The sequence below is a fragment of the Capra hircus genome, chromosome 15 (assembly GCF_001704415.2).
Source record: "Capra hircus breed San Clemente chromosome 15, ASM170441v1, whole genome shotgun sequence".
In the NCBI taxonomy this organism is placed as follows: Eukaryota; Metazoa; Chordata; class Mammalia; order Artiodactyla; family Bovidae; genus Capra; species Capra hircus.
This window is the reverse complement of record NC_030822.1, coordinates 76138667-76282845: the sequence shown is the minus strand read 5'-3', so window position 1 is coordinate 76282845 and position 144179 is coordinate 76138667. Positions and strand designations below refer to the sequence as shown.

Genomic DNA, 144179 nt, shown 5'->3' with positions numbered 1-144179 from the left:
CTCCTGTTCCTTTACCTGCTGAGTATTCCTCTGTCTCTTCATCTTGGTTATATTGCTGCATTTGGGGTGGCCTTTTTATATTCTGGTAATTTGTGGAGTTCTCTTTATTATGGAGCTTCCTCACTGTGGGTGGGGTTGTATCAGTGGCTTGTCAAGGTTTCCTGGTTAGGGAGGCTTGTGTTGGAGTTCTGGTGGGTGGAGCTGGGTTTCTTCTCTCTGGGGTGCAGTGGAGTGACCAGTAATGGGTTATGAGACGTCAAAGATTTTGGAGTGACTTTGAGCTGCCTGTATATTGAAGCTCAGGGGTGTGTTCCTGTGTTGCTGGAGAATTTGCGTGGTATGTCTTGCTCTGGAACTTGTTGGCCCTTGGGTGGAGCTTGGTTTCAGTGTAGGTATGGAGGCATTTAATGAGCTCCTATTGCTTAATGTTCCTTGAATTCAGGAGTTTTCTGATGTTTTCAGGCTTTGGACTTAAGCCTCCTGCTTCTGGTTTTCACTTTTATTTTTGCAGTAGCCTCTAGACTTCTCCATCTATACAGCACTGATGATAAAACATCTAGGGTAAAGATGAAAAGTTTCTCCACATTGAGGGACACCCAGAGAGGTTCACTGTTTTTGAAGACAATGGTCTGCTTTTCTGGTTGCCTGAGGTCCTCTGCCAGCCTTCAGAAGTTGTTTTGTGGAGTTTGCTCAGCGTTGAAATGTTCTTTTGAGGAATTTGTGAGGGAGAAAGTGGTCTTCCCATCCTATTCCTCCGCCATCTTAGGACCGCCTCTCTTCATAATTTTTTCATGTTAAGTTTCAAGCCAGTTTTTTCACTTTCTTCTTTCACCCTCATCAAGAAGCTCTTCAGTTCCTCTTCGCTTTCTGCCATTTAAGTGGTATCATCTGCATATCTGAGGTTGTTGATATTTCTCCCAGCAATCTTGATTTTACCTTGGGATTCATCCAGCCTGGCATCGCACATGATGTACTCTGCATGTAAGTTAAATCAGCAGAGTGACCATATACAGCCTTGATGTACTCCTTTCCCAGCTTTAACCAGTCCATTGTTCCATGTCCAGTTCTAACTGTTGCTTCCTGACCTGCATACAGCTTTCTCAGGAGACAGGTAAGGTGGTCTGGTATTTCCATCTCTTTAAGCATTTTCCACAGTTTGTTGTGATCCACACAGTCAAAGGCTTTAGTGTAGTCAATGAAACAGAAGTAAATGTTTTTCTGGAAATCCCTTGCTTTCTCTATAATCCAATGAATGTTGGCAATTTGATCTCTCGTTCCTCTGCCTTTTCTAAATCCAGCTTGAACATCTGAAAATTCTTGGTTCGTGTACTGCTGAAGTCCTGATTTAAAGGATTTTGAGCATAAACTTGCTAGCATGTGAAATAAGCACAACTGAACATTCTTTGGCATTGCCTTTCTTTGGGATTGGAATGAAAACTGACCTTTTCCAGTCCTGTGGCCACTGCTGAGTTTTCCAAATTTGCAGGTATATTGAGTGCAACACTTTCACAGCATCATCTTTTAGGATCTGAAATAGCTAAGCTGGAATTCGATCACCTCCACTAGCTTTGTTATTAGTAATGCTTCCTAAGGCCCACTTGACATCACACTTCAGATCTTCACCTGTAGGTATGTGACCACATCATTATGGTTATCCAAGTCATTAAGATCTTTTTTGTACAGTTCTGTGTATTCTTGCCACCTCTTCTTAATCTCTTCTGTTTCTGTTAGGTCCTTACTGTTTCTGTCCTTTATCATGCCTATTCTTGCATGGAATGGGTTCCCTTGATGTCTCCAGTTTTCTTGAAGAGATCACTGGTCTTTCTCATTCTGTTGTTTTCTTCTATTTCTTTGCATTGTTCGTTTAAGAAGGCCTTCTTTATTACAATAGATTTGCTGTTCTCTGGAACTCTGCATTCAGATGGATATATCTTTCCTTCTCTCCCTTGCCTTTCGCTTCTCTTCCTCAGCTATTTGTAAAGCCTCCTCAGACAATGACTTTGCCTTCTTTCACTTTTTTGTCGGGGTGGAGGTGGCTTTGGCCACTGCCTCCTATACAATGTTAGGAACCTCTGTCCATAGTTCTTCAGGCACTCTGTCTACCAGATCTAATGCCTTGAATCTATTCATCACCCCCACTGTATGAGGGATTTTGATTTAGGTCATAACCTGAATGGCCTTATCATTTTTCCTTCTTTCTTCAATTTAAGGCTGAATTTTGCAATACGGAGCTCATGCTCTGAGCCACAGTCAGCTCCAGGTCTTGCTTTTGCTGACTGTATAGAGCTTCTCCACTTGGAGCTGCAAAGAACATAATCAATCTGATTTCAGTACTGACCATCTGGTGATGTCCCTGTCTGACACACAGTAGGTGTTTAATAAATATTTAGTAATGTTTGAATGAATAGTTGAAAAGTTTTTTCTGACACTGAACCAAAATTTGTCTCCTTGTAATTTCCACCCTTTAAACCTGGAATATATGTTTTCCTTCTTCACATGACAAGTTCCAAATATTTTTCAGGGAGATCGCGTGTCTCCCCCATTATGTTCCTCTTCTTTTCCAAGCTCAACAACCTCAGTTTCTTCCTAACCTATTCTGAGACCCTTTGCCAACTCCATGCCTTTATCATTAACATCCTTCTGATTCTAAAACAATAATAATAATAATTAAGAGGAGCTGTGAGACAGTATAATTAAAACTCACAGCCCTAGTCCTAGTATAACAGCTTAGACATTAAAGAGTTCAGAGAATCCCTCTGGTTAACTAGTTTAAGCTTCTAATTTTGCAAATGAAACTGAAGTTACAATGAGTTATTCATCAGAGGAAGACCTGCTCCTGGCCCAGTAGCTAATCACATGTAGACCCACCTCATCCCCAAGATTAATCATCTTACTCTATTTGAATTCTTATTCAAATGCTAACCTGAAAAAACTTATTAGATTTGCCGAATCTATCTCCTGCCAAAAACGGTTCTCTTTACAGATATGATGAAATAGGAAATTTGGCCTTCTGTTTTTTAAATTATAGTTTTATTCATTTATTTATTTTTGGTTGTAGGGGCCTTTGCAAGGGTCACTGCCTAGTTATGGTCCACAGGCTTCTCACTGAAGTGCTCTCTTGCTGCAGGCCCTGGGGCGCTCTGGCTTCAGGAGCTGCAACGCACAGGCTCCAGAGCAAGGCCTCAAGAGGGGCGCACAGGGGCCCAGCCGCTCTGTGACCTGTGGGATCTTCCCAGGTCAGAGAATGAACCCGAGTCTCCTGAATGGGCAGGCGAATTCCTCACCAGTGAGCCGCATGGGGTGCCCTGGCCTTCTTTTTATAGGAATTTCATCACATCTGTAAAGAGAACAGTCTTTGTCAGGGAGCAAGGTTTTGAAAATCTAAGTTTTTTTCAGTTAAAAGAGAAGGCCACGTTTCCTGGTTCTATAGCAATAATTTATACTTGTTTGAGCTGTTTTTCACAAATTACCAGATTCTTGGTAGTCTTTCTTTTTTTTGGCGGGGGGTGGGGGCTTCTTTTTTTTTTAATTTATTTATTTTAATTGGAGGCTAATTACTTTACAATATTGTAGTGGTTTTTGCCATACACTGACATGAATCAGCCATGGGTGTACCTGTCTCCCCTATCCTGAACCCCTCTCCCACCTCCCTTCCCATCCCATCCCTCTGGGTCATCCCAGTGCACCAGCCCTGAGTGCCCTGTCTCATGCATCAAACCTGGACTGGTAATCTGTTTTCTTGGTAGGCTTTCAAGAGAGAGTTATTAAAACGGTTTATAACTTGTTAGAAATGCGATAGAGGTTCGCTGACAGTCCAGCAGTTAAGAATCTGCCTTGCAATGCAAGGAACACTGGTTTGATCCCTGGAAGAGGAAGATCCCACATGCCTTGAGCAGCTAAGCCTGGGAAGCCCAAGTGTCCCCAAGTGCGTGCTCCACAATGAGAAACACGACTCCGCTGAGAAGCCTGTGCACTGTAAGGAAGAGCAGACCCCGTCACGGAGGGCCAAAAGCCAGAGGAAGCCTGTGTGCGGCCACGAAGACGCAATACCACCAAAAAATAACAAAAAATACATATATTTTTGAAAAAGAGCTATAAAAATCATTTTAATAAGTTCATATATAGACTTTTTTATGATACTTAAATTCTCTTAGGCCAAGCACTGAATCTCAGTGTACAATATAAGGTAGAGGCAACCCAGCTAAACCACAAGAAGTCTGTGCCACATTCCTTTTCTTTTACCTCATATTAGGATCAGATGGTGAAGAATCTGCTTGCAGTGCAGGAGACCCAGGTTCGATCCCTGGGTTGGGAAGATCCCCTGGAGAAAGGAAAGGCAACCCAGTCCAGTATTCTTACCTGGAGAATCCCATGGACAAAGGTGCCTGGCGGGCTATAGTCCACGGGGTCACAAAGAGTTAGACACGACTGCCCAACTAACACACACACACAGGAAATTAAATTAAAACCAACTCTTCAGTACAAGAAAGGATCATCCATTCCCACCTCTGTTTAGCACTTTCTTTTTTCAATTTACCATTTTCTCTTATCTCAGAGAAGAATGAACAAAAGTAAGTAAAAAATGTTAAATTTTTAGTAAAGACATTGAAATATTTCAAAGGCATGGGCCGTTACATACATTTTAGGAAACTCTGTCTTAATATTGATGAAGTAGAATAAGTAGAAGAGGGATTGTAAGGTTTACTTTGCATTTAGTAAGCACAAAGTCTATTTGCAGCTAAGCCAATTTGCAGATAATCCAGTTGAAGAGCGGGTTTACTAACCCATTTTCCTAAAGTGGATCTACCTGTTTTTAATTGGGAACTTCCTGGAAAATGGATAATGAACACACAAGTTGTACTTTCATGTCAAGTACAAACTTTAGTAGTCAACAATTTGTGCAATTTTGAAAAGTTCCCATGTGAACTTCCCCATCAAAGACTTGTAATTTAACAGGAAAATGCACAGTGTAGTTCAGTATCAGAATTGCATCAGTATTACCAGGAGAAAGCTGTAGATTTTTATCTTGGAAATTGCAGCTACCTATAATAGGTGTTCTTTCTTTCCCTGTAATAATCCTCACCTTTGATAGCTCCGTCTGCCTCAGTGGTTTGCAAACTATGGCGTCTGGCTGCATCGGCAACACCTGGGAACTGGTTAGAAATGCAAATTCTCAAGTCCACCCCAGAACTACTGAATCAGAAACCGGAGGGTGGGGCCCAACCGTCGGTGTCTTTACTCGGTGGCCAGGTGATTCTGATGCACGTTAAAGTCTGAGGATTGACGTGTGTTATGATAGCAGCTCACCACATCCTGTTCTTTTACCTTTTACATGAAATGTTCTTCCCCTCAGACAAGCCCTTGTTACCTTACAGACAAGAGAAAGAGAAAAGCAGTCCCTGACATCTGGAGCTACTCTGGCACCCACAGCTTAGGCCCTGGTGTACAACGTACACAGATTCACAGAACATCATCAGAGCAGGCCACTCTGCGATCAGGACAAAATCAAGCCCACTCCACAGTCACATCTAAATACAGACAAAAACAGGAACACGTCCAAACCACAAAGATAACCAAAATATTTTCCATCCTAGCTAAAATAAGCGGCCCTTGCCTCTCTGCCAATTAAAACTTTATATTCATTTTATTCTTGCCTCTTTCCAACAAACTTTATTAAGATACCCAAGCATAGAATAGTCCCCACTTCCTGAGAGCATCCAACCCCAGACAAAGCCCCATCTCTCAGCATTACCTACGCAAGTCCAAATCATAACCTGACACAAATCATTACCTAACATAAGTCCAAATCACAGATCTTCCTAATCACACAAGCCCCTGTTTCTCTGAAGTTTCACTTTAGTTACCTGTGGTCAACCTCAGTCTAAAAACATTAAATGAAAAATGTCTAGAAATAATTCATAAGTTTTAAATTGTGTGTGGGTCTGAGAAGCATGATGAAATCTCTCACTGTCTGCTCCATCCACCCGCAATGCCAATCCTCCCTTTGTCTAGATATTGTGGCCCTTAACCACTCAGTACCCAACTTGGTTATCAGGTCCACTGGTCCTGGTATCACAGTGCTTGTATTCAAGTCACCTTTATTTAACAAGGGCCCCCATTGTAGTGAACGGTGATGCTGGCAATTCAGATCTGCCCAAGAGCAGCCACAGGCAAGGTGCTTCCTTTAAGTGAAAAGATGAAAGTTTTCAACTTGATAATGAGCAGAAAAAAATGGTTTGCTGAGGTTGCTAAGATCTATAGGAAGAACAATTCTTCTATCCATGAAATTGTGAAAAAGGAGAAGAAATTCATGCCAGTTTTACTGTTATGCCTCAAACTGCAGAAATTATAACCACAGTGCATAAGTGCGTAGTTAAAATGGAAAAGGCATTAAATTTGTACAGTATTTTCAGAGAGACCACATTCACATAACTTTTATTACAATATATTGTTTTAATTATTCTATTTTATTATTAGTTACTGTTGTTAATCTCTTACGGGGCCTAATTTAAAAATTAAACTTTATCATAAATAGGCATGTATTTTTTAAAAGAAGCACAGTATTAGCTACAGTTTCAGTATTATCCACATTTCAGTATAGAGTTCAGTATTATCCACAGTTCAGTGGGAGTTGGAACGGTATTCCCTGAGGATCAGGGCAGAGGACTATTCTTTCTAAGATGTTGCAGGTTGTAACTCATTTTGCTACAACAAGTAATAACCAACTTTCTCAGGAACAGATGTGTTCCTGTGGTCTTTGAATGGACAGCATTGATACAAGAATTATTGCACAACCTCCTAGTCAGTGGGAACCAGTGCCCTCCTGTGAACAATTTGTTCCCAGTCCAACACAAAGTAAATACAGAAATTAGGATTTGTTATTTAGAAACACCGACAACCATTTGAGATAGTAATTTTATGTCTGTTGAATCTAAACGTAGAACATCAGGCTGGTATTTTGCATACCAGTTGTTTAAATTTTATTTTTCTATTAATTCATAATTACATCTTACAAATGATCTGCAATAGATGTTTTAAAAAGAAAAACTGGTACTCCATCACAAATTGGTTGAGAGGCATTGTCCTACAGGGCTTCTCTAATACCTTTCAATATTGCTATCACATTAATCTTCTGAAAACTCTGCTTTCAATATTTTGTGCCCTTTCTCAAGCATCTTAAACATTACCATCTCCTCTGTTTTCCAGATGAGGAGAGAGGAATCTAATATACTTTGAGTTTCTACTGTATGCTGTTAACTGTCAACATTTAAATATACCCAATTCCAAGGAAGGAATTCTAAATAGATATTAACATCCTGTTTCAAAACCTATTGGACAAAAAATACAAGGACCCAATGTGTTTTGGGGTGAACTTTTAAAAAATCTTTAAGGAACATTATATTGAATGTTATTTAGACAATAAAACAGGACAGGGGCTTCCCTGATAGCTCAGTTGGTAAAGAATCCGCCTTCAGTGGTGGAGACCCTGGTTTGATTCCTGCATCAGGAAGATGCCCTGGAGAAGGGATAGGCTACCCACTCCATTATTCTTGGGCTTTCCTTGTGGCTCAGCTGGTAAAGAATCCGCCTGCAATGTGGGAGACCTGGGTTCAATCCCTGGGTTGGAAAGATCCCCTGGAGAAAGGAAAGGCTACCCACTCCAGTATTGTAGCCTGGAGAATTCCATGGACTATATAATCCATGGGGTCACAAAGAGTCAGACACAACTGAGTGACTTTCATTTTCACTTTTCAAAACAGGACAGGCTTCCTAATTAATTTTTTAGCAGCCAGCATAGTAGGTCTGAAAAATGTCAGTTTCCATTCCAAACCCAAAGAAGGGCAATTCCAAAGAATGTTTAAATTACCAAACAGTTGCACTCATTTCACATGCTAGCAAAGTGATGCTCCAAATCCTTCAAGCCAGACTTCAGCAGAATGGGAACTGGAGAACTTCTAGATGTACAAGCTGGGTTTAGAAAAGGCCAAGGAACCAGAGATCAAATTGCCAACATTCGTTAGATCATAGAGAAAGTCAGAGAATTCCAGAAAAAGTTCTACTTAATTGACTATGCTAAAGCCTTTGACTGTTTGAATCACAACAAACTATGGAAAATTCTTAGAGTTGGGAATATCAGATCACCTTACCTGCCTCCTGAGAAACCTGTATGTGGATCAAGAAGCAACAGTTAGACTCAGACATGGAAAAATGGACTGGTTCTAAATTGGTAAAGGAATATAACAAGGCTATATACTGTCACCCTGCTTATTTAACTTGTATGCAGAGTATATCATGTGAAATGCCAGGCTGGATGGAAACCCAAGCTGAAATCAAGATTGTCAGGAGAAATATCAACAACCTCATATATGCCGATGATAGCACTCTAAGGCAGAAAGCAAAGAACTATAAAAGAATCTCTTGATGAAAGTGAAAGAGGAGAGTGAAAAAGCTGGCTTGAAACTCAGCATGAAAAAAAACTAAGATTATGGCATCCAGTTCCTTCACATCATAGCAAATAGAAGGTGGAAGGGTGGAAGCAGTGACAGATTTTACTTCCTTGGGCTCCAAAATCATTGCAGACAGTGACCACAGCTATGAAATTAAAAGACACTTGCTCCTTGGGAGGAAAGCTGTGACAAACCTAGACAGTGTATTAAAAAGCAAAAGCATCATCTTGCTGACAAAGGTCCATCTAGTCAAAGCTATGGTTTTTCCAGCAGTCTTGTATGGATGTGAGAGTTGGAACATAAAGAAAGCTGAGTGATGAAAAAGTGGAGCTTTCAAACTGTGGTGTTGAAGAAGACTCTTGAGAGTCCCTTGGACTGCAAGGAGAGCAAACCATTCAATCCTAAAGGAGATCAGTCTTGAACATTCATTGGGGGGACTGATGCTGAAGCTGAAGCTTCAATATTTTGACCACCTGATGCGAAGAGCTGACTCATTGGAAAAGACCCTCATGCTGGGAAAGATTGAAGGCAGAAAGAGAAGGGGATGACAGAGGATGAGATGGTTGAATGGCATCACCGACTCAATGGACAAGAATTTGAGCAAACTCAGGGAGATAGAGGAGGATAGGTGTGCTGCAGTCCATGAAGTTGCAAAAAGTCACACTTGAATTAGCAATTGAAGGACAACAGCAACAAATAGTAAAAGAAACTTGATCAATAGAGCATTTGAAATTTCTAGTGCAATATTGTTAGTAAATACTGATGCAAAGGTGCTATACTAGACAGTTGTTAAAGTTTGTTCCTGACTTAACATTGACCAGGAGCTTACTAAAAGCTGGCACCATTCACGGTCCCTTTGGCAGCCACATTTATGCCACCTCCCCATCTTCTGTCATTCTTGGCTTTAGAAGTAGGGAAGAGACATAAGAAGAGCCAATCAAAATACCTCACTCTTCTGGCCTCAGTGATGGAACCAGTGGTGTGTTCATTTCCCATGAAGAATAAACCAGTTTTCCCCAGAATTGTGCTAAATATAGGTAGCAGGGAAGCTGCCATTTATCCTTTGTTGCAAGTCATTAGGACATGGTGCATATTGCCAGTAGCATACTCCCTAGAACATGAGAAAGATCTATCCAATATGGGGACAAAACAAATCGAAACTGCAGAAAGACACAGAGACAGAGCAAGAATGAGAGCAAGAGTGCAAGCGAGGAACTCTCAACACCAGAATTCCCTGGACCAAGTCAACCCAACACCTTCTCTTCCCTTTCTCAGGCTTGGTTTCATAAATCAACAGAATTCCTTTTCCGGTTAAGGTAGTTTTGAAGCAGGAGACAGACAGACTCTGGTATAAACAGAGTTCATGCCCTGTGGACAGATACTCAAAGAGGAGCAGAGAGAGATGAGCTGACTCCTGCCCAGGTGAAAACCACAGATTCCTCATTTTCAAAGTCAAGGAGACCTTCCCAATCACACATGTGCAGAAAGGCTCCATAGAGGTCAAAAGAGAGGGAGTATCACCTCATAGTAACTGATGTCAACCTAGCCACATGTCTCTTCCCTAGATTCCATCTTGGCTAAGAAATGCACATATGGGAGGACCCTGAGATATACCAGATCCGAAATCAGAACCAGCAAAGCAAGATGATTGGCCCCAGGAAACTTGGAAAAAATGCCCCATAACTGTGATTCAAAATATCACAAGGGCATGGCTCTCTCTTGAGCCCGCCTGCATGTCCATCTACACGTAGATTTCTTTTCCTCCTAATAAGCACTATATTGTTTCACTACTTTCTGTTTCTGGGTAGAAATTCATTTCTACAGGCCAGGGTCTTGTCACTGGTCACTGGTCCCTGGTGGTCTTCTGGCTAGGATTCACAACTTTCATTGCTGTGGCCTAACTTCAATCTCTTGCTAGGATCCAAAACCCTGATTCAAGCCACTGCAGGCTGAAGCCACCCTGAATCAGTTTGAGGTCCTTTTTTGTCATTTGCAACCCAAAAGCCTTCACTAACACAAATCTTCAATAAGTAGCTCATGTGGTAGAAAGAGCAAGGGCTAAAGACTGAGACAAATACAGTTTTTTCCAATTAATAATTACATGACAATTAGCCTTTCTGAACATCATTTGCCTTGTTTGCATCTGGGAATAAATAGAGCCCACTCCTAGAGTTGGACTGTACGTTTTGGAAGGACAGGAAACATGTCTACCTTTCTTCTTATGTCCTTCTCTAGTGACCTGCTAAATGGGGGGAGGGCCCCAGGAAGGTCAGAGAAATATGGTCATTTTCTCAGAATCCTTCAGCTTAAAATATTCAGTATACTAAGATGTCATATTTTAGATAGCATGTCCTAAACCCCGTCACTTGAAAACCAGAGTTTGATTTGGCAAATGTCCCCACAATTAAACCCAACTCGCTGACCTTTTTGTGTTTCCGCTTTCACCTACTTTTTTAGCCTCTAAATTTGCTAATTTCCTCATCCATGTTTCTAAATGTCCTTTTGTTACAAGGGAGAACAAAATATGACATGTTGGATCTGTTTCTTTTACTTTAACCTTTGCTTCCTGTTGCCTTTGGATACTGTCTATACATAATTAAAAGATGCTTTCTCCTTGGAAGAAAACCTATAACAAACCTAGACACCTATTACAATGCAGAGAAATCACTTTGCCAACAAATGTCCATATCGTCAAAGCTATAGTTTCTCCAGTAGTCATGTACGGATATGATTGTTGGGCCATAAAAAGGCTGAATGCCAAACAATTGATGCTTTCAAACTGTGGTGCTGAAGAAGACTCTTTTGAGAGTTCCTTGGACAGGAAGGAGATCAAACCAGTCCATCCTAAAGGAAATCAATTCTGAATATTCATTGGAAGGACTGATGCTAAAGCCGAAGCTCCAATACTTTGGCCACCTCATGCGAAGAACTGACTCCTTGGAAAAGACCCTGGTGCTGAGAAAGATTGAAGGTGGGAGGAGAAGGGGACGACAGAGAATAAGATGGTTGGATAGCATCACTGACTCGATGGACATGAGTTTGAGCAAACTCTGGGAGATAGGAAGGACAGGGACGCCTGGTGTGCTGCAGTTCATGGGACTGCAAAGAGTTGGACACCACTAAGTGAGTAAGGGAAGGAACAACAACAATACACGATGGGCTTCCTCAGGGAACCCTGCACTTCTGCCTGAATGTTAAACCAAAGTGCTTTGTTCATAGCCTGACCCTGTACACCTGTGAATGGCTGCAACTAAGCAGAAATTAACATATCCCCTCCCTGAGGCTGGCCATTCTAGGAGATATTTGTAAGATTAATGGCCTTTTTACTTCACTTCCTCACCCTCACCCACTCTGTGTTCTATAAAAGAAACTATCATCCAGACCCAGATAAGATGGTTAGTTTGAGACACCGGAGAAGGCAATGGCACCCCACTCCAGTACTCTGGCGTGGCAAGTCCCATGGATGGAGGAGCCTGGTGGGCTGCAGTCCATGGGGTCGCTAAGAGTCGGACACGACTGAGCAACTTCACTTTCACTTTTCAGTTTCCTGCATTGGAGAAGGAAATGGCAACCCACTCCAGTGTTCTTGCCTGGAGAATCCCAGGGACAGGGGAGCCTGGTGGGCTGCCGTCTATGGGGTCGCACAGAGTCGGATACAACTGAAGTGACTTAGCAGCAGTCTCAAAGAAGATTTAAGTTCTCTGCCATCTTCTTGGTCTGACAGTTTTCAAATAAAATCGTTATTCCTTGCCTCAAGCCCCATCTCCTGAATTATTGGCCTGTCATGCGGTGAGAAAAGTGAGCTTGGACTTGCTAACAATTTTATCCTTTATCCAGCATTTTTATTGTCAGCATCAACCGAGATATCTACACTGCCATTTTGCCAGAAACAGAAGTCTCTGACTGGTAGTTCTATTTGCTATTCTTATGGAGTTTCACTGTTTTCATTTCAAAAATGTTCCCTGTATTTAGTATTATTGTAGAATATTTTAACATTTTGTGCATGCATGCTAAGTCACTTCAGTCATGTCCGACTCTTTGTGACCCTGTGGACTATAGCCCACAGATTCCTCTGTCCATGGGATTCACTAGGCAAGAATATTGGAGTAGGTTACCATTTCCTCCTCCAGGGGATCTTTCAGACCCAGGGATCAAATCCGGATCTCCTGCGTCTCCTGCATTGGTAGGTGGGTTCTTAACCACTAGTGCCCCCTGATAAGCCATTTTAATCTTTTAGTCCATATGATTTTCTTCCTCATAATTAATTTGTTCATAATTAATTTGTCTAAATTTTCCCAGATGTCTGAAAGTTTTCTAACCTTCGATCAAACAATTCTCATAAAATAACCAGTAAAGTAGAGTGGTTAAGAGCATGAATTCTGCACCAAACTTCTGTGCTCAAATTCTCATTGCCACTTAGCTGTGGACCCTGTACCTTGAACTCCTTATGTGTAAAATGCAGGTGATAATAATAGTACCCTCCTGTTAGTATTGAAAAGAAAAACCACAGTCCCCAAATGGCATCACTTCTGCTAAAGACCATGATGCCAAACCTAGATTTAATACCTAACCCAACTATAGTTTCAAACTTCCCCTGAAATCTAATCTTAGTCACCCATCTGGGAACTTTCTGGTCAGTATTAAGGAGATAATCTGTCCTAGTGGGTCCTCTCGATCCTCTCCCCACCCCCTAAAAGAATCCTTTCTTTTCTTTTGCTAACAGCTTCCTCACTCCACACTTCCTTCCATTTAGCACAACCTCTCAAAGTGCCTTTCTGTTTTCTAGACGGGATGCTGCTCCCTGATCAGGACAGGCTGTCTTTGAGACTGGGATACTTGTTCTAGCTAGCTATGTGTCTAAAGGCTTCACTGACCCCAGGAATCACATGCTCATCTTCACCTCCACAGCACCGTGCGTGGACCTAATGCATAGTGGGTAGGCCATAGCTATCTTCAGAATGTTGTAAAGGTTAGACAAATGAACGTGTCAGTGAGTTAATGGATATGACTATGAAGATCAGGACAGAAATTTTTGACTGTGGCATCTTGTTTATGTGGTTACAGACAAGGTCTATGTGAGAACACCAGAAGATTTAAGTTCTTCTCAAACTCAATATAAAACAGTAGCAAGATATGGCTGATAAATAATTATGATATAAGCTTCAGTTCAGTTCATTCACTCAGTCATGTCCGACTCTTTGCAACCCCATGAACCGAAGCACGCCAGGCTTCCCTGTCCATCACCAACTCCCAGAGTTTACTCAAACCCATGTCCATCCAGTTGGTGATGCCATCCAACCATCTCATCCTCTGCCATCCCCTTCTCCTCCTGCCTTCAATCTTTCCCAGCATTAGGGTCTTTTCCAATGAGTCAGTTCTTCACATCAGGTGGCCTTGCTATTAAGTTAAAAAGAGCATGGTACTCAGAAGAAAAAAAGTTAGTAGGGGATTCTTCACTCCTATGGTCAGTTTCCCAAGCATTCCAAATGCCATTCTCCATGCAAAGGAAACGGATCTTCCTTTCCAAGACAGACTCACGTCCATTTGTCCTGTTTCCTCATGTGGTTTTCTCACACCCATAAAAAATGCTTTCCTTCTTATCCTTCATTTCTCTATTGTCTTCCTTGGAATTTTCTGCTGTTCTACAATCCCAGGCCCCATGCTCCCACCTTTTCTCTACATCCCTCAAACCTCTGGAACAATGTTATGGTGTTCATCTTTTTTAATTTGACATTTCCACTATTGTTGTCCTTGACTTCTTTATCAAAAAAGTATCAGCTGTAATGCACTGATCAAAGGCAAGCAAGTATCATTATCTTCGTTGTACTTGCTTCCATGTACATTTCACAGCTATTAGATCATGATCTTCTAAAGATCAGTAAGAGACTCTTGCATCTACATTATTTTATTTCTCTTTAACTTACACAATGTGCCTAGTTAGTTGTCCTGGTCAAGGAACAAATGTTGCTTGTCTGAGGGCTGACTCATGTATATCTACAAGCCACAACAAGAGGATGTTAACACACTAGCAAGGAACAAGGCTACATACATACTCCAAGCCAGGAGCCGGGTTTTTGAGACATCTCTTAATACATAGACATACAGATATATTTTCTGATTACATATTCTCATGTACATAAATTGAAAGAGTTAACCAACTAAGAATGTGAAGAGATAACTTCCAGAAAGGGAAATACAAATGGCTAATGAAATATACAATGGTATGTCATCTTAGTTAATAAAGAAGGAAATGCAAATGGAACAAAATGAGACACCATGATTTGCCTACTACATTGGCAAAAGTCAAAGACATAGATAATAATCAGTGTCAGCTACAGTGGGAATGTAAATTTTAAAGAGCACTTTACAATACTGATAAAAAATTTTTAAACACAGATTACTTACTAAATAAGCCCACTTCTAAGAGCCTAGTCTTCAGAATAACTTTTTCCATATTGCCAGGATGTTGGCTGAAGAACGTCCTCTGTGTCATCAAATTTATATTAGTAGAAATCAGAGAAAATCTAAATATGTCAAAACTGAGATGTTCAAATAAACTGTATTCATACTTCATACTCTGATGCTTCATAGCCATCACAAAAAATGAAGCATATCTATGCGTGTAGATATGGGGAAATGATCTCAATATACTGTCAAATTAAAAAAGCAAATTGCAAAGCGATAAACGTAGTATAATCTCTTTTTTTGTGGGGGAGAAAAAACATACGTTCTATGTTTCTATGTTCATATAAATACACAAGTTTCTACATAACTATGTGCAAAACCAGAAGTAAAAACAAACCTACAAACAAAAACAAAGGTCTGAAATCTGGAAAGGAAAACACCCAGCTGCTAACCGTGGTTACCCCTGGGGAGGAAAAACAGGAAAGGCTTTTATGTATTTCTGCGTATTGTTGAAATTTTCTTTCAACATTCACTTCGACTTTTTTGAAATAAAATAATAAACTCAATTAAAGTAGTTATAAAATGTTTGAAGATTTGAGAAAGTGTTACCGAGTCCAAGCTCCCTCTGCTTGCTGCACGATAGGCCAATGAATCCGAGAGAGAGGTGTTGAGGTAAGACAGAGACTAATCACGGAGCCAACAGACTGAGAAGACGGCAGGCTAGTGCCTCAAAATAACCGTCTTATTGGGGTCTGGATGCCAGGTTCTTTTACAGATCAGAGAGAAAGAAGCAATGAGGAACTAAAGACAAAAGGCAGAATAGAGAGGGAGAGGCAGCGGGGAAGTAAGGTGAAAGCGTCTTCAGTCTTACAAAATATCTCCGAGGGAATGTCCAGCCTTTGGAAGAGGTGTGTTAATCTCTTTTATTCACAAGTGGGCAGGGACAAACCGTCTCTCCAGGAGCTGAACAAAGGCACCTTAGCTTACAGTCAAGCAGAGGCGCGGGGTCCTCCTGGCAAGCCACTGAGTATGATTATAATAATAAAAACAAGTCAAAGAAACAGTCTCCAACATGGAGTCAGAATTGCCTTCCTCCCTGCAACGGACTATGCTAAAGTCTTTGACTGTGTGGATCACAACAAACTGTGGAAAATTCTTAGAGAGATGGGAGTACTAGACCAGCTTGCCTGCTTCCTGAGAGACCTGTATGCAGGTCAGGAAGCAACAGTTAGAACTGGACATGGAACAACAGACTGGTTCCAAATTGGGAAAGGAGTCGGTCAAGCCTGCTTTTGTGACGCTGCTTATTTAACTTCTATGCTGAGTACATCATGCCAAACGCTGGGCTGGAGGAAGCACAAGCTGGAATCAAGATTGCTGGAGAAATATCAATAACCTCAGATATGCAGATGACACCACCCTTATGGCAGAAAGTGAAGAAAACTAAAGAGCCTCTTGATGAAAGAGGAGAGTGAAAAACTCAACATGGAAAAAACTAAGATTATGGCATCTGGTCCCATCAATTCATAGCAAATAGATGGGGAAACAATGGAAACAGTGACAGATTTTATTTTCTTGGGCTCCAAAGTCACTGCAGACAGTGACTGAAACCACTAAATTAAAAAACGGTTGCTCCTTGGAAGAAAAGCTATGACAAACCTAGACAGCACATTCAAAAGCAGAGACATTACTTTGCCAACAAAGGCCCATATCGTCAAAGCTATGGCTTTTCCAGTAGTCATGTATGGATGTGAGAGCTGGACTATAAAGAAAGCTGAGCGCTGAAGAATTGATGCTTTTGAACTGTGGTGTTGGAGAAGACTCTTGAGAGTCCCTTGGACTACAAGGAGATCAAAGCAGTCAATCCGAAAGGAAATCAGTCCTGAATATTCATTGGAAGGACTGATGCTGAAGCTGAAGCTCCAATATTTTGGCCACCTGATGCAAAGAACTGACTCCTCGGAAAAGACCCTGATGCTGGGAAAGACTGAAGGCAGGAGGAGAAGGGGATGACAGAGGATGAGATGGTTGGATGGCATCACTGACTTGATGGACATGAGTTTGAGCAGGCTCTGGGAGTTCGTGATGGACAGGGAAGCCTGGTGTGCTGCAGTCCATGGGGTCACAAAGAGTTGGAGACGCTGAGCAACTGAACTGAACTTGATGACTGCAACAGAAGCAGTGATCAAATCTGTAAGAACTGCATGCATGAATTATCTCTTTAGGTATTGTTTAGAACTCTATGTTCAAAAAATTATTCACACATATTCATGTCAGTTACTGAGACCTTAAGTGGTAGCATAAAAAGTCATTTCCATGTTGTAGAAGAGGTAAGAAAGGAACAGAAAGAATTAAATTTCTTTCAACACTGTGGAAGAAGAATGTCTCTTGTAATATCAGTAAACAAAAAATGCTGCAGTCACCAAGCCATCAGCAACTGCAGACACTCCCAAGTGTGCACTCTGAGGGAACTCAAGATGGGAAAGAACGGAGTACTGGCCCCAGACAGTTAAGATGCATATCAAAGGAATGATTTCAATGAGCCCAAACTCTTGCTTCTTCCCCTATGCACATAAATGTGTGCTCAGTTGCTCAGTGTGTCTGACTCTTTGCAGTCCCATGGATGCCTGCCAGGCTCCTCTGTCCCTAGAAAAGTCCTATATTCATCAACTTGAGATGTCCGGTTTTATTTTAATTAATAGTAATCTTCTGATGTTTGAACTACCTGGTTTTTGCAAAACCTCACATATCCTGGCTACTCCCTTACCTCTTTGGAACAATTCCTCAGAGCTATCTGAGAGTCTGTCTCTCAGGTTTAAGTCCTCAGTAAGTACACCAAATAAAACATAATTTTCAACTTTTAGATTGTGCCTTTTTTCCCTCAGTTGACAATACTTTTCTTTAAAGAAATTGACAAACCAAACACAGGGCTCTCAGAAAAATTCACCTGATCATTGATTTGTGCTAGAGGCCACAAGTTCAGATTTCACAGGAGACAGGCAAGTAGCAGAGATCAGTGAGGCCAGCTGGGAATACGATACTAAAGGCCAGAGGGGCTGTTTGGAGAGGGTGTACTGCTTAAAGGTCATAGCAATTTCAAAACTCCAGCTAGTTGAGAGTTTGTATCTGGTATTACCAGATCTTTTAATATTTCAAAGAAAATCAGAAATCAGAATTTTTCATAGCAATGTTTCAGGAACAGAGGCCCCTTCCAGGGCCCAAGAGTGGGCTCTTGTCTAATACTTGGAAATGAATGGTCTGAATTCGTGCTTACAAAGAAAGAGATTTTATTGGAAAGAAACTCCCAGGTGCACAGAGCAATAGGAGAAGGGAACACAGGAGAACTGCTCGGCCACCTGGCTCACAGTCACAGGTTTTGTGGTAGTAGGCTTCGTTTCTAGGTCATCTCTTAGGGTTCTTCCTGGTTGCTTGCACATCACTCAGCCAAGACGGATTTCAGCGAGAAGGATTCTGGGAGGTTGGTAGGAAATATAGACTGGTGTCTCCTCTCTACATTTGACCTTTCCCCATTTTCTTCTGGTTGGTGGTAGATGGTTAATTTCAAGTTCCTTACCCAGACCTCCTGTTGTAAGACAACTCCTGTAGGTGATTAGATAACTATTGTGCCTGGCCAGGGCAGACAGTTTTAGTCAGTGGTTCTCCTAACAGTAATAAACTCAGGTTGAACATTTTAACAACCAATTCCTTTAAAACCTTAAATGCTATGTCGGTAGGCATTGCACAAACAAAACACACCTCCTAGCTGGATTTGGCCGACAGCCTCTCATCTGCCATTTTTGGGTTTTACTGTCTTCACAGAGTTCTAACACGTCCTTCACCACCCACATCAGTCCCCTCTTCTCCCACTAGCACTTTGGCCATCATATTATAGAAAATTAGAGTTCAAAGATTTAAAAAAAAAATCTTATTGAAATCTCTCAATTTCTTATGGTAGCAAAATATATGTAACATAAAATTTGCCACTTTAACCATTTTGTGTGTACAATTTAGTGTCATTAATTGCATTCAGAAGGTTGTGCAACCATCACCACTAGCTCTTTCCAAAGTTTTTTCATCACCCTAAAGAGAAACTCTGTACCCATTAAACAATTGACTCCCTGCTTCTTCCTCCCCCAGTCCCTGATAAATTCTAATCCATTCTCTGTCGCTATGAATTTTCCTATTCTAGGTACCTCACAGAAATGGAGTCATACAATATTTTTCCTTTTGTGTCTGTCTTATTTCACTTAGCATAATGTTTTCAAGGTTCATCCACATCACTGCATGTATCAGAACTTCAACTGAGCAATATTCCATTGTATGTTGTGATATTGTGGTTTATATCAGGAAATAGGCATTGGGTTGGCCAAAAAGTTTATTGGAATTTTTCCATAAGATGTCACAGAAAAACCCCAACAAACTTTTTGGCCAACATGACATTTGATCTTTGTTCCCATTTCTAGCACAGGGGTTTTAGAAATACTTGGCATCATCTAAGTGGTGAGAGAAATAGATGTTTCATTTGTCATGTTAATGAGGTGATTTTTGGAATGCAGGTTAACCAAAACCGGGTGCTGGTTGCCATGGCAACCAACCTTGTGATTGGAGGGTTGGCACTTTCAGCCCCTTAGCCTGACCTTCAGGTAGGGGAGAGGGGCTAGATGTTGAATCATCACCACTGTCTATTGATTTAATCGATCATGACTATTTAATGAGGCCTCCATAAAAATTCAAAAGGAGAGTTGGGAGAGCTTTCAGCTTCGTGACTCTGCTGGAGATTGGTGCATCTGGAGAGGGCATGAAAGCTCAGTGCCCTTTCCCATCCCTTGCCCTTGCACCCCTTCTGTCTGGTTGTCCCTGGGTTATCCTTTGATAACAAAACCATAATCTGGCACATAAAAGGGTTTCCTGAGTCCTGTGAACCACTCAGGCAAATTAACCAAATCCAAAGAGGGGATCATGGGGAACCTCTGATTTATAGTCGGTTGGTCACAAGCACAGGTAACAACCTGGACTTCTGATTGGCATCTGAAGCCCAGGGCAGTCTTGCATGACTAAATCCCTGACCTGTGGAATCTGATTCTACCTTCCGGCAGAAAGTATCAAAACTGAGTTAAAATGTAAGACACCTAACTGGTATCAAAGCATTGTTTGTTGGGAAACTCTGTCTTGTCACCATGGAACCATTTTCAGAACCATTTGTATGTATATAGCGCATTTTGTTTACCCATTTCTCTTTGAATGGACACTTGGGTTGTTTCTACCATTTGAATATTGTGAAAAATGTTGCTTTGAACATTGATTTTAAAATATCTGGGTCCACTTCTTATTCTTTTGGGTGTATACCTAGGAGTAGAATTGCTGGGTAATATGAAATTCTGTATTTGACTTTTTGAGGACCTGATAATCTGTTTTCTACACCAGTCACATCATTTTACATTCATACCAACAATGCATGTAAGTTCCTCATTTTTAAGATTTAGAAATCAAGGGCAAAACTGGTTAGATAGCTTGACCATAGATACAGAAAGTCAACTACAGATCTTGTAGTAGCATGTGGCCATAGGCAGCCCTTAGCACACTGCGTTTGCTGTGTACAGTTAGCTCACTCCCTGTTACCAGGCAACAATTACCATGAGACCATCAGTGGGCCCAATCAGCCAGCGTGAGTGGGGGCCATCAAGCGGAGAGTGAGGTTAAGAGGCAGATTCGGGCCTTCTCCCCAGGGTCATCCTGCTGGTGAGCTGGGGGCCCAGGGATAGGCTAGGGGCTGTGTTCTTCACATTTCCAGAGCCCTCGCCTAGGTCACCCCCTGGCCAGCCCAGGCCTTGAGCGGGTGGTGAGCTTCTTCAGCAGCAGCAGGGTGCAAAGGATGTAGGCTGTAGGACCTGGCCTGGGCAGGTTGAGAAGCCTGAGTGCCAGCTGAGTTGGGTGATTGACTCCCTGAACAATGACAGCTGGGCAAGGTCTGGGGGCCTGGCCCTGAGGGAGCTGCCAACTGAGCTCTGCCTCTTCAGGCAGGGCTCACCCCTTAGAAGGGGAAAGGTATGCCTTGGGACCTTGCCCTTTCTCATCAGAATAGAGAGTAACGTTTATTTGGTGGAGATGAATAGAAACATTCTTAATATTTATTTGGTGGAGATGAATAGAAACATTCTTACCTGACCATGATCTGACCTCAATAAAAAAGGAACTGACACTGAGAACTTTGTTGGCAACAACTACGTGCCCCTCCCTCACCTTTTCTGTAAAAGGGCTTTGCTGAGAGCTTTCAGGGAGCTTGAGGCTTTTAAGGCATGAGCCACCCATCTCCTTACAGGGTCCTCAATAAACCTTTCTCTGTTCCAAACTCCTATGTTTTGGTACTATTTGGCCTCACTCTGCTCAGGCACACAGGCTTGTGCTTTGCTAACAAGCTGACAAGAGAAAGCAAGTATCTTGACTCCTAGTACAATTCTCTTTTAAAGGTTAACTCCACTAGGATTTAAGTCAGATATTCAGGCTAATGACAGCACTATCTATACAAAGAGTGGGCCACTGGAAACAGATCAGTAGATATATTGGAGGAAACAACAACAACATTGGAGGAAAGAATTTGAATTACGTTCTGGATTTTCCTCTCCATATGGAGAGAATGTTTTTTTGTTCTTCTTTAGGTCTAAGCTCTGAGAGAAGATAAAGTCATACTTGTCTTTAGCCTGATACCTAATTATAGAATAATCATACAAATATGTTTGTATCATTATTAGTCTTACCATTCTAAACTAAGGGCTTTAAAAAAAGTTGCTTGAAATGCAATAAATATCTGTTTTAGAGGAGTTGGAAAATTCAAAAGGTAGAAAGGAAAAGAAAAGGGCGCCTGTTGTTGTTCAGTTACTAAGACATGTCTGACTCTTTGCAACTCCATAGACTGTAGCACACCAGGCTTCCCTGTCCTTCACTATCTCCCTGAGTTTGCTCAAACTCATGCCCATTGAGTCAGTAATGCCAACTAACCATCTCATCCTCTGTTGCCTTCCTCTTTTTTCCCTTCAATCTTTCCAAGCATCAGGGTCTTTTCCAGTGAGTTGGCTCTTTGCATCAGGTGCCCATAGTACTGAATCTTCAGCTTCAGCATCAGTCCTTCCAGTGAAAATTCTGGGTTGATTTCCTTTAGAATTGACTGATTTAATCTTCTTGCAGTTTAAGGGACTCTCAAGAATCTTCTCTAGTACCACAACTCAAAAGCATCAATTCTTTAGTGTTCAGCCTTCTTTATGGTAAAACATGTACAGGTATCTGTACAATCTGTACATGACTACTGGAAAAACCATGGCTTTGACTATACAGATCTTTGTTGGCAAAGTGATGTCTCTGCTTTTTAATATGCTGTTTAGATTTTCCATAGCTTTTCTTCCAAGGAGCAAGTGTCTTTTCATTTCATGGCTGCAGTCTCCATCTGCAGTGATTTTGGAGGAGAAGAAAGTAAAATCTGTTACTGCTTCTACTTTTTCCCCTTCTATTTGCCATGAATTGATGGTACCAGATGCCATAATCTTAGTTTTTTCATGTTGACTTTCAAGCCAGCTTTTTCACTCTCCTCTTTCACCCTCATCAAGAAGTTCTTTACTTCCTCTTCACTTTCTGCCTTTAGAGTGGTACTATCATCTTCATATCTGAGGTTCTTGATATTTCTCCCAGCAATCTTGATTCCAGCTTGCGCTTCCTCCAGCCCAGCATTTCTCATGATGTACTCTGCATGTAACTCAAATAAGCAGGGTGGCAATATACAGCCTTGTCCTACTCCTTTCTCAATTTTGAACCAGTCAGTTGTTTCATTTCTGGTTGTAACTGTTACTTCTTGACCTGAATATAGCTTTCTCAAGAGACAGGTAAGGTGGTATTCCCATCTCTTTAAGAATTTTCCACAGTTTGTTGTGATCCACACAGTCAATGAAGCAGAAGTATGTATATATAGATATAGATATAGATACATAGATAGATATTTTTGGAATTCCCTTGCTTTCTTCATGATCCAACAAATGTTGGCAATTTGATCTCTAATTTCTCTGCCTTTTGTAAACCCAGCTTATACACCTGGAATTTCTTGATTCATGTACTCCTGAAGCCTAGCTTGAAGGATTTTGAGTATAACCTTGCTAGCATGTGAAATGAGCACAACTGTATGGTAGTTTGAACATACTTTGGGATTGGAATGAAAACTGACCTTTTCCAGCCCTGTGATCCTTGCTGAGTTACCTGCTGCTGCTGCTGCTGCTGCTAAGTCACTTCAGTCGTATCCGACTCTGTGCGACCCCCATAGACGGCAGCCCACCAGGCTCCCCCGTCCCTGGGATTCTCCAGGCAAGAACACTGGAGTGGGTTGCCACTTCAAAAAAAATGACTATTAACTTTTTAGTACTTTTCTTCCAGGCCTTTCCCCCCTAAATATGGTGTTTTTGTTTGGTATATATGGTTGAAATCATAGAACCTTAAAGCTTAAGAAAATTATTACAATTTGGGAAGCAAGCTTAAAAACAGAATAAGAATAAGTGAAGATTTCAAGGTTTAGAAAAGCACCCAGTATAGAGTTAGGACTCCTTCCTAGCAAGCCACGGCCCTCACTGTCTTATGACACTCCTTTTGGTGGCGTGTTCTTACTTATCTGTCCACATGGAAATGTGCCATTTATCTAAATGCATAAGCTCCAAGGACATGGCCACACATTTTACTATTTTGTTTCTTCCTCCATGCCGTGTAGAGTGCTACAAACACAGTAGGTCCTCAGTAAAGAATTTCTGAATGCTTATTACTGATTTCAGATCATCTTCAAAGTTAACACTCCTCAGAATCTCCATTAAGGGTAATCTAACCCAGGACCTGCAGGACCCAGTCTTGTCAGGGCTTCACATTCTATGACCTTTGGTTCAGCAATCAAAGATAATTTAAAGTCATCTGGGAGGCTTCCCTGGTGGCTCAGTGGTGAAGAAACTGCCTGCCAATGCAGGAGACACGGGTTCGATCCCTGGGATGGAAAATCCCACATGCCTCAGAGCAACTAAGCCCGTGCGCCACATCTAGTGAGCCCGTATTCTGGAGCCCAGCAACTGCAACTACTGAGCACTCACACCAGGACTCCTGCAGCCCACATGCCCTAGAACTCATTCTCCAGCAACAAAAGAAGCCACCACAATGAGAATGTACTGGAACTAGAGAGTAGCCCCCACTCATAGCAACTAGAGAAAAGCCTATGTATCAGTGAAAACCCAGCACAGCCCATAAATAAAAAAATAATTAACTGATTTAAAATGAAAGTCATCTGAATCTTTACTTCCATTACTTGAATGCTATAGGAAATTCAACTTTTAACCCATAACAACACTTCTTAAAACCTCCTTTGCCCCATTCTCTTCACTTCAGTACATCTCAAGTCCATGGCTGATTTAAAGCCCCCGTCTCAAAATCTTCACCAAAAATTCTCTCTCAACCTCATCCCCTGTGGTTCTTGGTTTCACGTTTCTTCCTCTTTAACTTCAATTTCTTCTTTCTTTCAGCCAAAAATTACAGCCATTTATATCATTTTGGTATTCTCTTATTTCTTTTTCCTACTCTCATTTCTTCAGCTCAGCCCCTCTCTCCTCAGGCTCTGATTTTGAATCAGGAAAGCTCAGGAATGGAGCTGTACACTCAGCCCCTCTCTCAGAAGGAGACCCAGAAGTTAGGACTGGGGGGCAAGGAGGCAGAGAAGGTGGGAGAAGCCATAAGTGTTTATAATGTACTGTCTTTTCTGTTATTCTCATCACATGATGAAATTCTCACATATTATTTACTTGGGGTGGACTACACGAAAGTTCTTTGGGAAAATATGTAGCATGTTGTAAAGGGAAAATGATGAAATTTTCTTTGATAAAGGAGGTCACTACCAACTCACCCTCTCCTCTTTAGGATGTCACCTTGAAAGTATATGATAGGCCTGAAAAGTAGGGTCTGATCTTTTGGTCTTAAAAAACAGTCACAGGATCTGATCCTTGAAACTGCAAACATTCCTCTGGGATTAGCTCAGAGGTCTCTCATGGGTATAATAGGATAATTACAAGTTATATCATCTTGTCTCTCAGAGATAAGTTTTCATTTTTCTCTTTTCTACTTTCTGCATATAGCTGTGTGAAAATCTCTCCAAACTTGGTATTCACTGTTGTGATATCTGATATGCATATTGTCACTGATAATGCTTACTCAACAGTAAAATTACATTCTCTCTTCTTTACTGGCATAGAGCATGGGTTCCCAACCAGTGCCAGTCCCTGGCCTCTTAGGAACTAGGTCACACAGAAAGAAGCGAGCTGCAGACGACTGAGGGAAGCTTCATCCGTGTTTACAGCCACTCCCCACAGCTCCTTACTCACATTACTGCCTGAGTCCTGCCTCTCATAAGATCAGCATCAGATTCTCAGAGGAGCGAACCCTACTGCACTTGAATCATCCCCAAACCAACACTCACTTCCCCACCTTTCATGGAAAAACTGTCTTTCACAAAACTGGTGCTTGATGCCAAAAAGATTGGGGATTGCTGGTATGAAGAGGTCTTTTGTTGGAGTCTTTGCTACCTTTCCCCAGCACTATGATATAGCCCTCCAAACAACCATGTTATCTATTTAACTATAATTCTTATTTGATCTCTTCCTCGAGTTCAGTTAATACCCAAAGTGCACTCTTGCCGAGTGAGAGCAAACTTGAGGTAATAGCCAACACTATTTGACATGAGTCAACAGGTACCAATAGATAATCACCAAAACTTTTTGTTCTCCCCAGCTATCTCTGTGTGCATTCTTGACAGAGTTTGCTATAAGACTCCAAAGGACAGGAGGACAGTAGCACCGAGTTCAGAAAGTGTGACTGAATATTCCAGGATAAGGGATATGGAGCTACCACTCATTTAGTTCTGAAGCCATAAAACTAGGATTCTGCCTTAGTTCTCTTTCCCTCAAATAAAACATCTGATCGACTCCACACTCAACCCACATGCCCAATGCATTCAGTTCTTCCATTTTCACTACTTCTACCCTCGTTCAAGGCACTATGCACCAGCCTCCTAACTGAACTTCCTATTTCTACTCTTGCTTGTCTCTATAGCAGCTGGTGTAACCATTTATAAAAATATAAGCTATAACATGCTATTGCTAACTTTTTAATGGTTTTTCATATTTAAATTAACCCCCAACTCCTCACCTGAAAAGCCCCAAGCCTCATCTTACATATTTTTGCTTCAGCCACACTTGCTTGCTTTCTGTTCCCCCAACGCACCAAGCTTGTCTAAAATGTACTTCCCCCTGGTTTTCACATGGTTCTTTTAAAGGACTCAGTTCAGTTCAGTTCAGTCACTCAGTCGTGTCCAACTCTTTGCGACCCCATGGACTGCAACATGCAGGCCTCCCTGTTTATCACCAACTCCAGAGTTCACTCTAAGTCATGTCCATCGAGTCGGTCATGCCACCCAACCATCTCATTGAAGGACTCAGTTGAACTTTTACCTACTTAGAGAGGACTTACCTATTTAATTGAAAGCAAATGCCCAGTTGTTCTCCATCACAATGTTGTGTTTTGTCAGCATGACACTTTTCTAGTTGTTTCTTGAATATATGTGTGTGTTTTCAATTGCTCAAACTTTTGTTGAATGAATGAATGGTGAGCCTTACTCTTCTGTTTCCTAGATGGGAGAGGAAACACTGAGCAAGAATTAAGAGTCTAAGAATTTTATATCAGATTTTCCTTTAACTTCCTCACAACAGCTATTTTATCTACTTCAAATTCTCCATCATTATTAACCCTTACTATAGAATGGCCTGGGGATTTAGGCAACTAACTCCATATGAAGGTTTGAAGAAATAAAAACACCAAAGAATGGATACATGGCAGTGACTTTAAACAGGAAAGGAAAGTCTGCCAATTCCTATAGCTTCCTATAAAGAAGAAGCAGTCAAAGTAGGAGCTGATAAACAACCCGGGACTAACATTGGAAACTCCCATGGAACTCTCCGGTGCCCACCACCTGAAGTCTCTGAACTCAGACCTCACCTTCCTACTGCCTCACACAACATAATCCTGCTCACATCCACGCTGAACAGTCTCCATCACCACCACTCTCTGAACCAAATCCTTCAGATTCAGACACATCTCTCCAATTCCTTTTCTTTTCTTTTTCTTTTTCCCCCTTTGGTGGGAGGCAGTGGGGCATTGTGTCTTAGTTACTGTCTATGGGATCTAGTTCAGATTGAACCCAGGCCCCTTGCATTAGGAACTCAGAGTCTTGCCCACTGGACCACCAGGGAAGTCCCTCCAATTCCTTTTTGAGAAGTCAGTCCTTAAAACATTTAATCCACTAAGAACTTCCTTCTCTGACTTCCTTGTTTCAAAAGGAAAATCCAGTAGGAGTTCATTGGTCTTTCTTTGTTTTTCTTTACCATTACTTGTACATTTGGGTTTTGCTTTCTTTTGCTTTATTTTTACTTTTAAATATTCGTTGGAAGAATGGACGTTGAAGCTGAAGCTCCAATATTTTGGCCACCTGATGCGAAGAGCCAATTCACTGGAAAAACCCTGATGCCAGGAAAGATTGCGGGCAGGAGGAGAAGGGGATGACAGAAGATGAGATGATCAGATAGCATCATTGACTCAATGGACATGGGTTTGAGCAAACGCCAGAAGATGGTGAAGGACAGGGAAGCCTGGCGCACTGCAGTCCATGGGGTGCAAAGAGTGAGACACAATTGATGAACTGAACAGCAACAATTTTTACTTTTAGTCTTGTCTTAATCTTAGAACCCTATATAGCATCAAACACAAGATATCAGTAAGAGTTTTTGTTTTGGTTTGTTTGGATTAATTGAACAGATTCACATTCTGGCTGCAATTTGTACTCCGAAGGGAAAAAACATGAAGATAAAACTAAAAGGAGAGGGAAGAAGGAAGTGTGACAAGAAGAGGGGCTCGAATATATAAGGAAAGGAAGCAGGGGTAAAAAAGAGGAAAGAGACCCCCAAAATCAGCTTTCATTGTGAAGACGTGATCACAGTTTCTAACACATCGTCAGTCTGCTAAAATGGAAGTTGACAGGAAATAGGCATCATCAGGGAAAGGGCCACAGACCAACTGACACTCTTGCGTTAAATCTTTCCACTGCTTTGCCTTATTTGCAGTTACCTCTCAGTCTTAAAGTCAAGCAGATTCTGATTTGTTCCTCATGCAAGTATGGCTTTCTCAACAGATTGATAGTAATAATCATCTGTGGACATCTAACCAGATGAGCCTTCCTCTCTCACCTCTTTCTTTTTACAAATAAAAATTTAGTGTGGGATGTACATAAGTTTCAGAGAAGGCAATGGCACCCCACTCCAGTACTCTTGCCTGGAAAATCCCATGGGCGGAGGAGCCTGGTAGGCTGCAGTCCATGGGGTCATGAAGAGCTGGACACGACTGAGTGACTTCACCTTCACTTTTCACTTTCATGCATTGGAGAAGGAAATGGCAACCCACTCCAATGTTCTTGCCTGGAGAATCCCAGGGATGGGGGAGCCTGGTAGGCTGCCATCTGTGGGGTCGCACAGAGCCGGACATGACTGGAGCGACTTAGCTGCAGCAGCAGCATACATAAGTTTCGGTGGGAAAATATGAACTCTCAGTAACTTTCATATAGTCATAATAAAAGCAGTTTCTGTCATTCCTATCCAGAAATTAACTCACTCTGAAACCACTCACTGGGTCTATCATTTTATGTGACAGGTAGATCACGATTATTCACTGCTATTCCCTAGCACCTAGCGCAGTGTCTGGTACATGTTATGCATGTAGTAAGTTTTTGTATATTTTCTGATAGAGTAAAAGAATAAATGGTAGTTCTAATCTCTGGTACACCCCTGGGTGATCTTAATCAAAGACAAGACATATGGGAAATACAGGATGGTGTTTTTGAAAAGGACATAAGTAACTGAGGGAGAAGAGTACCAGAGATTTCCTGCTCTGTTTATCTAAAATTCATTCCATGAACAGAAACTGAATGCCTTCTATGTGACAGGAAGTGTGTTATACCCTGAGGTACAAATATAGACACAGACCCTGGCTCCAATGTGTGCTTTTTCATTATCCCATCATAGCCTCTAATCACATTCTCTTAGATACTAGGCTGTAACTGTCACTATTTATGACCAACCTATATAGCATATTGAAAAGCAGAGACATTACTTTGCCAATAAAGGTCCGTCTACTCGAGGCTATGGTTTTTCCAGTGGTCATGTATGGATGCGAGAGTTGGACTGTGAAGAAAGCTGAGTGCCGAAGAATTGATGCTTTTGAACTGTGGTGTTAGAGAGGACTCTTGAGAGTCCCTTGGGCTGCAAGGAGATCCAACCAGTCCATTCTGAAGGAGATCAACCCTGGGATTTCTTTGGAAGGAATGATGCTAAAGCTGAAACTCCAGTACTTTGGCCACCTCATGAGAAGAGTTGACTCTGATGCTGAGAGGGATTGGGGGCAGGAGGAGAAGGGGACGACAGAGGACAAGATGGCTGGATGGCATCACCGACTCAATGGACGTGAGTCTGAGTGAACCCCGGGAGATGGTGATGGACAGGGAGGCCTGGCATGCAGTTCATGGGGTCGCAAAGAGTCAGACATGACTGAGCGACTGAACTGAACTGAACTGAACTGAACTGAACTGTCACTATATCTGTCTTGACACTATACTGAAAGTTCTGTTAGGAACCAGCCCATCACACAGCAAGCACTAAATAACAGCTGGTAAAGCATCTAATGGAGATTGTAGCTTCCCAAGGGAAAAGGACATAATCATCCATATAAAGTCAGGATTCTTAGTTGTGAGAAAGAAAAGCTGACTCTGTCTGAGACAGCAGAAAAAGAGCATGTTGAAGAGCATGTGGCTCTCAGAATTATTGGAAGGTAAAGAGAATCATAACAGAAGCTAGGCCTCCAGAAATGATGCACACAACCAGCAGAACCAGACCAGTAAGGAAACCATCTCCATTGCAGCTCCCCATCAACACCACTTCTGCATCAGAAATTCAGTCTTGCAACCCTTGAGAAACTGCTGCTGCTGCCAGGGCTGCCAACAAAGTCAGCCACCTCTAGAGCTACTCTATCAAATGCCAAAGAACCAGAGAGCATCCCTTGTTCACGGAAAGGCAGGCTGAGCCTGGATTGTGAAATGCTTGGACAGATGGGCAGACATCAAAACAGCTTATTCCTAAACCAGATTCCCCAATTAAATGGGGGCAGTGTTAGTCACTGTCGTGTCTGACACTTTGCGACCCCATGGACTGTAGCTTGCCGGGCTCCTCTGTCCATGGAATTCTCCAGGCAAGAATACTGGAGTGGGTATCCATTCCCTTCTCCAGATGATCTTCCCCACCCAGGGACTGAACCTGGGTCTCCCACATTGCAGGCAGATTCTTTACCACCTGAACCACCAGGGAAAACTAAATCTACAGTGCTTGCTTTTGGTATTTGCATATATGGTTGAATCAACAGATGAAAGTCTGTAAATTCAGAACAGATTGCCCCAGTTAACCTCTATGATTAGTCAGTTCAGTCAGTAGAGTCACTCAATCATGTCCAACTATTTGCGACCCCATTAACTGCAGCACACTTGTCCATCACCAGCTCCTGGTGCTTACCCAAACTCATGTCCATTGAGTTGGTGACGCCATCCAAACATCTGACCCTCTGTCGTCCCCTTCTTCTCCTGCCCTCAATCTTTACGAGCATCAGGGTCTTTTCCAATGAGTTAGCTCTTCGCATGAGATGGTCAAAGTTTTGGAATTTCAGCTTCAATATCAGTCCTTCCTATGAACACCCAAAACTGATCTCCTTTAGGATGGACTGGTTGGATCTCCTTGCAGTCCAAGGGACTCTCAAGAGTCTTCTCCAACACCACAGTTCAAAAGCATCAGTTCTTTGGAGCTCAGCTTTCTTTATAGTCCAATGCTCACATCCACACATGACTAATGGAAAAACCATAGCCTTGACTAGATGGACCTTTCTTGACATAGTAATGTCTCTGCTTTTTAATATGCTGTCTAGGTTGGTCATAACTTTCCTTCCAAGGAGTAAGCATCTTTTAATTTCATGGCTGCAATCACCATCTACAGTGATTTTGGAGCCCCCCCAAATAAAGTCAGCTACTGTTTCCATGGTTTCCCCAACTATTTGCCATGAAGTGATGGGACTGGATGCCATGATCTTCATTTTCTGAATGTTGAGCATTAAGCCAACTTTTTCACTCTCCTCTTTCACTTTCATCAAGAGGCTCTTTAGTTCTTCTTCACTTTCTGCCATAAGGGTGGTGTCATCTGCATATTTGAGGTTATTGATATTTCTCTTGGCAGTCTTGACTCCAGCTTGTCCTTCCTCCACCTCAGCATTTCTCATGATGTACTCTGCATATAAGTTAAATAAGCAGGGTGACAATACAACCTTGCTGTACTCCTTTTCCTATTTGGAACCAGTCTGTTTTTCCATGTCCAGTTCTAACTGTTGCTTCCTGACCTGCATACAGATTTCTCAGGAGGCAGGTCAGGTGGTCTGGTATTCCCATCTCTTTCAGATTTTCCACAGCTTATTGTGATCCACACAGTCAAAGGCTTTGGCATAGTCAATAAAGCAGAATAGATGGTTTTCCAGAACTCTCTTGCTTTTTTGATGATCCAGCAGATTTTAGCAATTTGATCTCTGTTCCTCTGCCTTTTCTAAAACCAGTTTGAACATCTGGAAGTTCAGGGTTCACATATTGCTAAAGCCTGGCTTGGAGAATTTTGAGCATTACTTTATTAGTGTGTGAGATGAGTGCAATTGTGCAGTAGTTTGAGCATCCTTTGGCATTGCCTTTCTTTGGGATTGGAATGAAAACTGATCTTTTCCATCCCTGTGGCCACTGCTGAGTTTTCCAAATTTGCTGGCATATTGAGTGCAGCACTTTCACAGCATCATCTTTCAGTCTTTGAAATAGCTCAACTGGAATTCCATCACCTCCACTAGCTTTGTTCATTGTGATGCTTTCTAAGGCCCACTTAATTTCACATTCCAAGATGTCTGGCTCTAGGTGAGTGATCATACCATCGTGATTATCCTGGTCGTGAAGATCTTTTTTGTACAGTTCTTCTGTGTATTCTTGCCACCTCTTCTTAATATCTTCTGCTTCTGTTAGGTCCATACCATTTCTGTCCTTTATTGAGCCCATCTTTGCATAAAATGTTCCCTTGGTATCTCTAATTTTCTTGAAGAGATCTCTAGTCTTTCCCATTCTATTGTTTTCCTCTATTTCTTTTCCTTTTTTTTTTTTTTTCCTATTTCCTCTCCACGTCCAAGGTAAGGAGTGGTGCCCTCACTTTACTGGAGCAGCCGTGAAGAGATACTCCACATCCAAGGTAAGAGAAATCCAAGTAAGATGGTAGACACTAAGAGCGGGAATCAGAGGGCACACAGACTGAAACCACAATCACAAAAAAACTAGCCAATATCATCACATGGTCCACAGCCTTGTCTAACTCATTGAAACTAAGCCATGCTGCATGGGGCTACCCAAGACAGATGGGTCATGGTGGAGAAGCCTGACAGGATGTGATCCACTGGAGAAGGGAATGGAAAACCACTTTGGTATTCTTGCCTTGAGAACCTCATGAACAGTATGAAAAGGCAAAAAGATAGAATACTGAAAGAGGAACTCCCCAGGTCGGTAGGTGCCTAATATGCTACTGGAGATCAATGGAGAAATAACTCCAGAAAGAATGAAAGGATGGGGCCAAAGCAAAAACAACACCCAGTGGAGGATGTGACTGATGATAGAAGCAAGGTCCGATGCTGTAAAGAGCAATATTGCATAGGAACCTGGAATGTTAGGTCCATGAATCAAGGCAAATTGGAAGTGGTCAAACAGGAAATAGCAAGAGTGAACATTGACATTCTAGGAATCAGCAAACTAAAATGGACTGGAATGGGTGAATTTAACTCAGATGACCATTATATCTACTACTGTGGACAGGAATCCCTTAGAAGAAATGGACTAGCCATATAATCAACAAAAGAGTCCGAAATTCAGTATTTGGATGCAATCTCCGTAACGACAGAATGATCTCTGTTCGTTTCCAGGGCAGACCATTCAGTTCAGTTCAGTCGCTCAGTCATGTCTGACTCTTTGTGATCCCATGAACTGCAGCACGCCAGGCCTCCCTGTCCATCACCACCTTCCGGAGTTTACCCAAACCCATGTCCATTGAGTTGTTGATGCCATCCATTCATCTCATCCTCTGTCATCCCCTTCTCCTGCCCTCAATCTTTCTCAGCATCAGGGTCTTTTCCAATGAGTTAGCTCTTGGCATCAGGTGACCAAAATATTGGAGTTTCAGCTTCAACATCAATCCTTCCAATGAACACCCAGGATGGATCTCCTTTAGGATGGACTGGTTGGATCTCCTTGCTGCCCAAGGGACTCTCAAGTCTTCTCTAACACCACAGTTCAATAGCATCAATTCTTCAGCACTCAGCTTTCTTTATAGGCCAACTCTCACATCCATACATGACTAATGGAAAAACCATAGCCTTGACTAGACGGACCTTTGTTGACAAAGTAATGTCTCAGCTTTTTAATATGCTGTCTAGGTTGGTCATACTATCATGGTAATCCAAGTCTATGCCCTGACCAGTAATGCTGAAGAAGCTGAAGTTGAACAGTTCTTTGAAGATCTACAAGACCATTTAGAACTAACACCCCAAAAAAGATGTCCTTTTTATTATAGGGGACTGGAATGCAAAAGTAGGAAGACAAGAAACACCTGGAGTAAGAGGCAAATTTGGCCTTGGAGTACAGAATGAAGCAGGGCAAAGGCTGATAGAGTTTTGCCAAGTGAATGCACTGGTCATAGCAAATACCCTCTTCCAACAACACAAGAGACAACTCTACACATGGACATCACCAGATGGCCAACACCGAAATCAGATTGATTATATTCTTTGCAGTCAAAGATGGAGAAGCTCTATACAGTCAGCAAAAACAAGACCAGAACTGACTGTGGCTCAGATCATGAACTCCTTATTGCCAAATTCAAACTTAAATTGAAGAAAGTGGGGAAAACCACTAGACCATACAAGTATGACCTAAATCAAATCCCTTATGATTATACAGTAGAAGTGAGAAATATATTTCAGGGACTAGCTCTGACAGAATGCCTGGTGAACTATGGACAGATGTTTGTGACATTGTACAGGAGACAGGGATCAAGACCATCCCCAAGAAAAAGAAATGCAAAAAAGCAAAATGGCTGTTTGAAGAGGCCTTACAAATAGCTGTGAAAAGAACAGAAGCAAAAAGCAAAGGAGAAATGGAAAGATATACTCATTTGAATGCAGAGTTCCAACCCCAGGGTTAGTAGAAGGAAAGAAATCATAAAAATTAAGGCAGAAATAAATGCAAAAGAAACAAAAGAGACCATAGCAAAAATCAACAAAGCCAAAAGCTGGTTCTTTGAAAGGATAAATAAAATTGACAAACCATTAGCCAGACTCATCAAGAAACAAAGGGAGAAAAATCAAATCAATAAAATTAAAAATGAAAATGGAGAGATCACAATAGACAACACAGAAATACAAAGGATCACAAGAGGCTACTATCAGCATATATATGCCAATAAAATGGACAACGGGGAAGAAATGGACAAATTCTTAGAAAAGTACAACTTTCCAAAACTGAACCAGGAAGAAATAGAAAATCTTAACAGACCCATCACAAGCACAGAAATTGAAACTGTAATCAGAAATCTTCCAGCAAACAAAAGCCCAGGTCCAGATGGCTTCACAGCTGAATTGTACCAAAAATTTCGAGAAGAGCTAACACCTGTCCTACTGAAACTCTTCCAGAAAACTGCAGAGGAAGGTAAACTTCCAAACTCATTTTATGAGGCCACCATCACCCTAATACCAAAACCTGACAAAGATGCCACAAAAAAAGAAAACTACAGGCCAATATCACTGATGAACATAGATGCAAAAATCCTTAACAAAATTCTATCAATCAGAATCCAACAACACATTAAAAAGATCATACACCCTGACCAAGTGGGCTTTATCCCAGGGATGCAAGGATTCTTCAATATCCACAAATCAATCAATGTAATTCACCACATTAACAAATTGAAAAATAAAAGCCATATGATTATCTCAATAGATGCAGAGAAGGCCTTTGACAAAATTCAACATCCATTTGTGATAAAAACTCTTCAGAAAGCAGGAATAGAAGGAACATACCTCAACATAATAAAAGCTATATATGACAAACCCACAGCAAACATTATCCTCAATGGTGAAAAATTGAAAGCATTTCCCCTAAAGTCAGGAACAAGACAAGGGTGCCCACTTTCACCACTACTATTCAACATAGTTCTGGAAGTTTGGCCACAGCAATCAGAGCAGAAAAAGAAATAAAAGGAATCCAGATTGGAAAAGAAGAAGTAAAACTCTCACTGTTTGCAGATGACATGATCCTCTACATAGAAAACCCTAAAGACTCCACCAGAAAATTACTAGAGCTAATCAATGAATATAGTAAAGTTGCAGGATATAAAATCAACACACAAAAATCCCTTGCATTCCTATACACTAATAATGAGAAAGTAGAAAAAGAAATTAAGGAAACAATTCCATTCACCATTGCAACAAAAAGAATAAAATACTTAGGAATATATCTACCTAAAGAAACTAAAGACCTATATATAGAAAACTATAAAATACCAGTGAAAGAAATCAAAGAGGACACTAATAGATGGAGAAATATACCATGGTCATGGATTGGAAGAATCAATATAGTGAAAATGAGTATACTACCCAAAGCAATCTACAGATTCAATGCAATCACTATCAAGCTACCAGCAGTATTTTTCACAGAGCTAGAACAAATAATTTCACAATTCGTATGGAAATACAAAAAACCTCGAATAGCCAAAGCAATCTTGAGAAAGAAGAATGGAACTGGAGGAATCAACTTACCTGACTTCAGGCTCTACTACAAAGCCACAGTCATCAAGACAGTATGGTACTGGCACAAAGACAGAAATATAGATCAATGGAACAAAATAGAAAGCCCAGAGGTAAATCCACACACCTATGGACACCTTTCTTCGACAAAGGAGGCAAGAAAATACAATGGATTAAAGACAATCTCTTTAATAAGTGGTGCTGAGAAAACTGGACCACTTGTAAAAGAATGAAACTAGAACACTTTCTAACACCATATACAAAGGTAAACTCAAAATGGATTAAAGATCTAAACAAAAGACCAGAAACTATAAAACTCCTAGAGGAGAACATAGGCAAAACACTCGCCAACATAAATCACAGCAGGATCCTCTATGACCCACCTCCCAGAATACTGGAAATAAAAGCAAAAATAAACAAATGGGATCTAATTAAAATTAAAAGCTTCTGCACAACAAAGGAAACTATAAGCAAGGTGAAAAGACAGCCTTCTGAATGGGAGAAAATAATAGCAAATGAAGCAACTGACAAACAACTAATCTCAGAAATATACAAGCAACTCCTGCAGCTCAATTCCAGAAAAATAAACTACCCAATCAAAAAATGGGCCAAAGAACTAAACAGATATTTCTCCAAAGAAGACATACAGATGGCTAACAAACACATGAAAAGATGCTCAACATTACTCATTATCAGAGAAATGCAAATCAAAACCACAATGAGGTACCACTTCACACCAGTCAGAATGGCTGTGATCCAAAAGTCTACAAGCAATAAATGCTGGAGAGGGTGTGGAGAAAAGGGAACCCTCTTACACTGTTGGTGGGAATGCAGACTAGCACAGCCACTATGGAGAACAGTGTGGAGATTCCTTTAAAAACTGGAAATAGAGCTGCCTTATGACCCAGCAATCCCACTTCTGGGCATACACACCGAGGAAACCAGAATTGAAAGAGACACATGTACCCCAATGTTCATCGCAGCACTGTTTATAATAGCCAGGACATGGAAGCAACCTAGATGTCCACCAGCAGACGAATGGATAAGAAAGCTGTGGTACATATACACAATGGAGTATTACTCAGCCATTAAAAAGAATACATTTGAATCAGTTCTAATGAGGTGGATGAAACTGGAGCCGATTATACAGAGTGAAGCAAGCCAGAAAGAAAAACACCAATAGAGTATACTAACACATATATATGGAATTTAGAAAGATGGTAATGATAACCCTGTTTGCGAGGCAGCAAAAGAGACACAGATGTATAGAACAATCTTTTGGACTCTGTGGGAGAGGGCAAAGGTGGGATGATTTAGGAGAATGGCATTGAAACATGTATAATATCATATAAGAAACGAATCACCCGTCTAGGTTAGATGCAGGATACAGGATGCTTGGGGCTGGTGCACTGGGATGACTCAGAGAGATGGTATGGGGAGGGAGGTGGGACGGGGATTGGGAACACGTGTACATTCGTGGCAGATTCATGTCAACGTATGGCAAAACCAATACAGTATTGTAAAGTAAAATAAAGAAAAAAAGATGAATGCAGAGTTCCAGAGAATAACAAAGAAAGATAAGAAACCCTTCCTCAGTGATCAATGCAAAGAAATAGAAGTCATGTCTACAATGATAGACTGAACCTGAGATCAGAAAGTATACAATCTCTCATAACATATTTTGGGCAATTTAACTGCAATATCAAGGCTTTTATGTCATGAAATCTGGTTCAGGTACCAAAAGAACCAAAAACATTTAGATCTGCAACATTTATAGTGTTGTGGTTGGGATGTGGCTGGATCTTATGTGCCCTGGATCCTTCTCAACTGAGGGTTTCCCACCCAAATCAGGACTCAATTTTTGTCATTCTCTTGCATTAGCCACGGGTTACTACAGGTTATTTCACAGTTCTTGGCAGAAACAAAATGCAGACTTTAGGAGTACTGCAAGTCAAAACACGTGAGTAGCACCAGCTCCTAAGGCTGAAGAGACACTTAGGCAAAAATTATTCAAAACAGGTTATTCCATCCCAACTGGGACAGCAGACGCCTTCTCCAAAGAGAGAACGGACTAGGTTAGAAGGGTGCAAACTAGGTCTTGCTGGCTATACTTTCCTCTGAATAGCAACCAATTTTCCGTGTCTCCCTGCCGCCATCCCCTCCATCTCCGCCCCGGAGTCCACTTCAATAACCGTTTTAGGCACGGAAGCTGTCTAGAGAAGCCGGGAAACTCTGAAAGAAAATGGGGTATAATTTGGGGTATAAAGATCATGGATGTTTTACGTATAAAGTGAGTGAAGTCGCTCAAGAGCCGTGTCCGACTCTTTGAGACCCCATGGACTCACCACGCTCCTCCATCCATGGAATTTTCTAGGCAAAAGTCCTGGAGTGGATTGCCACTTCCTTCTCCAGGGGATCTTCCCGACCTGGGGATCAAACCCCAGTCTCCGGCAATGCGGGCAGACGCTTTACCGTCTGAGCTACCAGGGAATCCTAAACGAATTTGTCTTTTCCACCCCTCGCCCCATCTTAGGCTAGTTCACTCAGAAAAACAACAACAAAAAAAACCATCTGACGGCCCAGGACCCGTCAAAGGGGATTCCATCTACTCCAGCTTCTTTCCTGGACCTCCCTTTACGCCGCCCTCGCCCAAGGCGTCTCTCTGTCACTGGAAGCCGCAAGCATTCCCCGCACCCCACCAGAAAACTACTCTTCAAAGACTTCCTCCCGAGCCCAGAAAAGCCCGGTGCGCTCGCTATCAGGAGAGGCAGCAGGTGCTCGCTTTTTTCCAAAAAAACACGAAACTGCCATTTCCGGGGGGGGGGGGCCAAAAAAGGAACCCGATGAAGCGTTCTGGGGCTCGCAGACGCGCGCGGGAAGGGGAGAGGGCGAGGAGAGCCCCGCGCGCCCAATCGCAAGCCCCGCCCTGTCCCCGCCCCTCTGCCTCGGCCCCGCCCCGCCGCCTCAGCCCCGTGCTGCGGCCAGCCGCCTCAGCCCGCCCCGCGACCTCAACCCCGCCCCGCCCCCAAGCCTCGGCCCCGCCCCGCCCCACCTCCTGGGGCGGCACGCGACGCCCCCTCCCGGCCAGGTTCCCGCGCCCGATTTGGTGTTTAGGGGGAGGCGGCGGGAGGGGTGGTGTGCGCGGCGGAAGGGGAAGGGGAACAGGCTCTCAGCCGCGCCGCCGCCGCCCGGTGAGGACCCGCGAGGCCTCGGCGTCCAGCCTCGGAACAATGGGACTCGGCGCGCGAGGTTTCCTGACGTTGCTGGCGCTGGGGGTCGTGCTGGGGGTGGCGCTGCTGAAGGTCTTCACGGACAGCGCGGACCTCGAGGGTGAGTGGCCGCGGGGCCGCCCCCGGCCCGCGAGCCTCCCGGCTGGCTGTGGCCTCGCGGAAAGTTGTGCGAGTGTGGGGACGAGCGCGCGGCTGCCGTGCGCGGGCCTGAGGCGGCGGGGGGCCGCCAGCTGAAGGGACGTCTGGCCCTCCGCTCAGCTCCGGGGCGCGCCGTGGTCGCGGCCGGAGGGCGGCGAGTCACCTGTTGCGCTACCGACGATCGGCCTGCAGCGCGGTTGTTACAGCCTTTCCCCAAAGTTAACGTTTCTCGGGGGGGTTAGAGTTCCTCTCAGGCTTCCTTTTGTAAACGGTTAGGGGGACTGGAAAATATGTCTACCGACTCCTGAGCAGACGTGTTAGTTGCGAACCTTTCAGCGTTTTCCGGCGTCTCATCGCCTCGTGTAAAATCAAACCGGTTATGCATATATAGTCTTAAGGACCCCAGACGCCTCAAGTTTGCACTTTGGGGCTCATGTGGCAGGTTGGGAGCTTCGGGGGCATGCGACCAGCCCTCCCGGGCGCAGGTGATGCTCGCGCCCTTGTGGATGGCCGCTCCCGCCCTTCGTGTACCGTAAACAGCGGCCGAGGCGCATCGGCTCTGCGGCCTTGAACAGCTGCGCGGATGTTAGGAGTTCAGGATACCGCCAGTAGAGTCATGACAGAATGATTTTGACCTTTCGCTTCTAGGGGAAGGGAGGTGTCCCTTTAGGCCTTTGGCCTTTTGGGGACTTTTTCGATAAAGCGGCAAAAGCTGGGATTTCCTGTGTAAATTCTGTTTTCTCTTTTTCAACTCTAATAGAAGTCAGATCACTGGTTAATGATAGTAAACCACAATAAGTTAGTTTAAAGACCCAAGCTTTTCATGGCTTTTAAATTCTATCCACTGTATATTTAGTTTTACATTAGTTTTATCCAGCAGTTTGCAAAACCGGGTAATTCAGACACAACGCCTACTTTTGCTAGAATAATCTGGGTGAATTAGACAACGATTTTCTTTTGCTTTGCTGAATTTTTTTGTTTGCTTTGCTGAATTGCACATGTGACAGACTAGCTTTGTAGACCACATTCTGAGATATTTTAAGGAAAGAATGATCAATAAAAGCATGTCCATCATATTTTCAATAGTATGAGGTGTTTGTAAAAGTGAACTGTCTAGAGTTAAAAAGTATAACTTGGTGCTAATTTTATAACAATAGTTATGTCAGTAGGTCTCCATTTTTTGTTTTACTTTGTGAAAGTATACCTTTTTATTGTTTCGCTGAAGAATTACTGAGTAGAGAAAAAGTGTCCTTGCTTTTCTTGTATCCTCATAACAGACTTTTTTGCCCTAATTTAATACTCACTGTTTGACCGTTCTGTTTATTACCTGATAATCTCACTAGATGTTAATGCTTTTTGAAAATTTTGGAATGCTCTACTATGTGAGAGCCTTGATTTCATGAACTGGTATAACCAATGTGAGCGGGAATCCATTTCTCCAGACTATAATGTCACCTTGAAACTAAAGGAAGATTCTATAAAGGACATCTCAAAAGAATGAGTAAATGTTGTCCTAGTGTTTATAGGTAATCTGTAATCCGTTTAAAGTGTCATTATGAAGTGCAGTGATTTTTGTCATACTAGAGTTCCGTAACTAATTTTTACTAGACACTCTCATCTCACTCCGTGAGCTTCTCACTCTGTGCTAATTGAGGTCCATACATCATCCCATTGGATCCTTCCAGTATTATCCCCATTTTATAAATGAGGAAATTGAGGCTTAGAAGTTACCTAACTTGTGCAAAGTGAAACAACTAATAGATGTTTGATTTCAGAGGCCAGAATCAATCTTTCAACCATTTTCCACTAAGCTACATTGTGTGATGTTGACTCTTCAAGCAATACTGTCATTGCCCAGAATATTGTGGGAAAAGAAAAAAAGATTAGTGAAATTCTACTTTTAAGATATTCTTCAGTCTGCTGCATAATTTCATAAATATTTTCAGCTGAAGGAGGAGGGATACTATGAACAAGTTAGCAAGCCAGCAAACAGGATAGAATGTGGTAGTACAATGAAAGATATCAGGGATGGGAAAGCTGTTACTCAGGACTGTTAGTAGTAGCAAGTGACAGAAACCCACCTTAAACAAGCATAGGGGAAAGGAGGGAATTTAATGACCATGAACTGAAAAGCCCAAGGATTGAGGTGGCTTCAGAAATGCTGCCTTCAAGATTCAAACAGGTTGCTAAGAGACAGCCATTTCTAATGCTCTAGATTGCATCTAGACTGACTGTGGCTCAGATCATGAACTCCTTATTGCCAAATTCAGACTTAAATTGAAGAAAGTAGGGAAGACCACTAGACCATTCAGGTATGACCTAAATCAAATCCCTTATGATTATACAGTGGAAGTGAGAAATAGATTTAAGGGACTGGATCTGATAGATAGAGTGCCTGATGAACTATGGAATGAGATTCATGACATTGTACAGGAGACAGGGTTCAAGACCATCCCCATGGAAAAGAAATGCAAAAAAGCAAAATGGCTGTCTGGGGAGGCCTTACAAATAGCTGTGAAAAGAAGAGAAGTGAAAAGCAAAGGAGAAAAGGAAAGACATAAACATCTGAATGCAGAGTTCCAAAGAACAGCAAGAAGAGATAAGAAAGCCTTCCTCAGCGACCAATGCAAAGAAATAGAGGAAAAGAACAGAATGGGAAAGACTAGAGATCTCTTCAAGAAGATACCAAGGGAACATTTCATGTAAAGATGGGCTCAATAAAGGACAGAAATGGTATGGACCTAACAGAAGCAGAAGATATTAAGAAAGATGGCAAGAGTACACAGAAGAACTGTACAAAAAAGATCTTCATGACCAGGATAATCACGATGGTATGATCACTCACCTAGAGCCAGACATCCTGGAATGTGAAGTCAAGTGGGCCTTAGGAAGCATCACTATGAACAAAGCTAGTGGAGGTGATGGCATTCCAGTAGAGCTATTTCAAAGACTGAAAGATGATGCTGTGAAAGTGCTGCACTCAAAATGCCAGCAAATTTGGAAAACTCAGCAGTGGCCACAGGTATGGAAAAGACCAGTTTTCATTCCAATCCCAAAGAAAGGCAATGCCAAAGGATGCTCAAACTACCGCACAGTTGCATTCATCTCACACGCTAGTAAAGTAATGCTCAAAATTCTCCAAGCCAGGCTTCAAGAGTACGTGAACCGTGAACGTCCAGATGTTCAAGCTGGTTTTAGAAAAGGCAGAGGAACAGAGATCAAATTGCCAACATCCACTGAATCATCGAAAAAGCAAGAAAGAGAGTTCCAGAAAAACATCTATTTCTGCTTTATTGACTATGCCAAAGCCTTTGACTGTGTGGATCACAATAAACTGGAAAATTCTGTGAGAGATGGGAATACCAGACCACCTGATCTGCCTCTTGAGAAATCTATATGCAGGTCAGGAAGCAGCAGTTAGAACTGGACATGGAACAACAGACTGGTTCCAAATAGGAAAAGGAGTACATCAAGGCTGTATACTGTCACCCTGCTTATTTAACTTATATGCAGAGTACATCATGAGAAACACTGGGCTAGAAGAAGCACAAGCTGGAATCAAGATTGCTGGAAGAAATATCAATAACTCAGATATGCAGATGACACCACCCTTATGGCAGAAAGTGAAGAGGAACCCAAAAGCCTCTTGATGAAAGTGAAAGAGGAGCTTGAAAAAGTTGGCTTAAAGCTCAACATTCAGAAAATGAAGATCATGGCATCTGGTCCCATCACTTCACGGGAAAGAGATGGGGAAACAGTGGAAACAGTGTCAGACTTTATTTTTTTGGGCTCCAAAATCACTGCAGATGGTGACTGCAGCCATGAGATAAAAAGACGCTTGCTCCTTGGAAGAAAAGTTATGACCAACCTAGACAGCATATGAAAGCAGAGACATTACTTTGCCAAAAAAGGTCCGTCTAGTCAAGGCTATGGTTTAGAGCTGGACTGTGAAGAAAGCTGAGCGCCGAAGAATTGATGCTTTTGAACTGTGGTGTTGAAGAAGACTCTTGAGAGTCCCTTGGACTGCAAGGAGATCCAACCAGTCTATCCTAAAGATTAGCCCTGGGTGTTCTTTGGAAGGAATGATGCTAAAGCTGAAACTCCAATACTTTGGCCACCTTATGTGAAGAGTTGACTCATTCGAAAAGACTTTGATGCTGGGAGGGATTGGGGGCAGGAGGAGAAGGGGACGACAGAGGACGAGATGCCTGGATGGCATCACCGACTTGATGGACGTGAGATTGAGTGAACTCCAGGAGATGGTGATGGACAGGGAGGCCTGGCATGCTGCAATTCATGGGTTTGCAAAGAGTTAGACATGACTGAGCAACTGAACTGAACTGAACTAAGATTACACCTGTCAAACCTTAGGCAAGCGCTGAAATGTTCTTAGCCTGCAGGGGAAATCCAAATAAGAGGAACTTTCTAAAGTGATTGAGTTCAGTTCAGTTCAGTTGCTCAGTCATGTCCGACTCTATGTGACCCCATGGATGCTAGGCCTCCCTGTCCATCACCAAGTCCTGGAGCCTACTCAAATTCATGTCCACCGAGTCAATGATGCCATCCAGCCATCTCATCCTCTATCGTCCCCTTCCCCTCCCACCTTCAATCTTTGCCAGCGTCAAGGTCTTTTCAGGTGAGTCAGTTCTTCGCATCAGTTGGCCAAAGTATTGGAGTTTAAGCTTCAGCGTCAGTCCTTCCAATGAATATTCAGGACTGACTTCCTTTAAGATGGACTGGTTGGATCTCCTTGCAGTCCAAGGGACTCTCAAGAGTCTTCTCCAGCACTGAAGTTCAAAAGCATCAATTCTTTGGTGCTCAGCTTTCTTTGTAGTCCAACTCTCACATCCATAAAGGAGTACTGGAAAAACCATAGTTTTGACTAGACGGACGTATGTTGGCAAAGTGATGTCTCTGCTTTTTAATATACTGTCTAAAATGATTTCCACACTTCAAAAACCACCATAATGGGTAGCCAATTAGCAGATAAAATTAATCTTTAATGATTCTTGGCCATTTTATGAACTTAATTCCATTTAGAGCAGTATTGTGCTGTAATACTTGAGTCTTTTTTTTTTGTCAAGTAAAGCATCCACCTCCTTGTACTTAGATTGTCCAAGACATTCTTTATTTCAGCTTGCACACAGTAGGTACTTCATAAGTATTTTTTGAAAAAAGGTGAAGAGCTTAGAAGATAGTTTCTGCCTTCTTCCTCAAGTCAAAACAAAAGAAAAAAGTAAAACATCCATCATAAGAGTGACAACAGCACGGAGAGAAAAATAGGAGGCTCTTGTAATCTGGGCAAAAGATGAAGACATGGGGTAATGGGGATAAGAGGGTAGAGTCTAGATCTACTTGAGGTGTGGAACTGAAATCATTGCTAATGGATTGGATGGTGGAGTGAGGAAGAAGGAAGAATCAAAAGATAACTTCCTGGTGTTAGGGTTCAGCAATCAGCAATGCAGCAACAACTGGGAACATGAGGGCAGAAGCAGGTTTATTGTAGAAAATCAACACTTCCATTTGGCACTCATGTATGCACTTTGGAATCAAACAGCCTGGTCCACATCTGAGAATCCGCCGCTTACTGGCTGGGTGCCCAGAATCTGCCTGCAAGGCAGGAGACCCTGGTTTGATTCCTGAGTGGGAAAGATCCCCTAGAGAAAGGGATCGGCTACCCACTCCAGTATTCATGGGCTTCTCTGGTGGCTCAGATGGTAAAGAATCTGCCTGCAGTGCAGGAGACCTGGATTCCATCCCTTGGTTGGGAAGATCCCCTGGAGGAGGACTTGGCAAGTCACTCCAGTATTCTTACCTAGAGAATCGCTATGAACAGAGGTGCCTGGTGGGCTACAGTCCATGGGATCGCAAAGAGTTGGACACAACGGAGCAACTAAACACAGCTGGGTGGTCCCCTGTTGGTCTCCTGTGGGTCTTCTGTGGGACTTCTGTCACTGCCTAGCTGTGTTCCTGTCGCAAAATTGTTTTGGGGCTTAGATGGGCTAATGCAGGTTAAATGCTCCCCACAAGGCATGGCAAGTAGTAAGCCCTTCGTAATATTGTCAGTTATTTGCTACCTGCTGCTAAATACATCTAAATACATAGCCTCCTAACCTTGATCTTTTTCAGGTTTAATCTTCACACCATAGTCTTTTGGGATAAATGGATTATGGTTCCAGCAAGAGGAAGAAATTTGCACATAGAGTAAAGATAGCTCCATCAGAATTGTTATTGCTTACTTTCTTTGTACTTGGGAGATTTTTGGGGTGGGGAGGGCCTTCTTTGGAAAAGCACATAATAACATACTTGCTCACCTCCCATGTAATATATGTGTTTTTTTCTTCCATTATATAAAGATCCAAGGTGAATAATGCACCCTGAAAAGTTGCTTAACTGGAGCATAGAATTCTTCCAAACTTTTTCCAAATTTTAAGGTACTAGTTAAAAATTCAAAGAATTATATCAAGAATGCTTCCAATTTTACATGAAAACCCTAAGCCACTTCATCTTCTCTCCATTGTATGAAGTTAGGTGTGCTGGTGCACAAGACCTGGGGCACTCGTTAATAGTAAGGGTGGTCCACTCTCCTCAGAAAAGTCGAGTTGTCTGTAGTAGAAATTCCTCATAACCACATGGCCTCATGTCCAAACTATTTTATCAGTGGCCAGCACATAGTAAGTACCTGGTAAGTATGTACATTAGCTATATGTTTTCTGTCTTAAAAAATCTAGTAGTATAGATCTAGATTTATGAACAGTTTCAAGGCATGTTTCATAGAAGCAGTGCAAAAGTAGAACTTCCTGCGGAATAATCTACCCTCCACCCCTCAGGGGCTGAAAGAAACATATTGCCAGTCCCCTTAGTTGAATATTGATGGCTGTTCTTCACAAGATATTTCTTTGTTTTTATAGGATCTCCAAGCCAGAAGAATCCTATGTCTGTAGAAAACTCCAATGATAACCAAGCAGGTGAGGTTTAAAAGGTCAGAAAACGGATTATCTGTCTAGCATACATAAACTAATATCAGCTAGTCCAGTACATGTAAGCTGGTACACTGACCTGTCTTAACCATGATTTGTGCGTTTGTGAATACTTAAAGCCTACCATCAGAGGCTTCCCTTAGTAGGCATCAGGAAATGATAGTTCACTGGATTCACCATCTTTCTCAGTCTAGCAAAGTTGTGAGTAAATTCTAGAACTATTAATAAAAAAATGCTGGAATTTATTACTGAGTTTTGAAGCACATTTTTAGGTATGACACTTTGTGCTCTGCCTATGAATATGAACTAGAATTCATAAATATGCTGATCTTGCTGGCGGAAGAAATCATTTTAAACTGGTCAGCCATGGCAGCCTTAATTTACCTTGGTGGACTCTAAGGAGACCCTGCTTATATTTCACCCATCAGTTAGATTTCAATCCACCCCCTTTCTTCCTTATTGAAAAGGTAGATGACACTTTTTTCTTCTGCTTTTAGTTTAGGACAGATGGATTTCTTCCTTGATTTTCTGAATTAACATGGAAAGAGAGGAACCAGACTAACGTTTTAATAATAGTACCATCAACGCATGTTTCTTCTAAGTGATATTTGGTTTATCTTCTCACTGCCTTCATTAAGAGTGACAGAGGTAGAAACTTTAAAAAGGTACACAAATCCTATCACTGAACCCATTTTTTCTACTTTTATTCAACAAATATTTATTAAGTGTCTTTAATGTGTGGACACAGTACAAAAGGGACCAAGCTCTGACTTCTTGGAGTTTTTCTTTGTTTTTTTGTGTTATTTTATTGTTGAAACATACACGTAAAATAAAATTCACAACGTTAGCCATTTTTCAGTGTAGAGGTGGCATTAAATACATTCACAATATTGTGCAATGTCATGTAGTTATTTTTATTAATTTTTTAGAAGTACAGTTAATTTACAATGTTGTTTTAATTTCTGCTGTACAGCAAAATGACTTAGTTACATACATGTATACATTCTTTTTTATTTTCTTTTCCATTGTGGTTTATTGCAGAATAGTAAATGGAGTTCCTGAGCACCGGTTGATTCTCAGTTCTATATGTAACAGTTTGCATCTACTAACCCCAGACTCCTAGTCCCTCCCTCCCATTAGAAACCTTGGGGTTTCTTTGGAAACCCTCTGTGTGTTCTGTATGTCTGTGAGTCTGTTTCTACTTCATAGATAGATTCATTTGTGCCATATTATAGATTCCACATATAAGTGATTTGTTCTTCTTTAGTCACTAAGTCGTGTCTGACTCTGTGACCTCATGGACTGCAGCACGCCAAGCTTCCCTGTCCTTCGCTATCTCCCGGAGTTTGTGCAAACTCATGTCCATTTACTTACATCACTGATTAATCAGTGATTAATCCACCCAGTCACCTCATCCTCTGTTGCCCCCTTCTTTTACCTTCAATCTTTCCCATTATTAGGGTCTTTTCCAATGAGTCAGTTCTTCGTATCATATGGCCAAAGTATTGTAGCTTCAGCATCAGTCTTTCCAATGAATATAGAAGTTGATTTACTTTAGGATTAAATGGTTTGATCTCCTTACTGTCCAAGGGACTCTTAAGAATCTTCTCCAGCACCACATTCAAAAGCATCAAATCTTTGTGTTCAGCCTTCTTTATGGTCCGACTTACATCCATTCATGACTACTGGAAAAACCATAGCTGATGGACCTTTGTTTGCAAAATAATGTCTCTGCTCTTTAATATGCTATCTATATGGTGATTCCCAGACTTCAAAAGCCACCATAATGGGTAACCAGTTAGGAGATGAAATTAATCATTAATGAATCTGTGCCACTTTATGAACTTAATTCCATTTAGTGAAGTATTCTGCTGTAATACTTGGTCTCTTTTTGTCATGTAAAGTATCCTCCTCCTTGTACTTAGATTGTCCAAGACAGTCTTTATTTCAGTGCTTGCACACAGTAGGTACTTCCTAAGTATATTTTGAAAAACAGTGAAGAAGTCTTAAAACTAGAAAGTGCTTAGAAGGAAGGCAGTTTCTGCCTTCTTCCTCAAACCAAAAAAAAGAAAAAAGGAAAGCATCCGTCATAAGAGTGACAACAGCAGGGAGAGGAAAAGAGGAGGCTCTTGTAATCTGGGCAAAAGATGAAGACATGGGATAATGGGGATAAGTGGGTAGAGTCTACTTGGGGTGTGGAACTGAAATCATTGCTAATGGATTGGATGGTGGAGTGAGGAAGAAGGAAGAATCAAAAGATAACTTCCTGGTGTTAGGGTTCAGCAATCAGCAATGCAACAACTAGGATCGTGAGGGCAGAAGCAGGTTTATCGTAGAAAATCAACATTTCGATTTGGCACTCTCATGTACGCACTTTGGAATCAAACAGCCTGGTCCACATCTGAGAATCCGCCGCTTACTGGCTCGGTGGCCAGAATCACCTGCAAGGCAGGAAACCCTGGTTCAATTTCTGGGTGGGAAAGATCCCCTGGAGAAAGGGATCGGCTACCCACTTCAGTATTCATGGGCTTCCCTGGTGGCTCGGACGGTAAAGAATCCGCCTGCAGTGCAGGAGACCTGGATTCCATCCCTTGGTTGGGAAGATCCCCTGGAGGAGGACATGGCAACTCACTCCAGTATTCTTGTCTGGAGCATCTTCATGGACAGAGGTGCCTGGTGGGCAGCAGTCCACAGGATCACAGAGTCAGACGGAGCAACTAAACACAGCTGGGTGGTCCCCTGTGGGTCTCCTGTGGGTCTTCCTGTGGTGTTCTGTCACTGCCTAGCTGTGTTCCTACCGCAGAATTGTTTGGGTGTTAGATGGGCTAAGGCAGGTTACATGCTCCCCACAGGTCCTGGCATTTTTACGCCCTTCATAATATTGCCAGTTATTTGGTACCTGCTTCTAAATACAACTAAATATATAGTCTACTGACCTTGATCTTTTCCAGGTTTAATCTTCACACCATAGCTTTTAGGGAATAATGTACTATGGTTCCAGCAAGAGGAAGAAATTTTCTCACACAGTAAAGATAGCTCCATCAGAATTATTATTGCTTACTTTCTTTTTACTTGAAAGGTTTTTTCTTTAAGGGAGGGCTTCTTTGTGAAAAGTACACAATAATATACTTGCTCGCCTCCCATGTAATATATGTCTTTAATCTTCCATTATATAAAGATCCAGGGTAAATAATGCACCCTGAAAAGTTGCTTAACTGAAGCATAGAATTCTTCCAAACTTTTTCCAAATTTTAAGGTACTAGTTAAAAATTCCAGAGAAGGCGATGGCACCCCACTCGAGTATTCTTGCCCAGAAAATCTCATGGACGGAGGAGCCTGGTAGGCTGCAGTCCATGGAGTCACGAAGAGTTGGACCTGACTGAGCGACTTCACTTTCACTTTTCACTTTCCTGCATTGGAGAAGGAAATGGCAACCCACTCCAGTGTTCTTCCCTGGAGAATCCCAGGGACGAGGGAGCCTGGTGGGCTGCAGTCTATGGGGTCGCACAGAGTTGGACACGACTGAAGCAACTTAGCAGCAGCAGGTAAAAATTCAAAGAATTATCTTGAGAAGGCTTCCAACTTTACGTGAAAACCCTGAGTGACTTCATCTTCTCTCCATTGTATGAAGTTAGGCGTGCTGGTGTACAAGACCTGAGCACTCGTTAATAGTAAGGGTGGTTCACTCTCCTCAGAAGAGCAGAGTTGTCAGTACTAGAAATTCCTCATAACCACATGGCCTCATGTCCAAACTATTTTATCAGTGGCCGGCACATAGTAAGTACTAGGTAAATGTGTACATTAGCTATATGTTTTCTGTCCTAAATAATCCAGTAATAGAGATCTAGACTTATGAACAATTTCAAGGCATGTTTCATAGAAACAGTGCAAACATAGAACTTCCTGTGGAATAATCTACCCTCCCAACCCACATAGCCTGAAAGAAAAACATTGCCAGTACCCTTAGTTGAATATTGATGTCCTTTCTTCACAGAATATTTCTTTGCTTTTATAGGAAATACAAACAAGAATGATCCTAAGTCTGCAGAAAACTCCAGTGATACCCAAGGAGGTGAGTTTAAAAAGGTCAGAAAATGCATTTTCTGTCTAGCATACATAAAGTAATATCAGTTAGTCAAGTACATGTAAGCTGGTACACTGACCTGTCTTAACCATGATTTGTGCATTTGTGAATGCTTAAAGCCTACCATCAAAGGCTTCCCTTAGCAGGCATCAAAAAATGATAGTTCACTGGATTCACCATCTTTCTCAGTCTAGCAAAGTTGTGAGTAAATTCTAAAACTATTAATAAAAACATACGGGAATATATTACTGAATGTAGAAGCACATTTTTAGGTATGACATTTTGGGCTCTGCCTATGAATATGAACTAGAATTCATAAATCTGCTGATCTTGCTGGTGGAAGAAATCACTTTAAGCTGGTCAGCCATGTCAGCCTTAATTTGCCTTCAATCCACCCCTTTGCTTCCCTACTGAAACAGTAGATGAGGCTCTTTTCTTGTGCCTTTAGTTTGGGACAGATGGATTTCTTCCTTGATTTTCTGAATTAACATGGAAGGATAGGAACAAGCCTGATGTTATATAGTACCATCATCACATGTTTCTTCTAAGTAATATTTAGTTTATCTTCTCACTGCCTTTATTAAGAGTGACAGAGGTAGAAACTTAAAAAGGTAGAGAAATCCTATCACTGAACCATTTTCTCAACAAATATTTATTGAGTGTCTCTAATGTGTGGACATAATACAAAAGGGACCAAGCTCTGACTTCTTGGAGTTTTTGTTTGTTTTTTGTGATATTTTATTGTTGAGACATACACATAACTTAAAATTCACAGAGTTAGCCATTTTTAAGTGTTTAGTTCAGTTCAGTTGCTCAGTCGTGTTCAACTCTTTGCAACCCCATGAACCGCAGCACACCAGGCCTCCCTCTTCATCACCAACTCCTGGAGTTCACCCAAACTCATGTGCATCAAGTCGATGATGCCATCCAGTCATCTCAGCCTCTGTCGTCCCTTCTCCTCCTGCCCCCAATCTCTCCCAGCATCAGGGTCTTTTCCAATGAGTCAACTGTTCACATGAGGTGGCCAAAGTACTGGCATTTCAGCCTCAGCATCAGTCCTTCCAATGAACACCCAGGACTGATCTCCTTTAGGAAGGACTGGTTAGATCTCCTTGCAGTCCAAGGGACTCTCAAGAGTCTTTTCCAACACCACAGTTCAAAAGCATCAATTCTTTGGCACTCAGCTTTCTTCACAGTCCAACACTCACATCCAGACATGACCACTGGAAAAACCATAGCCTTGACTAGACGGACCTTTGTTGGCAGAGTAATATCTCTGCTTTTTAATATGCTGTCTAGCTTGGTCATAACTTTCTTTCCAAGGAGTAAGTGTCTTTTAATTTCATGGCTGCAGTCACCATCTGCAGTGATTTTGGAGCCCCCCAAAATAAGTCTGTCACTATTTCCACTGTTTCTCCATCTATTTCCCATGAAGGGATGGAACCAGATGCCACGATCTTAGTTTTCTGAATGTTGAGCTTTAAGCCAACTTTTTCACTCTCCTCCTTCACTTTTACAAGAGCTTTATAGTTCCTCTTCACTTTCTGCCATAAAGGTGGTATCATCTGCATATCTGAGGTTATTGATATTTCTTCCAGCAATCTTGATTCCAGCTTGTGCTTCTTCCAGCCCAGTGTTTCTCATGATGTACTCTGCATGTAAGTTAAATAAGCAGGGTGACAATATACAACCTTGACGTACTCCTTTTCCTATTTGGAACCAGTCTGTTGTTCCATGTCCAGTTCTAACTATTGCTTCCTGACCGGCATGTAGGTTTCTCAAGAGGCAGGTCAGGTGATCTGGTTTTCCCATCTCTTGAAGAATTTTCCACAGTTTATTGTGATCAACACAGTCAAAGGATTTGGCATAGTCGATAAAGCAGAAATAGATCTTTTTCTGGAACTCTGTTGCTTTTTCAATAATCCAGTGGATGTTGGCAATTTCATCTCTGGTTCCTCTGCCTTTTCTAAAACCAGCTTGAACATCTGGAAGTTCATGGTTCACGTATTGCTGAAGCCTGGCTTGGAGGTTTTTGAGCATTATTTTACTAGACTGTGAAGTGAGTGCAATTGTGCAACAGTTTAAGCATTCTTTGGCATTGCCTTTCTTTGATAATACACTTTCTTTTTAAGTGTACAGGTGGCATTAAATACATTAACAATGTTGTGCAGTGTTATGGAGATTTTTTATGAAATTTTTATTGAAGTACAGTTAATTTGCAATGTTGTATTCATTTCTGCTGTATAGCAAAATGACTTAGTTATATACATGTATACATTCTTTTTAATTTCTTTTCCATTGTGGTTTATTCCAGAATAGTAAATGGAGTTCCCTGAGCAACATTCTGGTTTCTCAGTTCTATATGTAACAATTTGCATCTACTAACCCCAGACTCCTAGTCCCTCCCTCCCCGACCCCGGCTCCCCCTTGGAAACCCTATGTCAGTTCTGTATGTCTGTGAGTCTCTTTCTACTTCATAGATAGTTTCATTTGTGTTATATTTTAGATTCCACATAGAAGTGATTTGTTGTTGTTTAGTCACTAAGTCATGTCTGTGACCCCATGGACTTGGACTGCAGTATGCCAAGCTTCCCGGTCCTTCATGTCTCCCAGAGTTTGCTCAAACTCTTGTCCATTTAATCAGGTCACTGATTAATCATTGATTAATCCATCCAATCACTTCATCCTCTGTTTCCTGCTTCTTCTTTTGCCTTCAATCTTTCCCAGCATCAGGGTCTTTTCCAATGAGTCAGCTATTCATATCAGGTGGCCAAAGTATTGTACCTTCAGCATCAGTCTTTCCAATGAACTTTGAGGGTTGTTTACTTTAGGATTGACTGCTTTGATTTCCTTGTAGTCCAAGGGACTCTCAAGAGTCTTCTTGCAACACCACAGTTAAACAGCATCAATTCTTTGGCACTCAGCTGTCTTTATAGTCCACCTCTCACACACATACATGACTACTGCAAAAACCATAGCTTTGACTAAACAGACTATTGTTTGCAAAGTAATGTCTCTGCTTTTTAATAATGCTATCTGTAAAGTGATTGCCAGACTTCAAAAGCCACCGTAATGGGTAGCCAGTTAGGTGATGAAATTAATCTTTAATGAATCTGTGCCGCTTTATGAACTTAATTCCATTTAGTGAAGTATTCTGCTATAATACTTGGTCTTTATTTGTCATGTAAAGCACCTGCCTCCTTGTACTTAGAAAGTCCAAGATAGTCTTTATTTTAGTGCTTGAACACGGTAGGTACTTCCTAAGGATTTTTTGAAAAACGTGAAGAGGTATTAAAACTAGACAGAGCTTAAAAAGAAGACAGTTTCTGCATTCTTCCTCAGGCCAAAAAAAAGAGAAAAGGAAAGCATCCGTCATAAGAGTGACAACAGCAGGGAGAGGAAAACAGGAGGCTCTTGTAATCTGGGCAAAAGATGAAGACATGGGGTAATGGGGGTAAGTGGGTAGAGTCTAGATCTACTTGGGGGCGTGGAACTGAAATCGTTATTAATGGATTGGATGGTGGAGTGAGGAAGACCCAAAAGATAACTTCCTGGTGTTAAAGTTGAGCAATCAGCAATGCAGCAACTGGGAACATGCGGGCAGAAGCAGCTTTGTTGTAGAAAATCAGCACTTTGATTTGACACTCTCATGTATGCGCTTTGGAATCAAACAGCCTGGTCCACATCTGAGAATTTGCCGCTTACTGGCAGGGTGGTCAGAATCTCCCTGCAAGGAAGGAAACCCTGGTTCGATTCCTGGGTGGGAAAGATCCCCTGGAGAAAGGGATCAGCTACCCACTCTAATATTCATGGGCTTCCGTGGTGGCTCAGACGGTAAAGAATCCGCCTGCAGTGCAGGAGACCTGGATTCCATCCCTTGGTTGGGAAGATCCCCTGGAGGAGGACACGGCAACTCACTCCAGTATTCTTGCCTGGAGCATCTCCATGGACAGAGGTGCCTGGTGGGCAGCAGTCCACAGGATCACAAAGTCAGACACAGCGGAGCAACTAAACACAGCTGGGTGGTCTCCTGTGGGTCTCCTGTGGGTCTTCCTGTGCTGTTCTGTTACTGCCTAGCTGTGTTCCTGTCCCAGAATTGTTTGGGGGTTAGATGGGCTAATGCAGGTTACCTCTCCCCGCAAGGCGTGGCATGTAGTAAGCCCTTCATAGTCTTGGCAGTTATTTGCTACCTGTTGCTAAATACATCTAAATATATAGTCTACTAACCTTGATCTTTTTCAGGTTTAATCTTCACACCATAGTCTTTTGGTATAAATGGATTATGGTTCCAGCAAGAGGAAGAAATTGGCAGAGAGTAAACATAGCTCCATCAGAATTGTTATTGCTTATTTTTTGAACTTCGGAGTTTTTTGGGTTGGCACAGGCATTCTTTGGGAAAGTACACAATAACGTACTTGCTTGCCTCCCATGTAATATATGTGTTTTTTCTTCCATTATATAAAGATCCAAGGTGAATAATGCACCCTGAAAAGTTGCTTAACTGGAGCATAGAATGCTTCCATATTTTTTCCAAATTTTAAGGTACTAGTTAAAAATTCAAAAAATTATATCAAGAAGGCTGCCAAGTTTACGTGAAAACCCTAAGCCACTACGTCTTCTCTCATTGTATGAAGTTAGGCGTGCTGGTGCAGAAGACCTGGGGCACTCGTTAATAGTAAGGCTGGTCCACTCTCCTCAGAAGAGCAGAGTTGTCAGTACTAGAAATTCCTCATAACCACATGGCCTCCAGTCCAAACTATTTTATCAGTGGCTGGCACATAGCAAGTACCTGGTAAGTGTTACATTAGCTACATGTTTTCTGTCTTAAAAAATCCAGTGATGCAGGTCTAGATTTATGAATAGTTTCAAGGCATGTTTCATAGAAGCAGTGCAAAAGTAGAACTTCCTGTGGAATAATCTACCCTGCCACCCCTCAGAGGCCGAAAGAAACATATTGCCAGTACCCTTAGTTCAATATTACTGGCCATTCTTCACAGGATATTTCTTTGTTTTTATAGGATCTTCAAGCCAGAATAATCCTCAGTCTGGAGGTAACTCCAATGGTAACAACCAAGCAGGTGAGTTTTAAAAGGTCAGAAAACGGATTATCTGGCTAGCATACATAAGTAATATCAGCTAGTCCAGTATAGGTAAACCTGTACACAGGCCTGTCTTAACCATGATTTGTGCGTTTATAAATACTTAAAGCCTACCATCAAAGGCTTCCCTTAGTAGGCATCAGGAAATGATAGTTCACTGGATTCACCACCTTTCTCAGTCTAGCAAAGTTGTGAGTAAATTCTAAAACTATTAATAAAAACATACTGAAATGAATTACTGTGTTTTCAAGCCCATTTTTCAGTGTGACATTGTGTGCTCTGCCTGTGGATATGAACTAGAATTCCTAAATCTGCTGATCTTGCTGGTGGAAGAAATCACTTTAAGCTGGTCAGCCATGGCAGCCTTAATTTGCCTTGGTGGACTAGTTGAAGACCCTTCTTATATTTCACCCATCAGTTAGATTTCAATCCACACCCTTGCTTCCTTATTGAAACAGTACATGAGGTTTTTTTGTTATGATATTAGTTTGGGAGAGATGGATTTCCTCCTTGATTTTCGGAATTAACATGGATAGATAGGAACCTGACTGATGTTATAAATAATAGTACCATCCACACATGTTTCTTCTAAGTGATACTTAGTTTATCTTCTCACTACCTTTATTAAGAGTGACAGAGGTGGAAACTTAAAAAGGTATACAAATCCTATCAGTGGACCCATATTTTCTACTTTTATTCAACAAATATTTATTGATTGTCATGGACATTTGTTATTAATTTTTTTGAACTACAGTTATTTTACATTGTTGTGTTCATTTTTTGCTATACAGCAAAATGATTTAGTTATATACATATATACATTCTTTTTTATTTTCTTTCCATTGTGGTTTATTTCAGAATAGTAAATGGAGTTCCCTGAGCACCGCTGTGGTTTCTCAGTTCTAAATATAACAGTTTGCATCTACTAACCCCAGACTCCTAGTTCCTCCCTCCTCGACCCAGGCTCCGCCTTTGAAACCCTAAGTCTGTTCTTGATGTCTGTGAGTGTGTTTCTACTTCATAGACAGGTTCATTTGCTCCATATTTTAGATTCCACATGTAAGTGATTTGTTGTTGTTTAGTCACTAAGTCGTGTCTGTGTCTGTGACCCCATGGACTTGGACTGCAGTATGCCAAGCTTCCCGGTCCTTCATGTCTCCCAGAGTTTGCTCAAACTCTTGTCCATTTAATCAGGTCATTGATTAATCATTGATTAATCCGTCCAATCACTTCATCCTCTGTTGCCCCTTTCTTCTTTTGCCCTCAATCTTTCCCAGCATCAGGGTCTTTTCCAATGAGTCAGCTCTTTGCATCAGGTGGCCAAAGTATTGTAACTTCAGCATCAGTCTTTCCAATGAATATTGAGGATGATGTTCTTTAGGATTGACTGGTTTCATCTCCTTGCTGTCCAAGGGACTCTTAAGAATCTTCTCCGTTACCACATTCAAGAGCATCAGTTCTTTTTGTTGAGCTTTCTTTATGGTCTGACTCACATCTGAGCTGACTACTGTAAAAACAATAGCTTTGACCAGATGGACCTTTGATGGCAAAATAATATCTCTGCTTTTTAATAAGCGATGTATAAAGTGATTTCCAGACTTCAAAAGCCACCATAATGGGTAGCCACTTAGGAGATGAAATTAATCTAATGAATCTGAGCTACATTATGAACTTAATTAAGTCCATTTAGTGAAGTATTGTGCGCTAATACTTGGTCTATTTTTGTCACGTGAAGCACCGACCTCCTTTTACTTAGATCGTCCAAGACATTCTTTATTTCAGTGCTGGCACACAGTAGGTACTTCCTAAGTATTTTTTGAAAAAGATGAAGAGGTCTTAAAGCCAGAAAGAGCTTAGAAAGAGGGCAGTTTCTGCCTTCTTCCTCAATCCAGAGGAAAGAAAAATGGAAAACATCTGTCATAAGAGTGACAACAGCAGGGAGAGAAAAACAGGAGGCTCTTGTAATCTGGGCAAACGATGAAAACATGGGGTAATGGGGATAAGAGGGTAGAGTCTAGATCTACTTGGGGTGTGGAACTGAAATCATTGCTAATGGATTGGATGGTGGAGTGAGGAAGAAGGAAGAATCAAAAGATAACTTCCTGGTGTTAGGGTAGAGCAATCAGCAATGCAACATCTGGGAACATGAGAGCAGAAGCAGCTTTATTGTAGAAAATCAGCACTTCGATTTGGCACTCTCATGTATGCACTTTGGAATCAAACAGCCTGGTCCACATCTGAGAATCCGCTGCTTACTGGCTGGGTGGACAGAATCTGCCTGCAAGGAAGGAAACCCTGGTTCGATTCCTGGGTGGGAAAGATCCCCTGGAGAAAGGGATCAGCTACCCACTCCAGTATTCATGGGCTTCCCTGGTGGCTCGGACAGTAAAGAATCCGCCTGCAGTGCAGGAGACTTGTTCCATCCCTGGGTTGGGAAGATCGCTTAGAGGAAGACATGGCAACTAACTCCAGTATTCTTGCCTGGAGCATCTCCATGGACAGAGGTGCCTCATCGGCTACAGTCCACGGGATCAGAGAGAGTCAGACACAGCGGAGCAACTAAACACAGCTGGGTGGTTCCCTGTGGGTCTCCTGTGGGTCTTCTGTGGTGTTCTGTCACTGCCTAGGTGTGTTCCTGTCGCAGAATTGTTTGGGGGTTAGATGGGCTAAGGCAGGTTACATGCTCCCCACAAGGCATGGCATGTAGTATGCCCTTGGTAATATTGTCAATTATTTGCTGCTGCTGCTAAGTCGCTTCAGTCATGTCCAACTCTGTGCGACCCCATAGATGGAAGCCCACCAGGCTCCCCCATCCCAAGAATTCTCCAGGCAAGAACACTGGAGTGGGTTGCCATTTCCTTCTCCAGTGCGTGAACGTGAAGTCCCTCAGTCGTGTCCGACTCTTAGCGACCCCGTGGACTGCAGGCTATCTGGCTCCTCCATCCATGGGATTTTCCAGGCAAGAGTACTGGAGTGGGGTGCCATTCCCTTCTCCGCAATTTTTGCTACCTGCTGCTAAATACATCTAAATACATGGTCTACTGACCTTGATCTTTTTCAGGTTTAATCTTCCCACCATAGTCTTTTGGTATAAATGGATTATGGTTCCAGCAAGAGGAAGAAATTGGCAGACAGAGTAAACATAGCTTCTTCAGAATTGTTTCTGCCTACTTTCTTTGTACTTGGGAGGTTTTTGGGGTGGGGAGGGCCTTCTTTGGGAAAGTATACATTAACATACTTGCTCACCTCCCATGTAATATATGTGTTTAATCTTCCATTATATCAAATATCCAGGGTGAATAATGCACCCTGAAAAGTTGCTTAACTGGAGCATAGAATTCTTCCATACTTTTTCCACATTTTAAGGTACTAGTTAAAAATTCAACAAATTATATCAAGAAGGCTTCCAAGTTTATGTGAAAACTCTAAGCCACTTCATCTTCTCTCATTGTATGAAGTTAGGCGTGCTAGTGCACAAGACCTGGGGCACTCGTTAATAGTAAGAGTGGTCCACTCTCCTCAGAAGAGTAGAGTTGTCAGTGCTAGAAATTCCTCATAACCACATGGCCTCATGTCCAAACTATTGTATCAGTGGCCAGCACATAGTAAGTACCTGGTAAATGTTACATTAGCTACATGTTTTCTGTCTTAAAAAATCCAGTGATGCAGATCTAGATTTATGAACAGTTTCAAGGCATGTTTCATAGAAGCAGTGCAAAAGTAGAACTTCCTGTGGAATAATCTACCCTGCTACCCCTCAGAGGCCGAAAGAATCATATTGCCAGTACCCTTAGTTCAATACTGATGGTCGTTCTTCACAGGATATTTCTTTGTTTTTATAGGATCTTCAAGCCAGAATAATCCTACGTCTGGAGGTAACTCCAATGGTAACAACCAAGTAGGTGAGTTTTAAAAGGTCAGAAAACGGATTTCTGCCTAGCATACATAAGTAATATCAGCTAGTCCAGTACATGTAAACCTGTACACAGGCCTGTCTTAACCATGATTTGTGCATTTGTGATGCCTTCTCTTCGTAGGCATCAGGAAATGATAGTTCACTGGATTCACCATCTTTCTCAGTCTAGCAAAGTTGTGAGTAAATTCTGAAACTATTAATAAAAGCATACTGGTACTTATTACTGTGTTTTCAAGCCCATTTTTTGGTGTGACATTGTGCACTCTGCCTATGGATATGAACTAGAATTCATAAATCTGCTGATCTTGCTGGTGGAAGAAATCACTTTAAGCTGGTCAGCCATGGCAGCCTTAATTTGCCTTGATGGACTCTAAGGAGACCCTGCTTATGTTTCACCCAAGAGTTAAATTTCTATCCATGGCCTTGCTTCCTTATTGAAACAATAGATGAGGCTTTTTTCTTGTGCTTGTAGTTTGGGAGAGATGGATTTCTTCCTTGATTTTCTCAATTAACATGTAAATTAGGAATCAGACTGATGTTATAAATAATAGTACCATCAATGCATGTTTCTTCTAAGTGATATTTAGTTTATCTTCTCACTTTATTAAGAGTGACAGAGGTAGAAACTTAAAAAAGGTGCACAGATCCTATCAGTGGACCCATATTTTCTACTTTTATTCAACAAATATTTATTGAGTGTCTTTAATGCGTGGACACAGTACAAAAAGGACAAAGCTCTGACTTCTTGGAGTTTTTCTTTGGTTTTTTTTTGTTATTTTATTGTTGAAACATACACATAACATAAAATTCACAATATAGTCATTTTTCAGTGTAGAGGTGGCATTACATAAATACATTCACAATGTTGTGCAGTGTCATGGAGATTTTTCAGTAACTTTTTATTGAAGTGCAGTTAATTTACAGTGTTGTGTTCATTTCTGCTGTACAGCAAAATGACTTACTTATGTGCCTGTATACATTCTTTTTAATTTTCTTTTCCATTATGATTTATTCTAGAATAGCAAATGGAGTTCCCTGTGTACTGTTGTGGTCTTTCAGTTCTATATGTTACAGTTTGCATGGACTAACCCCAAACTCCTAGTCCCCCCCTCCCCGACCCCTTTCCCCCTTGGACACCCAAAGTCTGTTCTGTATGTCTGTGAGTCTGTTTCTACTTCAAAGATAGGTTCATTAGCTCCATTTTTTGATCCCACATATAAGGGATTTGTCATTGTTTAATCACTAAGTTGTGTCTGACTCTGTGACCCCATGGATTGCAGCATGCCAGGCTTCCATGTCCTTCATGTCTCCTGGACTTTATTCAAACTCACGTCCATTTAATCAGATCACTGATTAATCAGTGATTAATCCATCCAGTCACCTCATCCTCTGTTGCCCCCTCTGCTTTTGCCTTCAATCTTTCCCAGCATCAGGGTCTTTTCCATTGAGTCACCGCTTTGCATCAGGTGACCAAAGTATTGTGGCTTCAGCATCAGTCTTCCAATGAATATTGAGGGTTGATTTTTTTTTAGGGTTGACTGGTATGATTTCCTTGCAGTCCAGGAGACTCTTACGAATCTTCTCCGGCACCACATTGAAAAGCGTCAGTTATTTTGTTTTGAGCCCTCTTTATGGTCTGACTCACATCTGTACATGACTACTGCAAAACCATAGCTTTGACTAGACAGACCTTTGTTGGACCTTTTTAATAAGCTAAGTATAAAGTGATTACTGGAGAAGGCAATGGCACCCCACTCCATTACTCTTGTCTGGAAAATCCCATGGATGGAGGAGCCTGGTAGGCTGTAGTCCGTGGGGTCACTAAGAGTCGGGCATGACTGAGTGACTTCACTTTCATTTTTCACTTTCATCCTTTGGAGAAGGACATGGCAACCCAGTCCAGTATTCTCGCCTGGAGAATCCCAGGGATGGGGGAGCCTGGTGGGCGGCCGTCTATGGGATCGCATAAGTCGGATACGACTAAAGGGCCTTAGCAGCAGCAGCAGCAGCAAAGTGATTACAGACTACAAAAGCCACCAGCCACCATAATGGGTAGAAATTAGGAGATGAAATTAATCTTTAATGAATCTGTGCCACTTCGTGAACTTAAGTCCATTTAGTGAAGCATTCTGCTATAATACTTGGCATTTTTGGTCAGGTAAAGCACCCGCCTCCTGAACTTAGATCATCCAAGACATTCTTTATTTCAGTGCTTTCACACAGTAGGTACTTCTAAGTAGTTTTGAAAAAGGGTGAAGAGGTCTTAAAACTAGAAAGACCTTAGAGGACGGCAGTTTCTGCCTTCTTCCTCAGGCCAGAAAAAAGGAAAACATCAATCATAAGAGTGACAACAGCAGGGAGAGAAAAACAGGAGGCTCTTGTAATCTGGGCAAAAGATGAAGACATGGGGTAATGGGGATAAGAGGATGGAGTCTAGATCTACTTGGGGTATGGAACTGAAATCATTGCTAATGGATTGGATGGTGGAGTGAGGAAGAAGGAAGAATCAAAAGATAACTTCCTGGTGTTAGGGTTGAGCAATCAGCAATGCAACAACTGGGAACGTACGGGCAGAAGCAAGTTTATCGTAGAAAATCAACCCTTTGATTTGGCACTCGCATGTACATGCTTTGGAATCAAACAGCCTGGTCCACATCTGAGAATCTGCCGCTTACTGGCTGGGTGGACAGAATCTGCCTGCAAGGCAGGAGACCCTGGTTCGATTCCTGGATGGGAAAGATCCCCTGGAGAAAGGGATCGGCTACCCACTCCAGTATTCATGGGCTTCCCTGGTGGCTCAGATGGTAAAGTGTCCGCCAGCAGTGCAGGAGACCTGGATTCCATCCCTGGGTTGGGAAGATCCCCTGGAGGAGTGCCAGGAGCCAGCACGGGAGATGCCACCCATGACAAGGTCATATGGAGAGACCTGATGGGCAAGGCGAGTTAGGTCTCAAGGGGTCCTCTGCCTGAGCATCTACCCCGAAACCAAAATCTGTCTGTTTACTGTCTGCTATACTATACTCTTCTGACATAACAGGGGTTATACCCGAAAGAGTTCATTCAGAGCTCCAGTTAACAGTCTCCTGCATATAAAAAGAATGTCTCAGCTTAAAACCCCTTTGATGGCTTTCTAACTTACCTGACCTGTCGGCCGGGACTTTTACAACTTGTTAATTGTTTACAGCCCCGCAACCGCGAGAGGCACGAAGCTTAAAACATCTTAAAGATATAGAGCCTTTAGACTTAAGAATTAGTTTGGTGAAGAGTTTGTTGAGTTAATGTTTGCTGCCAGGCCTCCATATCCTTTATCTTTTAGGCACCTGGGAGGATATTAATCAATGTAAACGGGATGCAGAAATAGGAATATAGTAGTTTTGATGTTATCAATACTAGACTTTTGAGTTAATTACTTTTCTCTTTGTTATAAATCACTGTACTCCTTTTCCTTGTTATAAATTGTTGTGTCCTTGCTATGTAAGAATGTAACTTTATTTAGTGCTTTCTGAGAGTGGCACCAGACTTTGGGAAGAACAACACTATTACCCTTATCAGAAAAGGGCTGTAAAATGCTAATTGGCCTTCTGGCCCGAAGATGATGTAAATCACCTAAGACTTGTGTATACAACTAGGTATGCAGAGAGAAAGCCTGGTCTTGATAAGAGTCAGGGCTGTTGACACTGCATAATTTTATATTATCCATTGATCTCTATGTACAAAAAAAGGTATAAAAAGCCTTTACGAACAATAAAGGATGGACCAGTTTCTCAGACCAGCTTCTCAAACTGGTTTCTTGGAAATCTGGCTCCCCCCGTGTCAAATCTCTCTCTCTTTCTCCCTCTCCCTCCCTCTTCTTTTCAGGCTGAATTCCCATCTGGGACATGGAGGCTCTCCGAGTCTACTTACTTGCCCTGGCTTCTAAGACCCACGCGAGAGGGAGCCTAAGGCCAGGCACCCTCCGCTATTCAAGTGGGTGCCGGTGGCCTAACGTAGATGGTGCAAGTTCCTTGTCTTGGAACTTTATTAGTTTTCCACGTAAACCAAGTTATTCAGCCTCTTTTCTCCACTAAATTTCCCACTATACTTTTCTTTCCTAATCTCTCTTTTATATTTCTAAATAAGTAAATTTTTCCTCGCCTACTCCTCTCCCCTTTGAATTACCCTGGATCCACCAGGGCAGGACCCTGGCAGAGGAGGACATGGCAACTCACTCCAGTATTCTTGCCTGGAGCATCTCCATGGACAGAGGCGCCTGGTGGGCCACAGTCCGCGGGATCACAGAGTCAGACACAGCGGAGCAACTAAACACAGCTGGGTGGCCTCTTGTGGGTCTTCCTGTGGGTCTTCTGTCACGGCTTAGTTGTATTCCTGTCGCAGATTTGTTTTGAGGGTTACATGGGCTAATGCAGGTTACATGCTCCCCACAAGGTGTGGCATGTAGTAAGCCCTTCATAATATTGTCAATTATTTCCTACCTGCTGCTCAATACCTCTAAATACATAGTCCGCTGACCTTGAGTTTTCACGTTTAATGTTCACACCATAATCTTTTGGGATAAATGCATTATGGTTCTAGGAAGAGAAAGAAATTTGCACACAGAGTAAAAATAGTACCATCAGAATTGTTCTTGCTTACTTTCTTCGTACTTGGGAGGTTTTTGGTGTGGGGAAGGCCTTCTTTGGGAAAGTACACAATAACACACTTCTCACCTCCCATGTAATATATGTGTTTTTTCTTCCATTATATAAAGATCCAAGGTGAGTAATGCACCCTGAAAAGTTGCTTAACTAGAGCAAAGAATTCCTCCATACTTTTTCCAAATTTTAAGATACTAGTTAAAAATTCAACAAGTTATATCAAGAAGGCTTCCAAGTTTATGTGAAAACCCTAAGCCACTTCATCTTCTCTCCATTGTGTGAAGTTAGGCGTGCTAGTGCACAAGACCTGGCCACACATTAATAGTAAGGGTGGTCCACTCTCCTCAGAAGAGCGGAGTTGTCTGTAGAAATTCCTCATAAACGCAAGGCCTCGTGTCCAAACTATTTGATTAGTGGCTGGCACATAGTAAGTACCTGGTAAGTGTTACATTAGCTATATGTCTTCTGTCTGGAAAAATCCAGTGATGCAGATCTAGATTTATGAACAGTTTCAAGGCATGTTTCATAGAAGCAGTGCAAAAGTAGAACTTCCTGTGGAATAATCTACCCTCTCACCCCCTAGAGGCCAAAAGAAAAAAAAAAGATGCATATTGTCAGTTAAATATTGATGGCTGTTCTTCACAGGATATTTCTTTGTTTTTATAGGAACCTCAAACCAGAATAATCGTCAGTCTGCAGGAAACTCCAATGATAACCAAGGAGGTGAGTTTAAAAATTTCAGAAAACCAATTATCTGCCTAACATACAGTAATATCAGCTAGTCCAGTACATGTAAGCCTGTACACAAGCCTGTCTTAACCATGATTTGTGCATTTGTGAATACTTAAAGCCTACCATCAAACGCTTCCCTTAGGAGGCATCAGGAATGATAGTTCACTGGATTCACCATCTTTCTCAGTCTAGCAAAGTTGTGAGTAAATTCTAAAACTATTAATAAAAACATACTGTTATTTATTACTGTGTTTTCAAGCCCATTTTTTGGTGTGACATTGTGTACTCTGCCTATGGATATGAACTAGAATTCCTAAATCTGCTGATCTTGCTGGAGGAAGAAATCACTTTAAGCTGGTCAGCCATGGCAGCCTTATTTTTCCTTGATGGACTTTTAAGGAGATCTTGCTTATATTTCGCCCAAGAGTTAAATTTCTATCCATGTCCTTGTTTCCTTAATGAAACTGTAGATGAGGCTTTTTTCTTGTGTTTTTAGTTTGGGACAGATGGATTTCCTCATTAATTTTCTCAATTAACATGTAAAGATAGGAACCAGACTAATGTTATAAATAATAGTACCATCAACGCATGTTTCTTCTAAGTAATACTTAGCTTATCTTCTCACTGCCTTTATTAAGAGCAGCAGAGGTAGTAACTCTAAAAAGGTACATAAATCCTATCAGTGGACCCATATTTTCTACTTTTATTCAACAAATATTTATTGAGTGTCTTTAATGTGTAGACACAGTACAAAATGGACAAAGCTCTGACTTCTTGGAGTTTTTCTTTTTTTGTGTGTTATTTTATTGTTGAAATATACACATAACATAAAATTCACAATGTAGTCATTTTTCAGTATAGAGGTGACTGTAATACATTCACAATGTTGTGCAATGTCATGGAGATTTTTTAGTAATTTTTTTTTTTTGAAGTGCAGTTAATTTGCAGTGTTGTGTTTATTTTTGCTGTACAGCAAAATGACTTAGTTATATACATGTATACATTCTTTTTTTATTTTCTTTTCCATTGTAGTTTATTGCAGAATAGTAAATGGAGTTCCCTGAGCACCGCTGTGGCTTCTCAGTTCTAAATATAACAGTTTGCATCTACTAACCCCTGGCTGCTAGTTCCTCCCTCCCTGACCCAGGCTCCCCCTTGGAAACCCTATGTCTGTTCTGTATGTCTGTGAGTGTGTTTCTACTTCATAGATAGGTTCATTTGCTCCATATTTTAGATTCCACATATAAGTGATTTCTTGATGTTTAGTCACTAAGTCGTGTCTGTGTCTATGACCCCATGGACTGCAGCATGCCAACCTTCCCTGTCCTTCGTGTCTCCCAGAGTTTGCTCAAACTCTAGTCCATTTAATAGATCATTGATTAATCATTGATTAATCCATCAAATCACTTCATCCTCTGTTGCCCCTTTCTTCTTTTGCCCTCAGTCTTTCCCAGCATTAGGGTCTTTTCCAATGAGTCAGCTCTTTGCATCAGGTGGCCAAAGTATTGTAACTTCAGCATCAGTGTTTCCAATGAATATTGAGGTTGATGTTCTTTAGGATTGACTGGTTTCATCTCCTTGCTGTCCAAGGGACTCTTAAGAATCTTCTCCGTTACCACATTCAAGAGCATCAGTTCTTTTTGTTGAGCTTTCTTTATGGTCTGACTCACATCTGACCTGACTACTGTAAAAACCATAGCTTTGACTAGATGGACCTTTGATGGCAAAATAATATCTCTGCTTTTTAATAAGCTATGTATACAGTGATTTCCAGACTTCAAAAGCCACCATAATGGGTAGCCACTTAGGAGATGATATTAATCTAATGAATCTGAGCCACTTTATGAACTTAACTAAGTCCATTTAGTGAAGTATTGTGCTGTAATACTTGGTCTGTTTTTGTCACGTGAGGCACCCACCTCCTTTTACTTAGATCGTCCAAGACATTCTTATTTCAGTGCTAGCACACAGTAGGTACTTCCTAAGTATTTTTTGAAAAAGGTGAAGAGGTCTTAAAGCTAGAAAGAGCTCAGAAAGAGGGCAGTTCCTGCCTTCTTCCTCAATCCAGAGAAAAGAAAAATGGAAAACGTCCGTGTTAAGAGGGACAACAGTGAGAGAAAAACAGGAGGCTCTTGTAATCTGGGCAAACGATGAAGACATGGGGTAACGGGGATAAATGGTTAGAGTCTAGATCTACTTGGGGTGTGGAACTGAAATCATTGCTAATGGATTGGATGGTGGAGTGAGGAAGAAGGAAGTATCAAAAGATAACTTCCTGGTGTTAGGGTCGAGCAATCAGCAATGCAACATCTGGGAACATGCGAGCAGAAGCAGCTTTATTGTAGAAAACCAGGACTTTGATTTGGCACTCTCATGTATGCGCTTTGGAATCAAACAGCCTGGTCCACATCTGAGAATCCGCCAATTACTGGCTGGGTGTCCAGAATCTGCCTGCAAGGCAGGAGACCGTGGTTCGATTCCTGGGTGGGAAAGATCCCCTGGAGAAAGGGATCGGCTACCCGCTCCAGTATTCATGGGCTTCCCTGGTGGCTCAGATGGTAAAGAATCCACTGCAGTGCAGGAGACCAGATTCGATAGCTGGGTTGGGAAGATCCCCCGGAGGAGGACATGGCAACTCACTCCAGTATTCTTGCCTGGAGTATCTCCATGGACAGATGTGCCTCGTGGGCTACAGTCCCCGGGATCAAAAAGAGTCAGACACAGCAGAGCAACGAAACACAGCTGGGTGGTCCCCTGTGGGTCTCCTGTGGGTCTTCCTGTGGTGTTCTGTCACTGCCTAGCTGTGTTCCTGTTGCAGAATTCTTTTCGGGGTTAGATGGGCTAATGCAGGTTACATGCTCCCCACAAGGCGTGGCTAGTAGTAAGCCCTTGGTAATATTGTCAGTTATTTGATACCTGCTGCTAAATACATCTAAATACATAGTCTGCTGACCTTGATCTTTTCCAGCTTTAATCTGCACACCATAGTCTTTTGGGATAAATGGATGATGGTTCCAGCAAGAGGAAGAAATAAGCAGACAGAGTAAACATAGCTTCTTCAGAATTGTTTTTGCCCACGTTCTTTGTACTTGGGAGGTTTTTGGTGTGGGGGCAGCCTTCTTTGGGAAAGTACACAGTAACATACTTGCTTGCCTCCCATGTAATATATGTGTTTTTTCTTCCATTATATAAAGACCAGGGTGAATAATGCACCCTGAAAAGCTGCTTAACTGGAGCATAGAATTCTTCCATACTTTTTCCACATTTTAAGGTACTAGTTAAAAATTCAACGAATTATATCAAGAAACTTCCAATTTTACGTGAAAACCCTAAGCCACTTCATCTTCTCTCCATTGTATGAAGTTAGGTATGCTGGTGCACAAGACCTGGGGCACTCGTTAATAGTAAGGGTGGTCCACTCTCCTCAGAAAAGTGGAGTTGTCTGTAGTAGAAATTCCTCATAACCACATGGCCTCATGTCCAAACTATTTTATCAGTGGCTGGCACATAGTGAGTACCTGGTAAGTGATACATTAGCTACATGTTTTCTGTCTTAAAAAATCCAGTGATGCAGATCTAGATTTATGAACAGTTTCAAGGCATGTTTCATAGAAGCAGTGCAAAAGTAGAACCTCTTGTGGAATAATCTACCCTGCCACCCCTCAGAGGCCAAAAGAAATATATTGCCAAAAGCAGAGACATTACTTTGCCAACTAAGGTCCATCTAGTCAAGGCTATGGTTTTTCCAGTAGTCATGTATGGATGTGAGAGTTGGACTGTGAAGAAGGCTGAGCGCCGAAGAATTGATGCTTTTGAACTGTGGTGTTGGAGAAGACTCTTGAGAGTCCCTTGGACTGCAAGGAGATCCAACCAGTCCATTCTGAAGGAGATCAGCCCTGGGATTTCTTTGGAAGGAATGATGCTAAAGCTGAAACTCCAGTACTTTGGCCACCTCATGCGAAGAGTTGACTCATTGGAAAAGACTGATGCTGGGAGGGATTGAGGGCAGGAGGAGAAGGGAACAACAGAGGATGAGATGGCTGGATGGCATCACTGACTCGATGGACATGAGTCTGAGTGAACTCCAGGAGTTGGTGATGGACAGGGAGGCCTGGCACTCTGCGATTCATGGGATCACAAAGAGTCAGACACGACTGAGCGACTGAACTGAACTGAGCTGAACCCTTAGTTCAATATTGATGGCTGTTCTTCACAGGATATTCCTTTGTTTTTATAGGATCTTCAAGCCAGAATAATTCTCAGTCTGGAGGTGACTCGAATGGTAAGAATCAGGCAGGTGAGTTTTAAAAGGTCAGAAAATGGATTATCTGCCTAGCATACATAAAGTAATATCAGCTAGTTCAGTACATATAAGCCTGTACACAGGCTGTCTTAACCATGATTTGTGCATTTGTGAATACTTAAAGCCTACCATCAAAGGCTTCCCTTAGGAGGTATCAGGAAATGAAAGTCACTGGATTCACCATCTTTCTCAGTCTAGCAAAGTTGTGAGTAAATTCTAAAACTATTAATAGAAACATACTGGAGTGTATTACTGAGTTATCAAGCCCATTTTTTGGTGTGACATTGTGTGCTCTGCCTATGGATATGAACTAGAATTCCTAAATCTGCTGATCTTGTTGGTGGAAGAAATCACTTTAAGCTGGCCAGCCATGGCAGCCTTAATTTGCCTTGGTGGACTCTAAGGAGACCCTGCTTATATTTCACCCAAGAGTTAAATTTCTATCCATGCCCTTGCTTCCTTATTAAAACAATAGATGAGGCCTTTTTCTTGTGCTTTTAGTTTGGGACAGATGGATTTCTTCCTTGATTTTCTCAATTAACATGTAAATTAGGAACCAGACTGATGTTATATATAATAATACCATCAACGCATGTTTCTTCTAAGTGATATTTGGTTTATCTTCTCACTGCCTTTATTAAGAGTGACAGAGGTAGAAACTTTAAAAAGGTGCACAAATCTTATCAGTGGACCCATATTTTCTACTTTTATTCAACAAATATTTATTGAGCGTCTTTAATGTGTGGACATAGTACAAAAGGGACCAAGCTCTGACTTCTTGGAGTTTTTCTTTGTTTTTTTTTTTTTTGTTATTTTATTGTTGAAACATACACATAACATAAAATTCACAATGTAGTCATTTTTCAGTATAGAGGTGACATTAAATACATTCACAATGTTGTGCAATGTCATGGAGATTTTTCAGTAATTTTTTATTGAAGTGCAGTTAATTACAATGTTGTGTTCATTTCTGCTGTACAGCAAAATGACTTAGTTATATACGTGTATACATTCTTTTTATTTTCTTTTCCATTATGATTTATTCCAGAATAGTAAATGGAGTTCCCTGAGCACCACTGTGGTTTCTCAGTTCTAAATGTAACAGTTTGCATCTACTAACCCCCAGCTGCTAGTCCTTCCCTCCCCGAGCCAGGCTCCCCCTTGGAAACTCTAAGTCTGTTCTGTATGTCTGTGAGTCTGTTTCTACTTCATAGATAGGTTCATTTGTACCATATTTTATATTCCACATATAAGTGATTTCTTGATGTTTAGTCACTAAGTCGTGTCTGACTCTTGACCCCATGGACTGCAGCATGCCAAGCTTCCCTGGCCTTCATGTCTCCCAGAGTTTGATCAAACTCTTGTCCATTTAATCAGATCACTGAATAATGAGTGATTAATTCATCCAGTCACTTCATCCTCTGTTGCCCGCTTCTTTTGCCCTCAGTCTTTCCCAGCATCAGGGTCTTTTCCAATAAGTCAGCTCTTTGCATCAGGTGGCCAAAGTATTATAGCTTCAGCATCAGTCTTTCCAGTGAATACTGAGGTTGATGTTCTTTAGGATTGACTAGTTTGATCTCCTTGCTGACCAAGGGACTCCTTAAGAATCTTCTCTGTCACCACATTCAAAAGCATCAATTCTTGTGTGAAACCTTCTTTAAGGTCTGTCTCACATCTGTACATGACTGCTGGAAAAACCATAGCTTTGACTAGATGGACTTGTGGCAAAATAATATCTCTGCTTTTTAATAAGCTATGTGTAAAGTGATTTCCAGACTTTAAAAGTCACCATAATGGGTAGCCACTTAGGAGATGAAATTAATCTAATGAATCTGTGCCACTTTATGAACTTAAGTCCATTTAGTGAAGAATTCTGTTGTAATACTTGGTCTTTTTTTGTCACATAAAGCACCCGCCTCCTTGTACTTAGATTGTCCAAGACATTCATTTCAGTGCTTGCACACAGTAGCTACTTCCTAAGTGTTTTTGAAAAACGTGAAGAGGTCTTAAAACTGGAAAGAGAGAAGGAGGGCAGTTTCTGCCTTCTTCCTCAAGCCAGCAAAAAAGGAAAATGGAAAACATCTGTCATAAAAGTGACAGCAGCAGGGAGAGAAAAAGAGGAGGATCTTGTAATCTGGGCAAAAGATGAAGACATGGGTAATGGGGATAAGAGGGTAGAGTCTAGATCTACTTGGGGTGTGGAACTGAAATCATTGCTAATGGATTGGATGGTGGAGTGAGGAAGAAGGAAGAATCAAAAGATAACTTCCTGGTGTTAATGTTGAGCAACCAGCAATGCAACAACTGGGAACATGCGGGCAGAAGCAGGTTTATCGTAGAAAATCAGCACTTCAATTTGGCACTCTCATGTATGCACTTTGGAATCAAACAGCCTGGTCCACATCTGAGAATCCGCATCTTACTGGCTGGGTGGCCAGAATCTGCCTGCAAGGCAGGAGACTCTGGTTCGATTCCTGGGTGGGAAAGATCCCCTGGAGAGAGGGATCGGCTACCCACTCCAGTATTCATGGGCTTCCCTGGTGGCTCAGATGGTAAGGAATCCTCCTGCAGTGCAGGGGACCTGGATTCCATCCCTTGATTGGGAAGATCTCATGGAGGAGGACATGGCAACTTACTCCAGTATTCTTGCCTGGAGCATCTCCATGAACAGAGGTGCCTGGTGGGCTGCAGTCCATGGGATCGCAAAGAGATAGACACAGCGGAGCAACTAAACACAGCAGGGTGGTCCCCTGTGGGTCTCCTGTGGGTCTCCTGTGGGTCTTCTGTCATTGCCTGACTGCGTTCCTGTCGCAAAATTGTTTTGGGGGTTAGATGGGCTAATGCAGGTTACATGCTCCCCACAAGGCGTTGCATGTAGTAAGCCCTTGGTAATATTGTCAATTATTTGCTACCTGCTGCTGCTGCTGCTGCTGCTGCTGCTGCTAAGTCGCTTAGTCGTGTCCGACTCTGTGCGACCCCATAGACGGCAGCTCACCAGGCTCCCCCGTCCCTGGGATTCTCCAGGCAAGAACACAGGAGTGGGTTGCCGTTTCCTTCTCCAATGCATGAAGGTGAAAAGTGAAAGTGAAGTCGCTCAGTTGTGTCCAACTCTCAGTGACCCCATGGACTACAGCCCACAGGCTCCTCTGTCCGTGGAATTTTCCAGGCTAAATACATCTAAATACATAATCTACTGACCTTGATCTTTTTCAGCTTTAATGTTCATACCATAATCTTTTGGTATAAATGGATGATGGTTCCAGCAAGAGGAAGAAATTGGCAGACAGAGTAAACATAGCTTCTTCAGAATTGTTTTTGCCTACTTTCTTTGTACTTGGGAGGTTTTTGGTGTGGGGCGGCCTTCTTTGGGAAAGTACACAATAACATACTTGCTCGCCTCTCATGTAATATATGTGTTTTTTCTTCCATTATATAAAGATCCAGGGTGAATAATGCACCCTGAAAAGTTGCTTAACTGGAGCATAGAATTCTTCCATACTTTTTCCACATTTTAAGGTACTAGTTAAAAATTCAAAGAATTATATCAAGAAGGTTTCCAAGTTTACGTGAAAATCCTAAGCCACTTCATCTTCTCTCCATTGTATGAAGTTAGGTGTGCTGGCGCGCAAGACCTGGGGCACTTGTTAATAGTAAGGTTGGTCCACTCTCCTCAGGAGAGCAGAGTTATCAGTACTAGAAGTTCCTCATAACCACATGGCCTCATGTCCAAACTATTTTATCAGTGGCCGGCACATAGGAAGTACCTGGTAAGTGTTACATTAGCTACATGTTTTCTGTCTTAAAAAATCCAGTGATGCAGATCTAAATTTATGAACAGTTTCAAGGCATGTTTCATAGAAGCAGTGCAAAAGTAGAACCTCTTGTGGAATAATCTACCCTGCCACCCCTCAGAGGCTGAAAGAAACATATTGCCAGTACCCTTAGTTCAATATTGCTGGCCATTCTCCACAGGATATTTCTTTGTTTCTATAGGATCTTCAAGCCAGAATAATCCTCAGTCTGGAGGAAACTCCGATGGTAAGAACCAAGCAGGTGAGTTTTAAAAGGTCAGAAAACTGATTATCTGGCTAGCATACATAATTAATATCAGCTAGTCCAGTACATGTAAGCTGGTACACTGACCTGTCTTAACCATGATTTGTGCGTTTGTGAATACTTAAAGCCTACCATCAAAGGCTTCCCTTAGGAGGCATCAGGAAATGAAAGTCACTGGATTCACCATCTTTCTCAGTCTAGCAAAGTTGTGAGTAAATTCTAAAACTATTAATAGAAACATACTGGAGTGTATTACTGAGTTTTCAAGCCCATTTTTTGGTGTGACATTGTGTGCTCTGCCTATGGATATGAACTAGAATTCCTAAATCTGCTGATCTTGTTGGTGGAAGAAATCACTTTAAGCTGGTCAGCCATGGCAGCCTTAATTTGCCTTGGTGGACCAGTTGAAGACCCTGCTTATATTTCACCCATCAGTTAGATTTCAATCCACGCCCTTGCTTCCTTATTAAAACAATAGATGAGGCCTTTTTCTTGTGCTTTTAGTTTGGGACAGATGGATTTCTTCCTTGATTTTCTCAATTAACATGTAAATTAGGAACCAGACTGATGTTATAAATAATAGTACCATCAACACATGTTTCTTCTAAGTGATATTTAGTTTATCTTCTCACTGCCTTTATTAAGAGTGACAGAGGTAGAAACTTAAAAAAGGTGCACAAATCCTATCAGTGGACCCATATTTTCTACTTTTATTCAACAAATATTTATTGAGTGTCTTTAATGTGTGGACACAGTACAAAAGGGACCAAGCTCTGACTGCTTGGAGTTTTTCTTTGTTTTTTGTGTTATTTTATTGTTGAAACATACACATAACATAAAATTCACAATGCAGTCATTCTTCAGTGTAGAGATGGCATATAATACATTCACAATGTTGTGCAATGTCATGGAGATTTTTTACGAATTTTTTATTGAAGTACAGTTAATTTGCAGTGTTGTGTTTATTTCTGCTGTATAGCAAAATGACTTAGTTATATACATGTATACATTCTTTTTATTTTCTTTTCCATTGTGGTTTATTGCAGAATAGTAAATGGAGTTCCCTTCTGTCACTGCCTAGCTGTGTTCCTGTCACAGAATTGTTTTGCGGATTAGATGGGCTAATGCAGGTTACATGCTCCCACAAGGCGTGGCATGTAGTAAGCCCTTGGTAATATTGTCAGTTATTTGCTACCTGCTGCTAAATACATCTAAATACATAGTCTACTGACCTTGATCTTTTTCAGCTTTAATCTGCACACCATAGTCTTTTGGGATAAATGGATTATGGTTCCAGCAAGAGGAAGAAATTGGCAGACAGAGTAAACATAGCTTCTTCAGAATTGTTTTTGCCTACTTTCTTTGTACTTGGGAGGTTTTTGGTGTGGGGGCGGCCTTCTTTGGGAAAGTACACAATAACATACTTGCTCACCTCCCATGTTATATATGTGTCTAATCTTCCATTATATAAAGATCCAGGGTGAATAATGCACCCTGACAAGTTGCTTAACTGGAGCATGAATTCCTCCAAACTTTTTCCAAAGTTTAAGTTACTAGTTAAAAATTCAAAGAATTATATCAAGAAGGCTTCCAAGTTTATGTGAAAATCTAAGCCACTTCATCTTCTCTCATTGTATGAAGTTAGGGGTGCTGGCGCGCAAGACCTGAGCACTCGTTAATAGTAAGGCTGGCCCACGCTCCTCAGAAGAGCGGAGTTGTCAGTAGTAGAAATTCCTCATAACCACATGGCCTCATGTCCAAGCTATTTTATCAGTGGCCGACACATAGTAAGTACTAGGTAAATGTGTACATTAGCTATATGTCTTCTGTCTGAAAAAATCCAGTGATACAGATCTAGATTTATGAACAGTTTCAAGGCATGTTTCATAGAAACAGTGCAAAAGTAGAATTTCCTGTGGAATAATCTACCCTCTCACCCATCAGAGGCCGATAGAAAAAAAGAGAGGGAGAAGCATATTGCCAGTATCGTTAGTTAAATATTGATGTCTGTTCTTCACAGAATATTTCTTTGTTTTTATAGGATCTCCAAACCAGAATAATACTCAGTCTGAAGAAAAGCACAATGGTCACCAACAAGGTGAGTTTAAAAAGGACAAAAATGGATTTTCTGCCTAGCATACATAAAGTAATATCAGCTAGTCCAGTACATGTAAGCTGGTACACTGACCTGTCAACCATGATTTGTACATTTGTGAATACTTAAAGCCTACCATCAAACGCTTCCCTTAGGAGGCATCAGGAAATGATAGTTCACTGGATTCACCATCTTTCTCAGTCTAGCAAAGTTGTGAGTAAATTCTAAAACTATTAATAGAAACATACTGGAATTTATTACTGAGTTTTCAAGCCCATTTTTTGGTGTGACATTGTGCGCTCTGCCTATGGATATGAACTAGAATTTATAAATCTGCTGATCTTGCTGGTGGAAGAAATCACTTTAAGCTGGCCAGCCATGGCAGCCTTATTTTGCCTTGGTGGACTCTAAGGAGACCCTGCTTATATTTCACCCAAGAGTTAAATTTCTATCCATGCCCTTGCTTCCTTATTAAAACAATAGATGAGGCCTTTTTCTTGTGCTTTTAGTTTGGGACAGATGGATTTCTTCCTTGATTTTCTCAATTAACATGTAAATTAGGAACCAGACTGATGTTATAAATAATAGTACCATCAACACATGTTTCTTCTAAGTGATATTTAGTTTATCTTCTCACTGCCTTTACTAAGAGTGACAGAGGTAGAAACTTTAAAAAGGTGCACAAATCCTATCAGTGGACCCATATTTTCTACTTTTATTCAACAAATATTTATTGAGCGTCTTTAATGTGTGGACATAGTACAAAAGGGACCAAGCTCTGACTTCTTGGAGTTTTTCTTTGTTTTTTTTTTTGTTATTTTATTGTTGAAACATACACATGACATAAAATTCACAATGTAGTCATTTTTCAGTGTAGAGATGGCATATAATACATTCACAATGTTGTGCAATGTCATGGAGATTTTTTACGAATTTTTTATTGAAGTACAGTTAATTTGCAGTGTTGTGTTCATTTCTTCTGTACAGCAAAATGACTTAGTTATATACATGTATACATTCTTTTTATTTTCTTTTCCATTGTGGTTTATTGCAGAATAGTAAATGGAGTTCCCTTCTGTCACTGCCTAGCTGTGTTCCTGTCACAGAATTGTTTTGCGGGTTAGACGGGCTAAGGCAGGTTACATGCTCCCCACAAGGCGTGGCATGTAGTAAGCCCTTGGTAATATTGTCAGTTATTTGCTACCTGCTGCCAAATACATCTAAATACATAGTCTACTGACCTTGATCTTTTTCAGGTTTAATCTTCCCACCATAGTCTTTTGGGATAAATGGATTATGGTTCCAGCAAGAGGAAGAAATTGGCAGACAGAGTAAACATAGCTTCTTCAGAATTGTTTTTGCCTACTTTCTTTGTACTTGGGAGGTTTTTGGTGTGGGGGCGGCCTTCTTTGGGAAAGTACACAATAACATACTTGCTCGCCTCCCATGTAATATATGTGTCTAATCTTCCATTATATAAAGATCCAGGGTGAATAATGCACCCTGACAAGTTGCTTAATTGGAGCATGAATTCCTCCAAACTTTTTCCAAAGTTTAAGTTACTAGTTAAAAATTCAAAGAATTATATCAAGAAGGTTTCCAACTTCACGTGAAAATCTAAGCCACTTCATCTTCTCTCCATTGTATGAAGTTAGGTGTGCTGGTGCACAAGACCTGGGTCACTCGTTAATAGTAAGGCTGGTCCACTCTCCTCAGAAGAGCAGAGTTGTCAGTAGTAGAAATTCCTCATAACCACAAGGCCTTATGTCCAAGCTATTTTATTGGTGGCTGGGACATAGTAAGTACCTGGTAATTGTTATATTAGCTATATGTCTTCTGTCTGAAAAAATCCAGTGATACAGATCTAGATTTATGAACAGTTTCAAGGCATGTTTCATAGAAACAGTGCAAAAGTAGAATTTCCTGTGGAATAATCTACCCTCTCACCCATCAGAGGCCGATAGAAAAAGAAAAGCGAGGGAGAAGCATATTGCCAGTATCGTTAGTTAAGTATTGATGTCTGTTCTTCACAGAATATTTCTTTGTTTTTATAGGATCTCAAAACCAAGATAATACTCAGTCTGAAGAAAAGCACAATGGTGACGAAAAAGGTGAGTTTAGAAAGGACAGAAAATGGATTATCTGCCTAGCATACATAAAGTAATATCAGCTAGTCCAGTACATGTAAGCTGGTACACTGACCTGTCTTAACCATGATTTGTGCGTTTGTGAATACTTAAAGCCTACCATCAAACGCTTCCCTTAGGAGGCATCAGGAAATGATAGTTCACTGGATTCACCATCTTTCTCAGTCTAGCAAAGTTGTGAGTAAATTCTAAAACTATTAATAGAAACATACTGGAATTTATTACTGAGTTTTCAAGCCCATTTTTTGGTGTGACATTGTGCACTCTGCCTATGGATATGAACTAGAATTCATAAATCTGCTGATCTTGTTGGTAGAAGAAATCACTTAAAGCTGGTCAGCCATGGCAGCCTTAATTTGCCTTGGTGGACTCTAAGGAGACCGTGCTTATATTTCACCCAAGAGTTAAATTTCTATCCATGCCCTTGCTTCCTTATTGAAACAATAGATGAGGCCTTTTTCTTGTGCTTTTAGTTTGGGAGAGATGGATTTCTTCCTTGATTTTCTCAATTAACATGTAAATTAGGAACCAGACTGATGTTATAAATAATAGTACCATCAATGCATGTTTCTTCTAAGTGATATTTAGTTTATCTTCTCACTGCCTTTGTTAAGAGTGACAGAGGTAGAAACTTAAAAAAGGTATACAAATCCTATCAGTGGACCCATATTTTCTACTTTTATTCAACAAATATTTATTGATTGTCATAGATATTTTTTATTAAGTTTTATTGAACTACAGTTATTTTACAATGTTGTGTTCGTTTTTGCTGTACAGCAAAATGATTTAGTTATATACATATATACATTCTTAATTTCCATTGTGGTTTATTGCAGAATAGTAAATGGAGTTCCCTGAGCACCGTTGTTGTTTCTCAGTTCTAAATATAACAGTCTGCATCTACTAACCCCAGACTCCTAGTCCCTCCCTCCCCGACCCAGGCTCCCCCTTGGAAACCCTAAGTCTGTTCTTGATGTCTGTGAGTGTGTTTCTACTTCATAGATAGGTTCATTTGCTCCATATTTTAGATTCCACATGTAAGTGATTTGTTGTTGTTTAGTCACTAAGTCGTGTCTGTGTCTGTGACTCCATGGACTGCAGTATGCCAAGCTTCCCGGTCCTTCATGTCTCCCAGAGTTTGCTCAAATTCTTGTCCATTTAATCAGATCACTGATTAATCACTTTCACTTTTCACTTTCCTGCATTGGAGAAGGAAATGGCAACCCACTCCAGTGTTCTTGCCTGGAGAATCCCAGGGACGGGGGAGCCTGGTGGGCTGCCGTCTATGGGGTCCGCACAGAGTCGGACACGACTGAAGCGACTTAGCAGCAATCCATCCAATGACTTCATCCTCTGTTGCCCCCTCTTCTTTTGCCCTCAATCTTTCCCAGCATCAGTGTCTTTTCCAGTGAGTCAGCTCTCTGCATCAGGTGGCCAAAGTATTGTAGCTTCATTCAGCATCAGTCTTTCTAATGAATATTGAGGGTTGATTTTCCTTAGGATCGATTAGTTTGATTTCCTTGCTGTCCAAGGGACTCTTAAGAAGCTTCTCCAGCACCACATCGAAAAGCATCAAATCTTTTGCCTTCAGCCTTCTTTATGGTCCGACTCACATCCACCCATGACAAGTGGAAAAACCATAGCTTTGACTATGTGGACCTTTGTCAGTGGAAGGATGCCTCTGCTTTTCAATATGCTTTCTAGGTTTGTCATACCTTTTCTTCTAAGGAGCAAGCGTTTTTTCATTTCAAGGCTGCAGCCACCATCCTCAGTGATTTTGGAGTCCAAGAAAATAAAACGTCACTGTTTCTGCTTTCACCCCATCTATTAGCCAATAAGTGATGGGACCAGATGCCATGATCTTTGTCTTTTTAATTTGGGTTTCAAGTCAGCTTTTTCCCTCTCCTCTTCCACTTTCATCAGGAGGCTCTTTGTCTTTAGTTTTCCGCTTTCTGCCATAAGGACAGTGTCATGTGCATATCTGAGGTTATTGATATTTCTCCCAGAAATCTTGATTCCAGCTTGTGCTTCATCCAGCTCAGCATTTCACATGATGTACTCTGCATAGAAGTTAAATAGGCAGGGTAACAATATACAGCCTTGGCATATTCTTTTCCCAATTTTGAACAAATCTGTTGTTCCATGTCCAGTTCTAACTGTTGCTTCTTGACATGCATACAGGTTTCTCAGGAGGCAGGTAAGGTGGTCTGGTATTCCCATCTCTTAAGAAATTTCCAGTTTGTTGTGATCCACACAGTCAACGACTTTAGCATAGTCAGTGAAACAGAACTGGATGTTTTTGGAATTCCCTTAACTTTTTCTATGATCCAGCAGATGTTGGTGATAAGAAATTAGTTACAGGGAAAAACAAGGTATATCCAGTATCACAAACAGATTGAAGTTTCTAATGACAGATCCAATAGTCAGAGAAGTTCCACGTTTTGCAGTAGTTTGGGAAATGCCAATAAGAGCATTGTCTTCCTAAGAACGAGAGAAAAAGGTATACCGGCCTGGTTCTGTCATCTTGGAAAAGCTGTCTCCTTCAGATGTCATCCGCTTCATTTCTTAGAAGTCTTTGTTTTCAAGTCACCAGTGCAAGTCCACTCTGGGTTTGATGCTTTCTTTATATGTGATGTGTTAATCCAAGAGTCTATTTCTTTTGGAATTTGATGACACAAGATTGGTTAACAGTACCTGATTGAGGCCTTTTCAGTGGGATTGAAAGGAGTCTTTCTAGAGGTGAAATTTCCAGACTGCAGAGTGTGGTGTTTAAGGTTTCGTCTCCCAGGAATACACTATGAACAGATTACTGAAGTTGGTTATTTCTGTAACATACATTTTAAGATACTAACCAGATTACGACTGATAACATCATACCAGGACATATCAGAATTTTATAAAATTTCTGGAACATTTATATATATTTTTGGGAACATTTATATTAATAACATTCACCATGCATTATAACCTAAGAAGGTTTATCATCACTTATTTAACAGTGCTTCCCATACAGTTTACCATGCCGAATGAGCCTAATTAGTTTGATTTCTCTTTTTGTAAAGAAAGAGAACAAATCTTTTGAGATGTTGTAGGAGCTCTCTGAAAATGTCCAGTGTTACTTTCAGGTCAGAAAGACTTTATTTAGAATTTGATCTTGGGGAAGTTTGTCAGAAACATCAGAAGGGTTCAGACATCTGACTAAATATGATCGCATATTATTATAAATCAATACTTTATTACCTAAGAAGGTTACATAGGTCTGAGCAAAATTTAGCTCTTTTAGAATTTAAAAACTTTGTTTTCATAAGTAAAAACAAAGATCTGACTGAGATAACATGAAGCACACAAAAATAATTTTGGTAAAACACAAAATCTTCGCTTTCTAGACAAGAGTACTTAAAAGGTAAGAAAGAAAACTTTCATAGAATTTTATCAGAAGCAGATCATAGTCCAAGCAAACTTTGGTCTTTCAGTAGATGATGAAAAATTAAGTTACAATTTTACGTAAGTACACTATTGATATTAAAGCTTATTTTTTAAAAAAGCTTACAACAAATTCTTTTGATCTTACCCAGCCTGATCACTCATAAAAGTCCTTTCCCAGATTCTCTTTCCAAAATCCTACAACTTTCTTAATACCCCTTCAGATTTTATTCTGTGTTTTTCCTCTTTCCCTTTCTGAAATGATAAGCCTGCTTTAGGTCAGTTACTTTCTTTTATTTCAACAAAAATATATCTCTTATACCTCCTTAACCATCCTATTTTTCTTATATATGAAGATTTTTCACTTAATATTTCTTGTAGCTTTAATTATTTTAAAGGATTAGAATTCTTAACCCTTGGTAACCTTGGTTTCTAATAAAGCATTCTTTAGTCAATTTATGAATACACTTCATAATTTCTAGAATCATGCTTTCTCATAGTACAGTTCTTTAGCATGGCACAAAACATGTTTACTAAGAAAACCAAATATCTTTAGTAACTCTGTCAAAGAAAGCCAAAACTGGATAAACCTATGTTCGGTATTTACTTTTTCAGTGTTTTTTCTTATTTGAAAATGATTCAGATATTCAGTGAATTTAACTCACTATTTAGCTGAACTTAACAAAATTTTAAGGTTCTAGGGTACCAGAAGATTTAAGAAATTTTTAAAAGTTTATCTAAAGGCTATTCTGTGTACATCTATTTAATTTACTTGTTTTTTAAAAATTATAGTTAGATTAATTATGAAAGTCTGATCATACTGTTATTTTTCTTGCTGAATTACCATTAAAGCTCAGTGCAGTACTTTGAGAATAGCTTCAGGCTTGATCCTTGGATTGGGAAGATACCCTGGATTAAGAAATGGCAATTCACTCCAATATTCTTGCTTGGAAAATTTCACAGACAGAGGAGCCTAGCAGACGGTAGTCCAGTGGTTCGCAAAGTCAGACACGACTGATCACACACATACACACACGTTAGAGTCCATGAGATAACTTTAAATGCTCCTTCTAGCACAGGGTATTTATCTTGAGGGGGAAAAAGCATTGCCTCAAATTTTTCCTGAAGAGCCCAGATAATACAGCCATTATAAAAATGTTTTGTTTATTGTGTAAGATTTTTGCACAACTGTTTTATCCCTTTGATATATCTCTGAAGCTTGAAGATCCTTACGTAACCTGTTGAATTTGTTTTTTTAATAGGACATAATGCTTAATATTTTGTTTCGTTAGTAACATTTCTAATTATAGAAAAATTGTCATTTGAACATACTGTTTACCAATTTATTGGGTGCAATTTAGTGCAGTTTATTTGGCACCTGTCCCAAAAGGAAAACAATACCTTTGAGAAATCCTGTATGATATGTTCTCTAGCAATGTACTGTTGGCAAAAGAGGAGACTGCTAGCAGTACCACTTACAACATGCATCTGTATCACTGTTACATTGGACTCACCACATTGAATTCAGCAAATCCAGTCGTTTTAGATTTTGTTTGTTTGTTTTTGGTCTTCCTCTGAGTTCTGTGAGTGCTTTCTATGATTTATTCATCTTGGCACCTAACACTATATGGAACCAAGTACATATTTTGTAGTTGCTGATTTACAAAGAACCACTGTATATGTTTTTCAGACTTGACTGGTCCATGCTCCAATCTTATCTGTTATTCTAGCTGGATTTTTTTGTTTATAGAGTAAGATAGACACTTGAGGTCAAAGAAACAGGAATTAAGGTTACTTTCTAACTGTACCACAGAGTTACATGTGATGGTTTTGTTTTTTAGTATGTTCTAATAATTATTTGAAGACAGACATACTTTTGACATTGTTTTGTACAGGGACTTGTTTGATACTTCATCTACTTAGAAAGAAAATAATTTCCCCCATTTCATGTATAGTCTGAGAGAGAGCATATTGTTTAGGGTCTGTGGATGGATAGATTTATCCTTTCTGTGCAAGAAAGGCACAGGCCCAGGTTGTTTTTCATTACAGGGTTTGGGCAAGGAAATGTAACATAGTCTAGAATGGACAGTAGATAATCAGAACAATAGTTCAGTATCAGTTAGGATACAGGAGCATTCTTCTTGATCAGTTAGGATTAACGCTTCCCCCCAAAAGGGAGTCTCAGGTTCAAGGTACCACCATCCAGTCTGAAGCTCTTTTCTTGGGCATAATTTTACAAAGCTGTACTCAAAGCAGTTGACCTCCCTTAATGTTCTCACCATACATGATTGCTTGGTACAGTTGTTTGGTACATCCTTGGTACAGTTCCTTGGGCTACTCTAGTAGGGTTGGCTTTATTGACAGATCCGACAGGACCGTAGCAGTTTTGAACAGATGCACCTGGTTTGAGTGTTAGATTTCTGCAGAAGAGGGTAGTGGAAATTTGGGAACAGCTTACTCAAATAATTATTCCAACTTTTGCCCCCAGTGAAAAGAAGCCTTACTGATGTGGGAAGAATTCATCAGGTACATAATCTCAGAGTCCTCAGTACCTTCCTTTATTTCCTTTGGGTAAAATGGTTTATGTATGAAAGAAACATTAGATGGAAACTTCCAGTTAGGTTGTAAGCTGCTATAAGACAGGAACCAGATGACCTGACAGGTTACCTCAGATGCAGATGGTGTTAGACGGACAGACAGAGATGTAGATATAGATATTGTTATTTCTAACCAGAGAGTTGACGTAGAAAACAATTTCTCTGACTACTCCAAAGGTTACTGTATACTTAAGGAAGTGCTTCAACTCCTCAAAGACTTTGGTTTGTTCAACTCATGTTTATGAGACTGCATTTGAAAATTGCTGATAATTTTTAACATCATTAGATTTTGTAGGAATGTAAATTTCAAGGAATGTAGAGTGGGAAATGATTATATTCAGTTTCAGGCTGAGTCACTAAGTCGTGTCTGACTCTTGCGACCCTATGGAATATAGCCTGCCACGCTCCTCTGTCCATGGGGCTTCTCCAGGCAAGAATACTGGAGTGGGTAGTCATTCCCTTCTCCAGGGGATCTTCCCAACCCAGGGATCAAACCTGTGTCTCCTGCATTGCAGGCAGATTCTTTACCGACTGAGCTACGAGGGGTGGGGAGATACAGACTATGAGATAATCAACTGAAGGTGATTTCAGATCGTGATTTTTAGAAATAAACAGGATATTATATATGTGTGTGTGTGTGTGGTGGAGAATGACTGAGGAAGGGCTGCTTCAGACCGGGTGGTCTGGGAGGACCTCTCTGAGGTGGGGTCATCTGAGCTGAGCCCTGACTGACAGGAAGCAGCCGGCCCTGCACATACCAGCAGGAAGAGCATTGCAGGCAGAAGGAATAATTCGTGCAGGCGTGAAACAGGAGTGAACCTCTGTGTCATGTGGCTGGCATGCAGCCGTGGGTGTGCACTTATTACATACAGGAATTATGAAATGGGAATATAGTGTTTAATATGTAAGAGTTGTATTTTGAAACATCAAAAACATAGTAGAGCACACTTCTGAAGAGGAGGCCAGAAATGCGGATTCTGGCTACTTCATTAACTTTTCTGGGTCTTTTTTGTTGTCCTTCGAGTGGAGGTAGGTGTTAGTTCTTCAGGCATAAAATGTTATGGTTATTCTAAACCACAGTGCGCCTTCATATTCTCTGTACTTTCAAGACAGCAGGTATAGTAATAAATTGGAACTGTTCTGGTGCTTTCTTTCCTGAAGTGTGCTGCTATCCCGAAGTTATAATTAGGAGCCAGATGAAAAGCTTCCAGTTCAGATCAACAACTGTTGCTTGTACTTGATTGTAATGTGAGCTTTAAAAGGGAACAGCAGATGTTTAACAGTTAAATCATTTTAAGGGTTAGAGGTATGGGGCTGGGTAACCAGCCTGCTGTATGAGTTCTGGGAAAACCCAGGAAATTGAGAATGTTAGCTTGGGTTTGTGAGGGCGGTGAGATCGTGATGAATGGAGGTTAGAGAGACGGTGCAGGATGCTCATGCACTGAGAATTCAATGCAGAAATCCCAGAAACACCCAGAAATGCTAAACAGCAACAGAAATGAGAAAAATAAATGAGCAGTTTTTAATACTTTTGTTCCTTTTCACAGATGGTGTAGAAGATAAGCATAGGTGTCCTCTCCCCCAAAAAGTAAACCTAGGGCAGAAAGCCAGCTACCGGACCCTCTGTTCCTATTGTCTTTCAGTATGCCCACAAGGGTCTGACACAGTGAGTGCCCAGTGGGTCCTTGCTGAATCTGAATTCTAGTTTGAATAGGAGAATGGACTTACGTGGCATTGAATACATGACACTCATTTTTTTAGCTTGCTCTGGACTCTCATGTCATCTCTCAGACAAATATTATTGGCTTATCTATTCAGTCATGTACAGTAATACATAGAGATTGCCCAAGAATAACTTTCCCAGATGCATAGTATTAAAAAAAGAAAGACTTTGATGTACTAATTATAGAATTAAGCAGTAGTTGATATCAGGTAAAGCATCTGCCTGCAATGCAGGAGACCCAGGTTTGATCCCTGGGTTTGGAAGATCCCCTGGAGAAGGAAATGGCAACCCACTCCAGTACTCTTGCCTGGAAAATTCCATGGATGGAGGAGCCTGGTAGGCTACAGTCCATGGGGTCGCAAAGAGTTGGACATGACTGAGCGACTTCACTTTCACTTTCACTTTGGTATCAGGCATTCATCTTTTTGTTTGTCAGTATCTTCTTTTTCTCCTTAATATTTTAATTTTGTTTACAACTTATTATAAAATATGAGTAATGCATGTACATAATTTGAAAGTTCAGAGAGTATTTGAAAATATGAAATACATAATACCTGCCTTCCTTTCTCTGTTGAGTCCCCCTGACTCCTTTTCTCAAATGTCCTCTAATGGTCAAAAGCCAGACTCATTATTTCCATCCAAAGATCTGTATTTCGTGTCTCACTTGAATGACCAACCATTTGTATCTAAAGCAAGAAATTATTACCAGTTTTACATGTATTCTTCCAAGACGCTTCAAAAGTGAAAGTGTTAGTTGCTCAGTCGTGTCTGACTCTTTGTGACCCCACGGTCCGTAGCTCACAGGGATCCTCTGTTCATGGAATTCTCCATGCAAGACAGTTTAAGCCTAATCCATATATAGCAGATGTGTTTTTTTCAGACATAAATGGATAAGCACATAAATGTGTGAAGCACGCCTTTCCCTGCTCAGCTGGTCTCACTCGCGCTCATCCTTCCTGGTGGCTACATGTATTCCACGATACAGACGCAGCCCGGCTGATTCTCCCAGGCCCCCACTGAGGAGTGTGCAGGTTATTTTCAGTCTCTGCTCATTTAAGCAGTGCTGCAGGGAGCATCCCTCCTGTTCTGTAGGGCCCCTGTGATGCTCCTTCCAAGTGGTGGAATTTGTGAGTCAGATTGTACATATATTTTAACTGATGTTTTGCTAAATTTTCTTGCAAGGAGATTACACTAGTTTACTCCCACAGGCAGTAAAAGGGGCTTGTTTTCCACAGCCTCAACAGCACTGGGTAATAGCAAATATTTTAATATTTGCCAATCTAATATGTGATTAATGAAGTCTCCTTGTTTGGAGTTACAGTGCTTTAAATAAGTTTAGAATATTGTCATATTGGTTATGAAGGGGCTTGGTTCTTTTTTTAAAAAACAGCTTTCAGTTCAGTTCAGTCACTCAGTCATGTCCGACTCTTTGCAACCCCATGAATCGCAGCACGCCAGGCCTCCTGTCCATCACCAACTCCCGGAGTTCACCCAGACTCACGTCCATCAAGTCAATGATGCCATCCAGCCATCTCATCCTCTGTCATCCCCTTCTCCTCCTGCCCCAAATCCCTCCCACCATCAGGGTCTTTTCCAATGAGTCAACTCTTCGCATGAGGTGGCCAAAGTACTGGAGTTTCAGCTTTAGCATCATTCCTTCCAAAGAAATCCCAGGGCTGATCTCCTTCAGAATGGACTGGTTGGATCTCCTTGCAGTCCAGGGGACTCTCAAGAGTCTTTTCCAACACCACAGTTCAAAAGCATCAATTCTTCAGCACTCAGCCTTCTTCACAGTCCAACTCTCACATTCATACATGACCACAGGAAAAACCATAGCCTTGACTAGACGGAACTTAGTCAGCAAAGTAATGTCTCTGCTTTTGAATGTACTATCTAAGTTGGTCATAACTTTTCTTCCAAGGAGTAAGCATCTTTTCATTTCATGGCTGCAGTCACCGTCTGCGGTGATTGTGGAGCCCAAAAAAATAAAGTCTGACCCTGTTTCCACTGTTTCCCCATCTCTTTCCCATATAGTGATGGGCCCAGATGCCATGATCTTCGTTTTCTGAATGTTGAGCTTTAAGTCAACTTTTTCACTCTCCTCTTTCACTTTCATCAAGAGGCTTTTGAGTTCCTCTTCACTTTCTGCCATAAGGGTGGTGTCATCTGCATATCTGAGATTATTGATATTTCTCCTGGCAATCTTGATTCCAGCTTGTGTTTCTTCCAGTCCAGCATTTCTCATGATGTACTCTGCATGTAAGTTAAATAAGCAGGGTGACAATATACAGCCTTGTCATACTGCTTTCCCTATTTGGAACCAGTCTGTTGTTCCATGTCCAGTTCTAACTGTTGCTTCCTGACCTGCATACAGATTTCTCAAGAGGCAGGTTAGGTGGTCTGGTATTCCCATCTCTTTCAGAATTTTCCACAGTTTATTGTGATCCACACAGTCAAAGGCTTTGGCATAGTCAATAAAGCAGAAATAGATGTTTTTTCTGGAACTCTTGTGCTTTTTCCATGATCCAGCGGATGTTGGCAATTTGATCTCTGGTTCCTCTGCCTTTTCTAAAACCAGCTTGAACATCAGGAAGTTCACAGTTCACGTATTGCTGAAGCCTGGCTTGGAGAATTTTGAGCATTACTTTACTAGTGTGTGAGATGAGTGCAATTGTGCAGTAGTTTGAGCATTCTTTGGCATTGCCTTTCTTTGAAATTGGAATGAAAACTGACCTTTTCCAGTCCTGTGGCCACTGCTGAGTTTTCCAAATTTGCTGGCATATTGAGTGCAGCACTTTCATAGCATCATCTTTCAGGATTTGAAACAGCTCAACTGGAATTCCATCACCTCCACTAGCTTTGTTTGTAGTGATGCTTTCTAAGGCCCACTTGACTTCACATTCCAGGATGTCTGCTCTAGATGAGTGACAGCTTTACTGAGATATAAGTCACTCATTTCTGGTGTATTCAGTGGTTTTTTAGTATATTCAGGTATGTGCAACCATCACCAGTTAATTTTGGAATATTTTCATTGCCTCAAAAAGAAATTCTGTGCCCTTTAGCCATCACCCCCCTTACCCCCATCTCTCCCTGACCCCTCAGTCCCTAAGCAATCATTTATCTAGTTTCTATTTCTAGATTTCCTTATTTTGGACTTCCGTATGAATGGAATCATTTTAGTATTGATCTTTGATGATTGACTTCTTTCACTTATGTTTCGAAATAACGTGAGTTGTAGCAAGTTGTCAGCACTTCATTCCCTTTTATGGCTGAGTAATGTTCCATTGTACAGAGATTCCATATAATGCTTATATAGTCATACCTTGGTGGACATTTAGGCTGCTTCAGCCTTTTGACTGTTACGAATAGTATTGCTATAAACAAGTGTGCAAAATTGATGGGTCATATGGCAACACTGTACGTGATGAACTGCCAGGCTGTTTTCCTAAAAGGCTGTCCCATTTCACATTCCCGCTAGTAGAGTACCCTGTGTCAGGATTTTGATTTCTCTACATCCTTTTCAGCTCTTTTAAACTTTTTGATTCTATTATCCTAGTAGGTATAAAATAGTATCTCATTGTGGTTTTGCTTTGCATTTCTTTGTTGGCTAATGATGTTGCGCATCCTTCATGTGTTTATTAGTCATTTGCATATCTTCCTTGAAAAAATACCTGGTTTTTTTAGTTTGAAGTGTAGTTGATTTACAGTGTTGTGTTAACTACTGCTGTACAGCATAGTGATTCAGTTGTATTGTTGTTTAGTTGCTAAGTTGTGTTCAACTCTTTTTCAAGCCCATGGACTGTAGCCACCAGGCTCCTCTGCCCGTGGGATTTTCCAGGCAAGAATGCTGGAGCGGGTTGTCATTTCCTCCTGCAGGGGATCTTCCTGACTCAGAGACTGAACCTGTGTCTCCTGTACTAGCAGGCAGATTCTCTACCACTGAGCGATCCGGGAAGCCCTGATTCAGTTTCACATGCGTATATGTGCATTCTTCTTTTATATGTTCTTTTCTATTATGGCTTATTGTAGCACACTGAATATAGCTCTCTGTGCTACACAGTAGGACCTTGCTGTTTATCCATTCTGTATATAAAAGCTTACATCTGCTAACCCCAATCACCCACTTCAAAATATTTAAATATTTTGCCCATTTTTTAATTAATAAATTTTTTCTGATTATATAAATAGTTCTTGTGGAGATTTTGGAAACTATAGCAAAGTATTTTTTAATTATTCAAATTACTCCCACCAAGCACTTTTAGTTATTTTTAGACTCAGAGTTGATATATAGGCACAGTTTCTTAAATGGAAACTAACACTGTTCCACAAAACATTTTATTATGGTTCCAAGTTACAACATGAGAACAACTCGTTGAGAAGTGACACTTTTAGCCTATTACCTGTTACAATAATAACTTACTTATTGCTCAGTAAGCTTTGGTTTGACTGCTTTTCTCACTCTGCAGTGAATTTGATTTGCCAGTTTTAGTGTTTTTCACCCCGGTGTGTGTACCCTTTGTATTTAGAGGAAAATACAAAGAGAAAGTAATTGTTTTGTTGTTCAGTGAACTTGGATTAGGTACTTAACCTCTCTGTGCTTCAGTTTCTTTTGTAAAAATAAAACTGATAAAATAATACAGGTCTCCTAATGGGGTAAATTACAAGTAAAGCACCTGGCTTTAAAACAGTACCTGGCACAAATTATAAACTAAATAAATGTGTTCCCCTTTGCTCTCCAGCCATGATGGTCCTTTTTTTTTTTTCATTGAAATATAATTAATTTAAAATGTTACGTTAGCTTCAGCAAGTGCTTAGCATAGTAATTTGGTGTTCTTCTACATTAAGAAATGTTCACCACAGTAAGTCTAGTTATCATCTGTCACTATACAAAGCGTTTACAATATTGTTGATCATGTTCACTGTGCTGTGCATTATCTCTTCACGACTTACTTTATAACGAGAAGTCTGTGCCTCTTAGTCACCCTTTGCACGCACTCCTCTGCTCCTCTTCCCTGTCACCGCCGGTTTGTCCTCTGCGCCTGTGAGAATGGACCTTTTTGATCCCCAGCTGTGCTCTCTGCCCCAGAACCTTGGCAGAAGCTGCTCTCACTCCCTGGGTCACTCTCCCCTCCCATCTCTGCTTCTGCCTGCTGAACACCCATTCCGCCCTCAGGGCTCTACTCCGGCCTCACCTCCTCAGGGAATAGTCCTTGACCTGTGCTTACAGGCCTCCCGAGGACCATATCTGTCTGTGTTAGGCTTTAGTGAAGACTGCCTTCTCAGCTGAAAAGTCATCTTTCTCAGCACCACATCGCCAGTGTCCAGCTCAGGCCTGACATATTTTTGTTGAAGCAAAGGACAAGTGAATGCTCTGGGAGGAGGAATCTTGTTTCTGTGCTTGCTACCCCAGCCTTACCTTCAAGGTTAGTTGGGAGTCCTTTGATCACAATAAATCACCATCTGCTCTCTACATACTTCTCTAATGGGATGCAGGGTTTTTCACTTTACAGTTGGGAAAAACAGGCTTACATGATAGTAGGACTGTTGCCATAATTCTGTCACTGTGTTCCTGAGCAACTCCTGTCTTTGCTCTTGTTCCCGTGAAGCGCCTCCAGCCAGGCCCTGATCCGTGAGGGGTGTGGGGAAGGGGGTGGACAGGGGCCTTCAGATCCATGAGGACAGAGCAGAGCTCACCAGGCTTAGCAGGGCCACGCTGTGCTCAGTCTTCCTGACGAGTCGGGGGTGCTCAGGTCATTCAGCCCTGGTGACCTGCTGCAGGAGGGGACCATCTGTGCTTTGTGTGACGCAAGAGGTCATAGCGGTGATGCAGGGAGGAGGCGTTGGGTTTACTCATGTTGGGTGACGGGAGGGGTTGCCCAAGCCCCTTAGGGAGTATGGCTTTGACAGTAATGCCGTGGGAAGACATTGCAGAGTTTTAAACAGATTAGTTCAAATGGATGATGGGCCAGGATGCTATGGTGGACATGAAGACAGATTTTGCTGATGGGCTGACTGTGGCAGGTGAGAGGAAGAGGGGGACTGGTGGCTGGGTATTTGAGTTTGAGCTCAGATGTTGTACTGGCCCAGGCAAACCCAACAGCTGGCCACCACGTGTCCAGGCAGTTACTACAGGGGAGGAGTTAAAAATGAGAATGGCTGAGAGATCCCAGCAGGCTGGATCTCTGTCCAAAGATGTGAGTGTCCACGAGTGTCCAAAGATGGAGAGCCTTGTGATGAAAGACAGAGGGAAGAGCATGGACAAAGAAGTGGGGGATGAGGAGAACCCCACTTTGTGTGTTTCATTGTCTTTGAGAAAGTTGAGAGTTAGGGGTGACAGTGTGAGAATTAGGCAGTTTTAACTTCCTACATGAGCCAGTTTTGGGGGGTCTTTACAGGGTAAGTCTTAGAAATTGTCATCTAGTATTAATAGTTATATTACTGCATTTTATTGTTTTAAATTGTCAAACCTTAGAACTGGAAGTAACCTTTGAGCAGTGTTTCTCCTTATTAGCACCACATTCTAACAAACTAAGCAACCTGTCATTCCCTCAGTTGTATGATTTTTTTTTCTTTTGGTTATTTAAACTGTTTGTACTGGGAACTATGATAATGCTTAGTTATGTGAAAATTATAAACCAAAAAGTACTATACAGTTCTAAAGTGAACATCTAAACTTAACCAGGGAGGAGAAAGTCTTCAGTTTCTGACTTTTTCCAGTTGAGTTTAGCTAGTCAGTTTTCTTGTGAGTTGTATAATCCAAGTTTTGCCATGACTTATCTCTTCAATTCACAGAGTTTGTGTTTCACAAAGTAGCCTTAAGATTCAGCAGTCTGCAGTAACTGTGACACACCAAGGCTATTACATGCTTACCACAGCATAATTGTTTTGATGAGATGACATGATATGTATAACAAATGTATGTGTGGCTGTCTCTGTAAAGAGGTTAATCTCTCTTTGTATTAAATTTTTCTGAGGATGATTCTGTTTATAACTAGACTCTAGATCATGCTGACGCAGGATAAACTTTTTAGACTAAGTGCTTTAAATGATGCTAAGTCTCTATAAGTTCAGTGAGTCTGGCTGCATCTGGGATCCACACTAGTTTACCAGTGAAAGGTGCTATATATAAGACATAAAACTTCTGCTTAGTAGAATGCTATGATTTTAACAATTTACTTTAGAATCAAAACTTAGAGTCTAGTTGACTTGGTCTAGGTAACACTGCAGCACACAGACACGGGAATTCATGTTCGTTAGCTTAGAAGTTCATAGAGGGGTGTGAAAATCTATTTCAAAAAGAAATGTCTAATTTTAGAAGCTTCTACTTTACATACCAGAACTTTTGTTTCAGTAAATAGCTTGGGTAATTTTCCTGCTGGCACAAGTTGAAAAGTGCATTCTGTTGGAAAGGAAAAAAGAAAATAACCTGACAAGAAACTATAAGCCTGTTTATGAAGTGAAGGAACAGGAAGAAGAAAGTAAACATCACCACAGGTTTAATTTTCGTATTTCATGTTTCCTGTTACATGTATTTGGTTGCAAGCAACAAAAAGCAACTCCGGCTAAGCACTTAGGCAAACAAGAAATTGTTGGACACAGATGGGGTCACTCACAGAATCAAAGAGAAAACACTGAACAGCTAGACCTAGCACTAGGTATTTTAAGGAAAGGAGTGAACAGAAAGAATCTTTTAAGGAGTTGTCAAAATGGCTTGTCAGCTCTTTTCCATTCTATTGTACGCTGCTTGAGTTTCAAATTCGTGGGAAGATCTGATTGACCTAATTTGAGTCATCGCCTACCCGTTGACAGTCCCTCCAGACTGCATGGAGGGCAGGACTGAGGGGTCTTTAAAGGAAGAGTGGAAGCTGTTATGAAAAATGAGGACCTGGAGCTAGACAAGGGAAAAACAGTGAATGTTCATTATGCCCACCGTGTAGCCACAGTCAGTAGTAGTGATTCTGCGCGACTAGAGTGAGTGCCAGATAGTTACTGTCTTTCTCTTCAGAAACAGCTCTTGTCAGCTTTGTATTCATTAGTTAACTGTGGTGAAAATATTATGCCACTTTGAATTGGAGAGGGATCATTTCCCTTGAATTTCAGAATCTCTTTTTCATGTAGTTTTATAAATTGTCCAGATGACCAGTAATTTCTGATATGGAGTAAAAATAATCTAGAATCACTTTTCTTGTTTGCTTCAATTTTTTTTTTTTCAGCAAGTTCTTATACTTGAAGTATGTATTGCCAGAAAGTTATCATGATAATTCTCAGAAGGCAAATATGTATTCTTCTTTTCTACATCTCCGTGTAGAGAGAATATTCTTTGTCTTCCTGAATGAACTGGTAGATTGTTTGCATTTAAAGTCTATTTCCTAGGATTTCCCTGGTGGTCCAGTGGTTAAGAATCTGCCTGCCAGTTCAGGGAACACGGGTTCAATCCCTGGTCCAGGAAGCTCCACATGCCGTGGGCCAACTAAGCCCGCACTCCACAGCTGCTGCGCCCCAACTCTGGAGCCTGTGCTCCACAGTAAGAGAAGCCACTGTGGTGAGAAGTCTGTGCACCACAGCTGGAGAGGGGCTCCCCTCGCCACAACCAGAGAAAGCCCATGCAATGCAGTGAAGACCCAGGGAAGCCCAAAGGAAAAAATGAAGAATTGTGTGTTTTAAAGTCTATTTCCTTAGAACTTATACCCACCCTATTCTTGTCCTGCCGCTTCTACCTTTCTCCTTGTCCCTCATATTCTTCTCCCCTAGCTGGTCAGGTACTAAGGGACCTGGGGCAGTTTTTGTGAAACTCAAAACAATCAAAAAGCCCACGGAACAGGAATTGAAATGTGTTGGGGTAACATTGTGCCATTAGCCTTGAAGAGCAGTGGCCACTGCTCAGTGCTGCCCCACAGCCACGAACTCGGCAAGCGCCCCAAGGTGGCCAGGTACGCTCGGTTTATGTGGGCCTGTCCCAGAGGTGCATGGTCTCACCCGGGGTGAGTGATTGTGCACACAGGGAACTGTTCAAGGTCTCTGAGCACAAGTGGGCCCTCCAGTCCATGAGGAAAAGGGTGGGGACCCCCACCGTGCCAAGAGGAAGAGGGAGGGCTGAGCAGCCCTAAGGAAACCGGCTGCAGAGAAGGACTGAGCTGCCTTCCTCCCAGCGCACACCCAGACCTTTACAGGGACAGAGAGGCGGGTACTGCTTAGGACATTAAGCCAGCTGTGAATGACAGAGCTGGTCAGCACTCTAGCTTGATACAGGGTGTGGATAAGAGACATGTAGTAAGTTCCAACCACAGACTGAAGGTTGTGAAAAGAGAACCTGCTAAAGACCAAAACCTTGCAGCTTAATTCTGCAAGTTAAAGCATTCCACAGTGGACAGTAACACATTCACAATTAGAAGACTTCCATTCGACGTGGTGACATCCCAGCTATTCTAGACTAGCACGTAACTGGTTGTATATGCCCAGACACAAAGCTTTTTATCCACAGCTGGCTATTCAGTTAATAAAAAGGTTTGTGACTAGGCATATACATCAGTTATTTGCTATTTATGGTAATCAGGATATCGCCAAATAAATAGAAGTTTTCTAATTATAAAGGTATCAGCCAGATTTTAATCAATAAGTAGGGAATAAAACAGCCTTTGTAAACACTAGGCCACAGGCTCATTCAGTCTTTATCATCATACTTGAGTAATTTTGCTTTCAGTGTTAAACAATACCAACAAAAGGCGTACCAAAATCCTCACATACCTTGGGTGTAGACTTTCCTGGGGTTTTCCATTATTAATGAAGTCAAAGACAAATTTTATAACTTTCTTGAGATAGCTAAAACTTACATGGCAATCTCTGTATGTAGGGATATTAGAGTATTAGAATATTAAAAGAAACTGACCTTCCATTATTTTCTACTCAAGACAGGGTTTTGGTTAAATGCAATTTTTGTTCTGTTTTAAAATCTCATATATGCTCTGTCCATCCCACTAGTTAGCTGCAAGACAGTTGACCTCAGACAAAGTTAAGTCCTTCTGGAAGCTCATTGCTCATTGCCTAGAGATAGAATCCCATGAACAGAGGAGCCTGCCAGGCTACAGTCCATGGGGTCGCAGAGAGACAAGATTTTGCAACTAAATAACCACATAGTTACTTAGACTCAAAGCTATAAAAACCTAGCTGACCTTTCTGTCAAGAGTTCAGTGATAATTCTGCTACATAAACCTCTAATATTCTTTTCTTACATCCATTCATCAAAGGTTCCTTTTGAACCTAATATGTTAGGCAGTGTGCTCTGTGGGAGTTGTAGAGACCAACTGGATATAGACACTGTCTTTATGATACTTGGAATTTACTTCCAAAAGTAATAAGAACCAAAATAGCTATAATCAAAAATGTGCTTAGTAGAAAAACACACTCGAAGGAGGGAGAGATTACTTTCAGTTAGGAAAACCTTGAAGGAAATAGCACTTGAACATGTCTGAGTGGATGTGGCATTCAAAAATGGAGTAAGGAAGCACAGATTTGTCATTGGAGGACACGATGTGAGGAAAGGTGTAGGGAAGGGAATGGATCTGGGCTGGACGACGGTCCAGGCTGTCTTTAAGTCATGTGCTCCCTTTTGTGAATTGAGGGAGAGGGTGGTGGTGGTAACAATGGTAGCCTCTGGCTGCCAAGCATCATGTGGTTCTTCACCCTTGTTGTTGAATTCTGCATGATAACCAGATGAGTTAAGTATTGTTTTCCCTATTTTAGAGATGAGGAAACGTTGTACACTTAGAAAATAATCGCATGACCGTTTGAGCACAGGAAGGAAAGTGAAAGTGTTAGCCACTCAGTCATGTCCAACGCTGTGCGACACCACAGATTGCAGCCTGCCAGGCTCCTCTTTCCGTGGGATTCTCCAGGCAAAGAGTACTGGAGTGGGTTGCCATGCTCTCCTCCAGGGATCTTCCCGACCCGGGGATCAAACCTGGGTGTCTTGCATTGCAGGCAGATTCTTTACCATCTGAGCCACCCGGGAAGCCCAGGAGTTGGTTTGAAAATGAGGGTTTTCTTTCTGACATACCTGGCTGCCTCTTCAGAATCTCCAGGGATTGATTGACAGATAATTAGATACCTATTCTACCATCTTGAGAATACCAGTTGATACAGATTAGAATTTTCTTCATTACTACTTCTGAATTTTCAGCAGATTTTTCTGCCCCCAGTGTTTCCCAGAAACCTGATAAGATGGTTTGTCTGTCTTTCTCCAAGACCTTTTCTGAAAAGGTAGCAAGTGAGCGTGCAGTCTGTGCAGAGTTGGATGGTTGGAGGGAGCACTCATTCTGGCTGAAGTGACGGGGTCCTGCATCCACAAGGCTGACTGTCCCATTTCCGTATCAGATAAATAGCATTATCTGTGTAATCAAGTCCTAATTCAGAATGGAATTCAGGGTCTGTGTGCCTTGGCTCCATGCTCTTCCTGGCTTTGTTTCCAGATCTGTAAAACATCAGTAAAAATACCTCTGTATGCCTGGGTTCATTGTGGGGTAAAGTAAAAATCAGTACATGGAAAAGTTCATAAGCTGCTCACTGCTTTATAAACATTGTTTCTATAATCATAGTCTTGTGAGGCAGTTATATCCTCAGAGGCTTCTAGATATATAGGGGTCTTTGTTCCTGCACTGTAGCGGCTTCAGATGGCTTATTTTAGCTTCTCCTTTTTTCTAACAGACTCAACTGTCATGTCTTTGTATTGGCATTATGCTTCCCCCTTATGCCCACTCCTCCCTCTATTTGCTGCTTTTAATCAGCAGTCAACTAGAAAACCACAGAATAGAACTTGTTAGCAGTATGTCTAAAATTAAAGTAATTTTGTTCTTCTTTTTCACAAGGGGTGAAAGGAAGTTTTTTTTAAATCTCAGTTGGTTTAAAATTTCATGTTTATTTTTGAAATCTTTTTTTAAGTTCTTAAGCATTTTTAGAAATTAATAATGCTTGCACTTAATCCTTCAAGCAGTGCAAAAGCACATAAGATAAAAAAAGATCTGATGCCTCCCTCCCTTTCCCTTCTCAATAACTCCCTAGAAATAATCAGTATTTGTGGAATGAATATACAAAATAGGCTCATGATATTCTGCACCTCGTTTTTTTGACCAAACTATTAACCTTTTTGTATTAGTACATTATTGGTTGTATGCACATGTGCTAAGTCACTTCAGTCGTGTCTGACTCTTTGCGACCCTGTGGACCATAGCCCACCAGGCTCCTCTGTCTGTAGAACTCTCCAGGCAAGAATACTGGGGTGGGTTGCCATGCTGTCCAGGGGATCCTCTGGACCCAGGGATTGAACCGTGTCTCTTTATGTCTCCTGCATTGGCAGGCAGGTTCTTTACCACTATTGCCACCTAGGAGGCCCACATTATTGGTTATTGCTGTGTAAGAGAGTCCCCAGGACTTAGTGGTTTGACTGTATATATTACCTCAGTTCCTCTGGGTAAAGAGTTCAGTAGTGGCTTAACTGGGTACTTTGCTGAAGGTTTCAAGGTTTCCCTGATAGCTCAGTTGGTAAAGAATCCACCTGCAATGCAGGAGACCCCATTTCGTTTCCTGGGTCAGGAAGATCCACTGGAGAAGGGATAGGCTACCCACTCCAGTATTCTCGGGCTTCCCTTGTGGCTCAGCTGGTAAAGAATCTGCCTGCAATGTAGGAGACCTGGGTTCGATCCCTGGGTTTGCAAGGTCCCCTGGAGAAGGGAAAGGCTACCCACTCCAGTATTCTGGCCTGGAGAATTGCATGGACTGTATAGTCCATGAGGTTGCAAGGAGTCGAACACGACTGAGCAACTTTCACTTTTCACTGAAGGTGGATTTGAAGTTGCAGTACTGGAGGCTTGAGTGGTACTGAAGGCGCCACTCTAAGGTAAACTAACTCACAGCCAGGAGGCCTCAGTTCTTTCTCCATCGCGTTGCTTGAGCATCTTCACAGCATGGTGGCAGGCTTCCCCAAGAGTGAGCTCTCTAGAGATTCACTGGATCCTAGAGAGAGCCACAGAAAAGGCAATGGTACCCTACTCCAGTACTCTTGCCTGGAAAATCCCATGGATGGAGGAGCCTAGTAGGCTGCAGTCCATGGGGTCGCTAACAGTCGGACACAACTGAGCGACTTCCCTTTCACTTTTCACTTTCATGCATTGGAGAAGAAAATGGCAACCCACTCCAGTGTTCTTGCCTGGAGAATCCCAGGGACCGGGGAGCCTGGTGGGCTGCCATCTGTGGGGTCACACAGAGTCGGACACAACTGAAGCGACTGAGCAGCAGCAGCAGCAGAGAGCCAAGTAGAAGCTATGGTTTTATGACCTAACCTCAGAAGTTATAGTTTTGACATGTTCTTTGCTAGAAGCAAATTTCTAAGTTAGGTCCACCTAGGAGGAAAGTGAAATAGAAATAGTGTAGTGCTTAGAAATAGTGTAGGAAGTGCTTTGAAACAGTAAATTATAAAGAAATCTACAATAATTTCAGGATAATGGTTACTTTGAAGGCACTGCATTTGATGAAGGTGCACAATTTGAGGGAATTTCTTAACTGACAATTTTATGTCTTTATCAGATTAATGAGAACACAGATGTTCTTAACCATGAGATGTTCTTAAACATATTGCTTAATGAAAATTTTGAGAGGCTCTCGATTTTTAAATTCTGACCTTATTTTAGCTTCAGCTTACTTGTATACATTTGCTTACTGATGGTGATTTTAGTGCAGTGAAGATAGTCAATGGTAAAATTAGAACCTAAAGTAAATGCAGTAAGCTCTGGAATTCAGGAGGATTTCCATTAAGAGACAGTGAGCAAACCAGTGGAAAGTTCACCAGGCTGGGAGAAGTCCAACAACCTGTGCTAGGGTCTGTTCATCACCGTGTGTGACAGTGATTTGGAGCATTTACTTAACTGGAGTCAGTCTCATCAATAAATTGCAGGGAACAAGCCCACTTCTCATGCTGTTATACATATCACATGAAATTTTTTTAATTAAAAATATGAAATATTTAAGTTTTAATATGAAATATATCCAGCTACTGGCACACAACAGATCCTCAGTATTTTCTTCCTACTTGCACAGATATTACCTCTTGATTCTGATTCTGTGTCTAGCATTTTAGCAAGTGTGTATTTTTAGTAATTGCAAGTTTTGTATTTTTCTTTCGGTGTACAAGAAAAAATGTTCAGTATTCAATACTGAATTTTCTAATGCCTTTATACAGTGAGCTAAAATCATTTACTAGTGGATGTTAAACTGTACAATTGCCATCTCTAGGGATTTCTTTTTGCTGACATTTGAGCAGTTTTTCTGGCTGACTGAATATCTCTTTGTGGTGGTACTTTGAGCTCGTTAACAACCAAATTCTTATGTGGCAGCTGCATATTACACATGCTAATTCTCCGTGTTCAGACCATAAATCTTCTGTAACTGAGTGACAGCACCACCTGCATAGTCTTTTGAGGTTGCAGATATAGCTCTAATAATGTTATTTCAAAATATCCAGATATGTTTTCTCTTTTTTTTTTCAGATATGTTTTCTCGTACATTTTAGCACAACTGGGACAATGAAATGGTATTTCAGAGTACGAGAAACTATTGTTATTTTTTGTGTGTATTTTACAGTGCAGACAGACGGTAGAATTTCCTGTATGTAGGATTGTATAACATGTAGAACATCCAGAGTATTCAGTACATACCTAGCTGGGGGTTATTAAATACTGAAAGTAATTTTGAAAATGTTCATGTTGTTATTTTTTCTCCCTAAAATCTATTTTCTAGCTTATTCTTAGCAAAACACGTTGAATGAAGGTCATTAGGGCAATGATACAGTCACTCACTCATCCCGACAAAGCTTTTTGCTTTGATGGCACTACTTTCATGACTGGTAGCCAAACACAGTGCTTGAAAACAGAGGCTCTTGGGCCGAACTGCCTCGGTTCACATCCTGGCTCTTCCCTTTCCGAATTTGTTTTCAAGTCACTGAGTCTCTCTGTTCCTCAGTTTCATCTATGAAATGGGGATGAGCATAACATCTGCCCCTTAAAGTAATATGAAAATTTCTAATGTTTACAAAATATTAAAGCAGTGTCTGGTTCATAATGGGGACTGTTCAAATGTTCATTAAGTAAGCACATTAAATAAGTACAGCAGACAGAGAGCTGCAGAGCATAGAGCACACAGGACTGGGCTCAGCTCTGTGAGCTCATCCCAGATCAGCTCAGTCCCCACACAGTAAGACACTGTCCTTTCAGTAAGATGAGTCATACAAGCTCATAAGGATAAGGAGGAGTATAAGGAGGATAAGGATGATTTATAAAATCATCAATGAATGATGATTTCCCTTTGGCTTAACCAAACCAGAAGCCTAGGGGGTCAGCCTGTGTCATTTTTCAGGGCAGAGGGCTGTTGCGACAGGAGTAGGGAGGGATCTGGAGGGACAGACAGAAAATATCCATCACATTTTCTGAGACAGAGTGCATATTTATATATAATGCATATATAATATGTAGATATGTGCATATTTCTATATAAAATTTCCATCATCTTCCCATGTATTTTCTAACTCTCCACAGAAAGAAATTTGATCTCAGCATGAAAATCTCAGTCACTTAAAGCATATTTCAGCATTACTATTCCCTGCCTAAAACAATGGAGGAACACAGTTCATTTTCTACTTAATCCAAAAAAAACATTCCAAGCCTGGTAGGAAATGTTGAAGAGCTGATAGAATTGATAGTACTACCTCCTATGTAGAAATGCCAGCAAAACTGTTTCTCAGTCTTTATACCAAATGCTTCTAATCTGCACCAATAATTTCTGTTCATAAATAGAACAGAGTTGAATCTGTTCATAAATTCAACAGAATATGTTGAATGAGGTTTTTAAAGTACTTTCTATGCCTAAATCAGTCATTTCATTTTTCTTCTGCTAGAGCCCCAGTGAGCTCACTCTGATGTTCATGTCTTCAGTGGGAGGTAAAGGTGATATGCAGTATTCTGAATAACAAAAGTAGTTAATTGAACATTTCAAAAGCAATCACTATATAACAGACTGGACGCACAGTTGCCCTGGGGAATTGTGGTAGCTGGGAGATGACGAATGAGCAGGCTTTAATTCTCTCAGTGATTGTTCCTGGACGACCATTTTAAATTTCTGCATTCTGGAGAAGGAAACTCACTTAACCTCATAGCATTGTGTTAATTCTGTGTTCAGGCACACAGGGGACATGATTAGCCTCGATTTGACAATTAACATTTGGTCAGTCAGTCATTTCCGCCTCTCAGTCGTGTCTGACTCTTTACGACCCCGTGGACTGCAGCACTCCAGGCTTCCCTGTCCATCACCAACACCCAGAGCATCCTCAAACTCCAACCATCTTATGCAGTTGGACATTTGGTAGCTAATAAGTAATGATTCAGGGCATGAGGAAACACATTTTTGTAACACCCAAAATTATGTTTTACATAGGAGAACTTTAGCTTGCCTATGGTTGGGAGCCATTTTTCTTTTTGCCTGAGTTTGAACCTTTGAATTTAATGAGGGGTTGCTCACACTTTCTCTCATTCACCACCTAGGAATTTAGTTTTCTCATATTTGCAAAGCAGGATCAACTTTACTCCCAAAACACTGTGCAGTAGGCAGAATTCTAAGATGACCCTCCTGTGACCCTCTCCCTCTGTCTAATTCTCTCACTTGTGAATATCAGCCACCATTCCTATCACAGTCACAGAAAACTAACCAATCTGATCACATGGACCTCAGCCTTGTCTAAGTCAATGAAACTATGAGCCATGCCAGGTAGGACCACCCAAGACAAACGGGTCATGGTGGAGAGTTCTGACTAAATGTGGTCCACTGGAGAAGGGAATGGCAAACCACTTCAGTATTCTTGCTTTGAGAACCCCATGAACAGTATGAAAAGGCAAAAAGATAGATAGGACACTGAAAGATGAACTTCCCAGGTCGGTATGTGCCCAATGTGCTACTGGAGATCAGTGGAGAAATGACTCCAGAAAGAATGAAGAGACGGAGCCAAAGCAAAAACATCACCCAGTTGTGGATGTGACTGGTGATGGAAGCAAGGGCCAATGCTGTAAAGATCAGTATTACATAGGAACCTGGAATGTTAGGTCCGTGAATCAAGGCAAATTGGAAGTGGTCAAACAGGAGATGGCAAGCGTGAACGTCGACATTTTAGGAATCAGCAAACCAAAATGGACTGGAATGGTGAATTTAACTGAGATGACCATTATATCTACCACTGTGGGAAAGAAGCCCTTAGAAGAAATGGAGTAACCATCATAGTCAACAAAAGAGTCCTAAATGCAGTACCTAGATGCAGTCTCAAAAAGGACAGAATGATCTCTGTTCGTTTCTAAGGCAAACCATTCAGTATCACAGTAATCCAAGTCTATGCCCCAAGCAGTAATGCTGAAGAAGCTGAAGTTGAATCTATGGAGACCTACAAGACCTTCTAGAACTAACACCCCAAAAAAGATGTCCTTTTCATTATAGGGGACTGGAATGCAAAAGTAGGAAGGCAAAAAACACCTGGAGTAACCGGCAAATTTGGCCTTGGAGTACAGAATAAAGCAGGGCAAAGGCTAATAGAGTTTTGCCAAGAGAATGTACCGCTCATAGCAAACACCCTCTTCCAACAACACAAGAGAAGACTCTACACATGGACATCACCAGATGGTCAACACCAAAATCAGATTGATTATATTCTTTGCAGGCAAATGTGGAGACACTGTATACAGTCAGCAAAAACAAGACCAGGAGCTGCCTGTGGTTCATTCTGATCATGAATTCTTATTGCCAAATTCAGACTTGAATTGAAGAAAGTATGGAAAACCACTAGACCATTCAGGTATGACCTTAATCAAATCCGTTACGATTATACAGTGGAAGTGAGAAATAGATTTAAGGGACTGGATCTGGTAAGAGTCCGTGATGAACTATGGATGGAGGTTCATGACATTATACAGGAGACAGAAGTCAAGACCATCCCAAAGAAAAAGAGATGCAAAAAGGCAAAATGGCTGTCTGGGGAGGCCTTACAAATAGCTGTGAAAAGAAGAGAAGCAAAAAGCAAAGGAGAAAAGGAAAGATATACCCATCTGAATGCAGAGTTCCAAGGAATAGCAAGGAGAAATAAGAAAGCCTTCCTCAGTGATCAGTGCAAAGAAATAGAGGAAAATAATAAAATGGGGAAAACTAGAGATCTCTTTAAGAAAATTAGAAATACCAAGGGAACATTTTATGCAAAGATGGGCTCGATAAAGGACAGAAATGATATGGACCTAACAGAAGCAGAAGATATTAAGAGGAGGTAGCAAGAATACACTGAAGAACTATATAAAAAAGATCTTCATGACCCAGATAACCACAATGGTGTGATCACTCACCTAGAGTCAGACATCCTAGAATGTGAAGTCAAGTGGACCTTAGGAAGCATCACTGCAAACAAAGCTAGTGGAGATGATGGAATTCCAGTTGAGCTATTTCAAATCTGAGAAGATGATGCTGTGAAAGTGCTGCACTCAATATACCAGCAAATTTGGAAAACTCAGCAGTGGCCACAGGACTGGAAAAGGTCAGTTTTCATTCCATTTCCAAAGAAAGGCAATGCCAAAGAATGCTCAGGCTACCACACAATTGCACTCCTCTCACATGCTAGCAAAGTAATGCTCATAACTTTCCAAGCCAGGCTTCAACAGTATGTGAACCGAGAAATTCCAGATATTCAAGCTGGTTTTAGAAAAGGCAGAGGAACCAGAGATCAAATTGCCAGCATCCGTTGGGTCATAGAAAATGCAAGAGAGTTCCAGAAAAACATCTATCACTGCCTTATTGATTATGCCAAAGCCTTTGACTGTATAGATCACAGCAAACTGTAGAAAATTCTTCAAGAGATGGGAATACCAGACCACCTGACCTGCCTCCTGAGAAATCTGTTTGCAGGTCAAGAAGCAACAGTTAGTACCGGACATGGCACAACAGACTGGTTCCAAATTGGGAAAGGAGTCTGTCAAGGCTGTATATTGTCACCCTGCTTATTTAACTTCTATACAGAGTATATCATACAAAATGCTAGGCTGGATGAAACGCAAGCTGGAATCAAGATTGTCAGGAGAAACATCAATAACCTCAGATACGCAGATGATACCACCCTTATGACAGAAAGTGAAGAGCAGCTAAAGAGCCTCTTGATGAAAGTGAAAGAGGAGAGTAAAAAGGTGGCTTAAAATTCAACATTCAAAAAATGAAGATCATGGCATCTGGTCCCATCACTTCATGGCAAATAGATGGGGAAACAATGGAGACAGTGACAGAATATTTTCTTGGGCTCCAAAATCACCGCATATGGTGACTGCAGCCATGAAATTAAAAAGATGCATGCTCCTTGGAAGAAAAGCTATGACCAACCTAGACAGCATACTAAAAAGCAGAGACATTTCTTTGCCAACAAAGGTCCATCTAATCAAAGCTATGGTTTTTCCCATAGTCAAATATGGATGTGAGAGTTGGACTATAAAGAAAAGTAAGCACCAAAGAATTGATGCTTTTGAACTGTGGTGTTGAAGAAGACTCTGAGAGTCCGTTGGACTACAAGGAGATCCAACCAGTCCATCCTAAAGGAAATCAGTCCTGAATATTCATTGGAAAGAGTGATGCTGAAGCTGAAACTCCAATACTTTGGCCACCCAGTGTGAAGAACTGACTCACTGGAAAATACCCTGATGCTGGAAAATTGAAGGCAGGAGGAGAAGGGGACGACAGAGGATGAGATGGTGGGATGGCATCACTGACTCAATGAACATGAGTTTGAGTAAGCTCCAGGAGTTGGTGATTGACAGGGAAGCCTGGCTTACTGCAGTCCATGGGGTCGCAAAGAGTCAGACACGACTGAGCGACTGAACTGAACTGATGATTAGTGATGTTGAACACTTTTGATCTGGCCAACTCTGTCTTTTTTGGAAAAATGTCTAGTCTGATTCTCTGTGTTTTAAATGAGATTATTGATTTTCTTGCTGTTGAGCTATATGACTTTATATAAATTGGATATTTACCTCTTAACATATATGATTTGCAAATATTTTCCTTCATTCAGTGGTCTGCCTTTTCATTTGTCAGTGGTTTTCTTTGCTGTGCTGAAGCATTTTAGTTTAATGTGGTCCCACCTGTTTATTTTTTGCTTTAGTTATCTCTGGTTTTTGTTTCAGATCTCAAAAACCATAGCCAAGCCTTATGTGAAGGACTTTATTACCTGTGTTTTCTCAGATGTTTTATAGTTTCAGGGCTTGCATTAAGTACTATCAAGTCTTTACTGCACTTTGGGTTAATTTTCTGTGTGTGGTATAAGATAGTGGTCGAGTTTCTTTCTGTTCCATATCATTATCCAGTTTTCCTATCACCACTATTGAAGAGATTGTCCTTTTCCCTTTGTATTGATATATTCTTGGCTTCTTCGTCATAAATTATTTGGCCATATTTGTATGATTTCTAGGCTGTCACTTCTGTTGATATGTGTTTGTTTTTATGCCAATACCATACATTTGATTACTGCAGCTTTGTAATTAGTTTAAATTTGGACAGTGTGGTGGCTCCAGCTTTGTTGTTACTTCTCAGGATTGCTTTGGCTACTCAGGATCTTTTGTGATTCTATATAAATTTTAACGTTATTTATTCTGAGAAAAATACCATTGAAATTTTTATCAAGATTGCATGAACTCTGTAGATTGCTTTGGATAGTGTGGATATTTTAACAATATTCTTCCAATTCATGATCACAGAGTATTTTTCCATTTACTGGTATCTTCTTTAATTCTTTTCATCAATGTGTTATAGTTTTCAGTGTACAGGCCTATTACCTACTTGGTTAAATTTTTTCCTAGGTATTTTATCTCTTTCATGCAATTGTAAATTGGATTGGTTTTAGTTTCTTTATGTGATAGTTTGTTATTAGTGTATATAAATGCAATAGATTTTTATATATTTTATATTCTTGAACTTTACTGAAATTGTTTATTTGTTCTAACAGTTTTCTGTGGTGTCTTAAGGGTTTTCTGTTTATAATACCATATTATCTGCAAATAGTGACAGTTTTACTTCTTCCTCTCTAACTTGGATGCCTTTTATTTCTTTTTCTTGCCCATTTGCTCTGGCTAGGACTTCCAATACTGTGTTGAAAAAAGTGGTTAGAGTGGGCATCCTTGTCTTGTTCCTGATATTACAGGAGAAGTGTTCAGTGATGCATACGTTAGCTATGGTCATGTCATTTATGGCCTCTATTATGTTGAGGCACATTATGGCCTCTCTTCTGTTGAGACACATCCATAAATGAATGTTGAATTTTCTTAAATTCTTTTTCTGCATCAAAGGCTACCTACTCCAGTATTCTGGCCTAGAGAATTCTAGGCCGCACTGTACGGTCCTTCGTGTCACAAAGAGTTGAACACGACTGAGCAACTTATACTTACTTGCTATTGAGATAATCATATGGTTTTTATCCTTCATTTTGTTAATGTGGTATATAACACTGATTGATTTGCAGATGTGGAACCATACTGGCCTCCCTGGAATAAATCTCACTTGATTATAATGTATGATTCTTTTCATGTATTGTTGAATTCAGCTTGCTCATATTTTGTTGAGGATTTTTACATCCATTTTCATCAGTGATATTGGCCTGTTCTTTTGTTGTGGCATCTTTGTCTGATTTTGGTATCAGGGTAATTTTGACCTCTTCTCACTTTATTGACTGGAGATGTGTTAGTACATCTTCTGTTACCCAAACATTTATCAACCAGAGACTTATCACATATCAGTACATTTTTAGAGAGTGATACAGTTAACATCACTGTACGAAGTTGTTAGAGCTTAAAATTGATCAAGAATTCATTATGATTATCATCAATAATCATACAACTTATGATTATTATCATTCACATTTTGTTCCATTAGCTTTTGGTTTCAACCTTGCATATGTTATAATAAACATAAGATTTTAAAAAATGATGTAACGAAAAATTTTGAGTGAAGAATATTTCAGTAAATTTTATGCAGATACTTCCTCTGATTTTCTAAGTAACATATATACTAATGTCTCAGAAAATGGGAGTTCTTCAGAGAACAGTTCTGATTCACATGTGATGAGTAGACCAACAAAAATACAAAAAACCTTACTGATTGATTCTGATATGGCAAGTGAAAATGAAATGGTGCTGGAGAATGCTCCAGTGCTTCTACAGAAGAGTGGATTAGAGACAATATTTTACAACAATTAGGAGACTTTACAAGTGTGTCAGTTGTAACTATTGAGTGTAATAACCCACAAAGTGTTAGTGAAATGATGGACTTAATTTTTGGCCAGTCAAAATAAAAATCACTGACCACAGGTGTTAGTTTCTGCAAAAATCCCCCAGTCAACAATGAGTTAAAATTAGTTTATAAATCTTATCTCTTCTGTTTTTTGGAAGGGTTTTAGAAGGATTGATGTTAATTCTTCTTGAATATTTGGCAGAATTCACCAGTGAAGCTGTCATGTCCTGGACTTTTGTTTGTTAGGAGGTTTTGATTACTGAATCAATGTCCGTATTAGTAATTGTTCTGTTCATATTTTCTATTTCTTCTTGAGTCAGTCTTGGAAGATTTTATGTTTCTAAGAATTTATCTGTTTTCTCTTGGTTGTCCAATTTGTTGTCATATAATTGTTCATAGTAGTCTCTGAAAATTCTTTGTAATTCTGTGGTATAAGTTTTGATGTCTCTCATTTCTGACTTAATGTTTGAGTCTTCTTTTTTCTTGGTCTTTTTGTTTATCTTCTCAAAGAGAGAAACAACTCTTGATTTTACTGATCTTTTCTGTTACCTTTTTAGTCTTTATTTCATTTTTGTACTTTGATCTTTGTTATTTTATTGCTTCTACTGACTTTGAGTTTAATATTTTTTTCTAGTTTCTTTAGGTGTAAATTTCGGTTGTTTATGTGAGTTTTGTTTTTTGTTTGTTTCTTGAGGTAGGCATTTTTTTACTGCATTCCATAAGGGGCTTCCCAGGTGGCACTAGAGGTAAAGAACCCACTTGCCAGTGCAGAAGACATAAGATATGCTTATTTGATTCCTGGTTCAGGAAGATCCCCTGGAAAAGGGCATGGCAATCCACTTCAGTATTCTTGCTTGGAGAATCCCATGGACAGAGGAGCCTAGCAGGTTACAGTCCATGGGGTCACAAAAAGTTGGATATGACTGAAGCAATTTAGCATACATGCATAAATTTTGGAATCCTATATTTCCATTTTCATATGTCTTAAGGTATTTTTTTTTGTTTCCTCTTTGACTCTTCGGTTGTTCAGTAGCATGTTGTTTAATTTCCACATCTTTGTGCATTTTCCAGTTTTCTTCTGTAATTGAATTCTAGTTTCCTACCATTGTGGTTGGAAAAGATACTTGATATTATTTTAGTTTTCTTACCTTTGTTAAGAACTTGTTTTCTGGTCTAATAATATGATTTATCCCTTAGAATTTTCCATGTGCACTGAGAAGATTGTGTGTTCTGTTGCTTTTTGAATGGAATGTTCTGTACTAGTTTGAAAGGTCTTTTATGTTCTAACTTGTCATTTAAGGCCAGTGTTTCCTTACTGACAGTCTGTCTGATGGATGGTCTACCCAGTAATTCAAGTGCGATATTAAAGTCCCTCTTGTTATTGTGTTGCTGTCTTATTTTTCCCTTTAAGTTTGTTAATGTTTGCTTTATATACTTAAGTGTTCCTATGTTGGGTGCATAAATATTTGCAAATATTTGCTTATTTGGTTGACCCCTTTATCATTATGTAACGCCCTTCTTTGTCTCTTGTTACAATCTTTGTTTTAAAGTTTACTTTGTCTCATATAAGTATAGCTACCCCAGCTTTCTTTATATTTCCATTTGCAGGGCATATCTTTCTCTGTTCCCTCTCCTTCAATCTCTCTGTGTCATTATACCTGAAGTGAGTCTCTTGTAGGCAGCATACAGATGGGTGTGTTTTTGTTTTTTTAAACCCATTCATCCACTCTGTCTATATCTTTCAATGGGAAAATTTAGTTCATTTACATTTAAAGTAATCATTGATAAATACGGACTTATTTCCATTTTGTTAACTATTTTCTGGCTCTTTTGCAGTTTCTCTATTTCTTCTTTTTGTTCTCTTTTGTGGTTTGATGGCATACTTTAGTGGTATGCTTTGATTCCTTTCTCTTTATCTACTACAAGTATTTTTCTTTGTGGTTACCATGAAGCTTACATATAACAGCTTATTTATAACATTCCTATAAGTTTTCCCATAAGTCCCTTAAAATATCTTTATTTTTTTACTCTTTTTTTCTTTTTGCTGCTCTGATTAAGAGAGCCCCACTGTCCTGTCCTTGAGTTCACTGATCCTTTCTCTTGGTTTATCTATTCTGCTATTAAACCTCTTTATTGTATCAGTTATTTTATTCTTCAGCTCTGTGTCATTTTGTTCACACTTTCTTACATTTTCTCTTTATTGAAGTGTGCTTATCCATTTTTCTCCCAAGTTCAGTGAGAATCTTTATGACAGTTATTTTGAACTTTCTATCAGGTAAATTTTTTATCTTTGTTTCATTGAAGTATTTTTCTAATGTTTTTTCTTGTTCTTAACTTTGGAACATATTCCTATTTCTTCCTTTTCCTTGACACTCTGTCATGGTTTCTATGCATTAGATAAAACAGCCATCTGGCCCAGACCTGAACGAGTGGATCCATGTAGGAGATGAACCTTGTTCAATCCTGCCCTAGCTTGTGGTTCTCTCTCAAACCTTTTTGATTGTTAAGTAGTCTGTTTGTTAACTAGATCTAGTCCCTTAAATCTATCATTACCTCCACTGCAAATTCATTCAGGTAGTGTTTTTCCCAGTTTTCTTTAGTTTAAGCCTGAATTTTGCTACAAGAAGCTGATGATCTGAACCACAGTCAGCTCCAGGTCTTGTTTTTGCTGACTATACAGCTTCTCCATCTTCAGCTACAATGAATGTAATCAATTTGATTTTGGTATTGACCATTTGGTGATTATCCATGTGTAAAGTTGTTTCTTGGGTTGTTGAAAAACAGTATTTCTATGACTAGCGCATTCTCTTGGCAGAATTCAGTTAGCCTTTGCCCTGCTTCGTTTTGTTCTGCAAGGCCAAGCTTGCCTGTGACTCCAGGTTTATCTTGATTTCCTCCTTTTGCATTCCAATCCCTGATGATGAATAGAATATTTTTTTTAGGTGTTAGTTCTAGGAGGTCTTCTAGGTCTTCATAGAACTAACCTACTTCAGCTTCTTCAGCCATCAGTGGTGGGGCATAGACTTGGATTACTGTGACGTTGAATGGTTTGCCTTGGAAATGAGCTGAGATCGTTCTGTCATTTTTAAGGTTGCACCCAAGTACTGAATTTCAGACTCTTTTGTTGACTATGAGGGCTACACCATTTCTTCTAAGGGATTCTTGCCCACAGTAGTAGATGGTCATCTGAGTTAAATTCACCCATTCCTGTCCATTTTAGTTTGCTGGTTCCTAGGATGTCGGTGTCCAATCTTAGCATCTTCTGCTTGACCACTTCCAATTTTCCTTGATTCGTAGACTTAACATTCTATTCTAGGTTTCTGTGCAATACTGTTCTTTGCAGCGCTGGAATTTACTTTCATCAGCAGACACATCAACAACTGAGTATCTTGCCGCTTTGGCCCAGCTGCTTCATTCATTCTGGGGCTATTGGTAATTTTCCTCTGCTCCTCCCCGGTAGTGTGTTGGACACCTTCAGGCCCAGGGGGACTCAACTTTGGTGTCCTATCTTTTTGGCCTTTTGTACAGTTCATGAGGTTCTCATGGCAAGTATACTGGGTGGTTTGCCATTCCCTCCTCTAGTGGATCATGTTTTGTCAGAATTCTCTGCTATGACCCATCCATCTTGAGTGGCCCTGCACAGCATGGCTCGTAGCATCATTGAGTTATGCAGGCTCCCTCACCACAACAAGGCAATGATCCGTGAAGGGGTATACAAAGGTAGTTGGAATAAATCCAGACTCTAAAGAGGATGAGTACTTTTACTTGGCTGCTTCATAGTGTCCTTGGTCCTGCTGTGATAGAAGGTGGCTGGCTGGTGTTAGAAAAAGGGTTGGAGTATCCCTTTTTTCTCTTTTGGATGTTTGTATCGGTGAACTGAAAATAGCTTCAATAGCATCCTCTTCACGTGCCGTGATCCCGGCGGCAGTGGTGCTAATCGTGGAAGTAGGTCTGTGCCAAGCATCTCTGCAGCAGTGGCAGAACGCCCCTCGTCACCACAGGTACCTTGTCCATCTCGTTCCTCTCCCTCTGAGCACGGCACCTGCTGGCACGGAGGGCACATGGCGCCCTCACTGCCGGCCTTCGTCTCCTCTTTCTGTGATTGTTAGCTGAAACCAAGAGTTAAGGTCAGGACATTTTTATAGCTCTGACTGAAATCTATAGATGATGTCAGGTTTTACTTAAGCCAGTTCTGAGAGTGGTTTGACAAGTACTGACTGACTGGATTTGTCTCAAAGATCTGTGAAAGGAACCAACTTAGCACAGCCACCAGCCAGTGCCGTTGCCCAAAGACACATCTTGTTAGAAATGGAAGAACTATGGTCCTGAGTGCATTGGTTTGCCAGGGCTACCACAGCAAAGGACCACTAACTGGGTGGCGCAAACAGCAGAGATGGATTGTCAGACTGTCGACAGATTACATCCTCCTGAGGGCTGATGACAGAGGTCTGTTCCATGCCTGTTGCCTCGTTTCTGGTGTTTCACTAGCAATCTTTGACTTTCCTTGGCCTATTGGAAGCACCACCCTGATCTCTGTCTTCATGTTCACAGTGTTCCTCCTGTATGTTTGTCTGTCTCCAAATTTTCCACTATACAAGGATACCAGGTACTTAAGCCTCATCCCAATAATCTTATTAACCTCATTTTAACTTGATTGTAATACTCTGTGAAGATCCTATCTCCAAATAAGGCTACATCCTCAGGTACTGGGAATTAGGGCTTCACCATATGAATTTTAAGGGGACACAGTTCAACATATAACACTAAGTAAGTGTTGACAATTGTGTGCCCCCTACACCCGGTCCCGCAGCTCCACCTGTGTTCACTTCAGTTCAGTACAGTCGCTCAGTCGTGTCCGACTCTTTGCGACCCAATGAATTGCAGTGCGCCAGGCCTCCCTGTCCATCACCAACTCCCAGAGTTCACCCAAACTCATGTCCATCGAGTCAGTGATGCCATCCAGCCATCTCATCCTCTGTCATCCCCTCCTCCTCCTGCCCCCCAGTCCCTCCCAGCATCAGAGTCTTTTCCAGTGAGTCAACTCTTCGCATGAGGTGGCCAAAGTACTGGAGTTTCAGCTTTAGCATCTTCCAAAGAACAGTCTTCCAAAGAACACCAAGGGCTGATCTCCTTTAGAATGGACTGGCTGGATCTCCTTGCAGTCCAAGGGACCCTCAAGAGTCTTCTCCAACACCACAGTTCAAAAGCATCAATTCTTCAGCACTCAGCTTTCTTCACAGTCCAACTCTCACATCCATACATGACTACTGGAAAAACCATAGCCTTGACTAGATGGACCTTTGTTGACAAAGTAATGTCTCTGCTTTTGAATATGCTATCTAGGTTGGTCATAACTTTCCTTCCAAGGAGTAAGCGTCTTTTAATTTCATGGCTGCAGTCACCATCTGCAGTGATTTTGGAGCCCCCGAAAATAAAGTCTGACACTGTTTCCACTGTTTCCCCATCTATTTGCCATGAAGTAATGGGACCAGATGCCATGATCTTAGTTTTCCGAATGTTGAGCTTTAAGCCAACATTTTCACTCTCCTCTTTCACTTTCATCAAGAGGCTCTTTAGTTCTTCTTCACTTTCTGCCATAAAGGTGGTATCATCTGAGTATCTGAGGTTATTGATATTTCTCCCGGCAATCTTGATTCCAGCTTGTGCTTCCTCCAGCCCAGCGTTTCTCATGATGTACTCTGCATATGTTAAATAAGCAGGGTGACAATATTCAGCCTTGAAGTACTCCTTTTCCTTTTTGGAACCAGTCTGTTGTTCCATGTCCAGTTCTAACTGTTGCTTCCTGACCTGCATATAGGTTTCTAAAGAGGCGGGTTAGCTGAGGTATATATGCTCAACTTGTCGAACGAGTTGTAGTTAGTAGGATGTCTGTCTTGTTCAGAATGAAACCAAAAGGAATAGCACTGTGATGAGTGGGATTCCTCCCTCCGGCAGCCCAGGCCCTGCAGGGGGGCTGCAGTGCAGCCCAGCCCCTGTCCTTGCTCCCCCTTCTCCCCTCACCTCTGCTGTTTTGACTTCATGGAAGCAGGCCTGAAGGGGGGTTGGGGAGAAGCCCGCTGGGATGTTTGCAGCCGGTGGAGGTGTCCCTGGGTGGCAGATGTGGTTCTTGGGGAGCTTCTGGAGAGACCCTCAGCTGGTGCTTCCCCCGCCAGTCTCTGGATGCCCTAGGACCTTCCCCCTACTGGTCCTCGTGTTCCACTCCCTTCAGTCCAGTTCAGTTCAGTCACTCAGTCATGTCTGACTCTCAGCAACCCCATGGACCACAGCATGCCAGGCCTCCCTGTCCATCGCCACCCCCCGGAGTTTACTCAGACTCATGGCCATTGAGTCAATGATGCCATTCTCGTGGCCCCCGCTCTGCAAAGCTGTCGTTTAAAGCAGCCCCGTGCTGGCTGTGTTCCACGGGGCCTGATTTGGTTCATGGGAAGCAAGCACCTTTGTTGTCACTGGAACCAAGAATCGACTCCCAGAGTAGCCTTTTTAAACTCTGCTGACAGGTAGAGACAGCTCACCCACGGCCTTTCGCCTCTAGAGTTACTTTTCAGGCCGGAGTAAGATCTCAGTGTTTGTCCCTTCAGGTCCAGCGGATGCTGGGCCTGCTCTTCAGGTGATTCCCTTGAAGCCTTTCCAGCTTGCCTTGAGGGCGAGGGCTTGTGTTCCCCTCTTTTACTCTGTGGGCTGAGGTGGGGGTGGACAAAGAGCACACATCACACTTTCCAGTAACATACCCTCCTTGGGCCTTTGTACCTTCTTTTGTCTTGTTTTAACTTGATGTTTTTGTACTTTCTTAGATTGAAATACTTAGTTGGTATATAACACATTAGTTTCAGGTATGCAACATAATGATTTGATACTTGTCTATATTGCAAAATGATCATAATAAGAACATCTATCATAATATATATAAGAATTTATGTAATATCTGTCATCATATTTAGATACTTTTTTTTCTGATGAGAACTTTCCAGGTCTATTCTCTTAAAGACTCTCGAATACACAGTGTGATACGAACTAGAGTCACCATGTGGTTTACATCACATCCCCATGACTGACTCAGTTTATAACTAGAGGTTGGTCCCTTTGACCCCCTTCGCTCCTGCCACCCGCCCTCCACATCCTTACAACTTCTGCTTCTCAGAGGCTGTGGAGACTCCAGGGCTAACACAGCAGAGCTTAACCCTTCCCAAGCCCTGCGTGCGTGGTCTGTTCTTCCGACATCTCTGCAGGTGTTCACTGTGCCTCGCCATGGAGAACACTGGCCAGTCACTGAACAGTTATGGGAGAGGGAAGACACCCAGGTGCCCATGGAGGGATGCTCTCATTTGTAGAGGAGCCCAGAGGACCATTCGCTTATATTATAGACAGTGGGTGGGGGGGAGTGACTCACTGAATGTGAGCTCTGACCTTGAAGAGAGCATCCTTGCTTTGCAGCTAACACATTTAAACATCACAGAACACACCTTAACATGAAACTTATTTGCCTGTTTTGTCAGGCAAAATTTGTAGAAAATTTTAGCTTAGTCATTTCTTTAACACATTTGGATTTTCTTAATGAACTAACCTGACAGGTCCCTGTTTTTGCCCATGTGACTTTGTACAGTATCTGTGAAGAATATCTTATTATGGCCGGGAGAAGAGAGTAGGCTGTGTGTGTGCGTATGTGTATAATCCAAAAGCAGCATTGTGTTCATTGTTCCATTCTGCAAAGATCATTCTGTTCTAAAGATATGATATAAACAATGGTTCTTTGCTGTATTTAATTTCACTATAATAGAATTCATTCAGTAGATTAAAATAATAGGTGATTATTTCAATGCTAAAGTATATTACTTATATCTGTAGCACATTTTAATTGATTAATAAAAGATTTGCTCAAGTTCGTAGCATTTCTATCATCTACTTGAATGATTATAATTTATTAGTCTGTATAATACAAAAGTTTTGGTATTATCACCAATGCAGTGGACATGAACTTGGGCAAACTTCAGGAGATGGTGAGGGACAGGGGGGCCTGGCGTGCTGCAGTCCATGAGGTCACAAAGAGTCAGACACGAGTGGGGTACTGAACAACAACATAATATAGAAGTACTAATTCCTTTTGTCTTTTTAAAAATCAGGTAATACTCAGTGGAAGAGATCACACAATAAAGACCCAGAGTTCAGAAAAGGTGATAGGAATTTAAACAGTAAAAGCTGATGGCCAGATAAGAAGCACTATTAAAACCAGTCTGTAAAGCTGAAAACAAATATTTGAATTCTTTGAATAAAAAGTACAGAATAATTGTGAAAGATAGGGTGATAGTACCTGAAGTCATAGCTTTTGGGTGTGACAGGGACCTTGAAGGCCTGATGCTGTTGTCCGTGGAGAAGGCAGGCCAGGGGCGAATTCTTTCCACTTTGGTTCTTGGCCAGAGAGAGTGAAATGAGAAAATGCAGGCAACATAGCAACTACTAAACCTGCAGAGACAAATAAATAAATTGCAACCAATCAGTCCTAAAGGAAATCAACCTTGAATATTCATTGGAAACACTGATGCTGAAGCAGAAGCTCCAATACTTTGGCCACCTGATGTGAAGAGCTGACTCATTGGAAAAGACCCTGATGCTGGAAAAGATTGAGTGCAGAGGAGAAGGGGGCGGCAGATGATGAGATGGTTGGATAGTATTGCCAGCTCAGTGGACATAAGTTTGGCAAACTCAGGGAGATAGTGGAAGACAGAGGAGCTGAACAATAACAATAGGGCAAAGAGAGATTTTTGATTCCTTGGATAGTATATAGTAAAATATTATTTATTATGCTTCCTTTGTGGCTCAGACAGTAAAGAATCCGCCTGCAGTGCGGGAGACCCAAGTTCGATCCCTGGATTGGGAAGATCCCCTGGAGAAGGGCATGGCTACCCACTCCAGTATTCTTGCCTGGAGAATCCCATCGACAGAGGAGCCTGGCAGGCTGCAGTCCATGGAATCACAAAGAGTCAGACACAACCGAGCAACTAACACACATTTATTTAGTAAATTATAAATAACTAAAGTATCTTTAGTTGTAAGTATCAGTTAGGTTATGGTGTTACAATGAAGATAGAGTATGAAAAAATATTAAGACAGAAATGTTTGCTTTTGGCCATAGGGCATTTTATGCATAGATATTTAGTATTTATTTTTTGATAATAGTGCTTACTTATTTCCAGTTGTTTATTTCAAATTAACATGAATGGTTTTCCCTTATAAAACTGGCTTTTGCATATTTTAAGCTTTCCAAAAATATTTTTCCAATGATGGAAAATTATTATCACCACTATGAGATTTCCAACCAACCATGTTCTGCAATGTTATTTCAATTCCTAATGTATCATGGGAAGTTGGTTTTACTCTTATAAAGAGTGTCCCGCTTATGCTCATAGCCACTTCAGGTGGTTAGAAGCATGCAGCTACTGTTTGTCCCCAAAGCCTTTTGAAAGAATGTGGCAGGGAAACTTTAAACTTTAAAAACCCTTTTTACATCCATTGGTTTAATAATCTTTTCAACTAATACTGTGACGTAAAGTATGGCATATTCAGACGGAGGTGGTTAAGACACTGTCCCTGTACTGAAAGAGCTCCGTCTACTGGGTTGGGTCTCCTTCCCCCTCCCCCCACACCCCACCCCACCATATGGTCACAAAAATTCCTAACTCTATGTAAATCCAGGCGTGGTTCCTTTTGAATATTTTCCTGTGTTGAGACATTTTATGGCTTATTGCTGTGTACTGCAGAGTATTAGTAGACTAAGTATCTTCATGCTGCTGTTTGTTAGACCTTTTCCTTTATGTGTGACCGTGAAAGGCAGTGAAGTGGAAGCTTGATGATCTGAGTCACAGCTCTTGCTTTAATGTTTCTATATCTTCTCATAGACCCACAGGGACATCACGACCATAAAGGTGAATCTTCCAACCTCAGTGCAACACCATCAACAGCTTCAGTTTCCCCAGTCTCAAAGAATGTAACCACTACTACCTTGAAACCCACAGGAAAATCATCATCAGAAACTAAAGATTCCTCAGCCTCAAATAATGGGACAGCCACCACCTCGAAACCCTTAACATCTAAAATGATAACACCAGTGGTCTCAACAAATACAACTTCTGCCACCTTAAAGTCTACACCCAAAATAACAAATGTTTCACAAAATACATCCCAGGTATCAGTATCCACAGTGACCACAGCCCACAATAGTTCTTCATCAGTAACAGGTATGTATAAAATGGACCTATTTTTTCCTATGCTGAAAAATAGTTGTTAAAATGCTGCATTTATATCATTCCATTCTGTAAAATGTAGAAATTTAGGCAATTATTTCTCATTTTCTGTATAAATTAGTTGTAGAGATCAGGAAAAGAGTTGATATAGTAACTATCTCGTTCCTTTAAGAAATTAGCTTCCAACTTAATCATGACAAATAATGACTGTATAAGATCCATCTGTAAATAAATTATCCTAACGGAATTTTATTTTTATTTTTTTTGTACCTCACTCTAGAAGGGAATTAGGTAGGGTCAGTCTCCATGATTTCTAAACCTAAATCATGGTGAACTTCGGTTTTAATCCACTTGTACCATAAAGATATTTTTTAATGGTATTAGATATAGTCACATATATATTATTAGTCTCAGCACTCTTTTTCTTCATTTGTTTAAAATATAATGCCTGTGAAACCTGGAATTCAAAACCTTTAAATTCTCTTTTAAGTTATCCAAAGTTGAACTTCTGTTTAAAAGCTGTTGATTACATTTATCAGAACAAATATCAGATTTTATGGTTTCTTTTTTGTGTTTTTATATACTTTTATTCTGAATAGTTTCTCTTCTTTATTACTACAATTTATGTATTGACTTCACAAAATTAAAATAGTAAAAATTCACAATTTGTTCAAAAGGAGAAATCTCAGTTAGAAACATTTATTCAAATTGGATCCAGTTTCAGGATTACAGCTGTTACCCAGACATGTTTTGTTTAGGGCATAAACTCTTAAAGAGAATTCGTAAAAGAATTCCCCGACTCTTGCTGCCTTGGATGGTTTTGGTAGCCCATCCAAGTCCAGTCTCGCATTAAGATCTTGGGACTGCAGGCAGTGGGGGTTTCTTTAATAAGGGATGTGTTGGGTCAGCTGAAGAAGACTAAAGCCAGGCAGTCACTAGACACAAAACCAGCTGGGGAGCAACTTCATGTCCTTCTCGTCCCCAAGTCAGAGTGCTTACATGGAAATTCAAAATGTTTTAGTTGATTACAATGTATTCTAAAAGCACTAAAACCTATTTTTTGTTTTGTTTTCTTCTAGTCACAACAACTATTATTTCTAAGGAAAATAAAGGATCAAAATTTGATACTGGCAGCTTTGTTGGTGGTATTGTATTAACACTGGGAGTTTTATCTTTTCTTTACATTGGATGCAAAGTGTATTATTCAAGACGAGGCATTCGGTATAGAACCATGTAAGTTTTGATTGGCCAGGACTTTTATTATTATTATTATTAGTTCTTTATTTAAATATCATGACAAAATTTAAGAGTAGAGCCAGTGTTCATCTTGGTGATTAATAATTCACAGATTTATGAGTTACATTCCTATTAATCCTTTGTGCCTAAAGCAAATTGGGTACAAGTTCGTGATTATAATTATTTGCAAATGAAAATGGATGTATATACCTGTAAAAATGATTGTGTTTTATTAGTGTGCCATCCTTTTTCTAACTGAAGACCCAAGTTTAATCAGCCCTTTTCACATGCTTACACCTCTAATCACAAGAAATACCCTATCAGCTCTCCTAAGGCTGTTGACTTAGTGCTGCTGACAAATGTAAGATACACTAAAGTAGCATCCTTGATAAAAACATGATTTCTGCTTTCTGTGACAAAGAAAGTAAAGAAATTCTGACAGCCTCATTTTCCCTGATAATGAGTTGTTAGTATAATATATATTATCAGTTACTCTGTAGTAAAACCATCTTTTCAGGTGAGCTTTATCAACAATTCCTCAACAACAAACCATGTCATTCTATAGAGCTGATGGTTTTTAGAGGTATCATCTCCCAATTTTTGTTACTACAACAAAGTCCTTTTGGTTTTTGAGTCTTATATGTACAAGAGTGAATTTATTCTTTTGATTGTTCAGTTCAGTCACTCAGTCGTGTCCAACTCTTTGCAACCCCATGAACTACAGCATGCCAGGCCTCCCTGTCCATCACCTACTCCCGGAGTTTACCCAAACCCACGTCCATTGAGTCGGTGATGCCATCCAACCATCTCATCCTCTGTTATCCCCTTCTCCTCCTCCCCTCAATCTTTCCCAGCATCAGTTAATGTATATATAAAATAAATACCACAGAACAAATGGCATTTTCCAAAATGTAAGTTGTCATATGTCAATACATATATGTCCCATAGAATTTCCATGTCAGAAACATTTAGGAAATGCTGATTGAGCACAGTAAAATTGTGTAAGCCTTTAATATGTTGATGTACATTATGAATTTCTAGGAGGAAATTATAATATCAAAATAAGTCTCAGATTTTTCATTGAACTAAGAAAACCAGACTTTAAAAAATATTTAAATTGTAACTTACCTTCCATGTATAGTAGCCGTCATATCAAACTTACTTTAAAAGAATATCAAGGTGGTGTCTTGTCAGATAAATGCACATTCAGAAACATTCATTCTTCCTCTTGTAGCTCAGCCTGTAAAAGAAGAAAAAAAAAAGGAAACTAACTAAATCAAGTTAATTCTAAAATGCTTTAACATTTGGAAAATTTTTTAAAACCACTCTGTTCCTAGAAATATTTATCATCTGGCTTTTTTTTTTTAAATTTCACCAGTTAAACAGAAGGCACATTTTGATTAAATTTAATACATCTCCTTTTTTATATCATCAATATTTATTGATACTCTTGAGACTATAAAACTATGAAGGAACTAAATTTAAGTGTGCTGTTTTCATTTTAAAGAGCCTTAACTACGAAGTATGTAGTGTTAGCTTTACAGGCCAGCTTCTTTGTCACATGTACATGGCCACATAATGCTGCATGCCCCGTGGAAGGCGTCAGGTCCAGAGTCCCCATAACTGAGGGGACTGTGAGGTGTATAGGGCAGTGTGACGCTAGAAGCAGTCTTATTCATATCACACCAGTAGCTGGTGAAACACCTTATTTCATTGAGTCTCAGAACACATTTTTGTTTTTATGTTTTTCCACATTTTAACCCCTCTGAAGTAGATGTATCTTACTTTCTATGGGATGAGAAAGCATTGTGTTGTAGTTTAATTGGCCATGTTTTTCTTAGTGCTACACTTTTTTTAAAGTGTTATTTTAAAGCCAGTCGTTCCTTTGAAGTTATAAATAATGACGTTCCATAAATAAAGACTTACTATTTTCCCATTAAGGACACTGAGACCAGTATCTGGTAATTATGAGCATTTCTAATTTCCATTTATTGGATAATAACACTGATTAAAGTGTTAGCTGCTGTGTTTCTTAGGGTTGCATGGATAGACGGTGGAGTGATGTGGTAAGAGGTGGGGTTGGGGCAGACAGACTTAAATGAGAATCTGGTTCTACTGTTGACTAGCAGGGTGCCTGCCTACATTCATGTACATGGTGTAGCAGTGTCTAGTAGTCAAGATGAGAGGCCACAGGCTTACATGCTTGCTTAGCTTCTGATCTTCTGCAAAATGGAATTGACTCATTAAATACCTACCATTATCCACACATACACACACACATATTTTTTTCAGCACCCTCCCTCTGCTTGGGGCTACTGTGATGACTGAATGAGATATGGATGTAAAGTCTGTAGCAGAACACCTGGCACATAGTAGATGCTCATAAAATGATTGTTCTGGTTATTTTCTTTTTTAAAGAGGTTTATAACAGCTAATTGATGAAAAGTCACAGCCACTGTAGAGCAGAGATTTGAGTGTAGATCCATTTTGCAACCTGAATACACTGCTTGAATCCTTAACCACGATAGTATACCAGGTACTTTTGCTTAAGAAAACACAAAGCAATGACAGTTTTGATTCTGAAGCTTGAAATTATTCATTACTTAAAAATATGAACTATAAGTATTTTGATACAAATATAAAACATCAAGTAATTTTAACTTTTGATTTATTACAGCGATGAACATGATGCCATCATTTAAGAGACTCCAAGAACCAATGGAAAGAAGAGTGATACAGCCTTATCACCTAATTTTGATTTATTACTCTAATACAGTATTCTCTTCTTGAAAATAGCATAAATAGGCCGTGCATATAATATACAGTATATTATATACATATGTAAAGATTCCTCATGATTATTAAAGGAAAAAGGTTTTGGTTTGGGGGTTTTTAATGAACATATGGAGCATATAGTTAGTGCAGTGGTATTATATTCAGTTTTAGAAAATGCATAGTAAGACGAACAAGTCTGGTCTTCCTTTTCTGTGGCATTGGTCACATAGGCGAGTAATTGGAAAGCAGCATCACTGAAGGGTATGGTGCCGTCTGGTCATTCAAATAAGGAGCTTGTCTCAGCACTAAGGATTTTGATGTCTTTGTTAGTCACACAAAGAATCTCAGTGCTAATAACAGCTGGATATATCCTAATTACCATTGCCACATAGCAGAAATTATATGAATAAGCCACATCTTAAGCATAATTTTAGTTTATTGTCTCTTAAGAACCCATCAATATTTTATATAGTTAAAGTTAGTTATTTTGTTTAGAACAAAATATATGTCCTCCCCCACCAAAAAAAAAAAGAAAAATTAAAACTAGAAACAGTGTCTAGGCTCATCCTTGTTAGAGAACCATTGGAGAGCCTGTATTTTTCTTTTGTGCTTTCAATAGCAGTTGATGTAACTGCCTTTTTTCTCCTCTGTAATTGCTGTTTAACATAATAATGTTTTAAAGACTTAGTTGTTAGTATTAAATAATTAGATTATTTGCTACTGTGAGAACACTGTCACCACTGGAAATTGCTTTATTTCATGTTCAGTTGTTAATTTTATATTTAGTGAATATTTTTAACAGATGTAGAACTGCTTTCAATGTTTAGACCTAGCTTAAAAAAAAAAAAAATACCTTTAGATGGTTTCCACAGCAACACTTAGCACTCTTTGGTCCAAATTAGAGAGAAGTGCTATGTTTGCCAAGCTGTGGGGCTGCCCTCAGGCTGCTACTCCTATAGGTGCACTCCATCAGTGTCACTCAGAGATTTGGGGAAATAGCATTTTTACACTAAAACACCAACATATTTTGGAATAAATTCTTAGTTTTAAAACAGGAGTTTTTAAGACCGGACATTCCTGCTTCCGTATTTGGGTCTTCTCTCAACTTCTCCTCTTCTCCCCTGCTGAGGAGGAGGCACTTTCAGATGTATTATGTTAATGGAGAGAAAAAGCATAATATTGTAAAGACAGCAGTATTAGCCAACATATTTTGGAGTGTTTTCAGCTTTACAGTTTATATTCCAGCACTCAAAACTCAGGGTCAAGTTTTAACAAAAGAGATACTTAGTCATACTGCGTACTAACATACTGTTTCTTCTATCTTAGACGGTCAAAGTAAATCACACCAATTTCTGACAGCCCAGAAATGAGCTAAGAAGTCCTAATAAATGTGTACGTTCATTTAAGAGGAATTAAATGTAACTTTTGTGCAGAGAATCAAGAATTCTGATATGAAAGGATCATTTCTACTCACTGTGTATCGTGGCCAACTGACATGATGAAGAATAAGAATTATGCAAAATCGGGATGTGACAGGACGGGTGGATGAGACACACGCAGTGTGGAAGGCGTGCGTGAAACACGTGTTTGCATTAGTCTAGAAAGAGATCTGGGCGGATAGATGACTTGCATGTTACTAACTTATCCATAACTGGTCCTTTACCCACTGCTTCACTTCTTTGCAAAATATACTGAAGACATGTTTTATAGTAAAGAAGGCTTTTTAACCTTAACTTGTCTTCTGAATTCTTGGTATTTCAGTACTTCAAGTCAGTCAGAACTTTGTAGACAGGCCTGAAATTTTCTTGAATACTTGTTTCTTAGCACTTTGAAAATATAAAACCACTTTTTAAGTACTGAATGTCATTATTTGCCTTTAAAATTTCCTGTTCTTGGGGCTTGAAAAAATTTAGTTATGTCTTTTTCTGTATATAAGTTGTATAATTTGTTACTTTCAAATATCAGTAGTTCAATACAATCAGGTTTTGGGGTTTGGGGTTTTTTTTGGTTATCTGCAAAAAATAAGGGAAACAACTATATAAACCAGTATTTCACTTTGGAGCACATTTCCTAAGTATAAATTTATCTTCCTCATTATGTTTACTTCAGCAAATGTTCAGTTTCATTTGCATTCTTTAAGAATGTATTTACTTGAAGATAAAACCAACTCAAATGTATGTTTAAATATTAGGTAGAATTCAACCTAAGATTTTTAAATTTCCTTGGATACTCCATAGAATGAATAATTCAAATACAGTTAATGAGAGCTGGCAAAATTAGAGTGATAATTTTGTATTTTTCAGGAAAAAAATATAAAGCAAATTTCTGTTACATTTTTTCTTTTTATTATAAGGACCAACTTTTGGTATTTCCTTGTTACTGAGATCTATTTTTAGAATAAAATTTTGTTCTTTATCCAAGAGTAGTGTGTGGTTTTGCTTCATTTTTATCAAACTCAGGAGAAACTAACAGAAAATGCCCAAAGTGAAAAGGCAGATTGTTGTATGGTTGCCTGGCCCAGCGGCAGCCTCACGTGGAAGCTTGTTACAGTAGATCCCACCCCAGATCTACTGAATCACAGTCTCTGGGGTGGAGCCCAGCAATCTCTTAGCAGTCCTGTCAGGTGATTCTGAACACCAGTCTGAGAGGCACTGCTCAAAGGACTTTCATTTAAAGCCACTTATTTTTATTCTTCTGGGTAGAACCTTTAAAACAAGTATATCTGTTGTAGAAATTTTAAAATTACCATTCCTGATATAAATCAGCTGCAAATGTATTAACATATGGTTTTTCAACACTTTTTCTTTACAACTGGATATAATTTAGCTTTATTGAAAGGATGACTTGGCTTCCCAGGTGGTGCTAGTGTTAAAGACCCACCTTCCAATGCAGGAGACATAAGAGATGGGGGTTCCACCCCCGGACGGGAAGATCCCCTAGAGATGGGCATGGCAACCCAATCTAGTATTCTTACCTAGAGAATCACATGGACAGAGGAGCCTGGCGGGCTACAGTCCATAGAGTCGCAGAGTCAGACAGGACTGAGTGACTTACCACACATTCAAGGAAGACTTAAATACATATTGTTACAGAGTAACCAAGGGGAAAAGGTGCAGTCTGCAGAAAATTCTTTATATAATAAAAAGTACTCCTACAGTAATATTTGTACATAATTCTTCCTCCCGCCACATCATTACTTCAGCTTCACTCTGGGTAGTTATGCTCCCAGCAACGTCAGGCTTGAATGTGTGTCTTATTTAGGTAAACAATGGTGTGAGTATAGATACAATAAACATCACATCTGTCGAGGAAAAAATGCCCTTTTAAGGTTCAGGTAGTTATTCTTTAAAAATTGAAGTATCTTATACATAGAAAACGGAGAAGGCAATGGCACCCCACTCCAGTACTCTTGCCTGGAAAATCCCATGGACGGAGGAGCCTGGTAGTCTGCAGTCCATGGGGTCGCTAGGAGTTGGACACGACTGAGCGACTTCACTTTCCCTTTTCACTTTCATGCATTGGAGAAGGAAATGGCAACCCACTCCAGGTGTTCTTGCCTGGAGAATCCCAGGGACGGGGGAGCCTGGTGGGCTGCCGTCTGTGGGGTCACACAGAGTCGGACACGACAGAAGCGACTTAGCAGCAGCAGCAGCATACATACAAAAAAAAATGCCGTGTGTCATCACCAAGATGGCAACATAGATTGTTCCTGACTTCCTCTCACCCCACTTACAAGAAGCACAGCTGACAACTATTGTGCACCGAGAGAAGCCTGGAACACAGGAGTGAGGCTGAAGCATCCCCTTGCACCACAGACACCAAGAAAGACCACATTTAAAGGTACAGAGGAGGGACTACATGGTGACTCACTGCCCCCAGGCTAGCACCATAACATACCAAGAGGTTTCCCCTCAGCTTAGAGTTACCCCATTTGGAAGAGAAAGCCCAGAGTGGATACCCAGTTCCCCCAGCACTACAGGTCACTTCTTTGGAGCACCCACTCGTCTCACCCCCTGAGAACTGCAAGGAAATCTGGGGGGCTTGACCACTTGGAATCCAACAGAGAAAAGGAGAAAGCTTGCAATAACCAGCACTCAAAACGTGGCAGGTGAAGTCCGACCAGCAACATGCAAGTGCTGTGGTCCCAGCAGCTTTGCTCATCTCCAGAATCAGAATCAATTTGGTGGCACAGTCTAACCTGGAAACTCAGTGAAGTGCAGGACTGCCTGATTTGGGTCCCCAAAGAGATTTGGCAGCCCTTGCCCATGGTCTACTCTCACCCCCGAAAGCTGAGGCATACCCTGGCCCACTGATGAAGTGGGAAAAATAGAAACATATAACCTGCCAAACTGACTCAGAAGAAATAGGACATTTGCACAGACCATTTATTAATAAGGAGACTGAATGGGTAGTCAAAAATTCCCAGCACTAAAAATACCAGGACAAAACAGCTTCACTGGAGTATTTTATAAAACACTGAAGGAACTAAATCATTCTCAAAACTCTTACAAAAAAAAAGAGGAAGGAACATTCCCAAATTAGTTTTATGAGGCTCACATTACTGTAATACCAGTCAGAAAAGGCCACTACCAGAAAAGAGAACTATAGGCCAATATCCCTGATGAATATAGTTGCAAAAATTCTTCATAGAATACTAGCAAACTGAATTCAGCCACACACACAAAAAAAGATCATTCACCATGATCAACTGGGACTTTTATTTCTAGGATGTAAGGATGGTTTCACCAGGCTTCCCTGGTGGTTCAGAGGGTAAAGCGTCTGCCTGCAATGCGGGAGACGGGTTCGATCCCTGGGTCAGGAAGATCCCCTAGAGAAGGAAATGGCACCCCACTCCAGTACTCTTGCCTGGAAAATCCCATAGACTGAGAAACCTAGTAGGCTACAGTCCATGGGGTCTCAAAGAGTCAGATAGGACTGAGCAACTTCACTTCAAGGATGGTTTAACATATGCAAATAACTCTGTGATACATCACATTAATAGAATGAAAAAAATAGACACAGAAAAAGCATTTGAAAATTTTAACATCCGTTCATCTTAACATAATTAAAGGAATGTACCTCAACATACTGGATTTCCCTGGTGGCTCAGATGGTAAAGCGTCTGTCTGCAATGCAGGAGACCCAGGTTCAATCCCTGGGTTGGGAAGATACCCTGGAGAAGGAAATGGCATCCCGCTCCAGTATTCTTGCCTGGAAAATACCATTCATGGGATTGCAAAGAGTCGGACATGACTGAGCGACTTCACTTTCACTTTCACATCAACATAATAAAAGTTATGTATCACAGGCCCACAGCTAACATACTCATTAGTGAAAGGTTGAAAGCTTTCCCTCTAAGATAAGAACAAAACAAGAGGGAGGTCTCTGATGGTCAGGTGGATAAAATTCCATGCCGCCAACGCAGGGGTCCTGAGTTTGATCCAGGTCAGGGAACTAGATCCCATATACCACAACTAACAGAGTTTGCGAGCTGCAACTAAGCATTCCGCATGCCTCAGTGAAGACTGGCAATCCTATGTGCTGCCACTAACACCTGGTGCAGCTAAATAAAAATTTTAAAACATATTTTTTTCTAAAAAAAGAACAAGACATGGGTGCCCACTTTCACCACTCCTATTCAACAAAGTTCCAGAAGTCCTAGCCAGAGCAATCAGGCAAGAAAGAGAAAAGGCAACAGAATTGGAAAGGAGGAAGTAAAACTGTCCCAGTTTGCAGATGACACGATTTTATATATAAAAGAACTTAAAGACGCCACCAAAAAGCTTTTATTTTGTTAAATACAGACTATGGACAAAACATAAATCTTTTTTAAAAGTATATAGGCTGCACTGGGTCTTCATTGTTCCGTGCGGGCTTTATCTAGTTGAGGCAAGTGGGGGCTACACTCAAGGTGCAGTGCAGAAGCTTCTCGTGGTGGTGGATTCTCTTGTTACGGAGCACAGGCTCTCGGGCTAGCAGGCCTCAGTAGCTGCAGCACATGGGCTCAGCAGTTGTGGCACATGGACTTAGTCACCTCAGCATGCGGGACCCTCCCAGATCAGGAATTGAATCTGTGTCCCCTGATTAGGCAGGTAGATTCCTAACCACTGTGCCACCAGGGAAGCCCCACCAAAAAGCTTTTAGTTCTATTCAACAAACTCAACAAAGTTGCAGTTTACAAAATAACATTCAAAAACAGTAGTTTTCCTATACACCAATAATGAATTATTTGAAAAAGACAAAAATGGTCCCACTTACAATAGCATCAACAACAAACAAATACCTAGGAATAGATTTAATCAGGAGATGAAAGATCTCCACTCTGAAATTATAACACAGTGATGACAGAGATAGAAGACACAAGTAAATGGAAATATAGTCTGGGTTGGAAGAATTAATATTGTTAAAACATCAATACTACCAAAAGCCATTTAGAAATTCAGTGCAATCCCTACCAAGATTTAAATGGCATTTTTAACAGAGGTAAAAAACAATCCCAAAATTTAGATAGAACCACAAAGACTACAAAGAGCTAAAGCAATCCTGAGAAAGAAGCGGGGCAAAGGCTAATAGAGTTTTGTCAAGAGAACGCACTGGTCATAACAAACACCCTCTTCCAACAACACAAGAGATAACTCTGCACAAGGACATCACCAGATGGTCAACACTGAAATCAGATTGATTTTATTCTTCACAGCTGAAGTTGGAGAAGCTCTATACAGTCAGCAAAAATAAGACTGGGAGCTGACTATGGTTCAGATCATGAGCTCCTTATTGCAAAATTCAGACTAAAATTGAAGAAAGTACGGAAAACCACTAGACCATTCAGGTATGACCTAAATAAAATCTTTTATGGTTATACAGTGGAAATAGAAATAGATTCAAGGGACTAGATGTGATACACCAAGTGCCTGAAGAACTATGGACAGAGGTTTGTAACACTGTACAGGAAGCAGGGATCAAAACCATTCCAAAAAGAAAAAGAAATGCAACAAGGCAAAAAGGCTGTCTGAGGAGTCCTTACAAATAGCTGAGAAAAGAAGTGAAAGGCAAAGGAGAAGGAGCAAGATATATCCAACTGGATGCAGAGTTCCAGAGACTAGCAAGGAGAGATAAGAAAGCCTTCCTAAGTGAACAGTGCAAAGAAATAGAGGAATGGGACAAATGGAATGGGAAAGACTAGAGATTTCTTCAAGAAAATTAAGAGATACCAAGAGAACATTTCATGCAAAGATGGGCACAATAAAGGACAGAAACAGTGAAGACCTAACAGAAGCAGAACAGATTAAGAAGAGGTGGCAAGAATACACAGAAGAACTGAATGAAAAAGGTCTTACTGATCCGGATAACCAGGATGGTGTGGTCACTTACCTAGAGCCAGACATCCTGGTGTATGAAGTCAAGTGGGCCTTAGGAAGCATTACTACAAACAAATGGAGGAGTGGAGGTGGTGGAATTCTAGCTGAGCTGTTTAAAATTATAAAGGATGATGCTTTTAGAGTGCTGCATTCAGTATGCCAGCAATTTGGAAAACTCAGCAGTGGCCACAAGATCAGAAAAGGTCAATTTTCATTCCAACTCCAAAGAAGGGAAATGCCAAAGAATGTTCAAACTACCGTACAATTGCACTCATTTCACACACTAGCAAGGTAAAGCTCAAAATCCTTTAAGCTAGGCTTCAACAATAAATAAACAGAAAACTTCCAGATGTACAAGCTGGATTTAGAAAAGGCAAAGGAACCAGAGATCAAATTGCCAACATCCACTGGATCATGGAAAAAGCAAGAGAAATCCAGAAAACATCTACTTCTGCTTCACTGACTACACTAAAGTCTTTGACTGTGTGGGTCACAACAAACTGGAAAATTTTTTAAGAGATTGGAATACCAGACCACCTTACCCACCTCCTGAGAATGTATGCAAGTCAAGAATCAACAGTTAGAACAAGACTCAGAACAATGGACTGGTTCCAAACTGGGAAAGGAGTCTGTCAAGGCTGTATACTGTTACCTTGCTTATTTAACTTATATGCAGAGTACATCATGCGAAATGCTAGGCTGGTTGAATCACAAACTGGAATCAAGATTGCCAGGAGAAATATCAATAACCTCAGATATGCAGATGAATCACCCATATGGCAGAAAACAAAAAAGAACTAAAGAGCCTCTTGATGAAAGTGAAAGATAAGAGTGAAAAAATTGGGTAAAACTCAACATTCATAAAACTAATATCATGGCATCTGGTCCCATCACTTCATGGCAAATAGATGGGGAAACAGTGGAAACAGTGACAGACTTTATTTTTATGGGCTCCAGAATCACTGCAGATGGTGACTGAAGCCATAAAATTAAAAGATGTTTGCTCACTGGAAGAAAAGCTATGACAGACCTAGATGATATATTAAAAAGCAGAGACATCACTTTGCAAACAATGGTCCCTCTAGTCAAAGCTGTGTTTTTTCCAGTCATGTACAGATATGAGAGTTGGACCATAATGAAGACTGAGCACTGAAGAATTGATGCTTTTGAACTGTGCTGTTGAAGACTCTTGAGAGTCCCTTGGACTGCAAGGAGATCAAACCAGTCCATCTTAAAGGAAATCAGTCCTGAATATTCATTGGAAGGACTGATGCTGAAGTTTCAACACTATGGCCACCTGATGTGAAGAACTGACTCATTTGAAAAGACCCTGATACTGGGAAAGATTGAAGGCAAAAGGAGAATGGGATGACAGAGGATGAGATGGTTGGATGGCATCATTGACTCAATGGGCATGACTTTGAGCAACCTTCAGGAGATAGTGAAGGACAGGGAAGCCTGGGGTGCTGCAGTCCATGGTGTTGCAAAGAGTCAGACATGACTGAGCGACTGAACAACAATATATGGTAAAATAATATTTGACAAAGGAGCCAAGAATTCTCAATGGAAGTGTGTCAGTCTTCAATAAATGGTGCTAGGAAATTTGGACATTCACATGTAAAAGTGAAATTAGATCCCTATCTTCACACTCCTCACAAAAATTAACTCAAATGGATTAAAGACTTAAATATAAGACCTGAAACCATAAAACTCCTAGAAGAAAATATAGGAAAGAACCTCTCTGACATGAGTCTTGGCAATGATTTTTTTTAATATACCACAAAGCAAAAGCAACAAAATAAAAAATAAACTGGTGGGACTACTTCAAACTAGAAAGTGTCTGCATAAGAAATGATCAACAAAATGAAAAGACAACCTATTGAAAATGTAAAAGTATTTGCAAACCACATATGTAACAAGGGGTTAATATCCATAATGTGTAAAGAACTCTTGGAATAGCAGCAAAAAAATAATAATAATAATAATTGGAAAGGAAGTGAACAATATAGAGGTTCCTCAAAAAATTAAAAATAGAACTATCATGTGATCTAGCGATTGCATTTCTTGGAATGTATCCAATGGAAATAAAAACACTATGTTGAAGAGATATCTGCACCCCCATGTTCATCAGCAGCATTATTTACAGTAGCCAAAATGTAGAAACAATCTAAGTGACCACTAATGAGCGAATGGATAAAAACGCTTGTGATGTGTGTGTGTGTGTGTGTGTGTGTGTATATACACACAACAACATACATGGACTTTGATGACATTATGCTAAGTGAAATAATTGGACAGAGAAAGACAAATGGATATATCACATATATGCAGAATCTAGAAAACAATAATCCAAACTCATAGAAAAAGAGAGCCAATTTGTGGTTACTTATGTGAGGTGTGGGGGGAGGGGCATTTGGATAAAAGGTCAAAATGTACAAACTTCAGGTTATAAGGTAAATATATACTAGGCATATAATTACAACATGATGACTATAGTTTATCACTGTTCTATGATATGTAAGAAAGTTGTTCAGAGTAAATCCTAAGAATTCTCATTACAAGGGAAAAAAATTTTATTTTGTGTCTATACGAGATGGTGGATGTTAACTAAACTTACTGTGGTAATCATTTCACAGTGTATGTAAGTCAAATAATTATTCTGTAAACTTTAAACATATAGAGTCATATATCAACTATATCTCTATAAAACTGTATCAGTTCAGTTCAGTTGCTCAGTGGTGTCCAACTCTTTGTGACCGCATGAATCGCAGCACTCCAGGCCTCCCTGTCCATCACCAACTCCCAGAGTTCACTCAACCACATGCCCATTGAGTCGGTGATGCCATCCAGCCATCTCATCCTCTGTTGTCCCCTTCTCCTCCCGCCTTCAATCTTTCCCAGCATCAAGGTCTTTTCAAATGAGTCAGCTCTTTGCATCAGGTAGCCAAAGTATTGGAGTTTCAGCCTCAGCATCAGTCCTTCCAATGAGCAACCGGGACTGATCTCCTTTAGGATGGACTGGATGGATCTCCTTGCAGTCCAAGTGACTCAAAAGAGTCTTCTCCAACACCACAGTTCAAAAGCATCAATTCTTCAATGCTCAGCTTTCTTCACAGTGCAACTCTCACATCCATACATGACCACAGGAAAAACCATAGCCTGGACTAAATGGACCTTTGTTGGCAAAGTAATGTCTCTGGTTTTTAATATGCTGTCTAGGTTGGTCATAACTTTCCTTCCAAGGAGTAAGCGTCTTTTAATTTCATGGCTGCAATCACCATCTGCAGTGATTTTGGAGCCCAGAAAAATAAAGTCTGACACTGTTTCCACTGTTTCCCCATCTATTTTCCATGAAGTGATGGGACCAGATGCCATGATCTTAGTTTTCTGAATGTTGAGCTTTAAGTCAACTTTTTCACTCTCCTCTTTCACTTTCATCAAGAGGCTTTTTAGTTCCTCTTCACTTTCTGCCATAAGGGTGGTGTCATCTGCATATCTGAGGTTATTCATATTTCTCCCAGCAGTCTTGTGCTTCCTCCAGCCCAGTGTTTCTCATGATGTACTCTGCATATAAGTTAAATAAGCAGGGTGACAATATACAGCCTTGACGTCCTCCTTTTCCTGTTTGGAACCAGTCTGTTGTTCCATGTCCAGTTCTAACTGTTGCTTCCTGACCAGCATATAGGTTTCTCAAGAGGCAGGTCAGGTAGTCTGGTATTCCCATCTCTCTCAGAATTTTCCAGTTTATTGTGATTCACACAGTCAAAGGCTTTGGCAGTCAATAAAGCAGAAATAGATGTTTTTCTGGAACTCTCTTGCTTTTTCCATGATCCAGAGGATGTTGGCAATTTGATCTCTGGTTCCTCTGCCTTTTCTAAAACCAGCTTGAACATCTTGGAAGTTCACGGTTCACGTACTCTTGAAGCCTGGCTTGGAAAATTTTAAGCATTACTTTGCTAGTGTGTGAGATGAGTGCAATTGTGCGGTAATTTGAGCATTCTTTGGCATTGCCTTTCTTTTGGATTAGAATGAAAACTGACATTTTCCATCCCTGTGGCCACTGCTGAGTTTTCCAAATTTGCTGGCATATTGAGTGGAGCATTTTCACAGCATCATCGTTCAGGATTTGAAACAGCTCAACTGGAATTCCATCATCTCCACTAGCTGTTCGCAGTGGTGCTTACTAAGGCCCACTTGACTTAACATTCCAGGATGTCTGGCTCTAGGTGAGTGATCACACCATCAGGATTACCTTGGTCGTGAAGACCTTTTTTGTACAGTTCTTCTGTATATTCTTGCCACCTCTTCTTAATAGCTTCTGCTTCTGTTAGGTCCAGACCATTTCTGTCCTTGATCGAGCCCATCTCTGCATGAAATGTTCCCTTGATATCTCTAATTTTCTTGAAGAGATCTCTAGTCTTTCCCATTCTGTTGTTTTCCTCTGTTTCTTTGCACTGATCGCTGAGGAAGGCTTTCTTATCTCTCCTTGCTATTGTTTGGAACTCTGCATTCAGATGCTTATATCTTTCCTTTTCTCCTTTGCTTTTCGCTTCTCTTCTTTTCACAGCTATTTGTAAGGCCTCCCCAGACAGCCAGTTTGCTTCTTTGCATTTCTTTTCCGTGGAGATGGTCTTGATCCCTGTCTCCTGTACAATGTCAGGAACCTCCATCCATATTTCATCAGGCACTCTGTCTATCAGATCTAGTCCCTTAAATCCATTTCTCACTTCGACTGTATAATCGTAAGAGATTTGATTTAGGTCCTACCTGAATGGTCTAGTGGTTTTCCCTACTTTCTTCAATATAAGTCTGAATTTGGCAATAAGGAGTTCATGATCTGAGCCACAGTCAGCTCCTGGTCTTGTTTTTGCTGACTGTATAGAGCTTTTCCATCTTTGGCTGCAAAGAATATAATCAATCTGATTTCGCTGTTGACCCTCTGGTGATGTCCATGTGTAGAGTCTTCTCTTGTGTACCTAAATATACAGCACAATGAATAATCATAAACTGAACAGACCTCCTTAACCCCCACCCAGATCAGAGACAAGAATATTGCCAACACTTTGGAAGTCCCTCTTTCACCCCTTCCCAACCTCACTTCCTTCCTTCTCCTCTGAGGTTAACAAGTGCTTGACTTTTAGCATCATAGACTAGTATTGCCTGTTTTAGAATTTCGTGTGATAGAATCATGCTTCTTTTCATCTAGATTCTTTCAGTCAATGTTTGTGAGATTCATTCATATTACTTACTGTAAATAGTCACTAATTTATGTTCATTGCTGTTTAGTATTCCATTTTGAGCATACTGATTTGTTCATCTACTGTATATTTTGGTCTTCAGAATTTGGCTTATACAAATAACATGGGTATGAACTATATATACATGGCTATTGATGCAAATTTGTAACCATTTCATTTAGGTATATACCCAGGACAGGAATTGCTGGGTCAGAAGGTTTGTGAGTATAGCTGAGCTGCAATAGAAAATGCTAAACAGTTTTCAAGGTGGCTCCATCAGTTTGCAGTCCCATGGTAGCCTAAGAGTTCTTATTGTCTCATGTTTTTGATTTATCAGGCCTGAATTTCAGTCATCCTGGCAGGTGACAGTATCCCACTGTGGGTGTAGTTTGCATTTCTCTGATAACTACTGATACAAGATTACACACCTTTTCATTTGTTTGTTGGCCATTTGGCTGTACTCTTAGGATGTGCCAATTTGAGTCTGTTGCCCATTTTTTGATAGGTTTTCTTATTTATAATTTTCTATATGTCCTGTTTCTGTTTTTTAAAAATTTTATTGGAATATAGTTACCTTACAATGTTGTATTATACACTATACAGCAAAGTGAATCAGCCATACATATCCTCTCTGTTTTGTTTTCCTTCCAACTTAGGGCACCACAGAGCATTTAGGAGAGTTCCCTTTACTGTACAGTAGGTTTGTATGTTCTTGATGAAAGTTTCCGTCAGTAATACATTTACAAATGTATCTCTCCAAATCCATTTAATAAATATAGGAAAACTAAATTTTTGTTCTATGCAAAGTATATAATTGAAAGAACAAATAGCATATTTTCATTAAATATGTTTCTGGCAAAAGAGATATTTGTTATTATCCCTGAAATTGTTCTGTGTTAGAGTGCTGTAACTGACAACTTCCTAAGAAGTAATGCATAATATTATAAAAAGAAACATTTGATAAATATGAACATTTTATATCTGCTCTGCTGTTGTGTGATCATAGATGCACAGGTTCATTACTAAGTTTGTAGCAAACAGGAGAACACAATAGATATCTCTGGATATAAATAGCGGATAACTAAGAAGAAAATGAGCTGGAGATCTGAGATGAACTCCTAGAAGATTTTCACTGAGTAGAGAGTGCTCAGCTTCCTCCACTTCTCCTGCAGCAGCGCCACTGCCCCTACCATCTGCCCCCTCACACATCCATCCATCCTAACCCTTTTCCATTTCATTTGAAGAAGAGATAGACTTCTGCTCAAAATACCCACACATATCACTTCCCAGCTACTCAAAGGCCTTGTCTATTTTTATTAACAAAATATCATAATCATTATTTACTAATCTCTTAAGAGCCAGTTAAAGTGCCACCCCTTTTATGCAGAACTTTTCCCATGCCCCCAAGCCTGCTCTTTTTCTTCTGTTATGTGTCTTCTGATATTGATGCTTCAAAGTGTTGACAGGATGGCACGCAGCAAAAGGATTCTCAAAACATGTCATATTCTGCTACTTTTACTGCAGGATTAGGAAGGAAATTTCTATCTAGGAACTACAAAATGCTCTGAACCAAAGGAAGTTAGGAAAAAATCAACTGAGCTACAACACTTCCTAACTCATTCTGTGAATGAGTATTATTTGGTGTCATTATCCTGATATCAAAGCCAGACAAACTCACCACAAGAAAACTACATACCAATATCCCTTATGAATATAAAGGCAAAAATCTTCAACAAAATATTAGCAAACTGAATCCAACAATATATTAAAAAGGTTATACACCACAATCAAATGGGATTTATCTCATGAATACAAGGATGTTTCAACATAACAAAATCAATCGATGTAACATACCACATTAATAGAACAAACGTGGAGGGGATCATGTGACCATCTCAATGAAGAAAAAGTATTTGTTAATAGCCAACATCTTTTATAACACTCAGATAACTAGAAGTGACTTCATCGACCTGGCAAATGTCATCTATTTAAAAAATAGATAAAAAGAGTTAATGTACCCAATAGTAAAAGATTGAAAGCTTTCCCTATAAGGAAGCCCACTTTCATCACTGATGTTCAACATCGTGTTGAAAATTCTAGCCAAAGCAATTAGGTAAGAGAAAAAGCTTCAAAACTGGAAACGAAGACAATCCCTATTTATAAATGTCATGATTCTATATATGAAAATTCCCAACAAATAAACAAGGAATATACAGCTATTAAATTCACAAAGTTGTAAGGGTATGTGACCAATACACAAAAGTCAGTTGTGTCTCTACATACTAACAATAAACAGTGCAAAATGACATTAAGAAAACAGCAACCAAGAGAATAAAACACCAAGAAAGGGAAAGTCTTGTACACTTTTCAAAAACTTTGCTGATATTAAAGACCTAAATAATGGAAAAAAATCCCCATGTTCATGGATGAGAAGATTTAATATTGTAAAGATGGCAACACTACCGAAGGCAATCCACAGGTTCAATGCAATCTGTATTGAAATTCCTGGATCACGAGGGGCCATAAATATCCAAAACAACCCTGAAAAATAAGAACTAAGTTTGAGGATCATACTTCCCAATTTAAAAACTTACTAGGAGGCTACAGTAATTAAAACAGTGTGGTACTGGCACAGGATAGAAATATCAGTATCAGTTCAGGTGCTCAGTCGTGTCTGACTCTTTGCAACACGGTAGACTGCAGCAAGCCAAGCTTCCCTGTCCATCACCAACTCCTGGAGTTTTACTCAAACTCATGTCCATAGACTCAGTGATGCCATCCAACCATCTCATCCTCTGTTGTCCCCTTCTCCTCCTGCCTTCAATCTTTCCCAGCATCAGGGTCTTTTCCAAGGAGTCAGTTCTTCATATCAGGTAGTCAAAGTATTGGCTTCAGCATCAGTCCTTCTAATGAATATTCAGGACTGATCTCCTTTAGGATGGACTGATTGGATCTCCTTGCAGTCCAAGGGACTCTCAAGAGTCTTCTCCAACACCACAGTTCAAAAGCATCAATTCTTCGGCACTCAGCTTTCTTTATAGTCCAACTCTCACCTTCATACATGACTACTGGAAAAACCATAGCTTTAAAAAAAAACCAGACAGACCTTTGTTGGCAAAGTAATGTCTCTGCTTTTTAATATACTGTCTAGGTTGGTCATAGATTTTCTTCCAAGGAGCAAGTGTCTTTTAATTTCTTGGCCTCAGTCACCATCTGAAGTGATTTGGGAGCACCCTCAAATATAAAGTCTGTCACTGTTCCCATTGTTTCCCCAACTATTTGCCATGAAGTGATGGGACTGGATGCCATGATCTTAGTTTTTTGAATGAGTTTTAAGCCAGCTTTTTCACTCTCTTCTTTCACTTTCATCAAGAGGCTCTTTAGTTCTTCACTTTCTGCCATAAGGGTGGTGTCATCTGCATATCTCAGATTATTGTTATTTCTCCTGGCAATCTTGATTTCAGCTTGTGCTTCATCCAGCCCAGTGTTTCTCATGATGTACTCTGCATATAAGTTAAATAAGCAGGGTGGCAATATACAGCCTTGATAGATTTCTATCCCAATTTGGAACCAGTCTGTTGTTCCATGTCTGGTTCTAACTGTTGCTTCTTGATCTGCATACAGGTTTCTCAAGAGGCAGGTCAGGTGGTCTGGTATTCCCATCTCTTTTAAGAATTTTCCAGTTTGTTGTGATCCACACAGTCAAATGCTTTGGCATACTCAATAAAACAAAAGTAGATATTTTCCTTGAATTCTCTTGCTGTTTCAGCGATCCAACGAATGTTGGCAATTTGATCTCTGGTTCCTCTGCCTTTTCTAAATCCAGCTTGAATATCTGGAAGTTCATGGTTCACATACTGTTGATGCCTGGCTTGGAGAATTTTGAGCATTACTTGGCTGGCATATAAGATGAGAGCAATTGTGCAGTAGTTTGAACACTTTGGGCATTGCCTTTCTTTGGGATTGGAATGAAAACTGACCTTTTCCAGGACAGACATAAACACCAATAGAATTGAATTAAACATCAGGAATAAACCCCTAATCTATGGGCAATTAAGATGTGTGTGTGTGTTTGCTCTGTGCCCTCTTAAAAAATTTTATATTTTAAATAAAAAATATATTTACTATGTAATTTTTATGAGAACCCAATTCTATTCTCTTTGCAAATTTTCATTACTCAGTACAATATTATTAACTATAATAACTATAGTCATTATGCTGTACATTGTATCTCTGTATTCATCCAAAATAACTGCAATTTTGTGCTCTTGACCAGCATCTCCCCAGTTCCCCCACTTCCTTCTTCCTGGTATCCACAATTATACTACTTCTATTTATCTGACTTTTTTAGATTCCACATACAAGTGAGATCATGTTTTGCATTTTCTATGTCTGACTTATTTCACTTAGCCTAATGTTACCCAGGTTCATTCATGTTGTTGCAAATAGCAGGATCTCTTTCTTTTTCAGACTGAAGTATATTATGTTATAAAATCTCTCACAATTTTTAAATCCATTCTTTGTTGAATGGAAGCTTAGGTTGTTTCCACATCTAGCCTATTATGTATAATACCATAATAAATGGGAGAGCAGATAACTCTTCAAGGTACTGATTTCATTTCCATTGTTGATATACCCAGAAGTGGGATTGCAGGGTCATGATAACTTTATTTGTGGTTTTTTGAGAAAACTTCATACTGTTTTCCACAATGACTATACAATTTACAGTCCCACCAAGAGTGTACAAGGGTTCCCTTCACATTCTCACCAACACTTGTGTTGTCTTTTTGATAGCAACCATCCTAACAGGGGTGTGTTGTTATCTCATTGTGGCTTTGATTTGCATTTCTGATGATTAGTCATGCTGAGCACCTGTCCATTTACATATTGGGTATTTGTATGTCTTCTCTGGAAAAAGTCTGTTCAGTTTCTCTGCCCATTTTTAATTGATAGGTTTGCTTTTTGCTAGTTGTATAAATTCCTTATATATTTTGGACACTATCAGATATATGGTTTACAAATATTTTTCCCTCTTCCTTTTGTCGATTGCTTCCTTTGCTGTGAAGTAGCATTTTAGTCTGATGTTGTCTCACTTGTTTTTCTTTGTCTGAATTTTAGATGTCATACACAAAACATTATAGCCAAGAATAGTGTCAAGAAGCTTTTTCCCTACTTTTTTTTCCATTCTGAAGTTTTACAGTTTCAGGTATTACGTTTAAGTCTTTGATACATTTTGAGTTATTTTTGTTAAGGTGTATGATATGGATCCAATTTTATTATTTTGTATGTTGATATCATTTTCCCTATATCTTTTATTGAAGACTGTCTTTTTCCCATTGTATATTCTTCACACCCTTGTCAAAAATTAGTTGACTGTGTTTGTGTATGCTAAGTCGTTTCAGTTGTGTCTCACTCTGCGACCCTGTGGACTATAGCTGCCAGCCTCCTCGTCCTTTGGATTTGCTAGGCAAGAATACTGGAGCGGGTTGCCATGAACTCCTCCAGGGGATCTTCCCAACCTAGGGATTGAACCTGCACCTCTTATATCTCCTGCATTGAAAGGCATGTTCTTTAGCACTAGATCCATGCTTTGGTTTATTTCAAAGCTCTCTACTCTCTTCTACAGGTCTATGGGTCTGTTTTTATGCCAGTATCATATTCTTTTGATTACTATAGTAATAGAACTTACTTGCAATAGAACTTGAAATCAGGAAACGTGATGCCCCCAATTCTCATCTTCATTCTGAAGATGGCTTTAGCAAATTAAGAGTTTGGGTTTTGTTTTATTTTGTTTTTGTGGTTCCATACAAGTTTTTGAATTTTTTTCTATTTCTATGAAAAATGTCACAGGAATTTTGATAGATATTGTATTGAATCCATACATGTCTTTGGGTGGTATGAGCATTTTAACAATATTAATTCTTCCAATTCATGTACACAAGATATATTTTCATTTATTTTTTTTAAGTTTTTCCTTCAATGATCAATTGATCTTAGACAAGGGTTCCTGGGGCATTCAATGGGGAAATAATAGTCTCTTCAACAAATATCCAGTTGTCCCTGTTCAAAATTGCAAAAGAATGGAGTTGGACCTTCACCTCATACCATATAGAAAAAATCATTCAAAATGAATCAACAATTTAAATATAAAAGCCAAACCATAAAACTCTTAAAACAGGAATATCTCTTATGACCCTGAATTTGGTAATGAATTCTTAAATTAACATCAAAATCATGAGCAACCAAAGGAAAGCTAGATAAATTAAACCTCATCAAAATTAAAAACCAGGGGAGTTCCCTGGTGGTCCAGTGGTTAAGAATCCACTTTGCAATGCAGAGGATGCAAGTTTGATCCCTCATCTGGGAACTAAGACCCACGTGCTGCAAGGCAACTAAGCCCACACACCACAGCTACTGAGCCCATGAACTCAAGAGCCCACGCTCCACATGAGAAACCCATGTACCACAACAAAGAGCCCTCACATTGCAGTGAAGACCCAGGGTAGTCAAATAAATAAAAATCAATTCAAAATATATCACTGAGTTAAACATAAAACCAAAATATATAAAACATTAAAAATTAAAAACCACTCACCACTACTATTCAACATAGTTTTAGAAGTTTTGGCCACAGCTATCAGAGTAGAAAAAGAAATAAAAGGAATCCAGATTGGAAAAGAAGAAGTAAAACGCTCACTCTTTGCAGATGACATGATCCTCTACATAGAAAACCCTAAAGACTCCACCAGAAAATTACTAGAGCTAATCAATGAATATAGTAAATTTGCAAGATATAAAATCAACACACAGAAATCCCTTGCATTCCTATACACTAAATAATGAGAAAGTAGAAAAAGAAATTAAGGAAACAATCCCATTCACCATTGCAATGAAAAGAATAAAATACTTAGGAATATATCTACCTAAAGAAACTAAAGACCTATATATAGAAAACTATAAAACACTGGTGAAAGAAATCAAAGAGGACACCAATAGATGGAGAAATATACCATGTTCATGATCAGAAGAATCAATATAGTGAAAATGAGTATACTACTCAAAGGAATCTACAGATTCAATGGGGATTGCATTGAATCCCTATCAAGCTACCAATGGTATTTTTCACAGAGCTAGAACAAATAAGTTCACAATTTGTATGGAAATACAGAAAAAAACCTTGAATATCCAAAGCAATCTTGAGAAAGAAGAATGGAACTGGAGGAATCAACCTGCCTGACTTCAGGCTCTACTACAAAGCCACAGTCATCAAGACAGTATGGTACTGGCACAAAGACAGAAATATAAATCAATGGAACAAAATAAAAAGCCCAGAGATAAATCCACACACCTGTGGACAAGAATATACATTGGATTAAAGACAATCTCTTTAACAAGTGGAGCTGGGAAAACTGGTCAACCACTTATAAAGGAATGAAACTAGGACACTTTCTAACACCATACACAAAAATAAACTCAAAATGGATTAAAAATCTAAACGTAAGACTAGAAACTATAAAACTAGAGGAAAACAAAGGCAAAACACTTTCCAACATAAATCAGAGCATGATCCTCTATGACCCACCTCCCAGAGTATTGGAAATAAAAGCAAATATAAACAAATGGGACCTAATTAAACTTAAAAGCTTTTGCAAAACAAAGGAAACTATAAGCAAGGTGAAAAGACAGCCTTCAGAATGGGAGAAAATAATAGCAAATGAAGCAACTGACAAAGAATTAATCTCAAAAATATACAAGCAGCTCCTGCAGCTCAATTCCAGAAAAATAAATGACCCAGTCAAAAAATGGGCCAAAGAACTAAATAGACATTTCTCCAAAGAAGACATACAGATGGCTAACAAACACATGAAAAGATACTCAACATCATTCATTATCAGAGAAATGCAAATCAAAACCACAATGAGGTACCATTTCACGCCAGTCAGAATGGCTGCTATCCAAAAGTCCACAAACAATGAATGCTGGAGAAGGTGTGGAGAAAACAAAACCCTCTTACACTGTTGGTGGGAATGCAAACTAGTACAGCCACTATGGAGAACAGTGTGGAGATTCCTTAAAAAACTGGAAATAGAACAGCCATATGACCCAGCAATCCCCCTGCTGGGCATACACACTGAGGAAACCAGAATCAAAAGAGACACGTGTACCCCAATGTTCATCACAGCACTGTTTGTACCACCAGGGCATGGAAGCAACCTAGATGTCCATCAGCAGATGAATGGATAAGTTTGGTACATATACACAATGGAAAATTATTCAGCCATTAAAAAGATTACATTTGAATCAGTTCTAATGAGGTGGATGAAACTGGAGCCTATTATACAGACTGAATTAAGCCAGAAAGGAAAACACCAATACAGTATACTAATGCATATATATGGAATCCAGAAGGATGGTAACAATGACCCTATATGCGAGGCAGCAAAAGAGACACAGATGTATAGAACAGTTTTTTGGACTCTGTGGGAGAGGGTGAGGGTGGGATGATTTGGGAGAATAGCATTGAAACATGTGTATTATCACATGTGAAAGGGATCGCCAGTCCAGGTTCAATGCATGAGACAGGGTGCTCAGGGCTGGTGCACTGTGATGATCCAGAGGGATGGTATGGGGAGGGAGGTGGGAGGGGGGTTCAGGATGGGAAACACATGTACACCCGTGGTGGATCCATGTCAATGTATGGCAAAAACCACTATGATATTGTAGAGTAATCAACCTCCAATTAAAATAAATAAATTTATATTTTAAAAACCAAAAAAACCAAAAATTACATTGTCCTCATTTTGAATTAAGTGAAAAAAAAAATTAAAAACCAAACTTTTACACCAAGCACATTAGCAAGAAAGTAAAAAAGATAACCTATAGAACACAAGAAAATATTTGCAGTCATAGTTCCAAAAAGGGTCTCTGACGCTTTGCGACCCCATGGACCGTAGCCTACCAGGCTCCTCCGTCCATGAGATTACCCAGGAAAGAATACTGGAGTGGGTTGCCATTTCTTTCTCCAGGGGATCTTCACGACCCAGGGATTGAACCCCGGTTTCCCGCATTGGAGGCAGACGCCTTAACCTCTGAGCCACCAGGGAAGCCCTCAAAAGGGTCTGCTGCTGCTGCTGCTAAGTCGCTTCAGTCGTGTCCAACTCTGTGCGACCCCATAGATGGCAGCCCACCAGGCTCCCCCGTCCCTGGGATTCTCCAGGCAAGAACACTGGAGTGGGTTGCCATTTCCTTCTCCAATGCATGAAACTGAAAAGTGAAAGTGACGTCGCTCAGTCCTGTCCAACTCTTAGCGACCCCATGGACTGCAGCCCACCAGGCTCCTCCATCCATGGGATTTTCCAGGCAAGAGTACTGGAGTGGGGTGCCATTGCCTTCTCCAAAAAGGGTCTAGTATACAGCATATATTATATAAAGAACTCCTCAACAAAAACACAAGCAACCCAACTGCAAAGTGGACAAAGAGCTTGAATGGACATTTCTCCAAAAATATATATTAGCCATTAGGAAAATGCAAATAAAAACCATAATATGAACCAATTCCACATCCATGAGGACAGCTATAAAAAAGAGAAAGAAAACAGAAAATACCAAGTGTTGCAGGGAGTGTAGAGAAATGGGATCCCTGGTGTATTGCCTGCTTGTGGGAATGTAAAATGAATGGTGCAGCTGCTGTTAAAAATAGACTGGCAGTTCCTAAATAAGTTAAACCTATTCCAGGTACATAACCAAAAGACCTGAAAATAGGTATCCAAACAAATACTCATAGAATATTCATAGCAGCACTACTCACTGTAGCCAAAAAGTAGAAAGTACTCCAAGTCCATCATTAGGTGTATGGATAAACAAAACGGTATATATGTTCAATGTAGTATTCAGTTCAGTTCAGTCGCTCAGTCATGTCTGACTCTGCGACCCCATGAACCACAACATGCCAGGCCTCCATCACCAA

The 144179-nt window shown here is 40.5% G+C and overlaps 1 protein-coding gene across 1 annotated transcript; it reads left to right on the top strand.

Annotated features, from left to right (window-relative positions):
- On the top strand, positions 38708-124035 carry TMEM123 (transmembrane protein 123). Its single transcript, XM_018058932.1, has 14 exons — positions 38708-39194; positions 46144-46200; positions 50228-50284; positions 55315-55374; positions 59238-59297; positions 64612-64668; positions 68915-68974; positions 72974-73033; positions 75078-75134; positions 77186-77242; positions 117262-117288; positions 117379-117600; positions 118686-118839; positions 121520-124035. Exons 1-14 carry the CDS (start codon positions 38708-38710, stop codon positions 121542-121544), a joined length of 1440 nt encoding a protein of 479 aa, XP_017914421.1. The 3' UTR covers positions 121545-124035.

Bases quoted from the DNA above. Each gene is read 5' to 3' on its own strand.
- TMEM123 (XM_018058932.1), top strand. From the start codon at position 38,708: ATGAAGCGTTCTGGGGCTCGCAGACGCGCGCGGGAAGGGGAGAGGGCG. The intron at 64,669-68,914 runs GTGAGTTTAAAA...TTGTTTTTATAG, and splicing joins CTCCAATGATAACCAAGGAG to GATCTTCAAGCCAGAATAAT. The intron at 73,034-75,077 runs GTGAGTTTTAAA...TTGTTTTTATAG, and splicing joins CGATGGTAAGAACCAAGCAG to GATCTCCAAACCAGAATAAT.